The sequence below is a fragment of the Leptopilina heterotoma genome, unplaced genomic scaffold (genome assembly GCF_015476425.1).
Source record: "Leptopilina heterotoma isolate Lh14 unplaced genomic scaffold, ASM1547642v1 Lhet_165, whole genome shotgun sequence".
Classification (NCBI taxonomy): Eukaryota; Metazoa; Arthropoda; class Insecta; order Hymenoptera; family Figitidae; genus Leptopilina; species Leptopilina heterotoma.
In genome coordinates this window covers 433,681-542,291 of record NW_025110881.1, presented here as the reverse complement: position 1 = coordinate 542,291, position 108,611 = coordinate 433,681, and the positions used below count along the sequence as shown (strand labels likewise).

The 108,611-nt window shown below is 28.3% G+C and overlaps 4 protein-coding genes across 5 annotated transcripts; 1 reads left to right on the top strand and 3 right to left on the bottom strand.

Moving 5' to 3' along the window:
- Positions 1 to 10,574: 10,574 nt before the first annotated feature.
- Positions 10,575 to 84,714, bottom strand: LOC122499084 (protein bicaudal D). 2 transcript variants are annotated; one of them, XM_043607160.1, is made up of 8 exons: positions 84,256 to 84,714; positions 82,989 to 83,129; positions 80,840 to 81,676; positions 69,467 to 69,613; positions 53,256 to 53,288; positions 33,256 to 33,685; positions 24,412 to 24,666; positions 10,575 to 11,944 (listed from the first exon to the last, which is right to left on the bottom strand). In XM_043607160.1, exons 1-8 carry the CDS (start codon positions 84,460 to 84,462, stop codon positions 11,661 to 11,663), a joined length of 2,334 nt encoding a protein of 777 aa, XP_043463095.1. In that variant the 5' UTR covers positions 84,463 to 84,714; the 3' UTR covers positions 10,575 to 11,660. The 2 variants fall into 2 exon arrangements, with proteins under 2 accessions (XP_043463095.1, XP_043463096.1); XM_043607161.1 differs by lacking the exon at positions 53,256 to 53,288 and having other exon boundaries at positions 84,256 to 84,712.
- A 2,744-nt stretch (positions 84,715 to 87,458) lies between these two features.
- Positions 87,459 to 92,079, bottom strand: LOC122499085 (CCHC-type zinc finger protein CG3800). The gene is made up of 3 exons (XM_043607162.1): positions 91,916 to 92,079; positions 90,169 to 90,422; positions 87,459 to 88,261 (listed from the first exon to the last, which is right to left on the bottom strand). Exons 2-3 carry the CDS (start codon positions 90,412 to 90,414, stop codon positions 88,037 to 88,039), a joined length of 471 nt encoding a protein of 156 aa, XP_043463097.1. The 5' UTR covers positions 90,415 to 90,422; positions 91,916 to 92,079; the 3' UTR covers positions 87,459 to 88,036.
- A 3,448-nt stretch (positions 92,080 to 95,527) lies between these two features.
- On the bottom strand, positions 95,528 to 101,228 carry LOC122499083. Its single transcript, XM_043607159.1, has 5 exons — positions 101,039 to 101,228; positions 99,992 to 100,238; positions 99,507 to 99,708; positions 98,058 to 98,455; positions 95,528 to 96,648 (listed from the first exon to the last, which is right to left on the bottom strand). Exons 1-5 carry the CDS (start codon positions 101,113 to 101,115, stop codon positions 96,601 to 96,603), a joined length of 972 nt encoding a protein of 323 aa, XP_043463094.1. The 5' UTR covers positions 101,116 to 101,228; the 3' UTR covers positions 95,528 to 96,600.
- A 1,826-nt stretch (positions 101,229 to 103,054) lies between these two features.
- Positions 103,055 to 107,900, top strand: LOC122499089. Its single transcript, XM_043607167.1, has 2 exons — positions 103,055 to 107,629; positions 107,742 to 107,900. The coding sequence occupies exons 1-2, from the start codon at positions 103,055 to 103,057 to the stop codon at positions 107,898 to 107,900; spliced, it is 4,734 nt and encodes a 1,577-aa protein (XP_043463102.1).
- The last annotated feature ends 711 nt before the right edge of the window (positions 107,901 to 108,611 follow it).

The following is a 108,611-nucleotide window of genomic DNA, read 5'->3' as shown; positions in this document are numbered from 1 at the left end:
TCTTAACAAAAAGTTTTTCACGAATTTTATGATCAAACCATTCATCAAAGTTTGTTGATTCTAAAATTTTTGAATTTCTAGTATTGAAATATTTAATATCTTCAATTTCCTCACCTTCTTCTAAAACAGTATAATTTGCCGCAAGAACAACATTAACTTTCATGTTTCCTACCTTTTTAAATGCATTTTTTAATCGAGAAATAATCATTTTCTTTGCATCACTGAGAAAACTGTCCATATTTTTATGTTTCAAATTAATAACAACACCTGTTCTAATTCTATTCTCGAAAGCATTCTCTAATTCTTCCCACCTGATCCATCTCTCATCCTTTTTAAATAAACCAGTTCCTGTTCTTCTTAGTTTCTTAAACTTTCTGCTATTTGCTTTTAATAGTCCAATAGTTGACAAAATCTTTTTTTTCTCTCCACATGACACAGATCCATTTCTTAACAATTTATTCAGTAATCTAATGTTTTTTACACTATTATTTATCCAAAAATTTAATTCCTCTGTTGTAGTTTTTTTACTTAATGTTTTAAAAGCATTGTTCATAATTTTCACAAAATCTTTACAATAGTTAGAGCTTTTATCAGTTTCCATAACTTTACTTGCTGCATTTAATTTATCTAAATTCATTTTTATCACTTGTATTAAATGTCAATTTTTTTCACTACAATGATTAACTCCGATCAGACTAAAATTAAACTTTTAACTATAGCGATTTTTTTTTAAAACGAGATTTTTTAAGCGCACTTGAATTTCACGATGAAATTCTGATATGTTGATTGAACAACTTAAACTGCAGGAATGGTTTTGATAAGAAAAATTGCCTTCTTTATATACACAGATTATGACTAATTTGATTTCAAGTTAATTATGGTTTTCTTAGAATTGTGGTAAAAAACAAAAACAGGAAATACCAATGATAATGAGTCATCAACCCTATTTTGCGAAAAACAAAGAAATTATGCGTCATCGTTAAAGAATGCACCATGTAAAAAACAAAAACAGGAAATTCCAATGATAATGAGTCATCAATAAAAAATTCCAAAACTCTGAGTCATCAACCCTATTTTGCGAAAAACAAAGAAATTATGCGTCATCGTTAAAGAATGCACCATGTAAAAAACAAAAACAGGAAATGAGTCATCAATAAAAAATTCCAAAACTCTGAGTCATCAACCCTATTTTGCGAAAAACAAAGAAATTATGCGTCATCGTTAAAGAATGCACCCTGTAAAAAAACAAAAACAGGAAATACCAATGATAATGTGTCATCAAATTCTAGGATTGTTTTATAATTCCAAGAAATTAGATAAATTCCAAGAATCACATTCGCATCATGATCTCAATATCCCCCCCCCGAAAATTCTAGGAAGTATGACGTCATATCTGGCTCAGCATAACAGTCTGAATACCCCCCCCACAATGGTTTGAGTCTTGGCTAAGTGGTTTGAGTCTGGGCTAAAAGTGTCGGTAACATGTCGGTGCAGGGATCTTGAGTTAGAACGCTCCCTGTTTACCTACTAATTTTTTAAACAATTTATTCATAAATAAAATAAAAAAAAATTGTTTTTTAATTGAAAATTAATTATTAATTATAAAATTATTATTGATAATATTTAAATTAATTAATTTTGTGCGTTTAATTAATAAATTGTAATAAATACATTATTAAGATAATATTAATGTTAACATTATTTTATCTTTAAAAAAAAATGCTGAAAGGGAAATAAAAGATACAAAATTTGTTGTTACAAATAATTATTAATATTTTTAAATTTATATTACAAAACGGTTTCTTAATGCAATTAATGCATTGATAACTCCTTTGTTAATTTCAATTTTTAAATATACCATTCAACTGTAAGTAAGTTATAAAGTTTTTTTTATATAGTCGCGTAGGCAAAAAATATAAGACAAAAATTTTTTCCATTTTTTTTAGAGAACAAGAGAAAGCGATACTAATAAATAATGACTATTATACAAAATATTCCGTGACGGAAAAATTGTAAACTTTTAATCATTTTTTTTACCCCCACGCGTCTATCTTATAACAAAATTATCGAAAAAACTCCTTAAATTACTTTAAATATGATAAAATTATCTAAAATTTATGTGTTAGTCACGATTTACTGTTTAAGAAAATTATTATAGAAGAAAATTAAATTTACTAATATTATTAATCATTTTTTATAAAGAAAAAAAATTTACCAAAAGAAAAGTGTTATTTTTTTCACAAATCAGCCATAAAAGCGCACTTATCAAATATTATACTCCAATTCTTCCATAATGCATACATCACACTTGATTAAATATATTAATTTATGCAGAATGCAGGCAATCATTCTACCTCAAGTTTTTTTTATAAAATGACTACTATTATAAATACGAGAATATCCCAGTTGTATTTCTTTTTCTTTGCAAAAATTCTAATTTTTTTCTAGTTTATTATTAATTAATTAAATAAATGATTAATAATAGTGTATGTGATAAATATAATTGGTCGTCATAATAAAAAGTGCAATATAATTATAGTTTTTTATGCTTTTTTAAAACACTAATGGGATTTTTTTCTGCCGGGAAGCAACTTTAAAAGTGCATTTACATTATTTACATAATAATCGAGTCCATATTGTGAAAGTAAAAACAAGAAAATTGTTTCAGGAACAATAAACGTAGTGTGCAAACGGTTAAATATTAAAATTGCCTAATTGTCAATTATAGTCCATGGCTTACAATATTTATACATATAAAAAATTAATAAGAAAGAGTTTACAAGATTATCTCAAAAGTTTTATTGGAACACTCATAATTTTTGTTTCAAATTGCAAATAATCCGAATCGTTTGACTTTTCGAATTAATTTTTTGATACAGAATTTTTATTTATTTTATTATAATTTATTTGACGAATTATTTGATTTATGATACAAAATAAGAAAGCATAATATAATTAAAAATATGTAGGTATACAATTGAATTAAAAATAAAAATTAGGGGAAAGGTGTACGAGATGATCCCCCTAAGGGAAAAAACCTATATTATTCAAAGAAAAATCAACATATTCGAGTTTTTTTTGTATGCACTACTAGATAATTAATTTATCTAACTATTCTGATTTGAAATATAATATGCAGCTAAATAATATTTTACTATTAAATTTAATTTTTCTAAAACCTTACAAAAGGATCATCTTGGACACCGGGGTGTCCAAGATAATCCCCATGGTATGGGCAAGATGATCCGTAGGGTTACCTAACCTCAATTGAGCCTCCCAATCCAAGAACTCGCTCGACGCTCGGATGAACACTCTAACGCCAGTCAAACGTTAAGAAAAGTCACAAAAATTAAAATTTGAAATTTTGATTTTTTAGAAGCACTACCTTGTAGGAAATTGAATAGCGCATCTTTTTTTCCTTTGAATTTTTTTCGTAGGATGAATATTGTCGGAAATAATGACGAAAAATGGTAAAATTTTGTTTTTCAAATTTCATTGCTTTTTAAAACATAAATCATCGTATCTTCGACAATTATTGTCGAATTGACTTCAAATTTGGTATGCAAGTCTATTTGGGTTCTGGGAAGACGATAAAATGATCAGAATGTAAAAATTTCCTAATTGTTCACTAATTTGTTAATGTAAATAAAGGCTTGTCAATTTTAGGTTAACTTACCTTCGTCTACAAAAAGTCTGCGGTGAACTTTCGAATTGAAAAAACTTCCAGTGAGACATTTGTTTATTAGTATATAAGGAAGTTTTTTGGAAAATATTAGATTGATTTAGTAAAAAATGTGGAAAATATTAAGGTTTAAAGACAGCGCGGAGAGCGCGACATCGAGTCGCGGCGTGCAAATATCACTAAACACCAACTTTATAGGACGTCAGTTGTTGAATTTGTTCTTATTACCTCGGTTATTACTCAGTACTTTAAAAAAAGCATTAAATAAATTATTGGGATATAATTATAACGCTATGTTTAACATTATAACAAACATAAAAATTCTATAAATAATAAAGAACTAGCAACAATTCGCGCGGCTAACTTTTTACTACATTTTATAAATAAAATTAGCAATTTTAAAAATAATAGAATTTGAAAACTTTCTAATTTAAATTTTTGTTGAAAACACTAAAAAAATTCAATTTTGGAGAAATTACAAATAATTGCAGAAATTCAACTATTTTCAAAAAAAAAATAATAAAATTCTTCTTATAAAATTCAACTATGTACAAAATTTGAAAAAATCCCGATTATCTTTATAAATAACAAAATTCTTTTCCAAAGTTTAATTATTTTCCTAAATGTCAAAGAAATTCTTGTCCTAATTTCAATTATTTTCAAAAATTTTTCTAATAATTTTTGAAAATAGTTGAATTTCTGCAATTATTTGTAATTTCTCCAAAATTGAATTTTTTTAGTGTTTTCAACAAAAATTTAAATTAGAAAGTTTTCAAATTCTATTATTTTTAAAATTGCTAATTTTATTTATAAAATGTAGTAAAAAGTTAGCCGCGCGAATTGTTGCTAGTTCTTTATTATTTATAGAATTTTTATGTTTGTTATAATGTTAAACATAGCGTTATAATTATATCCCAATAATTTATTTAATGCTTTTTTTAAAGTACTGAGTAATAACCGACGTAATAAGAACAAATTCAACAACTGACGTCCTATAAAGTTGGTGTTTAGTGATATTTGCACGCCGCGACTCGATTTCGCGCTCTCCGCGCTGTCTTTAAACCTTAATATTTTCCACATTTTTTACTAAATCAATCTAATATTTTCCAAAAAACTTCCTTATATACTAATAAACAAATGTCTCACTGGAAGTTTTTTCAATTCGAAAGTTCACCGCAGACTTTTTGTAGACGAAGGTAAGTTAACCTAAAATTGACAAGCCTTTATTTACATTAACAAATTAGTAAACAATTAGGAAATTTTTACATTCTGATCATTTTATCGTCTTCCCAGAACCCAAATAGACTTGCATACCAAATTTGAAGTCAATTCGACAATAATTGTCGAAGATACGATGATTTATGTTTTAAAAAGCAATGAAATTTGAAAAACAAAATTTTACCATTTTTCGTCATTATTTCCGACAATATTCATCCTACGAAAAAAATTCAAAGGAAAAAAAGATGCGCTATTCAATTTCCTACAAGGTAGTGCTTCTAAAAAATCAAAATTTCAAATATTAATTTTTGTGACTTTTCTTAACGTTTGTCTGGCGTTAGAGTGTTCATCCGAGCGTCGGGCGAGTTCTTGAATTGGGAGGCTCAATTATTGGAAAAGGAGTCTAAATTGAAGGAATAACAGTGTATCAATATTAAATATACTTTATTCAGGCCATAAACGCTTTTGACCACTCACCACGATTCGTTTTCCTATTTTATAATTACGAGACATTGTCTACAACGAGAAAATTAATAAAATAGATGTAGATGTCAACTTTTTGCTTTAGATAAGTTAGTTTTCATAATAAAAACATAAGAAGCGATAAAAATTGAATTTTTTATTAATACTAAATAATTCAATTTGAGGTGAGGCGAAATACATGGTAATCAGGGGGGATCATCTTGTAAAGCAGGTTTCAATTATGCCTATTCTTAGTTTGAACGTGTCGCACTCATATGTTTCCATGGGAACATATGAGTGCGACAGGTTTATACTAGGAAGGCATTTTTGCAACCTACTGTACACCCATTGAGGGATCATCTTGCCCCAAATGCCTCTATTTTGTAATTTGTTCGTAACTTGACCTACGAGCTCTGTTATTCCATAATACCAATCAGAATACTTAATTGAAGATATACTGAAGCCGTGAGTACAAGAAACATGGAATTTCAGCTACTATACAACAAAAGTTATCTAAGCCCAAAGTTAAGCTTTCCTTAGATCAATAAAGTATGAAATTTTTATTTTTCCAATAGAATTTTTTTAATGCCGCGTGTTGTCATGAAAGTTTGACTGATTTATAGGTATGTCATTGGCAACGTATTACCGTATTTGCCTAAAAGGTGGCGCTAATAGGCTCTCCAAAATTCAGAAGGATCAGATTGTCCAAAGTGTGAAAATTCGACATTATTGTCGAATGGATTTTGAAAATCTTTTTTTCTCTAATTTAATTATAAAATAATTATGTGGTTTTTTTCGAAAAAAGTACAAGCAAAGATTTAGAATTTAGCGTGAAAAATGTCCTTTTGAACATTTAAGATAATCTTGTATAAATAACAGAGGCACATGATTATTCCCCAAATGTCATTTGACCGAACTGTCATTTTACCGAATTGCATTTATCCGAACTGTTATTTTTACGAAATGTCACTTTTGCGAATCGCCATTTTTACGAATTGTTAGTTTTGCGCATAGTGATGTTTGCGAAATATCATTTTTACGAATAGTTATTGTTCCGAAATGTCATTTTTTCGAATTGTCATTTTTACGAAATGTCAGGTTTGCGAATCGACGTTTTTACGAATTGTCACTTTTGCGAAAACTCATTTTTTCGAATTGTCATTTTTGCGAATTGTCATTTATGCGAACTGACATTTATTCGAATTGTCATTTTTACGAAATGTCACTATTGCGAATTTTCGCAAAAATGACAATTCCTAACAGTGACATTTCGTAAAAATGACAATTCGAAAAAATGTCAGTTCGCATAAATGACAATTCGTAAAAATGGCGATTCGCAAAAGTGACATTTCGTAAAAATAACAGTTCGGATAAATGCAATTCGGTAAAATGACAGTTCGGTCAAATGACGTTTTAGGAAAAATCATGCGCCTCTAAATAACAATTTTTTTTCTCATTTGCTTAAATATTACACAATATTTATTAATTACATTCTCTTAATAATAAGAAAGTATTTTCAATATATAATTATTTAACAATATAATGCATGGCATGGACCCTACACTGAGAAAACTGGAGAACTCTCAAATATGAACGATTTGTCCCTCCAGATGTTTAGTCGAATACTCCAGTTTTCTCAGTGTATATATAAATATAATGTGCAACCACGTTCACTTATCATTGTCGAAAAAAAATTATACACACGTCATTTTACATTTTAATATCCCTAATTATTCATCATTCTTAATAATTAATTCAAATTTTGTTACAATTTGCTTATAAATAATTTTACAAGATATATATATATATATATATATATATATATATAATATTTATATATATTTACTATTGTAATACTAGTTAATGATATTTTTCTATATTATTGTTTTATTACAAAAAAACTCACGCACACCACCGTCAGGACTTGTACCTAAAGGGACGCAATTGTGTAATTCAAATAAGGCAAGAGTAAATTTATATTATTTTCCCCCTAAGGTTTTTCATGGCACGTAAGAAGAGATTTTTATTTATACAACAAATCTTTTTCCTACTTTTAAGAATTAAAATTTTCATATTTATAAAATGTATACTTAATTTCAGGTTATTAATAAAACAATTAATTTCGATTATTAATTTCTTACTGACTAACCAATTTTTATTACAAAAAATTACTATAAAAAAATTATTACATATTCTAAAAAATGTTATAATTCATTTCATGAATAAAACAACAGTAATTTAGTAAAGAAATAACGTATTTTTAAGGTACTACTACACTTTAGAAGGCTCTTAATTTTGTTTAATATCATAATCTGCAGACAGCATCCAGATCGAATCTCCAAAAAGTTAATTGTCCAATTGCGGACAGTTTATCTCAAGATTGACAAATCGGAAACAAAAAATCCAAACTGCTTTTTAAAAAGGAAGGTGTCTTGCATATAGAAATCCACCACCATTAATGAAAAATCGACTAAAATAAAAAAATAGCAGATGTTTCAATAATTTTTGTTCACTTAAAATTCTTTTGCAAATTGAAACCCCTCTACTTTTTTTATGTCAGACACTGTTACATACATTAGCACCAATGTTTCTACTGGTCGTAACAAGAAGCTGGACCCCACCATCCCCTTGAAGATTTACTTAATTTGTCAATGGCTCTTTATATTTATTGGATACTTTTTGAAAAATTGACTTTTATTTTTTACAATTGGTTATGAATACTTTAGGAGGTGTTTTTTGAAGCCATAAGGAGTTATAGAATACAATAACAAAAAAATTTTTTTTTTAAATTCTAAAGTGTATTAGGTAGTACCTTAAAAATCCCGAAGAATAACAACTCTTTTCAATGTTTATTCAATTTTTAATACAAATTTTTTTTCTCCTTTACGTTTTAAATGTAATTTTTTCTTCTAGTGAGAAATATAAATATAAATTTTATTTCCCTAAAAGCTGTAATATTTTAGGGAAAAAAATGTTTCGGAAAAAATTTATAAATATTTCGTGTAAAATTGGATAAATTTTGCGATGAAATTAAATTCCTAGGATTTCAAAATAATTGTAGAAATAACAATTTTTTATAAAATTTGATTTTTGTTTTAGAAACAAAAAGATTTTTTTCGAATAAAATTGAAGATGACGATTAAGATTTACAATTAATAATATTATTATCGTTGAAAATAAAATAAAAAAATCAGTCTCTTATCTAGGATGGAGTTTTTCGTTTTTATTTATTTCCTTTTTAATAAATCTTAACAATTTATCAACAATCTAAAAATAGCTTAGTGTTGAAAGTTATTTCCTCGTGTGGACCATTTCCAATAATATTTTTTCGATAAAGAACGTCATATCGAGGGAAATTGAGCGGCGCGGACGGCAAGGAAAAACAAAAAAGTCGGAAAAAAATAATTCCTAACGGTGGTGTGTAAGAAAGGGAAGGGACGGTGATCTGAGGCTGGCTCGGTTTATGGACAAAAACTTACTTCATTCGCTTTCAAGTTACAAAAGCGTTATAAACCTATAATATATAATTTAACAGTAGCAGTCAAAAAAAAATTTCGTTCCTATTTTTTATTTCGAAAATAAAATGAATAACAGAAAATAAAACGAATTAATTCCCAAAAGAAATTTCAATTGCAAAAAGAGAAAAAAAATAAAAATAGAATTGAAAAACTATATGAGAAATAAAACCTGAATAAAATAAATCGAGTAACTCAAAAATAAAATATATCCGTTAGCAGCGTCTTTTATTCAAAATGAAAAAAGAACCAAATACTCATTTTTTTGCGAACAAAGTTAATGACTTATTTAAAAATCATTCTTGTATAAATATAAATCTAAAATATTTATCTATATAAATATAGGAAAAACAATTTTCTTTCTATCAATGTCAGCATTTTAAAAATTAATCGCACAGTGACAATGTATACTGACACATTCCGTGACATTTATCATAATTATGTATATAATACATATTTCACGTAATGTGACAGTAGAATATAATATAATATTAATAGTTATCATTAATAACAAAGTCAAATTGCCAATAATGATAAACAAAAACAATGCACATTCTAAAATAAAAATCAGCGTCTTATCTATGAAAGTAACAACATTTTAAAATTAATATACATTTTCATATATTGAAAAACGGTGACAAATATCGATTCAATAATTATCCTATATGATCAAGTTCATTTTTAAATTAACAAGAAAATCGAAATCATGAGAAACTTAAACAAAACTCATAAAATTTTTGTTATAGTTCTTTTTAAAAGCTAATAACTTAATCAAACATATTTCGATTTTTTTAAAATCAGTCCAAATTGTGAATTCATAACAAAATTGACAGTCTCTCAAAATTTAAATTATTCAAAAGTATTAAAAATTGCCAATTTTTTCAATTTACAATGCAAAATTTACAAATTTTTTAATTAATTTCAATTTACCAAAATATTTTAATTATTTTTAATTCAGAATTTGAAATAAATGTCAATGATTTTATTTTAATTTAACTTCGCTGAATAATATATTTTTGATGAATAATAAATATTTTTACAGTAATTAGAGAATTTTCAGAGACTGCCATTTAGTAATTAAGGTTAAAATAATGGACGAATTGAAAAATAACATTGTGCTAAAGCTGATAAATTGTCAATTGACGATAAACAGTAAAAATTCAACAAAGCTGCCATTTTAAAGACATTTTTTTGGACGCATTGATACATTAAATTAATTTATAATAATACAGCCAATTTTGTAATTGGCTCATTTTAATAATATAAAGGCAATTCATTTTTTTAAATACGCAAATACTTTTTACATGGACGAAAAAAATGTTTCTCATAAATTTTCCCTTCGAATTTCAAGTGAAACGCATTTTTTTTAAATTAAATAATTTAATAAAATTTAGTTCAGTGAGACATTTTTAGTACATAATTTCTATTTGATTGAATCTACACACAACTGGATTTTTATTTTAGAAAATTTTTCGTTAAAATTTTAATTTCATTAGAAAATTCTACTCTCTAAATAAAAAAAAATTTGCCCTATTTTCGTCGATCGATAGCAGTAAATAAAATTCTGTTGCATATAAATTAGAGGAATGGAAATTCGTTGAATTGAAAATTCTCTTATTTGAAAAAATTACAGTAAATGGAAATAGTAATAAAAAAGAAAAAAGAAGAGAGAAAGACATTAAAATACGTTTCACTGAAAATTTGACATTTTCGGGAATATTAATGCGTCCGGAATGAATTCTAATTAAATAGAAAGCAGGCGAGTCACTAGTTAAAATTTAATTTTAAAAAGTCGAGGGACGAGAGAAAATATGAAATCACAGATGAATTAAGTTACCGTCCAATCAAGAATAATATTAAAATTCTACACATTTTGTTTCTAATTAACAAAAAGGAACATCTTTAAGTAGTACATATCACTAATTGAATTCCGTTGGACTAAAAATTGTGTATAGACAATAAAATAAAATCTACTCTCTATTTTACAGGAAAAAACAACTCCAAAAGAAGTTAAAGATTCGACTATATCATAGTGGGGGGAACGATGAGTTTTTGTTTAAAAAATAAATTGTTAACTCGTTAATGTTTGCTTACTATCGTTATTCACCTCTAATTTAGTTGCAAAATCGTATTTACTAATTTGATTATAAGCACTAAAAAATTTTCCTACTTGCTATTATCTCTACCATATACAGCGCATCATTCTCTGTTGTATTTTCAATCTAGAAAAAAGTTAAATCGAAAATTCATTTTTTCATTTAGTCGTTTATCTACAACTAGAATCGTGTTTCGTTTAAAATGAGCACAAACGAAAAAAAAATATTCCGCCTTGTCGAATGACATTTTTTTAACGTGTTCTTATTCAACAAGAAGTCAATTCGAAAAGCGTAATGATTCTTGGACTTTGTATATATTTATTTTCTTTTTTTTAATTAACCGATACTGGCAATGAGGAGAAGAGCATCACTCAATTGCTACGATATGGAGCAAAATTTTTCAATAAGCGTTTGACTTTCAAATTATTTTGAAAACGCTTCTTTTTGAAAAAATAAATATTGTCTCGCTCCACAGAAAAAGAAGAGATTAAAATTTTTCTAAACGAAGCGAGGACGGCGTCATCGTGAATTTTCTTTTTTGTAAAAATATTTCCGCAATGTGGAGCACGGACTCGATTAGTAAAACAATCGATTCAAAGAGTTTTATAATTAATAAATAAATATTAAAAGAAAGAAAAGAAATCATCTTTTGTCTCAAAATATTTTGCTCCACATCTTAACCATTTTCTAGAAGAAGTCTCTGCCCATGTGAGGACGGTTCGTCTGTTGTGGTAATCGTGGTGTTCGACCGCGTCCATTTCCACCAGTCGCGTGCCTTCTGGTATTTCTTAATTCTCGATCGACCTCATATTCTTCTAATTTCATTGTGAGGCCGAGTTTTTGTTGAACGGCGAGACGTAACAATTGATTTAATGTTTTGCGATCGTCCTCAGCTGCTGTTAATTGACGTTGAAGTTCGTCGATTTGTGTCACATATTCCTCGCAGCGAGCAGCGAACATTGCACGTAAACCTGGGAAGTGTATGGTTAGCAGGGTTTAACACGAAGAAAGGACAAAGCGAAAGTTTCTAAAGAGGAAATCGGATTCGTTTTGTTTTTTAGTTACTTTAGTTCCGACTGCGATTCGATGTTTCTCTTTTTTTAAATTGAATTTCCCTAATTTCCAGAAAAATTTTCAACTTTTTTTCTTATTTTCGATAATTAACTAATTATCGAAAAATTTTAATTAACATTTTTCAGAAACCTAACTTTTTCAAAATTTTAAAATTTAATTTTTCGATACATCAATAACACAGGTTTACAAATTAAAAACTTTTTTTTGACAATCGAACAAACCATTTTTTTCGAATAGTAGGTGTTTTTTGAGTAAGAAAATCATAGTTTCAATTTTTTTCCCTCGTGCAGTTTTTCTGCAGCTTCAAATTTTGCATTTTCGAGGTGCGACGCCACTTAAACTTACCTGTAGGAAAATTAGCTTATCAGAATGTAATAAATGAGGTATCATTGGAAAGGTTATTAAATTATCTTTCGATCCATAGGTCACAGAATAAAATTCAACAAAAGTGGAGAGAGTTACAGTCGATTGAAGATGAAATTTCATGACAATTTTGATGATTTTTAGACATTTGAGTAATTTCTACTATTTTTTTCTACATCAAACAGGAAAGAATGTTTAGGTTTTAATTTTTTTTATTGATAGACTAATAATTACACAACATTTAAGCTCTTGTGGACCTCGATTGGATTAAAAATGACAATTCTACACTAAAATTAGTGAACGAAACTACATTCTTCATTTTTAGTATCCCTTAAACATTTGCAGCAGAAATTGAAGTAAAAAAATTTAGTTAAGCTCTAAAGTTACTAAAATCACTAATCAAGGATTTCTGAAGTAGATTTCGAATGCAATGTTAGTTTTGCAAATTTCAAAATAGTGGATTCAATATGGCCGACAAGTTTTTAAAAATCGATGAAATTCGTCTCAAATTCGTTACTCGGGGGTTTTCAGGGTCGCTGATTACGAATCCGATGTCAGATTTCAAAAATTAAAAATGGCGGAACCAATAGGTGCGAATTCGATGGATTTTAAAAAACTCATTCACCATTATGAATCCATCATTTTCAATTTTCGAAATCCGACATCGGATTCGTAATCAGCGACCCCGAAAACCCCCGAGTAACGAATTTAATTGATTTTTGAAAATTTGTCCGCCATATTGAATCCGCCATTTTGAAATTTAGAAAACTAACATTGGATTCGAAATCTACGATTTCAGAAATCCTTGATTAGTGATTTTAGTAACTTTAGAGCTTAACTAAATTTTATTACTTCAATTTTTGCTGCAAATGTTTAAGGGATACTAAAAATGAAGAATGTAGTTTCGTTCACTAATTTTAGTGTAAAATTGTCATTTTTAATCCAATCGAGGTCCACATGGGCTTAAAATTTGTGTAATGATATAGTCTATCAATAAAAAAAATTAAAACCTAAACATTTTTTCCTGTTTGATGTAGAAAAAAATAGTAGAAATTACTCAAATGTCTAAAAATCATCAAAATTGTCATGAAATTTCATCTTCAATCGACTGTAACTCTCTCAATTTTTGTTGAATTTTATTCTGTGACCTATGGATCGAAAGATAATTTAATAACCTTTTCAATGATACCTCATTTATTACATTCTGATAAGCTTATTTTCCTACAGGTAAGTTTAAGTGGCGTCGCACCTCGAAAATGCAACATTTGAAGCTACACAAAAACTGCACAAGGGAAAAAAATTGAAACTATGATTTTCTTACTCAAAAAACACCTACAATTCGAAAAAAAATGTTTGGTTCGATTGGCAATTTCACTGTAAACCAGTGTAATCTTGTTAAATATAAATATATTTAAGGGACCATCCATAAACCACGTAGCTCCGATTTTTGAACTTTTCGACCCCTCCCCTCCCCCACGTAGCTTAACGTAGCATATTACCGAACCCCCTACCTAATGGAACGTAGCTTTTTTCTTTTTTTGAATATTAAAATCTCTTTTCTAAAAATAATCAATAAAATCGTATTGAAACATAGTAAACAATATTAAATGTTTTTAAATCACAGTTTATTTTTATTTTTTTTTACAAGTAAGAGTTTGATACAAGACTAATTCTTAATTTTAATCAATATATATATATTTCATCACTATATATTTTTATCAATATATTTGGACGTCCACATGAAAAGGGCCTATATTGTCGGTTCTAGTTTTCGAGATAATCGCAATTTAGTAATTTTGGAGCAAAATCTTAATTTTAAAAAATTTTGTATTATCAATCTACATGTTTTGATAAGTCGAATCATGCGATTTTCATTAATTTATCATTTTTATTCATTTATTTATTTAACTGTTTGATTTCATTGGTTCTTTAGAAAAATGAAAAGGGCCCATTTTGGCGGTCATTTGCAAAAGTAATCCGTATTTTAAAAATTGAGGTGTGGAAAAAATTTAAAACCTCTTGATTTTTCATCTTTAAGGTGTCCTGGACTGTAAACAATTCTTATCTGAATAACTTTCCAAAAGAACCAGAGATATTGATGTTAGAGTCTTTTTTTCGTAATTGTCGAAATGAAAATTTGGATATTACGTTAATTTTTTATAATAGAAACTGTCAAAAATTTTTAAATAAGTTTAATATCTATTCTTTTTCTTCAAATGACACAATAAAATTGTACCTAATCACATTAATCTTGTAAAAAAATGGTTCTTTAATAGAAAACTGTCCTTTTTAGAAAAAAAAAGTTTTTCGTATTTTCAAAATTAAGGGGGGGGATGGTTTTAAAAATTTAAAACCTGTTGGTTTTTTATCTTCAAGGTAACCGTTTTTCTCGAAATGAGGTTTTTGGCGTTCTAAACTTTTAAATTCCGTAACTCAGCGAATTTTTAACCAAAAAAGTTCTAAGACCACTCAAAATTTTCCAAATTTTGCCAGGAATACGCCCATATAGATAACTCCAATAGTGCCAAAATGGGCCCTTTTCATGTGGACGTCCACATATATCTCTCGAATTGACTTTCGAGCTGCCCGCGTAATTTCAAAAAAATGTATGTCAAATAAAAATACAAAGCTACGTTGGTCAGACTCAAAACCCTCCCTCCCTCCATGTGGTCTAACGTAGCACATTACCGAACCCCCTCCCCCCCCAAAGCAGGCTACGTGGTTTATGGATGGTCCCTAAATACTTTCAGTAGTATATTTTTCCACAGGAGTAAACATTTATAAGAATTTCAATTTATTACAAAGAACATTTTGCAATTTCATTACTTCTGAAAAAAATTCTGAAATTGAGGGTTCACGTGCAATAAGGGGATACGCATGGAAGTGAAAGTCCCCGCGTATAGCGATTCTGCGGCTGCGCGAGAGGACAACGAATAGCCTGCGCGTCCCGTTATTGCACGTAAACCCTCAATTTAATTATGTACTTATAAAATTTACTACTCTCATCTGACATCTCCAAAATTCAGTTATTTTCTAGATTTGAAACTAAAATTCTTTTTTAAATCAATTATTTTTAATAATTTTGAGAAAGTTTTGAAAAATTTAATTATTGAAAAAAGTTCACTTTAAATAATAGAAAGTTTAAAATGCAATTGTTTTTAATTTTATTTTACGAAATTTAAATTATTCGAAAATCATTCGAAAAACCAAATTATTCAGAATTTTGAAATTATTCCTTAAAATTGCTATTATTACTCTACAAAAATTTAATTAATGTCCATAATTTTTAATTCAAATTCTTTTCTAAATCAATTATTTTGAATAATTTTCATAACGTTCATCCAGAATTATGTTATTTAAATGCACCAATTTAATATTTTATAATAACTACAAGTATAAGTCTTTTTAAGTTTTTTTTGCTTATTGGCCATTTAAAAATTGATTAGTTTTTTTTCTAACACACGCACCGAAAGTACACCATTTCCTACGTGTCAAGCGGGAGAAAAGTGTATGATTCCCTGCGAGCGGGAGGGAATGTACATTCCCTCCCGGCTAGTGACGTCACCAGGAGGGAATGTAACATTCCCTCCCTATGAGGGAGGAAAAGTAATGTTAATATTAGGAACGAAGTAGACTGAGAGAAGTCCAGGGCGTAATAGTTCCCGCTAGACGTCGCTATAAGCTACTGTTCTTGTTGCGTTTGAGATGTTTCGAATCTAGGGCTCAGACGCCCCGAGTCCGTCAAACATTGTTCCCGCATGTGATAGAACAACTCGTGGCCGAAACTAAAAGTTGTAAGTAATCCCGCTTCGGGACGTACCACGTTTTTTATCGGGGCTTGAGACGTCCCGATCGAGGGTTCACATAAGGACATTCACAATTATCACTCAAGCCTCGCACGGGACGTATTAGTTCCCGGACTTCTCTTAGGGTACAGTCACACGATCTAATGCATCTGCATGATGCATGCATGCAGAAACATTTGACCGTTCACACCTCATTTTTCGCTTTCGGAAAATCAGATTTCTGGCGGGATATTTAAAATTGATTAAAATTTTAAATAGAGACGCCTGTTTATCCCCGTTTATGCAAATGCTCTAATAGTCATTTGATCTAATTTAAAGGTTATAAATATTCAAATGATCTAAAGAACATTGAATATAATGTGATTTTATATAAAAGTCTAATTAATAAAATGAGTTTATTCTATAATTTATTTTTAAGCCAATAATCAAAATATCCAATTCGCATTTTCTATAATCATAAGCAATTATAAAATTTTTTCACGCAAACTTTCAACTGATAAAATAGTTGTATAAGCCAAAGTTTATTTTTTATAATTTTATAATAACCTAATTTTAAAGTGTTATAATTTTTAATTTGTATAAATTGTAATTTAACAAATGTCTGTCAAATCTAAATGTAGTAAAATACAATTTATTTAAATAAAATATCTTTTTTAAAAAATGCTAACAACCTCGAATCGTCAATTGATCAAATATTCAAAACATCTAATCGTCATTTCGTCCAATGCTAAAAACATCGAATCGTCAAATGGTCGAATGCTTAAAACATCGAATCGTCAATTGATCAATTATTCAAAACATCTAATCGTCATTTCGTCCAATGCTCGAAACGTCGAATCGAGAAAAAGTTGAAAAATTTGCTTGATGTAAGTTAACATTTATTTAAACCAAGCAAATTTTTCCAATTTTTGTCGATTCGACGTTTCGAGCATTGGACGAAATGACGATTAGATGTTTTGAATATTTGATCAATTGACGATTCGATGTTTTAAGCATTCGACCATTTGACGATTCGATGTTTTTAGCATTGGACGAAATGACGATTAGATGTTTTGAATATTTGATCAATTGACGATTCGAGGTTGTTAGCATTTTTTAAAAAAGATATTTTATTTAAATAAATTATATTTTACTACATTTAGATTTGACAGACATTTGTTAAATTACAATTTATACAAATTAAAAATTATAACACTTTAAAATTAGGTTATTATAAAATTATAAAAAATAAACTTTGGCTTATACAACTATTTTATCAGTTGAAAGTTTGCGTGAAAAAATTTTATAATTGCTTATGATTATAGAAAATGCGAATTGGATATTTTGATTATTGGCTTAAAAATAAATTATAGAATAAACTCATTTTATTAATTAGACTTTTATATAAAATCACATTATATTCAATGTTCTTTAGATCATTTGAATATTTATAACCTTTAAATTAGATCAAATGACTATTAGAGCATTTGCATAAACGGGGATAAACAGGCGTCTCTTTAAATATCCCGCCAGAAATCTGATTTTCTGAAAGCGAAAAATGAGGTGTGAACGGTCAAATGTTTCTGCATGCATGCATCATGCAGATGCATTAGATCGTGTGACTGTACCCTTAGTGTATAAATCAAAGTATGACCATTAGTGAATCAGTTACGTGAGTTACGTTAGCTAAGTGACTTACGTAACTTACGCGAGTTACATCAGCTACGCAACTTACGTGAGTGACGTAAATTGTATAATCATGTAAATTACAGGAGTTACGTAACTTACTTAAATTACGTACGTTACGTACATGATGTAGATATGTTAGTCCTCTAGGTTAAAAATAATACATAATTTACGTAACTTACATAAGTTGCGTAACTTACATAACTTACGCTAGTTGCGTAACTTACGCTGTTTTTGTAAGTTTAGTTATTTCAAGCTTTTCACAAACTTTCAGTTACCACCAGTTGTAACTATACCGCCCCCAGCTACAACTACACATTCAAAAGTAACAACCAAACTGCTGCGTTTGTACCGTTTGTACTTTCGGTATACGTGCACGGAGAGAAATCTGTTGCTATTATTGCTTGCAGAATCTTTACAAATTTTATTAGTCACTGCTGAATAGAATTTTAGCTTGAGGTTATAATAATTTATATACGAAATCATCTATTTAATGTAATGGAGAGTTCGATGCATTAAAAACAAAAAGCAGCTGCTAATTTTGCACGAAATCTTTATTATAAATATAAAGAGAACGTGCTAAAAAAGTATTAGATTCTTCTTATAAGAATCGCTCGAACTCTGACTGATTTTCAGGTGGACTTTATACAACACAATCTTACCTGCGTATACGCACATATAACTCACACACACATATATTTCTCTGGATGGTTTCGAGGAACGGACGCGTACAAAGCGGTGACGTTTGCAATAACATAACCTAACAATTTTCACATGTTGCTTATATATTCAAACACGAATAAAAATGCAATAATTTTTAAATAATATACTTACTATTAAATAAATATTATCTTTTTATAACAGCAACAAGTATTAAATACTACATATAATATATAATGTTTTACCAGACGACAAAACTGTCCAGAGAAATATATATGTGTGTGTGTGAGTTATATGTGCGTACACGCAAGTAAGATTGTGTTGTATACAGTCCGCCTGAAAATCAGTCGGAGTTCGAGCGATTCTTATAAGAAGAATCTAATACTTTTATAGCACGTTCTCTTTGTATTTATAATAAAGATTTCGTGCAAAATTAGCTACTGTCTCTTATGCTTATTGCATTGAAAGTATTTTTACAATAAGTATATGAATCCATGCTAAAAATATAAGAGAAACGTTAAGCAATTTAAGTAATGTGCTCTTTCGAGTAATATTAGCAGCAGATTTCTCTCCGTGTGTGTTAGAAAAAATAGTATGTGCAACTCGGGAGGAAAATTGATTTCCCTCCCTTGATGCACAATCTACTATTATTTACATTTTTATTGTTTGAAATGTTTGATTTCTCATCAATTTTAGTGAAATTTAAAAATACATTTTTTTAGAACATTTTTTTGTTCTTATTTTTAAATAAATCTATAATTTTTTATAGTAACAAATTTTAAATATTTTGAAAATAATTTAGTTTTAAAAAATTGTAGTGAAAAAATTATAAAAATTACTTTTTTTATCAAACCTTTTAATATAATTTTTTGAAACTACCTTTAATTTTTATAAATTCAACATTCGATTTTCAAATAAAATACTTTAAGAAACTTAATAATGTTTTCCATAATATTTGAATCATTGAAAAACTTGTTTTTTTAATAAGTCGAAAAACAACAAATTTTTTGAAAATTGTTTTAAAAAAAGTCGAAATAATCATATTATTCGAGGCCTGTTTTTACATAAATTTTTTCTATAAATGAAAATGTAATATAATTTAAAAATTAGTTCTTAATTGGAAATTCGAATATTGCAGAGAAAAACAAAAATTCCTTACCTAAAAAAGCACTGATAAATATTAAACAAAAAGATGAATAAATACATAGAGATAAAACAAAAAATGTGAATAAAATGAATAAAAAGTAATTCACAATTAATTTTCATATAGTAGGTAAGTAATTTGGTTTAGTTAAGTTTTGAATTAAAAAGAAATAGTAGAAAGAAATTTTGAGAAACATCGAATCACTGATTCTCCATTAAGCAATTATAATCGTTACACTAAAAAAGCAAGAATAATTGAGTCGTGAATTTCGAAAAGGGTTCAACTCAAAAAACCGTAAGAGTCATTTTCACTGTCATTTGTGATGTGAAAATGACACTTATGGTTTTTAGAGTTGAGCCTTTTTCGAAATTCACGATTCAATTTAATTCATATTTCAAGCTTTTTGTTTAAGGTGAAGTGCAAGAATATTTTCAAATTAGAAATCTAGGATTAAAATTAGAATTTTAAATACATAATATACTACCTAGGTATAATGAAAAAAGAAAAAGAATATAATTTTCTGGAACACCTTTTTGCACAATTATTTGAGCTGTTGTAACGACTAAAATGACTAGCTTCGGCACACAAAAGTTTGTCAGTAAATTAGATTTTTTTGTATATAAATAATAAATTTCTTTGAGGAAATGTTATGGCATTTGTTAAATGGCAGTACGAGAATTGCGAATGCAAACCACCAAATCAGCATTAAGATCCACAGTGGCACAACTCCACACTAATAGAATTATTTGTATTAATACTATATGAGGCGTATTAGCAAGTATTAAAAGTGCGTATTAGTGGAAGAAAAAAAAAGAAAACACTCAAATTAGTATAGCTTTTCATACTGATATTCTTACTATTGTGCAAACAAAAACAAACAAAAAATAGGACGAGTATTAAAAAACAAAACAATAAATTTGCAAAAGACTAGAAAGAATATATTTTTTCAGAAATTATACTATAACTATTTGCTATTAAAAATAAAATTTAATTCGTGTTATCTTTATAAAATGATATTAAACTAACAAAGTTTAAAAAAATAGTTTTTGTTCAAAATTTTATTTAAAAAACTGCAATTAATGAATCAATTAGAAAACGTTTTTTTAAATTTGGAAACAAGCAATTTGATTGGCAAATGTTTGTATTACCTACCTCTGAGCAAGAATGAAAATTGAATTTTCATAAAATTTAAAAATATAAGTTCCTAATACTTTCAAGCCTAATCTTTTATTGAATCTATTGAAAATCCATAATAACTTTCCTTTGGAAAAAAAGAAATAAAATACTCTAAAAATCAATTGCTGACATTTTAACTTCAAAATAAGAAAAAAATTTTCTAAGCGTATGTTTTCATTATTTATTTGAAATAGGTACCTAATTTTTGTATACATTAAGAGATGTATTTTGTTGTTTACCAGAATAATTTGTAGTGCAAAATGATGTAGAAAAATAAGTGTTTATTTTTGCTGGTCTTTATTTAGAGTATTTTTTAATTTCAAGCTTTCGTCTTTTTTTTCTATAAAAAATTCAATTTTTCCACTGAAAAAAAATGGAGTAAAATAAAATTTAAAACAATTGTTTAAAAACTAAAAATAAACATCCATTCTTGCTCAGAAAATACAATTTTAAAATTATGATTTATTGTTAAGCTTTTTTAATTGTAAAAAAATAAAACTGCACCGCAGGGTTTTTGAGAATATTTTTTTAATCTTAATTTCAATAATTATTATACACTTAAAATTTTTAGATTCAATTCAAAAATAATTGTCAATGTCAATTAAAAAAATTAATTTCAGATAAAAAAGATAGAAGAAACAAATTCCAAATGAAAAACAAAACATATTTCAAATAGAAGTAGAATTTATCACTCCGTAAAAGGTAATATAAGATGTAAAGTGCATTCTCAATCCTCCAAGTCAATATGTTTAAAATAAAAACACAAAAAATATAACACGTGTAAAATAAATTAAAAATTAAAAACCTGTGCGATGAACCAGAACGATGAACACAACAAACAGGTTTTTAATTTTTAAATTATTTTACTTTTTTTGATGAGGACAGCAGGACTGTCGAAACTTTAAGAATTTTTGTGTTTTTATTTTTAACAGTTTGACTTTGAGGATTGATAAATACCTAATTAACTTTACATCTTATAAAAAATATTTCCATCTAATAATAAAGTACGATTTTTTTAAATAATAGAAACAAATATTGGAAAGGTTATTAAATTATCTTTCGATCCATAGGTCACAGAATAAAATTCAACAAAAGTGGAGAGAGTTACAGTCGATTGAAGATGAAATTTCATGACAATTTTGATGATTTTTAGACATTTGAGTAATTTCTACTATTTTTTTCTACATCAAACAGGAAAGAATGTTTAGGTTTTAATTTTTTTATTGATAGACTATATCATTACACAAATTTTAAGCCCTTGTGGACCTCGATTGGATTAAAAATGACAATTCTACACTAAAATTAGTGAACGAAACTACATTCTTCATTTTTAGTATCCCTTAAACATTTGCAGCAGAAATTGAAGTAATAAAATTTAGTTAAGCTCTAAAGTTACTAAAATCACTAATCAAGGATTTCTGAAATCGTAGATTTCGAATCCAATGTTAGTTTTCTAAATTTCAAAATGGCGGACAAATTTTTTTAAAAATCAATTAAATTCGTTACTCGGGGGTTTTCGGGGTCGCTGATTACGAATCCGATGTCGGATTTCGAAAATTGAAAATGATGGATTCATAATGGTGAACGAGTTTTTTAAAATCCATCGAATTCGCACCTATTGGTTCCGCCATTTTTAATTTTTGAAATCTGACATCGGATTCGTAATCAGCGACCCTGAAAACCCCCGAGTAACGAATTTGAGACGAATTTCATCGATTTTTAAAAACTTGTCGGCCATATTGAATCCACCATTTTGAAATTTGCAAAACTAACATTGCATTCGAAATCTACGACTTCAGAAATCCTTGATTAGTGATTTTAGTAACTTTAGAGCTTAACTAAATTTTATTACTTCAATTTCTGCTGCAAATGTTTAAGGGATACTAAAAATGAAGAATGTAGTTTCGTTCACTAATTTTAGTGTAGAATTGTCATTTTTAATCCAATCGAGGTCCACAAGGGCTTAAAATTTGTGTAATGATATAGTCTATCAATAAAAAAAATTAAAACCTAAACATTCTTTCCTGTTTGATGTAGAAAAAAATAGTAGAAATTACTCAAATGTCTAAAAATCATCAAAATTGTCATGAAATTTCATCTTCAATCGACTGTAACTCTCTCCACTTTTGTTGAATTTTATTCTGTGACCTATGGATCGAAAGATAATTTAATAACCTTTTCAATGATACCTCATTTATTACATTCTGATAAGCTAATTTTCCTACAGGTAAGTTTAAGTGGCGTCGCACCTCGAAAATGCAAAATTTGAAGCTACAGAAAAACTGCACGAGGGAAAAAAAATTTAAACTATGATTTTCTTACTCAAAAAAAACCTACTATTTGAAAAAAAATGTTTTGTTTGATTGGCAGAAAAAGTTTTTAATTTGTAAACCTATGTATTGCTTATTACAAATTTTGATTTTATAAAGATAAACAAGTTGTTCATTTCATGACCATTTAGCTTCCTCAACATATAAAATATAAATTCGTGACGTAATTCACTTACAAAATTTTAGCAAACTCCATCTAAACATATGTATAAAATTAAATTTATCGCATAGAATCGGGATAGAATCCAATCAAACATATAAAATATTTACTAAAGTTAATAATATATTCATTACTTCATTTTAGGTACAAATCTCCATGAAAACCAAATTATGATTTTTCAAAAGCATAACAATCAAAGCATACATTCTTCTTAAGGAAATTTCTTTTTGATGCAGCAAGATATATTCATAAATTAAATGTAATTATATTGCGGTTTGCAAACTTTTGCAATTCGAAATGATTCGAATTTTCTGTTGTCGAGTCGATTAATGTTCGGTTCGACTCGATTAAATGCACACCTCTATTTCATATGCAAATTGCTTTTTTTTTTATGATAGAATAATCATTTAAAAATATTAATATTAAATAAATTATGAAAAAATACAAAATTTGAATTTTTTGTGAAAAAGAAAAATTTCTATTAATTTTATAAATTTTGATAAAAAATATACTTTGTATACATCAATCGATTCGTTTTCTTGTCAGGAATGTAATTTTGAGAATAATTAATTAAAATATTAACAAATAAAAAAATTAATTACAAAAATACAAAAAAAATTTTTTTTTAATTTTAAAAAAATTGTATAAACATTTTTTTTTAGATATTTTTGAAAATCCTTGTGTTAGATTTTAGGTATTAATGACTGCAATAAACCTGCAAAATTTCAAGACAATCCATCAATATTTGTTTGAGATAATTTGTACACAATTTTTGTGACATACACACACACACATACACACACACATACATCTGGACATTTGCTCAGAATTGAATATACATATGTTATAGATGAAAATGAGTCCATATAACCTTCTTTTGAAAAATTGAAAATCGTCACGAATGCAAAGCTTCCTTATGAGGAAGCAAAAATAAACTTTTCTTCTTTGTTTTCAAGAGAAAGAGATAAAAAATAAATTCGAACCCTGCTGCAGTGCGTGATAGAAAAAAAGTGTTGCAAAAACAAAACAAAAAAATAATGTGAATTCGAAAGAAACTTACTTGAGAATGTGGCAGCATTTTCCTTCAACACTCGAAGTTCATTTCTCAATTTGAGCATAGTTTCATTAACGACACTCTTTTCGTTTTCGTATTTACTCTTCAAATTTGTTAATGCAACTTCCGCCGTGTTTTTGTTGGACTTGAGAACAGTTCTCAACGTTGTAACTTGTTCTCGTTTGGCCGAAAGCAATGCTTTGAATTTGATAACTTGTTCTTGTAGATCCGAGACCTCGACTTTATTTTCGTTGACAGAGGCTGAAATTTCAAAGAAAATAAAATTATTTTCAATTAATGTGAAAAATGACAGAATATAATTACCTAGTAAATTATCAAGTTATCGCACGGATTATTATTACAATTAATTTGTGTTAACTACTAGAGAAAAATTAAAATTATGATTCTTTGTTGGAATAGTTAAGTTTTTAAAATACGGAATGAATCGAGCCTTTTTTTCTACTTCTACTTATTTCTATACATTTTACTTTCTACTTAATACTTTCTGTTTGAATTTTGTGAATTAATATATTATTTATTGATATTTATTTTTTGCATTATTCAAACTTCCGTTATCATCAGTGTAAAACATAATTATTGTTACGTCCGTAACTTCTTCACATATACTTAATTTAACTATAATATTTACATGTTTAATTCCTTTTAATTTTACCTATATATTATATTATTATTGTTGTATTTGAAGTACTCTCTATATGTTTTAGTATATCTCATAAATATGGTAATCATTATTATATATCTTATATGTATTTAAACAAATTTATAAATTATAACAAATTAAAGAAAGAAGAGTAATATTTTGAACCATGTAAAAAGAATAACGATCATGCATCAATTAGAAAAGTAATGTTGAATCACGTAAACAGAATAATAATTGTGCATCAGTTTAACGATTTTCGACAACCTTCAATACGTGTTCTACGAATTAAGTCATAGAGCAGTAAGGAAACTCAACAAACGTCGAGTGGGGAAGCTTGTCGCACAAGAAGAGGCCCATGGTCGTTCAGGCAATGGAACGCGCGACAGAGGCAAAGATTCAAATAGCATTAGATTAATGAGGAAAGTTTGATATAAAAAGGGGTACCATTTCTGTTTAGAACAGAGAGTAGTTTTTTAGAAATCAACCTGAACATATCGCTTAGTAGCAGAGAGTAATGTAATTTGTTGGAAATCAACCTGTACCCATCATATCGTCTACAAGTGAACTCAAAGTACATCTTTAAAAGTGAACAGTATATCCCCAAGTATTATTTTTGAAAGTACATCTTTAAAAGTGAACTATTTTCCCAAGTATTAAATTTAAAGTGATCTTTAAATAAACTTTTTATAATACACCAATTTGCAAAGCATAAATTTTCAACAATTTCCAAAAATATTTAATTGGAAATAACCTCAACGATCAACGAAGATCTAATATTGAAACAACACATTACAAATTTCGAACCATCGAAATTTGCTCAAGAGGCGACAACTGTCTGGAAAAAAGCAAATATTTTCACAATACAATACACTATCTCATTAGTGTAAACAAGAGGACTAATACCCAACCATTAAGGACAACAACCAGAAGGCCCCTTTTCGTCTAGCGCTCAACACTATTGAGATTGGACAACAGATTATCATCACACCACCAGTAATCGTTATTCTTTAAGTAAGATTCATAATTTTTGTACTCATTGTATTTTTGTCAACTCTTTTCTTTCTTGTTGGGTTTTAAATAAATTATTCTCTCAATACATTTAGTAGGCTCATTGACTTATCCTCATCCCAAATTAGATTCATTTATGAAACTAATTTAAAACGAGGAACGTTAGGTATATTTAAAAAGGTTTCTCGTTTTGACGTAACATTATGTAGCATTATTCATTTTGGCCTGGATTAAGAATTTAATAAATAAAAAGTTATTATTATTGATTAAAAAAAGTTTTTTAAATTAAAAAATTTTTTTCGGTTCATTCTATAAAAAATTAAATTTCAATTTGTTTTTTAAAATTTAATAAGCCTAATGAAGCTTATTCTATAAATTTCTGTTAGATCACCAATTTATAAATAAACTAATTTTTAAAACAATTTAATTAAATATTTTTAAACTATTGATATAAATTATTCATACTAAAAATTAAATTATTTTTAATAATATTGAGAAAGTTCTTTCAGAATTAAATTATTCACAAAAAAAAAACAAATAGGTAAGGAAACTACAGTTTAAAATTCAATTATTTGAAAATAATTCACTCTAAAAATTATTAGATACTCAAAAAAATGTTTTATTAAATTTATTTACAAATTTCTTTAAAAGTAAAATTATTCGAAAACATCAATAGCACAGGTCAACAAAAAAAGACTTACTTTTTTTTATGAGATAGCGGAATGGTTTCCGATGTATTTTTGGACGCTGAACACGATACCGAATTCCAAAATTGCCCATCACGTCAGGATTTTGAGAAAAGTGGGGGTAAAGACCCCAAAAACGCTTTTTTGAGGATTTTCAACATTTTTTTTCTCTTTAACCTGACGTGCTAGAGACTTCCACAAGGTCTTAAGTTAAAGCTTGTAATGTGCACTACAAGACCAATATCCATAAAATAAAAAAAAATTAAATTTTTTTTCAAAAAATGGGATTGAAGACACCAAAAATTTGTGTTTTTGGATTGCTTTAATAGACTTCTTGCAATCGCTTGGATTCGCTTGAAAATGGGTACTTGGGGTTTTTGGGGTCGCTGATTACAAATCCGATATTTGTTTGCAAAAATTTAAAACGGCGAAACCAAGATGGCAGATGTAAAAATTAAGAATTGCTTGGATTCGCTTGAAAATTGTTATTTCAGGGTTTTTGAGGTCGCTGATTACGAATCCGCCATTTTTAATTTTTGCAAAGGGGCCGTACACATAATACGTCACGCGATTTTTGACCATTTTTAACCCCTCCCTCCCCCTATGTTACACTTCGTCACAAATCTTGAACCCCCCCTCCCCCCTACGTCACGTCACACACGTAAATTTCACTGTAAATTTTATACATTGGACAATATATATGTATATTATATCTTACACTCTAAATTATTGAATCAGTTAAGAATATCTGATTTAGAAGCAAAAAATCAGTCACTAATTCAAATAGTAATATTTTTTTCTGACAATTAGTTAAAAATAACTGATGTTTCAATACAATTGTTTTTGATTGATTCAATTAGTCACGTTTAACTACCTACATAGCACCGAAACTTTCCTAAAAATTTACTAAAGATTTACTCGCAAGCTTCGAAATATTTAAATGCAAAGTTTAGTTAAAATTGTGTAAAGATTTAAATATCCCACTTCGATAAATGTTTAGCGGGAAACTTTTCCGAAAATTTAAGTTAAATTTTCAGGAAAATTTTCACGAAAGTATAGTCGAAAATGCAATTCAAATGTTCAGGAAAGTTTCAAGCTATATTTTTAAGAAAATTTGACGATAGACATTTATTGGAGTGAGAAATTTAAATCTTTACACAATTTTAAAATAAACTTTGCAAGTAAATTTTTTGACTTATGCAAGCAAATCTTTAAGGGGAGGTTCCCATTGCGGGAGTCAAAAAAATTGATTTCTTTTTTATTGTATTTTTTTAAAGCTATATATATGTAGAATATGTGTGTATAGCGATTTTTTGATCCGAAGAATATTTTCGTTTTTATGGAGTCTTGAACTCACCGCCGTCCCGAGCACTGAGTAACAAATGTCAGGCAAATCGAATCAATTTTTAAAAATTTTGCAAATCTGACCTCAGAATCGTAAAGAGCGACCCTAAATACCTATAGATATTTATCATATACGCAAATTGAACAAAGAATTGCAAAGAATAAAATTATTGCACAAAAATATTTCTCAAACTTTAAACGCGGTTTTCTCGAAACAAGATTTTTCAAACTGGTGGGCATCGTAGCGTCTAAACTATTTAATCAATCAACTTCGGGTTTGCGGCTAATTAAAGGTAACTAAATTCTACTGGGGTTATACCTATAATATGATAAAATTGTTAACAATAGAGATTTTTACAAGAGGTCAAATATGGAAAAATAATGCAAAAACGCAGTTTTTTTAAAAATGTGTTCGCCATTTTGTCATTTTATTAACTTTTTAACTATTTTTTAGGTATAACCTATTCTTTAGGATGTCACCTTTATAAAAATTTTTGAGTTTTTGTTTTAGACTAAAAATTGCGCAGTATAGAATGCCCACCGTTTTCCCTATTTAATAAAACATTATTTTCTAGATGCGCCATATTGGCCGCCATTTTGCATTTTTTTTAAAATGAAATATATATTTTAAAAGTTCAAGAAAGTATCTTTATTTAGAAAAAAAAATTACATCGTTAAGTCATAGCCGTTCCTCGCAAAAAATTGTCAAAGTTTGTGTTTATTTTGGCCTCCGCAATGAGAACCTCCCCTTAATATACAATATTTAGAAAAATTTCGGTGTTTTGTGGATAATTTTTCAGTTATTTTTAACTGATTCAGAAGCAAAAAGTCAGTCACTGCTGATTGACAGTTAAAACCATGATTTTTAATTGATTCAAATTAAGAGAATATCCCGTGTAGAAATTTCTCTATGGTCCGGATCAGGGACTGATCGGGCCTTCCATATTAGGGAATGAAACACACGGCCTGATATGGCCCTGATCAGGAAATCCACATTTGATCGTCGCCCCGATCTGGCCCAGGTCGGGCCGTATGTTTCATTCCCTAATATGGCCATAATAGGGATATTTCTACACGGGATATTATTTATCATATTATAAATAATATGCCAATAGATGTTAAACAGATACATAATAGATATTAAATAGTTCAAACCATTTTTAACTTGTTTTATTTAGAAAAAGTGACATTGTCAGATATAATTTCTTATTATCTTTGAATTTAAAAGATCGTGACGTAACACATGAGTTCACCCCCCCCCCCTCCCCCATGTCACACTTAGTCACAATTCTCAGACCCCCTCCCTCCCCCTAGCCGCGTGACGTATTATGTGTACGGCCCCAAACTAATATCGGATTCGTAATCAGCGACCCCAAAAACCCCAAGTAACCATTTTCAAGCGAATCCAAGCAATTGCAAAAAGTCTATTAAAGCAATCCAAAAACACAAATTTTTGGTGTCTTCAATCCCATTTTTTGAAAAAAAATTTAATTTTTTTTTATTTTATGGATATTGGTCTTGTAGTGCACATTACAAGATTTAACTTAAGACCTTGTGGAAGTCTCTAGCACGTCAGGTTAAAGAGAAAAAAAATGTTGAAAATCCTCAAAAAAGCGTTTTTGGGGTCTTTACCCCCACTTTTCTCAAAATCCTGACGTGATGGGCAATTTTGGAATTCGGTATCGTGTTCAGCGTCCAAAAATACATCGGAAACCATTCCGCTATCTCATAAAAAAAGTAAGTCTTTTTTTGTTGACCTGTGTAGTTTTATTTAAAATAAATATTTTTTAATAATTTTTTTTTCATTGGAATTAAGATGTTCAAAAATTTAAAATTCAAATCTTTTCAAATTGAACAACTCATAAGAATATTATTATAAAACATAAAGATGACCGACTGATAAAATCATTATTTTATTATTATAAGAATATTGTTACTGTAATTTCTTCAAAATTATTTGTATAGTTTCAATTCAATTAACATTTTCTAGAATTTTTAACTGAAATTCTACTTTAAATCAATAACATCAATTGAAGGGCTGTCTGCAATAAGGGAATGAACGCATGGTTGAAAGGGATAATACCAGTCAGGTAGCAGCGAGCGGCTCAAGGCTTGTCACTGCTACCCGACTGGTAGTATCCCTTCCAAGTCTCGCGTTCGTCCCCTTATTGCAGCCAGCCCTTCAATTATTATTCAATTAAACTTTTTCAAAAAAGTTAATTCTACAGAATTATTAGTTAAAAGTTCGAAAAACAATAATTTAATTCTACGAGAAATCAATTATTTAAATACAAAAATAAATAATATTGAATGTTTCTTAAAATTTAATTTTTACGAAGAATTGAAGGGCTACATAGAATAAGGGGACGAACGCGAGGCTTGGAAGGGATAGTACCAGACGGGTAGCAGTGACAAGCCTTGAGTTGATATTATCCCTTTCAACCACGCATTCGACCCCTTCTTGCAGCCAGCCCTTCAATTGAATTCCTGAGAAGAATTTAAATAATAATTTTTGAAAACAATTGAATTCATGAGAAGAAATTTATTAAAATTTTTGAAAATAATTGACTTCTTCACTGAGAGAAAAGAAGGTACACTGCTGTTCATTTGGAGGTTGTGTATCGCAATTCAAATTTGGATCAACTGCGCACTCTAAAGGGGCGTATAACGCGCCCCTTTAGGCTGCGGTTACACCTCTGCAGGCTGCCTGCCTGCGCAGGCAGGAGCAACGAGAGTAAGGGAGAAGTTTGAAGTCACTGACTCTCTTACTCTTGTACGTTATCATGACAACCTGCAGGCAGGCAGGCTGCCTGCAGAGATGTAACCGCAGCCTTAGAGCGCGCTGCTGACTCTTGACATGGGACGCAGTGAGCTCGCATGGTCTCCATAACCTAGGTTATTTGACCATGTGGTCTCACTGCGTCCCACGAGTCAAGAGTCAGCAGCGCGCTCTAAAGGGGCGCGTTACACGCCCCTTTAGAGTGCGCACTTGATCCAAATTTGAATTGCGATACACAACCTCCAAATGAACAGCAGTGTGCCTTCTTTTCTCTCAGTGTTGAGGAGAATTTTTAAAAATTTTTGACAATAATGCTTGAGAAGAATTTCCCTATTTATTTATAAAGATAATTTAATTCTTGACGAGAATTTTCAAAAAATTTTGAAAATAATTTAATTTTTGCAAAGTATTTTATTACTTTTCAAAAGAATTGAATTCTTGTGATAAATAATTATATTTATCAAAATAATTGAATTTTGGAAAAGAATTTTATTAAAATTCCTTAGAATAATTGATATTATGGGAAGAATTTATGCGATTTTGTTGTTTATCAAGCTAATTAAATTCTTTTGCAAAATTACTTAAAAATTTTTGAAAATAATTGATTTTTTGCGACGAATTAAATGTTATTTATGAAAATATTTGAATTATTGCAACGAATTTTATTGTTTTATTGAATAATTGAATGTTTCTTAAAATTCATTTCTTTCGTCAAGTTTTAATAAAATTTTTAATAATTATTGTATTACAAATATTTAAAATTCTGCGATGAAAATCATTGAATTCGTAAATGAAATTTTATTATTTATGAAAATAATTGAATCTTTTGATTACCGTACATTTTACCGAATCCACTTTACCGAACGTCTTTTTTACCGAATTGCATTTTTACCGAAAATTTTTTTTCCGAACGCCGTTTTACCTAATGCACTTTTACCGAATCCAATTTACCGAATGCATTATTACCGAATTTTAATTTACAAAGAAATTTTGATTATTCTAGATTAAAATTTTAGTAAAAATTTTGAATGCAAAGTAAAATTTACTACTGTAGTATTAAAAGTATTATTGTCAATTTTTGCTATTCTCGATGTAAATTTTAGTAAAAATTTGTAGTGCAAAGTAAAATTTATATGAGAAGTAGGCAAAGTATTTTTGGTAATTTTTTGCTATTTTCGAATGTCATTTTTTTCGAAACTTTGTTTCCCTAGCAACCGTCAAAATTGTTATTCGTAAGATATAAATTTTTCGTCAGTTCACCTTCATCATTTATTTCAAAATTAGTTTTGCTCATTTTCTATTCATTTTGATTTTTTATTATTTATTTGTAGAATTTTCATACATTTTATAAATTTTAACTTTTATAATTAAATGTGTTCATTTATTACATTTTTTTTCTTCGGGATCTTGTCAATTCGGTAAAAAGGCATTCGGTACAATAGTTTTCGGGAAAAAGAGCTTGCGGTAAAATGGTCAATAGGTAAATTTTTCATTAGGTAAAGTGGATTCGGTAAAATGGTCGGGAACCGAATCTTTTCGTAGAATTGTATCAACAAGTTTTTTTTATAATTAAATCTGTTGATAAATTTTATGAAAATAGTAAATATTAAAAAACATTGAATTGCGAAAAACTTTTGAAAATAATTGAAATTTTGCAAAGAATTTTATTCAAATTTTTGAAAATAATTGAATTTTTGGCGAAAAATGTTGCTAATTTATAAAAATAATTGAATTGACGAGATATTCATTAAAAATAAAAATAAGTGAATTCGTGCAAAGTATTTTATTAAATTTTGTTTAAATAATTGAAATTCTGCCAAGAATTTAATTAAAATTTTTGACAATAATTGAATTCTTGAGAAGAATTTTAATATTTATCAAAATAATTGAATTTTGGAAAAGAATTTCATTAAAAATCCTTAAAATAATTGATTTTATGGGAAGAATTTCGTTGGTTATCAAGATAATTGAATTCTTTTGCAGAATTATTTAAAAATTATTGAAAATAATTGATTTCCTGCGACGAAAAAAATAAGGGAAATTTAGGGGAAATTTTCAAAAATCAAAAGGGTACGTTTAGGGGCCAAAATTAAAAAAAGGGGACTTTTAGGGAAATAGGGGACAGACTGTGAAGAATGAATTTCTATAACTGAGGATCAAGTTTTCAAAACCTGATAAGTAAATTAATATTTTCTTATTTCGAGAAATTGAAATAAATGACATTTCTCACATAACCATTACCGTTAATTTTACAGATTGGAAATTTGTAGAAATGGTACGCTTTCAGGAGAATCACCGAAGCATATATTCCTACGAAGTACGATAATTTTTGTTCCTAATTATTTCTCTACAAAAAATTTAAAAAAAGTTACCTTCGCATACACTGCACATAGTTGTCTGCATGCCCTTCAGTTTCGATAATTCTATCGTGTGTTCAACTGCATTTCGTAGATGTTTTATTTGATCCATTGCAGTCTCAATATATTTAGCAATTTCTTTTGCTTTACTGAGACTCTCGAGATCTTCGATTTTAATGTCAGTTTTGAAGAGTGTTCGACACCATTCAATTTTCTCATTGTCCTCCTCTTTTTCAGGGACAATTTTTTCATGATCTAAAATAACTCTCGATGGTGTCTCGCCATTCACAGTACAAACATGATGATATAATTGAGCTAATTCATCGGACATATTTTGTAAATCATTTTGAGCTGAATCAAGAGAACTTCCAGCTTCTGCCGCTAATTTTGAGAGGATACTCACGTCCGATTCGAGTAGCATACTTCGCTGTTCGGTGTCAAGAAGCTAGAAAAATAAATAAAAGTGAGAAGAAAAAATTAATTATATTTCGATTAAACAAAATTTAAATAAATATGGATGAACAAACAATATAGTTAATTTGGTTTTTTTGGGAGGGATGAAATGTGAGCTATTTCGATATTATCGAAATTTAGAATCCGTTTGAATTTTATTTCTAGGTAAAAAATAAGAATTAAGATTCATTGAAACATTTCGATTCTGCAAAAAATACACATTACGAATTATTGAATAATAAAAAAATTAACTCAATAAAATCTAGTATAATATAGCAATAGTAATAATAATAATAAAGAAAAAAAATTAAAGAATAAAAATATTTAAATATAACAACTAATTAATCAGACGAATTTTAAAAATTTTAATAATTATAACTTTAAAATAGTAAAGATTATAAAACTTCATTTAATTTATTATTGTCTTTTAAAATAATTTATAATTTTTGAGGATTTTAAGTTTTGAACATTTGTCAAAAGTTTAAAAAATACTTAGTTAATGTGTCTACTTCTACATTTTTCAAGTTAAAAAAGCATAAAAGCATAAGAATTTACATGCTTTCCGAAAAGAGATTGAAAGTAAATTTAATTCAAAAATTACAAATATTTTACAAGTTATTTTCTTAACGGTTCCGCATATTTATTCAGATTAAAGTGATTATGAAATTAAAAACAATTTTTTTTTCTTATAAGAAGAAAAATTTTTTCAACTTCTGTCAAAAATAAATTTTGATTATTAAAATTTATTTTCATATTAAGTAATTTTAAAGAAGATTAAGGAAACTTTATTTCTAATGTAAATAAATTTTAAATAAAGTTTTGGACCAATAAAAGAAATTTTAAGTGTGCAATAAAATAATAAAACTAATAATAATAATAATAATAATAATAATAATAATAATAATAATAATAATAATAATAATAATAATAAAAGAAATAATGAAATAGAAAAGTTTCAATGAATGGTAAGAAGAAAATAGTAAAAGTTGATTTTCGATTATTAAATTTAAAAAAGTGTAATCTTGAATGTCATCAATTGCAAATATCGTGCATACAGGCTCTGCGAATATGAATCATGCTAAAGTTAGAAGTGTATAAGAGACTTATTTCAACAATAAATGATTTTAAGCACATTCTTTCCTCAAAGCCATTGTGCACAGGCGTTTATATTATTTTGATATCTATTCATCGTCATATTTCGAAAGATGATCATTCTCATTTTAAATATCGACACATGAATTTGAACATCAAATTAAAAAACATTTTCACAACAATATAATTAAATAATTTCATAAATTTTTTATTAAAATAATTTTAAAGAACTCTTAATTTTGTTGCATAATAAAAGAATTTGGAAAAAAATTCAAGTTTTATTAATTTAAGTTTAGAATTAAAAAAGTTATTTTCTTCAATTTAAATAAAATAAATATAAATTTCAATGTGGTTTATAAATATTAAATTTAAAATACTGTTACAATTAAAAAAGAATTTTATTCTTTAAGTAAAATATAAATATAAATTCAGGCCTCAGATCGACTTTAAGGTGCAAAAAAGTCACTTTAATCGCGATTAAAGATAAATTTTATCACATTTTTCTTAAAAAATTAAAAAATTTTTTAAGAACACGATTATTTTTAAAAAATCGTAATAAAATTTACTTTAATAAAAATTAATTACATTTACAATAGTGTTTGATAATTTTTCAATTAGGACTAATTACTTCTGAAACGTAATTTTTTCCAAAAAATTAAAAAATAATGCAACTTCTCCAAAAATCAATTTTTTTCTAGAATTTTTAACTAAAACTCTCTTCTAAAAAAATTATTTTTAAAAATTTTGAGAAATTTCTTTAAGAATTCAATTACATTGAAAACAAAGAAACAAAACCAAAATTACATTGTTTTTAATTCAGTTTTACAAACTTTGGAATATTAAAATATTCTTCAATTATATATTAAAAAATTCAACAAATTTCTATCAACATTTTTCAAATAACTAGGTTCTTTAGAATTTTTAATTAAAATTATTTCAAATTTTTATTTCTAAAAATGTCTTCTATAACTCCTCGAATATTCAATTGAATCGTGAATTTCAAAAAGGGCTCAACTGGGATTTTTTTTCAAATTTTACTTTTTTGCATTATATTACACATTTATTGACGTTTTCTTAAAAGGAAAATTTCATCTGAAGTACTTTTAGCGGAGAAAAAATGTATTAAAGTGTGTTTTCCTTTGACTTTTAACCTAAGATGGTTTGTTTTCTAACAAAACAAACTTTTTTTTTCTTCTGAATTGTTTTTTAGTTTAAAAAAATTAATACATTTTAAAATTAAATAAATAAATTGTTTCTCGATAGTAAAACATTTCATTCATATATTTTTTTATAATAGATGTAAATATTTTTTGGATTGTTTAAATTTAGTATATGATGTTTTTGTTTTTCGTTCAAAAATATAATCCATTTATTTATTTCTCTTTTTTAACTACATTAGCTTTCGCCCGACAACGTTGGGCCTCTTCAGATGAGAATTCGAAGTGGATTAATTCCTTAATTTACTTTTTTCAAAAGCGCATTTTTTATAAATTATATTTTTTTAAATTGAAGGAATTAATCCATTTCGAATTCCAACGTTGAAGAGGCCCAACGTTGTCGGGCGAAAGCTACTGTAGTTAAAAAAGAGAAATAAATTAGTGGATTATATTTTTAAACAAAAACATCATATACCGTAAACTGGGGCTATTAGGAACAGATTTCAACTTTAAAGTCTTGCAACTTTTTTGTGTATTGAAATATTGCCTTAATTTTTAGTCTTTTTTCCTGATCTTGGCGAGCACATTGGAGGGTTAAATAATTACCTTGATCAAAGCTAAAATTTTAAGCAAAAAAGACGAAAAAGACGCATTTTTTCGAAATTACAAAATGGGGCTATTAGGAACAAGGTGGTAAAAACCATTGGAAAACGTATTTAAAGTTAAAGAAGTTATTTTTTATTGCTCGAAAGTAAACACAGAATATAAAACAAATGTAAAAACAAAACTAAAAGAGCGAATGTGTGTTTTAAACGTTGCTGGTATCATCAGTTGAGGTCGATGATGGAATCACTGGTCGTTTTTTTGCGACTTGTCGGTACCAAAACTCTTCTATAATTTCGAACCATCTTTGAACACTAAAAACCAAATTAGGTGATAAAAAACAAAAGAAATTACGAAAAACTTACGTTTCGACAACACACTTTAACAATTCGGAAGAAATAATTGTGTTCCTTATATACCCGCCATTTGTGAATTTTGGTAACACAATTTATCGATAAACGGCGCCGATAGCATCAACTCCACCCGAAAACAGAATTTTGTTCCTTATAGCCCCGGTGTTCCTAATAGCCCCAGTTTACGGTACTAATATATTTTTTTATTAAAACGATTAAATTTTTTTCATAAATGAGGCATTTCACGTCAGAAATATCACGATTTGCAAAGGGTATACCGATTTTCGCAAAACTTCGTGGGATTATAGTTCTATATAAGAAACTTCTTTCCCCCAAATTTTTTCAAAAAAAATTCAAAATTGTTGTAGATACGCCATTTTGAATTTTAATATTAATTTTATAAAATTTTGAAAATCTCGAAATATTGTTTATGGATTTTCATGAAATTTACACATTTTTCAGGTAAAAGTATGTACTTTAAAATGCAAATAAAGTTATTAAAAGAAAATTAATTTTTAAATAAAAAAAATTTTTTTAAATTTTTAAAACAATTTTTTGTTTATTTACTCTTCTCTGACAAAAATGTTATTAACATATTTGGATTCCTTATGGATTCACCTTTAATTTCATAAAAAAAATTGATGGAGACTCAACTGGTTCCGAAGATATTGAAGTTTTTGTAAAAAAAAGTATCGCTGCGCCATAGCACCATACTGCACAAGTCGCGTAGTACGTTACCGCAGTTGTGCATAGCTGCTGTAACTATGACTATTTTTTACAAAAACTTCAATATCTCCGGAACCAGTTAAGTCTCCATCAATATTTTTTATGAAATTAAAGGTGAATTCATAAGGAATCCAAATATGTTAATAACATTTTTGTCAGAGAGGAGTAAATAAACAAAAAATTGTTTAAAAAATTTTTTTTTAATTTTTTTATTTAAAAATTAATTTTCTTTCAATAACTTTATTTGCATTTTAAAGTACATACTTTTACCTGAAAAATGTGTAAATTTCATAAAAATCCATAAACAATATTTCGAGATTTTCAAAATTTTATAAAATTAATATTAAAATTCAAAATGGCGTATCTTCAACAATTTTGAATTTTTTTTTTAAATTTGGGGGAAAGAATTTTCTTATATAGAACTATAATCCCACGAAGTTTTGCGAAAATCGGCATACCATTTGCAAATCGTGATATTTCTGACGTGAAATGCCTCAAATTTCAAAAAGGGCTCAACTCTGACAACTATAGGGGAGAGGGCCCCAAGATGGACATTTCCTATAAAATTTTTGTTTAAAGTGACAGCATCTTCTCAATTTTTTTATTTTTGTTGTTTGTATAGACGAACATTTTTATGCATATTTGAAAAATAAAACCAGTTTTTTTTCTACTGCATATCACCTGAATTTTTTGTCAAAAAAAGTTTCATTTCCGATTTTTCTCAAGTCGATAAAGTTATTTAAATTTTTGATTTTAGATAGGTATTTATCGTTATAATATTATTTATTTATCATATAATAATATTCTAAAATGATTTTATTAATATTTTGTTTGTATACAATTTTTTTCTGGGTTTCAAAAAATGGTGTCATTTACCCTAAGATGGACACTTTCGAGACCCTAAGATGGACACCACATTTCAATGTATTTATTTTCATGCTTTCGATTACACATTTTTTTAATAATTTTGTAAGCCTCGTAATTGAGATTTTTTATTTTTACCGCCATGGAATGTAGAGCTATCGATAGAGAATTCGATATATCGATATATCTTAACTTGTCAAATTAAAGTTAAATATGTTATTTTTTTTATTCTCAAGTTATAAAATTAAGATTTTTAATAATGTTATTCCCAGTAAATAGAATAAAATGATTAAACATTAGTTTAAAAATTAATACAGGATGTTTATCTTTAATTTACCACACTTTAAAGTGATTTTTAAGAAGGTGTCCATGGGGAAAAACCTGAAGATGGCGTCGAGTGGTTGACACGCATTTTGGGTCGGTCGTGAATTAAATTATGTTTTTTGGTGAATTTTGAAGGCGGGATGTGAGAGTGCTTAATTAGTTGGGAAAGAAAGCGGTCTTCATCAGCAAGAAGTGTTATCAGCACGGTTCTTTGCTGATAAAGTGTGCTTTTTACTTTTTAGCAAAAGATCATAGACAAAATTAAGGTTAGGATTCAGGAGGAAAGTATTTCCGGTGTAGTCCCAGCTAGAGCTGTAAAGATGGAGTTACGTGCTGAAGACGACCAGAGGATTACCGTACATTTTAATGGTCGAGATTATAAACAATGCAAACAGTTGTGTTGATTTTAACAACACAAGTGAATGCAATACGCCAAAGAAAAGAAAACCAGGTCGACCGACTAAAGCTTCAAAGGAAGCACTTAAGAATTCTAAAAGTGCAATAATGTTAAAAGATTTTTTTGCCAAACCCAAAGAACCTAGTGAAAAAATATTAGAAAATCGGGAAAAATTGGTTGACGATACAGTGATCAGCAACAGTGACAAAACATATATTTCGGAATTTACATTTGAAAAAGTGCTACAAAAAGTTCTGAAACATTGGTGGGAAGAAAATGTAGAACCATATTTAAAAAAGATTGAAGGGAAAATTAAAAACCTGGAAAATTTATTATTGGAAAAGGAAGAAAGAGAGTATAGAGAAGAAGCAGCAGCTACTGCGTTAGCTAGGGCAAGAGATAGAGAGGTTTCATGGGCAGATGAAATAGTCAACCTAAAGAAAGCAATGCAAGTAATGAGTGTTCAGTTAGAAGATTTACAATTGAATTTAATCAAGGAAAATGAACGAGCAAGCGAAAACTTGACGGAAAGGATAATAAATACCCCAACACACGTAGACATAGTTGAAAATAATCGAGACAGTTTAAGTACAGAGGGAAATCTCAATAACAGCGGTCAGATGCCAGACCGGATGTCAAAAATGGAATTAGAGTATGAAGAGAAGGAAAGAAACTCGCGAAAGAAAAACATTATGGTTTGGGGTTTCAGAACTTCGGGGAAAAATGTGATAAAAGAAGCTAAACAGACAATTTATGAGATAACAGGAGTGACGTTAAACGTAGTGAAATGGCGTGCCATTGGAGGAGGTCTTCTTCTTACTTTGAACTCAATGGAAAACAAGAAATGGATCATGTCAAGGAAAAGCTTGCTGAGAGGAATACCCATTTTCATCGACGACGATCTAACGCAAAGGGAAAAGCAAATTCAAAATTGGATAGAACTTACAACAAACGAGGCCAAACATAAAGGACAGGATACAAGAATGGGATATATGAAGTGGCGAATCAACAATCAATGGTTCTTTTGGTGTGAAGAAGAAGGAAGGCCAAAACAGCAGACTTTTCGAGGATATAGAAAACAAGATAGTGAAAACTAGAGACTTTAATGGAATCTTGTGGAATATAGCGGGCTGTAAAAAGGTAAGAGTAGTTTGGGATTATTTAAAAAATTTCGATGTAATTGTTCTTCAAGAAACGTGGCTAGAAAAACAATATGAAGAGAATTTTATTAATACACTAGACAAAAATTTTATATGGACTACGAAAGCAGCTGTAAGGGTAAATAAAAAAGGAAGAGCGAAAGGGGGGCAGATAATAGGCATTAGAAAGAACTTAGGGAAAAATATCGTTTTCTGTGATTGGAAGTATGGGGTAATAATAGAAGGGGATCATATTGAAACAGAGGATAACAAATTTAAAATTATTACAGTCTATAACAACATAATGTCAAATATAAAAAAACATATAAGTGTAATAATAGAGGAAGCAATTAAGGAATCTAAGGGAATTTTAATTTTAGAAGACTTAAATGCGAGAACCGGGTGCGAAAATGAAGCAAATGATGATTTGTACGATTTAGATCGCAATTATACAAAGAATAGGTTATCAGAAGATGTAGTATTGAATTCAGAAGGTAGGAAATTACTCAATCTCTGTGCAGAATATGGTTTGAAAATTTTGAATGGATGTATAAAGAATGACTACGAAGGAAAGTTAACTTACATTGGCGAAGCGGGAAGCTCGGTGCTCGATTATTTAATTGTCAAAGAAGACGAAGGAATTAACCCGATCAGTTCTTTGAGAGTAGAAAGTCGGGTGGAGTCTGACCACTTGCCTGTAGCATTTAAAATTCGTTTGAAAGGGGAAAAGGGAAAAAAAGTAAAGAAAAAATAAAGGGGAAAAAGTTGATAGGAGAAAAATTATGGTGGGACGAAACCAAAGAAGATAAATATTGTGAAGAACTAAAGCAAATGTGGGAACCTAAAGGGGAAGTTACAAATATAGAAGAAAGATGGGATAGGTTAGTTTTTAACGTTAAAGACGAAGCTGCAAGAAAAGCTGGTATGATTAAAAAAATCTATGAAGGAGACTTCAATGCAGATAAATCAGAGCAAATAGACGAAGAGTCTATGCAGCAAAAGAAAGTGGTATGTGAATGTTTAAAAAAATTCCGCAAGACAAAAAGTGATTTGGATAGAGATCAATTGAGAACAGAAAAAAATAAACTAAAAAGTTTATATGTCAAAATTAAAAGAGAAAAAAGGAAGGAGAAATGGAAAAAAGTCGAGGAGAGTCAAAACACAGAGGATTTCTGGAAAGCAATAGGGAAATTTAGAAAAAAAAAGAAAAGAACACCTAACAAAATAGGAAAGGATGAGTGGAAAAATTACTTTCATAACCTGTCAGATGAAAAAATAAATGAAGATGAAACCGTTGAAAATTTTGAAACCGCAGAGGGAATTACTGATTGTAATGCTGATGAAGAATCGGACCTCAATAAAGAAATAGAAATGGAAGAGTTAATTCTATGCCTAAGGAAAATGAAAAAAGGGAAAGCTGCAGGAGAGGACGGATTAACAGCTGAATTCTTGCAAAATCTAACATCCACGTGGTTTATTGAATTACATGAAATAATTAAAGTAATGTGGGCAACAGGAAATATAAGTTCAAAATGGAAAACTGCTAGAATAATGCCAATATTTAAAGGTGGAGATAACAATGCAACACTAAATTACAGAGGAATATCGTTATTAGATGTAGGGTATAAAATTCTGACAAGAATAATGGACAATAGACTAACAAATTGGTTAGAAAAAAATTCGATCCTCAAGGAAACTCAAGCGGGCTTCAGGAAAAAGAGATCAACAAGGGACCACGTATTTGTTTTAAACTCTCTAATTAACAATAAACTCAAAAATGAAGGGGGGAAACTCTATGTAGCATTTATCGACTTGATGAAAGCCTTCGACACAGTTGACCGGAAACTAATGTTCCGAAAGTTAGAAAAAAGAGGGGTCAAAGGTAGAATGCTTATTATGATTAAAAAAATTTATGAAGAAACATTGAATGAGGTGATAACTAATAAGGGTATAACAGAAAGTTTTAGAACAAATAGAGGTGTACGCCAAGGTTGTCCCCTTAGCCCAACCTTGTTCAATATTTTTATGGATGACATAGACGATAACTTAATTAAGGAGAACATCGGAGGCACGGTAATAGGGAAAGAAAAAATTTTCATCCTTAAATTCGCAGATGATATTGCACTAGTCGCAGATTTCCCGGAAGGCTTATCGGATATGCTAAAATCACTAGAAAATTTTACAAAAAAAAATAAACTCGAAGTTAATGTTAAAAAATCGAAAATAATTATATTCAGAAAGGGAGGAAGGAAAAAGAGGGGTGAATTTTGGAGTGTAAACGGAGAAAATATCGAAATAGTAAACGAATATAAGTATCTAGGTTTTTGGTTTTCGACAAAATCGACATTCAGTAAACACATTGCAGCAGTATCAGGAAAAGCTCAAAAAGCAATAAACGCAGCAAGGGGGGGGTGATGAAAAGAGCGAATATTAACAGTTTAGATGGGAGATTCTACTTACTCGATGTGCTCGCCAAGTCAGGTATGTTATATGGAATAGAATTATGGGGATGGGAAAAATCAAAAAAACTCGAAACAACACAAGGGCGATACTGTAAAATGATTATGGGTTTAAACCAAAACACCCCTAAAGCTACATTTGGAAACTGGAATCGGGAAGGAGAAATATTGAACTTGAAGCCAGAAAAAGAGCAGGTAAATATCTTTTGGAAATATTGGAAATGGACGAAGAAAGGTTGCCCAAAAATGTCTTTGGGAAGAAATCAGGGGAATAAAAAATCGAAATCCTTCAAAATGGGGCCAAAATTTTGTTAAAGCACTTCAAGAAGTAGGGGATGGCATTACTCTTAACTTAATCTGAGATAGGGCGGATTTAGACAACATAAGAAGAAGTTTAGAGCTAGGGTTAAAGACTAAATTAAACCAAGATATACAATTAGACTGGGGTAAAGTAGATAAATCTAGTTATTGCGAAAATTATAAACATATAAAAGTCGGATTTGAGAGAGAAAGTTACTGGAACTCCAAAGAAATCACAGGGAAAGACAAAGAAGTTTGGGCAAGATTGAGATGTGGGAACATAGAGAGATCAGGAAATAAAGGGTATAAAGACATAAGATGCAGGGCATGTAAATTAAGCGAAGAAACCTTGACTCACATTTTAATTTGTAAAGAGGTAAGAAAGATTGTTGGTCCTGAAGTAACAGCAGAAATAGAAAAATGGCAGGATAATATGTCACAATTTGAAATAGTATGGGAATTTCGTAAAAGCTTAATGAGAGAGCCGAGCTTGCCGCTTTGTCAGTATTTTAATAAATTCGAAACTGTAACCAAAGGTCTAATCTGATCGGTTGTACATGGAATTATACGTCGATATTTGTATTTATACCTTTGTAATTATTAACTAGGCTTAAGTTGAGAGCAATTATGTACTTGTATTTTAGTTATTAACATAATTAAGGGATGTATAAATGTAAAAACCTACGAGGTGTACATGGAAAGAATAAATAAATATTATATAAATATTGGTAAATACCAAAACTTAAGTTAACAAGAAATAGATAATAAATAAATATTAAATTACATTATTAATAAATAAATATAAGTAAATAAATAAAAAAAAAAGAAGGTGTCCATCTTGTGGCCACTTTTTTTTTGGTCAAAAATTTTAACAATTAGAAAAAATGCTATAAAAAATGTTTAAGTTCAAAATAAAATTTTATCTCAGTGGCCATAAGTTACCTAATAAATTGTACTTTCATTTAGTATAAAACATTTTAACATATCTTATTCGGTTTGGATTTTAGAGCCATCAATCGAAGAGGTGTCCATCTTGGGGCCCTCTCCCCTATATAATATCAATTTTCTTCAACTCACTGTTATTAAGGACAATTCTTTTATCATTTTCTCATATAAAATAGCATCTAGTTACTACGAAAAAAGCTGGACTCTTTTAATCAAAGCTGTTTGATATGATCAGTTTTTTGTGTCCCTGGTAAAACTTCAAAACACCAAGTTGAGCCCTTTTCGAAATTCTCGATTAAATTACTTTCTAGAATTTTCAACTAAAATTCTCCTTTAATTCAAATATTTTTAACAATTTTCTGAATGTTCTTTAAGAATTGAATTATTAGAAAAAAAGAAAAACGTTCACTTAAAATAATTGTATTTTAAGTGAACACTTTTCTTTTTTTCTAATAATTTTTTAATTCAATTGTAATTATATTTTGCGCAATTTTGATTATTTATTATTATTTATTATTCGAAAATTTATCAATTAATTTTATTTTCAAGAATTCAACTACAGTAGGATCTTCCAATAGTACAGTCGTCGGGAATATTGTGCACTATTGAAAGATCCTACTGTAGTTTCAAAAAAATTTCAATTAGATTTGTTCGAAAAATTGAATTTTGAAATTGAATTGTTTAAAAAAATATCTACTGAATAACTCTTCCAAATTTGAATTATTTTCCATAAATTTTAATTAAAATTTTTAGAAAGTAATTTGTGAATTCAATTATGTAAATACAAAAATTCAATTATGTAAATACAAAAATTCAATTTTTTATAAAAATTGCAGCTGTAACTCTTCATGGCTAGTTTGTTAAATTTTTAAGGTAAAATAGAAAATAATATTTTAGAATATTTATCTAAACTTCTCTAAATCAATAATTTTTGAAAATTCTGAGAAAATTTAATTGTTTAATTACTAAAATTTAATATATATCTATATATATATATAAAATCAGACTTTTGTCCGTACATTGCTCAGAACTTTAAATTTCGCACATAATTATTCGTTTTAGGCATCAAGGATTCCAAATATACCAATAAAAAATTTCGTGTATGTATGTATGTATGTATGTATGTATGTATGTATGTGTGTCGGTATGTCACAGAATCTTTGTTCGAGCATCACTTAAAAACGGCTGAACCATTTGAAACCAAATTTGGCAGAATGTTAGACCTTGGGCCAAGGAAGGTTTATAAATTTACAGATTTGAAAAATATTAATTAGAACGGGAGATATTCAATTTTTTCAAAAAATTCAAAAATCAAAAATTTTCAAATTTTACATTTTTTTAAAAAATGCTTTCAAACTTTCTATAATTGAGTATAACATGTTATTTAGTCACATTTTAGAATAGTTTTGCCAAAAATAATGTCCTATAACTAAGATGTAAGTATAAAATTTTTTTTAAAAAATTCAAAAAATCGAAATTTTTCAAATTTTATATTTTTTAATAAATTGCTTTTAAACTCTCTATAATTGAGTATTACATGTTATTTAGTCAAATTTTAGCATAATTTTTAAAAAAGTACTGTTCTATAACTAAGACGTAAGTATAAAAATGATTTCGAAAAATTCAAAAAATCGCAAATTTCCAAATTTTATATTTTTTAATGGACTGCTTTTAAACTATCTATAATTAAGTATTACATGTTATTTAGTCACATTTTAGCATAATTTTGCAAAAAATAATGTCCTACACGGAGAGAAAAATCAATCGTTTATAGCATGAATGCTTTGTATTTTAAAAGTATGAAATGTTAGTATACTATGACTGCAAGAAAGTATACTGCGATTGCAAGAATCCTATGCTTTTTCGGTATTAGACCCTTGCAACTGGCTATTAGGCCACGCCCAGAGCCTGGGCCGACCAATCACATTGCAGAAAACTTTTACCGAAATCGCATAGGTTTCTTGCAATCGTAGTATGAAGAACTTCATGCTAAAAAGCCCAGATATTTCTCTCCGTGTATAACTAAGATTTAAGTATAAAAATGTTTTCAAAAAATTAAAAAAATCGCAAATTTACAAAGTTTACATTTTTTAATGAATTGCTTTTAAACACTGTATAATTGAGTATTACATGTTATTTAGTCACAGTTTCGCATAATTTTGCACAAAAAATGATATGATTAAGATGTAAGTATAAAAATATTTTCGATATCAAAAAATCGAAAAAATTATAATTGTTATTAATTAATATCAAGTTTAATTCAGTAGTATTTTTAAGGTCTCTGATTAAGATTTTGACGTCAAAATAATGCAATTCATAATTATTTATCCAATTCATTCAGTATTCTTTAATTAAAAGAAGTTCAGAGACTTTAAAAATGGAGATGTTTTATAATAAATATTTTATGATAATTTTCCATAATTTTAGATTTTTTACCAAAGGGTAGAGATAACAAATTAAGTAAAGTATTTTTGAAGAGCACAAAAATAATGAAGCTTAATGCCATAAAAAAGAAGAAAAAATGTTGAATTTGAAGAAATTCGGTTTTTTGAATTTTTGCTAATTTTCCATAATTTTAGATTTATTACCAAACATTGAAGACTTTTAAATAAGTAAATTATTTTTGAAGAGCACAAAAATAATGAAGCTTAATGATATAAAAGAGAAGAAACAAATGTTAAATTTTAAGAAATTGGGATTTTCGAATTTTTGATAATTTTTTATTTTTTGCTAAAAGGTGGAGACTATTCAAATAGTAATATTATACTACCGAAATAGCTATTGGTAACTAATTATTAATTTTCCGGTCAAATTAAATTTTCGGCTTTTTTCTGATTTTCCAGATTAGTAGAAACATTGTTAAATGTATTGGTAGAAACTAAAACCCGTCAAAGACGGGTACGACAGCTAGTTATTTATAATAATTGTAACTTTAACTCTTCATTATTTTTCTTTAAAGTTAAATTTTAATTTACTCTTTTTAAAAATAATTGAATTTTAGGAAAATTGTAATAAAATAATTCTAAGAGTTAGTTTTTTTTAACTATTCTTATATGTAATTTTTTGGAAAAAAATTGATTTTCTTATTTTCCTAAAGATTTGGACTTTTAAATAAACAAAACATTTTTTGGACTCCAATATTTTTAAGAATTACTGGACTGAAATGAAAAATATTGTAACTGAAACATGTTTTTTTTGTTAAAAAGTACCTATCCCAAGTTCGAAAACCAACGCGGCCCAACACTGGCCCAGTATTGGCAAAGCTGGCATCGAGACTTGGCAGACAATATTGGCCCGACTTTGCGCCGACTCTTGTGGTGTTAACCGCGGTTGGACGTCGGCAGCCAGATCTCGGCAGACATTACTGTCCCAATATTGGCACCAAATCTCGGCAGACATTAATGGCCCATTATTGGCAGCCAGATCTCAGCAGACATTAATGGCCCAATATTGGCTGCCATTACTCCCCCAGTGTTGACAAAATTAGAAAAAAATAAAAATAATTTTTTTTTATTCAATTAACTAATTAATTTATAACATTTATACGGCTTATTTCCCTAATTTAAACGCAAACTTACAAATATTTGAAAAATTCTTACCTCTCGCGGGGATCGATACCTGAACCTGACGCTCCACAGCCTAACACTCTGACCACTCTGCTACTCTGACTTGAAGTCGAGGAAGCAAAAGGGTTCTTATAAGCTACACTACACTGGCCAATACTGTGCCATTATTCGGCCGAGCTACGTCCCAATATTGGCAATTATAATTTGCCATCATAGATACAAAATGATAGACATTAATGTGCCATTCTTGGGCCAAGCTACATCCCAATTCTGGCAATTATATTTTGCCATCAAAGATACAAAATGTTTGCCATTAAAGTGCCAACAATGAGCCATTAATGGACCGATCTTCGTCACATCACTGGCAATTGAATTTTGCCATTAAAGATTGATCAACTTTGCCGTGAATGTGCCGTTATTGGGACAAGCTACGCCCCAATACTGTCAATTATAATTTGCCATGAAAGATACAAATTTTTTGCCATTAAAGTGCCAATAATGAGCCGATCTTCGTCACAACACTGGCAGTTGTCTTTTACCATTAAAGATTGATCAACTTTGTCGTGAATGTGTCATTATTGGGCCAAGCAACGCCCCAATTCTGGCAATTATAATTTGCCATGAAAGATACAAATTTTTTGCCATTAAAGTGCCAATAATGAGCCGATCTTCGTCACAACACTGGCAGTTGTCTTTTACCATTAAAGATTGATCAACTTTGTCGTGAATGTGCCATTATTGGGCCAAGCAACGCCCCAATTCTGGCAATTATATTTTGCCATTAAAGATACAAAATTTTTGCCATTAAAGTGCCATTAATGTGCCTTTAATGGGCCAATCTTTGTCACATCATTGGCGATTGAATTTAAAAAAATTTTAATATCATAATTCATGGTATATTTTTAATATTTAATTATTATCTGAAAATTTGACTAGAATCCATTTTGAAATCAATTTTTACTACAAAATTCTACGAGAATTTAATTATTTAAATGCAAAAATAAATAATTTATTGAATAACTAAATGTTTCTTAAAATTGAATTATGAGAATTAAATTTTAAAAAACATTCATTTATTCAATAAATTTTCTTAAGGAAATAATTTGCATCATTTCTATTTCTTAATTACAATTGCTTTAAGAAAAATTCAAAGATTTTTAAAAAATGAAGGAAAAAAATGTTTATAAATTCTATTTGTCAATTGCAAATATTAATTGAAAGTGAAATTGAAAATTTCTTAATTTTTAGATAATAAAGGAAAAATTTTACTCAAAAAAAGGTTTCTGTTACATTTATTCACGAATTTCTTTAATTGTAAAATTATATGAAAACATTAATAACTTCTTTTTTAAATTAATACTTAATTAAACTTTTTCAAAAAAATTAATTCTTTAAAATTGACAGTTAAAAATATAGAAAATTCAAAGTTTCAAATATTTTAATTTGAATCCTTTTCAAGCTTATTCAATTATTTAAATACAAAATAAATAATTTATTGAATACCTGAATGTTTCTTAAATTTCAATTCTTATAAAAAATTATACCAAATTAAAATGGCATTAATGTGCCTTTAATGGGCCGATCTTCGTCACATCACTGGCAATTGAATTTTCCTATTAAAGATTGATCAACTTTGAAAATAACGTGCCGTTATTGGGCCAAGCTACGCCCCAATACTGGCAATTATAATTTGCCATCAAAGATACAAAATGTTTGCCATTAAAGTGCCACTAATGTGCCATTAATGGGCCGATCTTCGTGACATCACTGGCAATTGAATTTTGCCATTAAAGATTGATCAACTTTGCCAATATTATGCCGTTACTGAGCCAAGCTACTCCCCAATACTGGTAATTATAATTTGCCATGAACGATACAAATTTTTTGCCATTAAAGTGCCAATAATGAGCCATTACTGGGCCGATGGTCGGCACATCACTGGCAATTGTCTTTTGACATTAAACATTGATAAACTTTGCCATGAATGTGCCGTTATTGGGCCGAGAGCTGGCCCAGTCTTAAAAAATTTGAAATTCTGACCATCGGCACCATCATTGGCCCAGTAATGGGACGTTTTGGTTACCAATAATGGCCCAGTAACTACTGCCAATTCTCGGCAGACATTACTGCACCAATGATGGGCCGTTTTTGCAGTCTTGGCATTTCGCACTTGGGTAATTATTATCTATTAAGGTACTACTACACTTTAGAAAAAAGTCTTAAAAGGTCTTAAAAGACCAAATTTAAAAAATTTTTTCTTAGGTCTTTTATTATAAATATTTAAACAACTTTTTTGCCTATATTAGTTCATATTTGGAGAATAAAAATAATGGTTTGTTTTTAATTTTTATTTAATATCATAATCTGCAGATAGCATCCAGATCGAAACTCCAAAAAGTTAATTGTCCAATTGCGGACAGTTTATCTCAAGATTGACAAATCGAAAACAAAAAATCCAAACTGCTTTTTAAAAAGGAAGGTGTCTTGCATATAGAAATCCACCACCATTAATGAAAAATGGACTAAAATAAAAAAATAGAAGATGTTTCAATAATTTTTGTCATAATACACTATGTTTTTCAGTATTATTCTAGTCTGCAAAAATGTTTTTTTTTAATTTTTTGACCATTTTCTGGTGAATTCTCACACAGAACATGCTAACAAACAAAACGAGTTATTATTTATAAAAATCGGTTCAGTAGATTCAGAGATAAACTGTCCGCAATTTGAGGAAACGTTATTTTGAGAAAAACGCGTTTAAACTTACATATGTATCGTTAGAGGCCATCCATAAATTACCTAAAATTCTTTTGCAAATTGAAACCCCACCATTTTTTTTTATGTCAGACACTGTTACATACACTACCGTCCACGAGTATCAGGACGATTACATTTGACTCTATGAAAAAACATGCCATCACTTTTTCAATCATATCTCGGAAATAAAAGGATATACAAAAAAAACTTTAATACGGTTAGAAAGCTGATTAAATTTTGCGTAAAATAAGCCATCTTTGAAGTCATTTTGTTAACTATTTGTGGAGTTGTAGAGTGAGAAAGAAATAAAAAAAATTATGAAATTTTCTCATTTTTGTCTCTTGACTTCAACTTTTTCAAAAATCTAGAAAAATTTAGATAAAATTTTTCTAAAAACACAGAAATCTTCGTTAGAATTTCAGCTTTAAAATATGCCTTCGAAAATTAAAAAAGGTTAATCCGTCTTCGATATAACATTAAAAATGTGAAGCCGTATTTCGACCGATTGGTGCATTGAAATTCAACTGTGACGACTCGATTCGATGGTTTCGCGCGGCAGCAAATGAGAGAGAAAACAAGGACGAATTTATGCTGGAGAATAATAAATAATGATGTTTCACGAGTAATATAAAGAAACTCGAAAGTTCATCGTTCCCCCGCATGAATTCGTCCCTGTTTTCTCTCTCATTTGCTGCCGCGCGAAGCCAGAATCGAGTCGTCACAGTTTAATTTCAATGCAACAATCGGTCGAAACACGGCTTCACATTTTTAATGATATATCGAAGACTGAAATTCTAACGAAGATTTCTGTGTTTTTAGAAAAATTTTATCTAAATTTTTCTAGATTTTTGAAAAAGTTGAAGTCAAAAGACAAAAATGAGAAAATTTCATCATTTTTTTTATTTCTTTCTCACTCTACAACTCAAAAAATAGTTAACGAAATGACTTCAAAAATGGCTTATTTTACGCAAAATTTAATCAGCTTTCTAACCGTATTAAAGTTTTTTTTGTATTTCCTTTTATTTCCGAGATATGATTGAAAAAGTGATGGCATGTTTTTTCATAGAGTCGAATGTTTCTACTGGTCGTAACAAAAAGCTGGACCCCACCATCCCCTTAAAGACTTACTTAATTTGTCAATGACTTTTGACATTAATTGAATATTTTTTGAAAAATTTCCTTTAATTTTTTACAATTGGTTATAAATACTTCTTCTTCTTCTTCTTCTTCTTCTTCTTCTTCTTAAATGACTTTAGGCTTTGCCAACTGTCAGAACAAACACTTAGAAGAATAAGAGTTAAGAATTAAAAGTTTCCATGAAATTGGTTAATGTGAAAAAAAATGGCGTCAAACGCGATTCGGTAAACTATATAAATCTATGGCGGTTGATGAACACGTGTTGGGAGGTAAAAATGTGAATTAAATGTTTATACTATTGCAAATATGAGTTTAAGTTAAAAAAAAGTCTGTTTAGAATCATTTCCTCCGAATACTTGAAGTTAGACACTTTAAAATTACAAATAAGCCAAAATTAGAGAACTATAGACATTGTGAGGTGAATCCTCACTTAAATTAGTGCTTGAGAACTGTACTTAGGAACGGTCAAAACCGAACTCCCTTATAAATACTTGAGGAGGTGTTTTCTGAAGCCATAAGGAGTTAAAAAATACAACAACAAAAAATAAAAATTTTTTAAATTCTAAAGAGTAGTACCTTAAAAATATTGTCGTTCAATTAAAAGTTTGAAACTTTAGAAACATAATTTCTTAAAATAATTTTTGGATAATTTAAAAAAAATATCAAGTCTTTGGAGAATATTAATTAAAAATTTTTAAAATGATGGTTTCCTCAAACATTTTAATGATAATTCTAAAAATTCTTATCTAATTATGATTATGTATAATTATTAATTAAGATTTATGTAATTAATTTTGTAAATATTTAAATAATACAAAATTTAAGAATGAATTTTTTTTTAAATATTTTAAAATGATTTTTTAAAGCTAATTTTCAGTAATTTTCATTTGAAGATTTTTTATTAAAATTTTGGAGATTTTAATTCTTTTCAAAATTTGTAATTAAAAGATTTGATTATAGTTTTTTTCACACCATAAAAATCGAAATAAGTTGCAATTTATATCAAAAAAGTAGTATTTTGTTGCAGTATTTAGAAAAACAGTCGAAAAAGTAGCATTTTTTGAAAATTTGTTAAATAAACCTGTCTTTTTGAAAATAGTTGGTTAAAGTCCAAAAAGTCATACTATCCGAGACCTGTAAACTTTAGTATCCTTTATAATTATTATTTAGATATAAATTGAAAATAACTACATTAAATCTAAAATACAATTACCATTAGGTATATTTAATTAATAACGAATAACTAAATTTTGAATTAATTGATAAAATCAAATTCATTTGTCGGTGGAAAATAAGAAATTCACAATAGTGAATGCAACGATAACAGGGTTGATGAAAATCATGATTTTTAAATAATACCTAAAATTAGTAAAACCAAATTATTATTATTAATAATAGATATTTTTGAAACAGTGAAAGAATTCATTTTAAAAATTATTATTGATGAATTATATTGTGATTGAATAGGTTTTGAATCGTCAGCTATATAATTATGGAATAATGGAATATGAATCTTGATTTCAATCAAACAACCCTGGTCAGCAGTTTCTTTTTCTTGTGTCACGTTCGGTTATAAAGTAATAATAATACAAATTTTTTAAGTAATCAGAAGCAGTTTGTAATAGAGGACACTGTTAGGACAATGTGATAAGCTAACATAATCAATAAAGTTCATTAGAGGAGCGTAAAACAAGTCGTTATTAAATGAATGGTAAATACGTTAAGGGGGCCACACTTTCCAACCTTTTCTTGAAGGCACTTCTCTGACACGGGGATCTGAAACGCCATAATTTTTCTGTTCAAAATTTCTATAACGCGGAATCAAATTCTTTAACCAAGCAATATTATTTTTTTTTAAATTCAGTACCGAATATTCTTCATCCTTTTATTGCTAATTAAGAGAAAAAGGTTTTTAATAAATTAAATTCTTCTTTTGTATTGATTTGGTAAAATCGTTACGTCTATTAATTTATCAGTAGGTAAACAGGGAGCGTTCTAACTCAAGATCCCTGCACCGACATGTTACCGACACTTTTAGCCCAGACTCAAACCACTTAGCCAAGACTCAAACCCTTGTGGGGGGGGGATATTCAGACTGTTATGCTTAGCTGGATATGACGTCATACTTCCTAGAATTTTCGGGGGGGGGATATTGAGATCATGATGCAAATGTGATTCTTGGAATTTATCTAATTTCTTGGAATTATAAAACAATCCTAGAATTTGATGACACATTATCATTGGTATTTCCTGTTTTTGTTTTTTTACAGGGTGCATTCTTTAACGATGACGCATAATTTCTTTGTTTTTCGCAAAATAGGGTTGATGACTCAGAGTTTTGGAATTTTTTATTGATGACTCATTTCCTGTTTTTGTTTTTTACAGGGTGCATTCTTTAACGTTGACACATAATCTCTTTGTTTTTCGCAAAATAGGGTTGATGACTCATTATCATTGGTATTTCCTGTTTTTGTTTTTTACCACAAATCTAAGAAAACCATAATTAACTTGAAATCAAATTAGTCATAATCTGTGTATATAAAGAAGGCAATTTTTCTTATCAAAACCATTCCTGCAGTTTAAGTTGTTCAATCAACATATCAGAATTTCATCGTGAAATTCAAGTGCGCTTAAAAAATCTCGTTTTAAAAAAATCGCTATAGTTAAAAGTTTAATTTTAGTCTGATCGGAGTTAATCATTGTAGTGAAAAAATTGACATTTAATACAAGTGATAAAAATGAATTTAGATAAATTAAATGCAGCAAGTAAAGTTATGGAAACTGATAAAAGCTCTAACTATTGTAAAGATTTTGTGAAAATTATGAACAATGCTTTTAAAACATTAAGTAAAAAAACTACAACAGAGGAATTAAATTTTTGGATAAATAATAGTGTAAAAAACATTAGATTACTGAATAAATTGTTAAGAAATGGATCTGTGTCATGTGGAGAGAAAAAAAAGATTTTGTCAACTATTGGACTATTGAAAGCAAATAGCAGAAAGTTTAAGAAACTAAGAAGAACAGGAACTGGTTTATTTAAAAAGGACGAGAGATGGATCAGGTGGGAAGAATTAGAGAATGCTTTCGAGAATAGAATTAGAACAGGTGTTGTTATTAATTTAAAACATAAAAATATGGATAGTTTTCTCAGTGATGCAAAGAAAATGATTATTTCTCGATTAAAAAATGCATTTAAAAAGGTGGGAAACATGAAAGCACCCCGGTGGCATTGCTCATTTTTTCCATTGTATGAAAAGACATGAGAGCTGAAAGTGTCCACCAGCTGGCGCCAGCTATGTACGGGCCCTGTTTCAGTTAAAATGCATGGGATATTGCAAAAAAATTAAATTTTCACTAATTAAAATTAATTAAATCGTATTTCTTTGTACACAATATTAATATAGAAACTTTTTAACATATTTTTTGATAGTTATAGCCTTATAAAAGAGTAGAATATTTAATTTATAACGAAATTTTCATCTCAGTTTTAGGCGGGAATTTCAAAAAATATTAATTATTATTATTATTTATTATAAATTTTTTTATTTCTCATCTACTCAATATAGTTTTAAAATATTAATAGTAGTAAATTAAAAAATAATTATTAATAATTATAAAAACTTACATATTTTTGAAAATCCCGCCAAAAATTTAGGTAGAAATTTCGTTCTAAATAAATTATTCCACGCTTTAATAAAGTAACAATTGTTACAAAATATGTTTAAAAGTTTCTAGATTCATTTCATGTAAAAAAAATATGATTGAATTAATTTCAGTTAAAGAAAATACAATTTTTATGCATTATCCCATGTATTTTAATTGAAACAGGGCCTGTGCATAGCTGGCGCCATCGGTGTCAACTTTCAACAGTTGGTACACTTTTAACTCATCAATGCCACCGGGGTGCATGAAAGTTAATGTTGTTCTTGCGGCAAATTATACTGTTTTAGAAGAAGGTGAGGAAATTGAAGATATTAAATATTTCAATACTAGAAATTCAAAAATTTTAGAATCAACAAACTTTGATGAATGGTTTGATCATAAAATTCGTGAAAAACTTTTTGTTAAGATTGATGATTTTCAACAAAAAAAGTCAGGTTGGTCTTTAAATGAAATTATAAATTTAAGTGTTAATATAAATAAATATGTCCCTCTTGCGGCTGGATACTCAACATTTATAAGAATGCCAAAATTTATAATTGATAAAAGAGCTGTTATTAATGTTATAAATAATGACAAACATTGTTTTTTATGGTCCATCATTGCACAACGTTATCAAGTTGTAAAGAATAAGGAACGTACAAGTTCATATCCTCACTTTAAAGATACTGATTTAAAGTTTGATGATTTTGAATTCCCCATTTCTCTCAGCGATATTCCAAAATTTGAAAAATTAAACAATTTAAGTATTAATGTGTACGGAATTGATAAAAGCAGTAATAAAAAGAATGAAATTGTTCCACTTTATTTAAGTAAAAACAAATCAGATGAACCTACTTATCACTTATTAATGATTGAAAATACAGAACTTGATTTAGACGATGATGATGATAATAATTTTCAAATTAACAAAGTTTATCATTTTGCATTAATCAATAATTTATCTCGTTTAGTAAGTTCACAAATAACAAAAGATCATAATCGAACGTTACTTTGTGATAGGTGTTTATGCCATTTTAAATATGAAAAATCATTTAATAATCATAAAATTGATTGTGATAAAATAAACATATGTCGAGTGATTTTACCTGAAGAAGAGAATAAAATTTTAAAATTTAAAAATTACAGAAATAAAGAAAGTGTTCCCTTTGTCGTGTATGCTGACACTGAAAGTCTCTTAGAACCTATAGCAAGTACACACACAAACACATCAACATACCAAAAACATATCCCAACAAGTTTTGCTTTCTATGTACATTGCAATTTTAACGAATCTCTTTCAGAATTTAAATCATATCGAGGTCCAGATTGTGTTGATTGGTTCATGGCTGAATTAAAACAATTGGCTGAAAAAGCAAATACTTATTTTACAAATATTATTCCAATGGAAAATTTAACTATTTTACAACAAATTCAATTTGATACAGCAACAGTTTGTCATATTTGTGAAAAACCTTTTGAAAATGATGACATTAAACACCGCGACCATTGTCATTTCACGGGAAAATATCGTGGTCCAGCACATCAAGGTTGCAATGTAAATTATAAAGATTCGCATGTTGTTCCCATAATTTTTCACAACTTGTCAGGATATGATGCACATTTTATTATTAAAGCTTTAGCAACGTCTTTTGAGGGTGAAATGAAACTGTTACCAATAAACAAGGAAAAGTACATTTCATTTTCAAAGTATGTCAAAGGCACAAAAGTAGTATTAAGATTTCTGGATTCATTTAGATTTATGCCCAGCAGTTTAGACAAATTATCCTCCTATCTTGAAAATGATGAGAAAAAAATTACTAAAAAGTATTGTAAAAATATGGACGAGTTTAATTTATTGACAAGAAAAGGAATATTTCCTTACGAATATGTTAGTAGCTGGGAAAAATTAGAAGAAGGACAATTGCCAGTAAAAGACTCTTTCTACTCTAAATTAAATGACGCTTATATTTCAGACGAAGACTATGAACATGCTTGTAACGTATGGAAAACGTTTAATTTAAAAACAATAGGAGAATACTCTGACTTGTATTTACAGACTGACGTTCTACTACTTGCCGACATTTTTGAAAATTTTAGAAAAACCTGTTTTACAACTTATAACTTGGACGCGTTACATTACTATACTGCCCCAGGACTGGCATTTGACGCTATGCTCAAGTACACAGACATAAAACTTGATTTGTTGACAGATGTAGAAATGTTGCTTTTTATTGAAAAGGGAATTAGAGGTGGTGTTTCACAATGCTCAAACAGATACGCGAAAGCTAATAATAGATTTATGGAAAAAGATTTTAATCCCTTAATACCAAAATCTTATATAATGTACTTCGATATAAATAATCAGTATGGTGCTTCTATGAGCGAGAGCTTGCCATATACAGATTTTGAATGGTTAGAAAATTATAGTAATGACTTTTTCCTAAATATTCCAGATGATTCTTCAGAAGGATATATTCTTGAAGTAGATTTAGATTATCCAACTCAACTTCATGATTCACATAAAGACTTGCCCTTATGCCCTGAACATTTCATACCTCCTCTCCCAAAATGTAAAATTCCTAAATTGATTCCAAATTTATTACCAAAGAAGAACTATACAATTCACTATAGAAATTTAAAGCTATATTTATCTTTGGGAATGAAATTAACTAAAATACATAGAGTTTTAAAATTTAAGCAAAAGCAGTGGTTAAAACCCTACATTGATTTAAATACCGAGCTTAGAAAAAAATCGAGTAATGAATTTGAGAAGAATTTTTACAAGCTAATGAACAATTCTGTATTTGGCAAGACAATGGAAAATGTTAGAAAACACAAAGATGTTAGATTAATAACAAAATGGGAGGGAAGGTATTGCGCGAAAAATTTAATTGCTCAACCAAACTTTCATAGTTGCACCATATTCGATAAAGATATGGTCATTATTGAGATGAATAAAACAAAGGTATACTTTAACAAACCCATTTACATAGGATTCACTATTCTAGACATATCAAAAATAATAACATATGACTTTCATTACAATTACATTAACGAGACTTTCAGTGATTCTGCAAAATTACTCTACACAGATACTGACAGTCTTGTTTATCACATCACAGTACCAAATTTTTATGATTATATTAAAAGAGACTTACATAAATTCGATACATCCGATTATCCTGAAAACAACATTTATAATATACCACTTGCAAATAAAAAAATCCTGGGTCTTATGAAAGACGAAAATAACGGTAAAAATGTAGACGAATTTATAGGTTTAAGATCAAAACTATATGCATTCAAGTTATGGGGTGATGAGGAAGCTAAAAAGAAAGCAAAAGGGGTAAAATATTCAACTTTAAAAAAAATAGGTTTCGATGATTTTAAGCATACTCTCAATGAAAATGAAAACCTGATCCGATCTCAGCACTTTATACGCAGCAAAAAACATGAAGTATTTACTGTCAAACAAAATAAAATTGCTCTCAGTTGGCAGGATGATAAAACAATTTTGATACAAGGGAAAACTGACACCTTTCCTTGGGGTTACCAACAGCATGATCCAATGGAAATAGATGAAATTGATGTATAAAATGTAAATATTTATTTAAAATGTAGTTTGTATTAGTTCTCTGCTATTCGATTTATACAATTTTTACAATAAATTATACTTAAAAAATATTGTAATTTATTATAATAAATAAATGTATTTAAAATAAATGTCGTTTCTTATTCCTGAAAACAATAAGGTTAGGTTAGAAATAATAATTACAGTGCAATTGATATTTTATAATTTTATTGAGGAAAAAAATAGAATACATTTTAAACTAAAATACTCAAATATTACAGTTTTTGCAGAACCAAGTTTTTAAGTTTATAACATTCTGAAGAGCACAAGTAAAAGTTTTCTTGTTGATTAAATGTTTTGAACAAGTTCCAATACAGGTTTCAATGTTTAATTTTTTTAATGAAGGACAATTTAAATCATTCATATCGATAATTTCTATACAATATTTTTCATCGATTAAGCTTTTTAACCATTTTTTCTTCTCTAAACCTTTAACATAAATTGTCTTTGCTTCTTTAAACACATTTTCTAAAATTTCTTTTAAATAAACGTACGGTACATCACCAGCATTCCAACGAATACCATGGAAATTATTTTCTAACCAACGATTGATACATTTATATTTGTTTGTGACGCAATTCCATGGACAAGGAGGTTGGAAAACCATATTTATTGGTATTGAATCATTATTTACAGAAACTATAGCTAATTCTTTTAAAACAAATTTATTAATTGGCAATTTGAATCCTTGCACATCTATCAAGTACTGCATTTTTAAATCAACTAATCTCATTACGCGTAAAGAGTTAAATATATATAAGCTTAAAGTTAAACAATTTTTTTGACAATTCCACTGATTGGTTTATATTCAACGATGCGGTCATGCAAAACTAAGCAATAAGCTGAAGTATTGGCGGGAAAATTTTCTTTTGATTCAAATTCTAAGCGGATATCAACTGGTCCACTTTTTAAAGACTCATTTTGTTTTGAACAATCTACTACAACTAAAGGAGCATATTGTAAAAATTCTTTTTTTGATAAAATTGGTTGAGACTTTTTACTATAATAAGATGCTTGAAAATTTGTAAACATTTCATATAAAGTAGAGTACTGATTTCTACCAATATTCAGATTCATGTTACCATAAGGATAACATTGTGAATTTAAAAATAATTTTACATCAGATAAATCACAATGATCGAAACAACTAGAGTTTTGAACTGTATTATTTTTTCTGTTTCTCTGAAACCCTAATACAATAAATCTAGGTTTCTCTAATTGACTTGAAGTTTTTACACTCCAAATATGCTTAGGAGTAATTGGTAATAAAGGATATTCATACAATTCCCAAGTTCTAAAACTTATTGGAATAGATGGATCTTTTTCAATATATTTTAATAATTTAAATTTTCGAGCATCTGATAATTTTATGTATGGTAATAACCATTTAATTTTTTCAATAACAATTTTAAACTCTTCTAAAGGTGCTACTTGCAACACTGCGTTAGCATCAGTTCTTGATCTGATTAAAATAAGCTCATGTTTAGCGTTAATAATAACTTTTTGGTAATCTTCAGCAAAACCAAAAATCATACTCAGAGGAATACAAACATCAAAATAACCTTGTGCATTTGTTAAGGTTGGTTCATTGGTAAATTCTAACCAGCCAACATTTTCAAGAAATTTATTTTGACTAGAATCGAGAGAAATATAATTTTTCATTAAACTTGTAAGACCAACATTTTTATTTTTATCAATTTCTACACCATTAAGTTCATACTTTGCTTCTTCAAATAAATGACATATGCCATTAGAAATTAAATTTGTACGCTCTAGAGCTGTTCCATCAGGTTTCACAAGTTTTCCAGTGATGTGAATCGAGCTTTTGCTTGGAAATAAGCAATGATCCTGATTCTGTACCGTGATGCGGATTTTGTCACTATTGTTGTATGTTGATGAGGTGTATGGTTGTTGCGCATGAACTTCATAATGAGCAATAGATTCATCAAAAATTACTGGTGAATCAATATTTAAAATTTCCCCTTCCATAGCAAAAAATAATACGTTGAAATACAAAGGCACAAATACAAGTAAAAATAACCTTAAATCTCTTTTTTACTCTCTTCCTTTTTTTACAATCCTTAGACCGAGATTTTTCAGTAGTTGCAGGTTCTGAGGTGTTAATCTCTTCAAGATTCGCCGACGACTGATTTGCTTCTGGCATGGTGTCTTAATTTTATAACCAAAACCAATCCTTTTTCTATTATTAAAAACAATACCCATTATTTTAAGGATTTAATATGAAGCCTTATTGTTAAAGTTTCCCCTCGAAAATTAACTAAATTTCCGTCTTGGTCTACAATTCGCAATTGAATATAGTCTATTGTCTTGACAGCGACTGGCAAGTAAATGACGTGATTTGGTACTTCCACTATTTTATATCCTGGTGGAACAATAGGAAAAAATTCATGAATTGTATGCACTTTTTCACCATTAATGTATGCTCCCGTTGTTATATTACATTCTACTCTTAGGGTGGAGTCCCATGACAGCGTTTTGCGTTGCGTCGTAATGGGAGAAAAAAAGACGCAAATATACGTTTGCTGCATTCTCTCTCATTACAACGCAACGCAAAACGCTGCCATGGGACTGCGGCCTTAATGAATTTATTTTAATGATTGATACTGGTTGATCAGACTCATGGTATTCTTGAGCTTTTAATTTGCGAGGAGAAAATCCTAACAAACTACCTATAGAATCATTGGGTTTAAAATTAATTTCTTCATCACAATAAACTGTACATTTCAATGTATTATTGTTTGGTTTGATTCTAAAATTAATTCCTTTATTTTTTAAAATTAAATGCAAAACTTGATCAATATCACTAACTTCATAACTTCCTGTGGGTATAATAATTTCTTCATTTCCTACGTAAAATTTATTCTTTCCAACATCTATATTAGGAATAGAATTAAAAGTTAAAAATTCAACAAGACCAAGAGCATAATTTTTAAAATTAGACAACTCTATTGGTGGAAAAAATTGAGATTCTAATATGGAAGAATTTCCAGACAACGTTAAAATAAGTGAATCGTCCATGATGAGGTCAAAGTAATAACTAACGTTTAAACTAAGAATATCATTTATTTATATGCAGAGTATACAAATCAGGAATATTCAATTGTTTACATAAAAATTTAAGACATAAATGTCCGCATACATATGTATTATAGTTTTAATATCGTTTATGATTATATTTTATGCTACCAACACCAAAATATTTAACAAGATCCGAAGGTGGTCGAAGATTACCGAAGCTATCAAAATATACGATTTTATCTTTATTCTTTTTATATGCACACCAATGTGTACCGGGACCATTTTTATCATCTAGATTAATAATTGCAAATTCAGTTTCTTTAGGACCACGCATAGGTAGTTCATTTCGCATAAAAACTCCTCGAAAATATGGAATTTTTAAAAGCTTTGCAAATTTAAGTAAATCTAAGTCGGTTAGGGCTCGGTGAGGTAGCTTTACTTCAAGTTTTTTGACTTGCATCCTTGTCCTGCTTTATAAGGTTTAAGGTGTAACCCTAGACCTGTCCTATGTGGTTTTAAATAGAGCCCTTTTCCTAAGGCAATAGACTCCATTGTTTGATTGTGTCGCTTGCTTTCCTCTAGTTAACGTTTTGCAGAATTTGCATCATTTACAGCTTTAGCTATGCCAGCTGCTCCCCCTGCTAGAGCCCCTGTTGCACTTAAACCCGCAAACAAAGGAATAAGAAAAGGTAAAATTCCTCCCACTTTAGAAGGTATCGGTAAAACTCGAGGTTTATTAATGTTTCGCCTGCCACCAGCAATTTTAACTGCCAAACGTGCACCTTCAAGTGCTGATTTAATAGTAGACTGGGCATTTGTATCCAATTTCATAGATTTTTTAGCTGCGGTTACAATCTTCCTCAACGTTGATTTTTTATTTTCCCTCTTTTTCTTCATATTTTCTTTTGACTTGATTCCCATACCCAATTTTGATTTGACCTTCATTGCATTTGTTATTGCGTAAGCTGCAGCTCTTTCACTATAATTTGCGTCAGGAGCAAACACACGATGCCAAGCTTTATCAGCAAGTACTCTATCAGCTGCGTTTCTCGCTTCTACACTTTCCCTATTTTTTGAATAAGAAATATCGTGCTGTTTACAAGCAGCGTCGAGAGGGTTGATTCCTGGATCACCTCGTGCTAATCTCTTTGCTAATTTTGTTCCTGGACCACAGTATTGATAGCCAGGTATATGAAGTTCGAAAGGTAATTTATTGATAATTTTATTCAAAATACCTCTACCTCGTCTTACTCTTTTCGAAGTTTTCTTTAAACTAATTTGTTTTTTATTTACACCCATATTTATATTCTTTACGGTTAGAAAACTTTTTCAAGACTAAAGGGGAAATCTATATAACCAATGTATTTATAGTTTTTTGCCATTTGACTACAAACAGTCGACCTTTAATGATCTAACAAAAAAATTATGACAGCAATAGTCAATTATCACAGTAATAGTCAATTATCCCAATTGCCTCCGACAGTAGGAAACGTGGACCTTGCCCAAAGCATGAAAGAGTTGACGATCGACACCAAATCGCAAACCTCTCCTAAAAAACTAGACCTAGCAATCAGATGCTGTAAAGTAGCATGGACCTTATTATTGGACTTGCATGCAAACGTTACAAGCGACTACAGTAAACTGACATTGAAACTATTAAAAACCTTGTATTTATAGTTTTAACCTCAGTTATCGTAAGAATGGAGTTCGAAGCACAATCGATTAAATTACCAGTTTACAATTTTGACACTCTTGTTCAAGATTGTAATAAAAAAACAGATAATCGTCATGGAAATTTATTGCCAAATAGTGTGCGAGCAGTATTTTGTGGACCGTCAAATTGTGGAAAGACAAATGCTTTACTTGCTCTTTTAATACATCCCAATGGATTACGATTTAAAAATGTTTATGTGTACTCAAAATCGTTATATCAACCAAAATACAAATTTTTAGAAAACATTTTGCAACCAGTAGAGGGTGTTGGCTACTTTCCATTTAATGAACATGTGGATGTTGTAGAACCAAACAATGCGTTACCAAACTCAATATTTATATTTGATGACGTAGCATGTGAAAAACAAGATAATATTAAAGCTTTTTTTGCTATGGGAAGACACAAAGCGGTGGATTGCTTTTATTTATGTCAAACATATGCGCGCATTCCAAAACATTTAATACGTGACAATGTTAATTTACTAGTTTTATTCAAAAAAGATGAAATGAATCTTAGACATATTTATGATGATCATGTAAATACTGATATGACATTTATGGAATTTAAAAAACTTTGCAACTCTTGTTGGAAAAATAAGCATGATTTTATAGTGATTGATAAAGATCGTGATATCAATGAAGGCAGATATAGAAAGTGTTTTGATTGTTTTATAAAATTAGAGAAATGATATTCTTTATAAACAGTTTCATTCAAGACATTGGTCAATCAACATGTCTTCTACACACTTGAAACATTTGCGAAAACAAAAAGATATTCTTGGTCAAATTGCAAAAGCCAGTGATGCTATTCGACGAAAGCATAAACTGATGAAATTGGGCAAGGAAGAAATTGAACAGACTTTAAATAATACCTTTAAACCTATAGTGACACCAATTCAGAAATTAGTTGACGACATTGAAATTGTCAAACAAATTCGACCAGTAAAAATTGAAAGAGAGGGAGACCTTCCTTTAGAGTTTGAAGAAGATCAAGAAGTTAAGAGAGAGAATGATTCATTTTTAAGAGATGACTTATCATTTGCAACAGCTGCTGATGATGACGATAACGGTGATGATTATGATGATGATGATGGAGATGATAATGGAGATGGAGATAAATCAGAGAAAGATGGTGCTATTTTATATCTTCAAATGTTGGATGAAAAGGGAAAAGATTTAGATCCTTCATATGGAGTTCGTAAATTATCTAAAGGGCAATTAATGATTGGTAATTCAGGAATAAATTTTGAACAAAATAATATTAGTGTAGGTAATAAAACATATCCTGCAACGAAAGGTTTACTTGAGCTTTTATTCAAAAAAGTTCCAGAAGAAGCTGTTTTAAGTGTAGTTGATCGGGAAAATTATAAAAATGTTGTAATATCAACTAATGTTATAGAAAATATTACAAAGCAGATGGCGCTGTTAGAGATAAAAAGAGTTTAAAATATCTAAACTATATAGCAGTACATTCTGGTGAAGGTTTAATTCCAGAATATACGACTCAACAAGAAGATGCAAAAATTGATTATGTTTATTGGGATGATCCTAATGAATTGGTTGATCGTTTAAGATTGCTCTTGGCATCTCAAGCAGCTGGAAATCCCAGTCATAATAATGAGATTATATCAATTATTAAAGAGTTGAGAGAAGCTGGAATTGTTTATTAATTAACAGTTGTAGAAATTTTTATCATTTTCATGATGAGTATCGACATATTCGGACGTCAGTTTAAAAGCACAGAAACTTCAAATCGAGGTCCACCAGGACTTGGTTTTAAGTTGACTGCTGAAGGAGATTTTACTATTGAAAATAAGAAACTTTGTAACGTAGCTGATGCCGAGAGCAACGGTGATGCAGTAAACTTGAATACTGTAAACAAAGTTATTGAATCTAAAACGAACGCCATCTATGATGTAATCGGTTCCGTGAGAAATGATGTAAATGACAATGTAGTAAAGATTTTAGATTTAGAAGATTTGATAAAAAAATATTTTGAAAATCTAAGAATCAGTATTGAAAGAAATATAGAGATGATGTCTACCAACAAAGACATTATTTTACAATTAGACAGCAGACTGCGCACATTTGAAGGTAATTAGCAATGGAGGATCAAAAACTACAGTTGGTGAAAGAGTTACATAAACCAGCGAGAAAAAATTATAAGCGAAGAAGTGTTGACATTCGAGGTTTTGACGAGACTTGGCAAGCTGATCTTGTTGAAATGCAACCTTATGCGAGAGAAAATAAAGGTTACAAGTACCTGTTAACCGTCATTGATACATTTTCAAAGTTTGCCTGGGCTGTTCCAGTAAAGTCTAAAAAAGGTGAAGATGTGACTGCGGCAATGAAATCTATTTTAATTAAAAAACGCATACCGAAAAATTTGCAAGTAGATAAAGGAAAAGAATTTTATAATTCACATTTTGAAAATCTTATTAAAAATTATAACATTAATTTGTATTCTACTCATAGTAATTTGAAAGCGTCAATTTGTGAACGATTTAATCGTACTTTGAAGAATAAAATGTGGATGCAATTTAGTTTACGCGGTAATTACAAATGGATAGATATATTAAGTGATTTAGTAAATGCGTATAATAATAGTAAACATCGAACAATAAAAATGAAACCAATAGATGTAAATGCTGAAAATGAAAATAATTTATTGTTTAATGTATTTAAAAAAGTTGCAGTAAACAGGCAATATAATAAGAAATTTAAAGTTGGAGATAGAGTACGTATAAGTAAAGTTGAACATGTTTTTGAGAAAGATTATACACCAAATTGGACTACAGAAATATTTACTATAAGCGATGTAAAAAATACTAATCCAATAACATATGTCTTAAAGGATTATCAGGAAAATCTAATAAGTGGATGCTTTTACGAGCAAGAACTTTCTAAAGTTAAATATCCAGATGTATATTTAGTTAAAAAAGTATTAAAAAAACGAGGATCTAATGTATTTGTAAAATGGTTGGGTTTTGATAATTCTCATAACAGTTGGATAAACGAATCTGAATTATAATGTATTTAAGAAAGGTTAAAATAAAAATAAATTGAATTGTATGCATTTTTGTATTTATTTATCCTCTCTTTACAATAATTTACCATTGATATATTGAATATTTGACATTTGTTGAATAGCTTCATTTGATATTTGTTTACAGTGAAATGTGACAAGTTCCAGCAATAATGTCTCTAAATTTAAAACATTAGTTCTTCCCATCACTTTTTGAAGTATTCTACTGTAATGTTTTTTAATAAAATCCGTGGCATGTTTTGTAGACTTTACATTATTTTTAAAGATTAATTCTGCAATAAACTTTACAATTATATCTTTACTATACTGCAAATTGAATTTTGATAGTTCTACATATTTTTGTTTAACACAAGGAATAAGTTCATTAAAAATTGCAAATGAAGTTTCACTAAATGTAAATGATTGATCTAAACGCTCAATTGATATTAAACGATATGTAACACTAAAACGTATTGTAAACGTTTCACAATCCAGCACTGATGCATCACAATCTCCGTTGAAAAATCGCATTATATGTTTTACTGCATCACACAATAGGCGCCATTCTTGAAGCTCCAAAGACAATGATACTCGTGGATGGCTGCTTCTTAGTTGAATTTTAGGTACTATATTCCCATTTATGTCTAGTTCTGCTCCAACGACAACTTGCTTTGTAAATGATGGATTCAAGTTGTAAATTTTTGATAATAACATTTCTCTGCATGGTAAATATGACATTTTATGTCTTCTACTGGTCAACTCCCTCAGGAACAAACTCTATCTGATTGTAAGGTCCTCCACGATTTCTTAAATATACACCACCTCTGACAGCTTCAGCTTTTAGACTGTTGAAAAGATTTGCATCCTCTTCAAATATTTTTAGCATTCTTGGTGGTAGGAAAATGTTAAATTCATTATTTATTTCAGCAACAATTTTCGGACCAAATTTCGTATCAATTTTTCGAATGTCTGTTACTTTATAGAATGCATCGATGGTTAACTCCTTTGTTGTTTTGGTGACCAAGACTTTGCTTGCTTTGTTTAATTTATCGAAATTCATTTTCATCACTTAAATTTAAATTTTCAAATTTTTTTATTAAAATATTTAACTGCGACCTTGCTTCAATTAAACTTTTAACTTTATGTATTTCTTGAATTAATTTGTTCAAGCGCACTTGAATTTCACGACGTTGTTCTGCTAATATGTTCATTAACCAACTTAAACTGCAGGAATGATTTCGTTTATAAAAATTGCCCTCTTTATATACATGAGATATGACCTATTTGACCTTCAAGTTAATTATAGATTTCTTGGAATTTCGGTAAGATCAAAAGCATTCTTATGAAAAGAACCAAAAATGTTTGTAAAAATTCCTTAGATAAGAATCTAATAAACAGTGATTTGCAATATTTAGACGAAAATAATAATTCCAAGAATAAAATAAGTAAAAACAAAAACAGGAAATACCAATGATAATGAGTCATCCATAAAAAATTCCAAAACTCTGAGTCATCAACCCTATTTTGCGAAAAACAAAGAAATTATGCGTCATCGTTAAAGAATGCACCATGTAAAAAACAAAAACAGGAAATGAGTCATCAATAAAAAATTCCAAAACTCTGAGTCATCAACCCTATTTTGCGAAAAACAAAGAAATTATGCGTCATCGTTAAAGAATGCACCCTGTAAAAAAACAAAAACAGGAAATACCAATGATAATGTGTCATCAAATTCTAGGATTGTTTTATAATTCCAAGAAATTAGATAAATTCCAAGAATCACATTCGCATCATGATCTCAATATCCCCCCCCCGAAAATTCTAGGAAGTATGACGTCATATCTGGCTCAGCATAACAGTCTGAATACCCCCCCCACAAGGGTTTGAGTCTTGGCTAAGTGGTTTGAGTCTGGGCTAAAAGTGTCGGTAACATGTCGGTGCAGGGATCTTGAGTTAGAACCCTCCCTGTTTACCTACTTTTATCGTTTAGTTTATGTCATTTTTATAAGTATTTTTAATTTTTTAAATGGAAATTAATTTGGAAAAAAGAAAAATAAATTAAAGTTTTTCGTGTTTGTAAATGTTTGTAACGATTGATTTAAAGGGCCTAGCGGAGTAGGCATGCAAAATCTTTGGAATTTTTACAGAAAATTCTCTTAAATGTGTACTTTTAAGAAATATTTTTGTTGATTTTTTTAATTGGGTACCACATAGTGAAAAAAGTTAAAATCCTAGGTGGCGCATCATTCCGGCAGAAGCACAATGTATCCAGTAACTGATTATTTTTAAATTTGCTTAAAATTTAGTAATTATGCGTTTCTGGGGTCACTCATTACGAATGAAATGTTAAATTTTCAAAATTCAAAATGGCTCGATACATTGTGCTTCAGCCGGAATGATGCGCCACCTAGGATTTTAATTTTTTTCACTATGTGGTACCTAATTAAAAAAATCAACAAAAATATTTCTTAAAAGTACACATTTAAGAGAATTTTCTGTAAAAATTCCAAAGTAGTATCTCCAAAATATGACCAAAAAATTTTTTTTTTTTGGTTTTTTGTGGGCAAAATTTTTAAAAATTTTTTTTTAAATTCCTCTGATTAATTTATAAAACACGTATAAATTTTATTAAAATCGATCCAGTGGTTTTCGAGAAAAAATAAATTCTTGATTTTCCTTTCCCCCTCCATAACTCTTACAAAAATACATTTTTTGAAAAAATACTTGGTGAAAAATTTTATCTTAATGCTGCCAACATGTAACAAGAATTTCAAATTTTTTTGAGCGGGGGCAGATTTTGCATGCTTACTCCGCTAGGCCCTGTGTCACTATATTCCAAATGGCACGTTTTAAAAATAAATTTTCTAACAACGATGTTAACTGTAGACGGGAAAAACTTACCTTATTTCGTAAATTCGTTAATTCTGTACGTAATTGTTGTGTCGAATCGGAAACAGTTAGTCCTTTCTCCAAATCGGCCAAATCCTTTTGCAGTTGTTCAATTTCCCGAGCCGACATTGTACTCCATTGATGGTATTGCACGACAGCCTATTTTTTTAAAACATTTCAAATTATTTTTCTTCAAAATAATAGAAAATCTTTTACTATAAATTTAAATCAAATTTAATAATCAATGAATCGGTTCAAAAAAAAATTGCATTGCAAAAAATTGAGGATCTAGAACGGATAAGGGGACTATACCAGTCAGGTAGCAGTGAGAGGCCTTTAATTTTAATTTAAAGTCACTTTAAATCATTTTTGAAAGATAACAGTTTTTGAATTATATAAAATTGAAGGGCTGTCTGCAATAAGGGGATGAACGCGTGGTTGAAAGAGATAATACCAGTCAGGTAGCAGTGAGCGGCTCAAGGCTTGTCACTGCTACCCGACTGGTAGTATCCCTTCCAAGTCTCGCGTTCGTCCCCTTATTGCAGCCAGCCCTTCAATTGAAAAATTTTCAAACAATTGAAATTTGGTAAAATCTTTTAAAAATAATTTAATTTTTTAAAAATATAAATAAAAATAATCAAATCTTTGAAGAATTTTAATTACCTATAAATATGATCATAATTTTCTCCGAAATTTTAACAAGTTTAAAAAAGTACATTTTTATTTACATTGTTCAAAGAAAATTGAACCACACTACCGGCGGAAATTGTGCGAACGCTAACATCTTGAGAAAGAGTGATAACTCCGTTAAAAATGAAGCTAGATGCTTTTTTTAAATTGCATTGAAAAGCTTATTGAATTTCCAATGAAATGCCATTATTTTAAGTTGTATTGCATAAATAGGATGCGAGATATCATGTTATAAAGACAAAAAATAATTCTATTTTTTTCAGATTTTCTTAGTTACGTAGGTAGGTAGGTAGGTAACCAAATGCCTAACTTCCCATTTGACCAAATCACACAAACTTTTCACAGTAAGAAGGTTAAGTTCGGAAGGACTCAGTCTGAAAACAGTTTTGCTGTGAAAAATTTGTGTGATTTGGTACACTGTAAAAAGTAAAATTTTATTTTAAAAATTTTAAAATCTTATCGTAAATTATTAAAAATTTTTTTTTTCATATTTTCATTAAAAACTACGTATGAAAACAAAAATTTTCGTTAAAAGAGCGTTCAATTTGATCAATTTTTGGCCGAGTTATAAGCATTTAAAAAAAATATACGTAAAAAACTAGGGATTGTAAATTTACCAACTTTTTCAATTACCGGTAATACGATAAAACTCTTATATAAAACCGGTTTACCGGTAATACTTTTCACTAGTATATAATACTATAATGCAAAAATAATAAAAAAGGGAGATAAAATTGGATTGAAAATAAAGCATATTTCCACAATATTGTGAATATTAAACAAAACAATTTAGCATATTATATTATAATAGTTTCTTTTTAAATATTTTTGAAAATAAAGTAATACATATAAAAGTTCTAATTAATTATTTATTACTAAAAACAAATAGTATTATGCAATGTTAATTGTTTTTCATTATGATAACAGAATTATATTAAAAATTTTGTGAACATAAAACATTTTAAATAGACATCTTACGTTTCAGAATTTTTTAAAAAGTACGCACGTAAGAAACATAGACTGTCCAAACTTTTATCTCCTAATCGTGACTGAATTTTAGTAGACAATAATCCAGCTCCAGAAAATAACCTATTACTTGACTATTATCAATTAAATATTTATTTGAATCAAATAATATTTATTGGGGTCAATTAAATGATATTTGCTTCCTGTACTGAAATTATTGGTTCAAATGCTATTTAATTGACTTTAATAAATATTATTTGATCCATGTCAATATTTAATTGATAATATAGTCAATTAAATATATTTTTTTCAATGCATCATAGCGGAGAAATGAGAAATATGACCTTTTGCTATCCCTCCACTACTAAACTACATTTATTATTGGCTGGTGTCAAAATCTATTTTTAACAAAGATTTTCGTAGAAGTAATTTACCGAATTACTGGTAAATTTTAAAGAGAGTTTTTGTTGATTTACAATCCCTATGGAAAACGTAATTTTTCAAAAATATGTATCTCTTAAATCGCTTTATGAAAAAATTTGAAAAAAAATCATGGTAGCTCATTTCTACGAGCACTGAAAGAAAAAAAAATATTTGAGAAAAATTTGAGATGCTCAAAAGATGCATCTGAAAAAACTCTACAAAACTAAAGAAAAACATTTATAGGTGTCCTAACATTTTTTTTAAGTTATGGCCAAAAAACGTTTTTTTTACAAAATGAAAAAAAATATAGTTAAACTTTATGAAACGGGCGAAAAATACTCTCATTTTATGTCCACCGGGGAGACCTACAATTTAAAAAAAATTGAAGCCTTTAGCTCTTTCTCTTTCTGAGATATTGAGGCAAATGTAATGTTAGTACACACACAAACATCGAGACATTTTTTTAAAATCCGTTTTTTGGACTTCTGAGGTCAAATTACATCGAAATCTTTATTTATTTATAACATTTGTACGAGCAGTGCCCATCCGTACATAAAGTACTAAAAGATTAGGTATAGGGTAATGTTTTCGAAGCCTGTTCTTAATGAGATAATTAAATTTTCTTTATAGCATTTTATTCTACGTAGAATTTGAAAGTATTACCAGAAAAAATTTTAGGGCCCTCATTTTATATACAAATTACAGCTATTTTTGTTACGCGCTGTAACAAAGACATGGCGCGTGCAGTATCGCGGGCGGTCTCACTGCCGCGTTAGATGCGTTGAATTGGTTTCAACTTGTTAGTTAGGGGTCATTTATAAAGCATTTGATACATAATTTCGAAAATTTTAATTAAAATTAAATTCAAAATGGCGGATCCAATATGGCGCTTAACAAAAATAGCTGTAATTTGTAAATAAAATGCAGGCCCTAAAATTTTTTTTTGGTAATACTTTCAAATTCTACCTAGAATAAAATGCTAGAAAGAAAATTTAATTATCTCATGGTTGCGTCTAGTCTGTCGAACCGAACAGACGTGTTTACTAATCGTCCTGTTACTCTATCTGTCTGTTTTTGGTCGTTAAGGGGAGGTTCCCATTGCGGGAGTCAAAAAAATTGATTTCTTTTTTATTGTATTTTTTTAAAGCTATATATATGTAGAATATGTGTGTATAGCGATTTTTTGATCCGAAGAATATTTTCGTTTTTATGGAGTCTTGAACTCACCGCCGTCCCGAGCACTGAGTAACAAATGTCAGGCAAATCGAATCAATTTTTAAAAATTTTGCAAATCTGACCTCAGAATCGTAAAGAGCGACCCTAAATACCTATAGATATTTATCATATACGCAAATTGAACAAAGAATTGCAAAGAATAAAATTATTGCACAAAAATGTTTCTCAAACTTTAAACGCGGTTTTCTCGAAACAAGATTTTTCAAACTGGTGGGCATCGTAGCGTCTAAACTATTTAATCAATCAACTTCGGGTTTGCGGCTAATTAAAGGTAACTAAATTCTACTGGGGTTATACCTATAATATGATAAAATTGTTAACAATAGAGATTTTTACAAGAGGTCAAATATGGAAAAATAATGCAAAAACGCAGTTTTTTTAAAAATGTGTTCGCCATTTGACATTTTATTAACTTTTTAACTATTTTTTAGGTATAACCTATTCTTTAGGATGTCACCTTTATAAAAATTTTTGAGTTTTTGTTTTAGACTAAAAATTGCGCAGTATAGAATGCCCACCGTTTTCCCTATTTAATAAAACATTATTTTCTAGATGCGCCATATTGGCCGCCATTTTGCATTTTTTTTTAAAATGAAATATATATTTTAAAAGTTCAAGAAAGTATCTTTATTTAGAAAAAAAAATTACATCGTTAAGTCATAGCCGTTCCTCGCAAAAAATTGTCAAAGTTTGTGTTTATTTTGGCCTCCGCAATGAGAACCTCCCCTTAAATATTGTTGTACTGTGAATTCTTTTGTATAATTTTATAATTCAAAATGACTTCAAATGAAGATCTTATGAAGATTTTAAAAGATATCAAAAGGGATACAAAGACTCTAAGTGAGAAGATTGATAAAGTGCAAGGTGATTTAGAAGTGCTAACTAGTGAAAATGCTCAACTCAAGAAAAATATTACATTAATGAGTGACAAAGTGAGTGATTTGGAGTTAAAAAACAAATTACTTGAAAATAAAATAAATAATTGTGAATTGAAATTCGAGTTATTTTTGAATAAAGATAGAAAGAATAATATCGTATTGTACAGAGTGCAGGATACCTCAGCAGAAAACGCAAATTTACTTGAGACTGTTAAACAAATATTTTGCAAAGCTGAAGTCTCCGTTGAAGCTGATAGTATAATATCTGTAAAAAGGATTGGAAATACTGAAGGATTTAGACCCATACTTGAAACTTTCAACAATCAGGAAGTTAAATACGATATATTCCGTAAAGTGAAGAATTTTAATATTTTGAACATTGGAGTTTCGAACGACCTATCGAGGGAACTACGTGAAAAGAAGAAAGTGCAGTACAATAAGCTCTTAGAATGTAAGAGTTTATTAGAAGAACAAGGAAAGTCCATAAAAATTCAGTGTCATCATATTATCATGGATAACAAAACTTATGAATTGGATATGGCCTTGAAATATCTCCATTCTTCCCAGTATGTTCCTCCAACTTTTGATGGTCTTTCCGATGTGGAGGACGATGACTCGGCGGATTCAACCATTTCCATGGGGGGTAAAAAAAGAAGCAGAAAAAAAATTTTCTGTAGATTTACAGTTTTGTTTAGAATTTTATAGAAACTTGTAAAATAACTTCTTTAAAAGTAGTGAATTTAAAATCCCTTCTGTAAAATTAATACTTTTAATGTGTCAATTTTACAATTTTCTGTAAATTTACTACTCTGAATGTACACTGTAAAAAAAATTTTCTGTAGATTTACAGTTTTGTTTAGAATTTTATAAAAACTTGTAAAATAACTTCTTTAAAAGTAGTGAATTTAAAATCCCTTCTGTAAAATTAATACTTTTAATGTGTCAATTTTACAATTTTCTGTAAATTTACTACTCTGAATGTAGGTAATAAAAAGACAAAAATATTACCTACATTCAGAGTAGTAAATTTACAGAAAATTGTAAAATTGACACATTAAAAGTATTAATTTTACAGAAGGGATTTTAAATTCACTACTTTTAAAGAAGTTATTTTACAAGTTTTTATAAAATTCTAAACAAAACTGTAAATGTACAGAAATTTTTTTTTACAGTGTATATGTGTGTGTGAGTTATATGTGCGTACACGCAAGTAAGATTGTGTTGTATAAAGTCCGCCTGAAAATCAGTCGGAGTTCGAGCGATTCTTATAAGAAGAATCTAATACTTTTATAGCACGTTCTCTTTGTATTTATAATAAAGATTTCGTGCAAAATTAGCTACTGTCTCTTATGCTTATTGCATTGAAAGTATTTTTACAATAAGTATATGAATCGATGCTAAAAATATAAGAGAAACGTTAAGTAATGTGCTCTTTCGAGTAATATTAGCAGCAGATTTGTCTCCGTGTAGATTCGAAGATAAAAAATTAATAATGCACTATCATTCTAAAAAAGAAAATTATAAGATTTTATTGTTAGAAAAAAAAGAAAATTTTAATAATTCTTTGTTGAAGCAATTATCTACGATTAGAGACTCGGCTTCGTTTTGGAAAATCATAAATCGTTTTAGATATCGTGCAATGAATGTTGATGTAGTAGATTTGGATGCTTGGCATAAATTTTTTGAATTGTCATTCACTCATACTATGTATAAAAGTCCTATCGATAGCGAGCAATTTTTTACGACTAATAAAAGCAATCCATTTTTGGATCCACAAATAACACAAAGTGAAGTAGTTTTGAGTCTTCAAAAATGTAAAGATAAAAAAGCACCCGGCTCAGATGATATTGCATACGAATTCTTAAAGAATCTTCCGGAAAATGGGTTAGATTATTTAACTTTTTTATATAATAGAATATGGGATTCAGGTGTTGTCCCGGATACGTGGACTGAAGTCATTTTAAGAATGCTCTATAAAAAGGGAGATAAAAAAGATCCTTCTAATTATCGCCCGATCGCTCTCGTAAATTGTATTACAAAAATTTTTACCCAGATTTTGACGAGAAGATTGGGCGATTGGGTTGATTCTGAGAATCTGTTACCCGAACACCAGGCTGGCTTCAGGAAGAAGCGAAGTTGCGCCGACCATATTTATACCCTGAATGCAGTTATCCAGATTCGGCTAAATGCTGACAGGGGAAAATTGTTCGTGCTCTTCGTAGATTTTAAAGGTGCTTTCCCCTCAGTTTGTCATGACTTACTGTGGGAAAAGTTATATAGACTTGGTGCGGGTGATAAGATTGTTAGGATTTTGAAAAGTCTCTACAGTAGAGCCACGGTTGCAGTTAAGGGGACGAGTGGAATGTCAAAGCCGACCTTGGTGACGAAAGGGGTTTTACAGGGAGAGACAATGAGCCCATTGTTATTTAGCCTTTTTATTTCGGATTTTGAGGAATTTTTAAGAGCTGAAGGTGTTAGGGGGGTCTCGGTAGACCGACTGATAGAGATAATTGTTTTGGCATTCGCGGATGATATCGCAATCTTAGCGGATTCGGTATCATCTATGCGAAAAATACTTAAGGCTCTTTATAAATATTATGAAAAAAATTATTTGAGCGTTAATATGGACAAAACAAAAATAGTTATTTTTAAAAAGGGGGGACACTCCCATGACAAAAAAAATCAGTCCTTTCAAGTATGGCGACGAAGGAAATATCGAGGTTGTCTCTAATTATGTTTATTTAGGTATTATGTTTTCTAATTCATCTGTCTTTTTAAATGCTACAAATACAATGGTATCCAAAGCTAATATCACACAATTTAATATGATCTCCTTAGTCAACAGAATGAAGATAAATTCTTGGCCTACTATTGAAAAATTACTTGATAGTTTATCGTTGAGTGTATTAATGTACAATGCCCAAACTTGGAGTTTAAGATACGAAGACGAGATCGAGAAAGTTCAAATCCAATTTTATAAGAAACTTTTACAACTCCCCCCTTGCACACCTGGTTATGCTGTGAGACTAGAAACTGGAAGGTGTAAACTTATCGCTTCTAGTTTTAAACTAGCTCTTAATTTTGTTGAGAAAATTCTTGCTATGGACAACGACCGTTATCCGAGAATATGTTTTATAGAATTGAAAAGGTTGTCAGAAAATAAAGAAGTTAATTTAAAATTTAATTGGTGTGCACAAATAGAAAAAATATTTAAATCAATAAATAGAGTCGATGATTGGAAGAATATTACACTGGCATCCGTAAGAACAAATAAATTGTGTTGGTTGACTGAGTATAAAAATATTCTGTATATGAATGATATGTCACGTCTGTGTGAATCAAGTTCACTACTACTTTTGCCGCATTTGACGGTTAGCGTAGGTAGACAGGACTATTTTAAACTATGTCTAGCATTAAAATATTTTCGTGTAGCTGCTCAATTAAGATTGTTAAATGTTTTTCAGACGAAAATTATGATAAATAATACTATTTACAATTGGAAATGTGATGAGGTGTGTGGTGGGTGTGGTCTTCTTGTGAATGATTTTAGTTACCATGTTTTAATTGAATGTATATTTCATAATGAAGAAAGAAAAAAACTTATAACGGACGCCGTAGATGAAACCGCCAAATTGTCGGCAATTTTTGATATCCTAAATAATCCTGGGTTGGATTCAATTAAAAGAATCACTGAATTTATTGAATGTATTGTGATTAAACGAGAGAAAAATTTGTAAAATTAAAATCTAGTCGCAACTTCTTTGTATAGACAAATGTCTTGAAACAAATAATAAAAAAAAATAATTATTATCTCATTAAGAATAGGCTTAAATTTTAATTTGTTTATAATATTTTATAATTTAAATGAATTGCATGATAATTTAAAACTAGAATTGGAATTTTAAAAAGTAAGATTTTTTAAAGAAGTTGTCCAATTTTTATCGAATTCTATCAATTAGTTTTCAAGTAATTCATTTTTTTCGAAAAAGGTGTTAAAAATTAAATTGTTAATAACTTTTTAAAAAACTATTTGCAGGTGTTGTTTTTATTATTATAAAATATTCTTCTAAAATATTGAGTTTAAATAAAATTAAATTACCCTTCGAAAACCATTGGTACACTTCAGAAAGCTTTACCTAATAGAGGCGCATGAAAAGTCTCCAATTTTTATTTTCCGAATCTTTATTTTATCGAAATTCTTTTTATCTAATAAGAATTAATTATAATTTCTTTTAATCGAAAGAATAATTATCAAAAACATTATCTTTTTGAATGGCTAATTAACAGAATGTTTAATACTGCGAAAGAAAATTTTTTATAATCTTCAAATAACTGAATTATCATTTCTAAAAATTATTATTTTTTATATTTCTTATTTACACTAATATTTTTATTTTCGAAATGTCAATTTTGATAAATATTATTTTTTAAATTTGTTAATAACTATAATAATTATATTCCCGAATTATTATTCAATATAATTCAAATATTACCGAATTACCAATTCTTAAAAAATTTATTGTTCCTAATAATATTTTTTTAAAATGTGTAAATGTTCTAAATTCTAAAGTCTCTAAATTTTGTTTTATCGAAATATCTTTTGTTATAAAACTTTTTTCTTATAAATGTTTTTGAAAATAATTTTAATTTTTACGAATTAACATTACTCATAATTTTCTTTACTCCTAATCATTCTTCTTTATAATTACTATATTTTCTAACATGTATTTCTTCTAACTATAACTTTACCGAATTGTCACTTCTCATAATTATTATTATATCGAAATAATATTTTTCAAAATTTTTGTAATATCTAATAATTTTTTATACAAATTTTTTTATTTTATAATAACCAGTTTTTATAATTTTATTTTATTCGAATAATTATTTCGTATAATTTCTTTCTTACCGAAATTATATTTTAAATAATTTTTTATTAATCAATTTTTTATTTTTCCTAATATTCATTTTTCCAAATAATTCTTTTTCATAATTTTTATATTTCCTAAATCGTATTTTACATAACATCCATTTTTTCTAGCATTTAAATTCTCTAATTTATTCTTTTCCTAACCTATAAATGTCATAATAAGAATTGCACAGAATAGTTATTTCAGGTTGAGTCCACAATAGACAGCGTTAAGGAGATTGAGCTACTTAAGACCATCGATAATCTACTTAAGACCATTGATATCAATGGTGTTAAGTAGCTCAATCTCCTTAACGCTGTCTATTGTGGACTCAACCTCATCACATTCACATACAAAATATACGGTTTCGACGTTTCCCATCTCTGAAGAATATGGCGCCAAATTTGAAAAAAGTTTATTATTTTATTATTTAAAAATTATTAATTATTATAAATATTGTTTAAAACAATTTTCCTAATGATATTTAATTGTTTTAAACAATATTTGTAATAATTAATAATTTTTAAATAATAAAATAATAAACTTTTTTCAAATTTGGCGCCATATTCTTCAGAGATGGGAAACGTCGAAACCGTATATTTTGTATGTATGTGATTAGGAGTAAAGAAAATTATGAGTAATGTTAATTCGTAAAAATTAAAATTATTTTCAAAAACATTTATAAGAAAAAAGTTTTATAACAAAAGATATTTCGATAAAACAAAATTTAGAGACTTTAGAATTTAGAACATTTACACATTTTAAAAAAATATTATTAGGAACAATAAATTTTTTAAGAATTGGTAATTCGGTATTATTTGAATTATATTGAATAATAATTCGGGAATATAATTATTATAGTTTTTAACAAATTTAAAAAATAATATTTATCAAAATTGACATTTAGAAAATAAAAATATTAGTGTAAATAAGAAATATAAAAAATTATAATTTTTAGAAATGATAATTCAGTTATTTGAAGATTATAAAAAATTTTCTTTCGCAGTAGGTATTAAACATTCTGTTAATTAGTCATTCAAAAAGATAATGTTTTTGATAATTATTCTTTCGATTAAAAGAAATTATAATTAATTCTTATTAGATAAAAAGAATTTCGATAAAATAAAGATTCGGAAAATAAAAATTGGAGACTTTTCATGCGCCTCACCTAATAATGAAAATAAGTTTATAAATAAATCAAAAAATCACAATCGAAAATTTTGCTAATACAATGCTTTCTCTATGAGGAAGTAAAAGTATAAATTTCCTTCCGAATTTATATTGGTTTATATTAAAATTCGATCCTTGGAAGGTATAATAAATAACAAAGAATATTTTTTATGACATTCTTTAATATTTATTGTCAAAAGTAAAAAGCGACGTTTTGATGACTTGGTTCAGTCATTGAAACGTCGCTTTTTTACTTTTGACAATAAATTTCAAAGAATGCCATAAAAAATATTCTTCATGTTATTTATTATACCTTCCAAGGATCGAATTTTAATATAAACCAATTTATTAATTAGATTAAAAATAAGCGACAGTTAAGGCTCATACAACTCGTTTTATTAATTTTATTAGAAAATAAAATAATGTTATTTTTAACTATGCAAATGCTTTGGTTTGGATGAATATTTTGCACTGACTACTAGGTATATACCTATACTGGCGCACAGTATCAAATTAAGAAGTAACAAAAAATGTGTGAAAATAAATAAAACTAGTTTTCTATTTTTCAAAAGCTACGAATAAAATCATTTGTTTTAAAATTCCAGAAAATAAAGGAGATTCCATGACTTTTCCCTGACTGTTAGACTCCCTGAATTAAGGTTTTAAAGTAAGAAAAAATCAAGAATAATTCAATGTTTTTAAGTATTTTTTGTTTTTTAGTAATCTAGAAATGTATTCCCTGATTTTCACCAAGTTGAAGTCCACAACGTTGATCAACGAAAAAAAATTGTTCACTAAGTGAATTAATTAAAAATTACGCCGCAATATTGACAAAAAAATATTTAGAAAAAAAGATTGATATTTATGTTTTGATAATAATTATTTTACAATTAAATATTAAATTAAAAATAATACTTGATTGCATTAAAAAAATTTTTTTCGTTGATCAACGTTGTGGACTTCAACTTCGTTGATTTTCCTGATCTGTGTTAACCCTAAAAGTATATTTTCTAAAGAAACATAAATTGAAGAAAGTTTCAAAACAATATTCGTTCATTTGAAAGTTCTACATCTACAGCCATGATGAAGAAAAAAGTGAGAGTACAATTTACCTGATTAAGTTTATCAAGTGCAGTTTCCTCGCCCCTTTGCTCGGGTAATTTCGAGTGTAGATGATGTAATGATTGAACATGTGCAGCTAATTGTACAATCCTCGCGACAAACGACTGTAATTCTCCTTGACTCTTCTCAACGGCATACTGTGATTCCCGTAAATTTTGTGTGAGCAACGACTTTTCCGATTCGGCGAGTTCCAATTGTTTCTCCAATTTCTTCAATTCATTCAAATGAATTTCCGAGAACAGATCAACTTGCTTGCCCGCCGCCGATGTACCTGGTTCTTGTGTTTTGAGATCGTCTTCAATTCTCCGCAATGCCGGCGAATCGTTCTCACCATCACTGCAAATATTCTGATCGTCAGTAATGCCACGAATTGATAGAGCAAGATTGCTAAGATTGTAAATTGATTCGCTATTAATACGTTGATCGAGCTCCTTTTTTAATGCATATTTTGCCTCACGCTCTGCTTGAAGTGACTCGAGTGCTTCCTCCATTTGCTTCTCGGCAATTTTCTTTAAATTCGATAATTCTTCAACTTGACTATTAAGAAGTTCAACCTCCTCAGTTAACCTGCGAATCTCATGTTTCACACCTTCAAATTCAACTTGACTTGAACGTAATCCTGACACTTGTTTTTGTAGGGATATATTTTCATCTTCCAATTCAGTGTAGTCTTGTAGAAGACGAGTCTCGCGAAATCGACATTCCCTAAGTTCGGTCCGTAAGGTTTTTCGTTCGGCCTCTGTTTGCAAATGGTCCTTGCCAACTTCCTCACGTTCCTGAAGTGCGTGATCTCGTTCGGCTTGCACGCGCTCCAATTCATGTCGCAACTGTTGAACAAAATTTACTAGTTTTTTTAAAGAGAAACAAATATCTTTCGACAACTTAAAAATTTCTTTATTTGCAAAAGAAATTACTGTCCTCGTTCTGTGTACTTTTAGTCAAATTTATATAAGAGGTTAAACTTATTGCAAGCCTTGAATCGATTTTAAGGGCATTTGAACTATTATACAAAAAAATTGTCGAAAGTGGCGTTTATTTCATTCAGTGTTTTCACTAAAATTCATTTATTTTTTTATTTTCATTTTTTAAATTCAATTATTCAAAACTTGAATAATTTTTTTAAATAAATGTTTAAATGAAATGCCTACTTATTATTTACTTTTCCACTGGCATTAAAATTTTATAAAATTATCATTTCATATATAAAAATTTAACTGTAGTTATTTATTTTTTCACATGAATTACAATTTTAAAAATTTCAATTCCAAAAATTAATACGTTGATCGAGTTCCTTTTAAATTATATTTTTTATATACAATATGGGAGCGTTCATAAATGATGTCACGTTTTTGGGGATAGGGGGAGGGAGATCTGTACTAAACGTGACACAATGTATTTTTCACTCGTGAAATTGCGTGACAGGGGGGGGGGGTTGAAAATCTCAAAAAATTAAATTTTTGATTAAACTTCTATTCTAAATCAATTATTTTAAATAATTTTGCAACAGTTCTTACAAAATTGAATTATTTAAATACGAAAATTTAATTTTTATAAGAATTGTAACTTTAGCACGGTCTTCCAACTTCATGTTTTTTCTGGTATTAAATTGCATTATAATATGTAACCAAAAATATTTAAAACAATTTTTAAATTATGATAAAGAAATTCTTAAAATTAGTTTTTTTAAATACCTGTATTTTAAAATAATGTTTGAAAGACAATATTGTTCAAATATATAATTTGAAAATTCTCAAATAATTGAAATTTAGTAATTAGGATTTTAGAATTATTAAAAATAATCACGTTTTTTGTATGTAGATATTTGTAAAATATTGTATTTGTAGAAATATATAATTGAAAATATTAAAAATAACTGAAATTTAAAAATAAAATTATAGTTAAAAATTTCAAATTAATTTTTGGAAAAATCTTTTTACATAATTTAATTTGCCTAAAAAATTATTCAAAAGTAATTTTTAAAAGATTTTTGACTAGAATTATTTTGCACACTTTAAAAATCGAAATAAGTTGTATTTTATACCAAAAGAGTGGAATTTTGTCCGAGACCTGAATAAATAAAAGTTTAATAATTTCAAGAAATATTTAAATCATTTAATATTTTTTGTTTTTTTTTGTTACCTGTTTGGCTTCATTTTCTAATTCTATAATTTCTGTTTGGAGAGATGTTTCACGTGCTGCGCTTTCGTGAAGAAGACTTTCTTCTTGTTCTATTCCACTTTTTGTCGTTAACTTTGTCGTGGTCTGGAATTTAGCTAAAGCCTGTAAAAATAAAAATAGCAAATGAAAATACAATTTAGATATTGTAGAAAAGTTTTACAAAAATATGTTTGATGAAGGAAAAAAAAGAAGTAGAATTTAATTTCAACATTATTGTTTCATTAGACGGAGAGAATCTACAATTAATTTTCAAGCGCTCCAGTAATTACGAACAAACAGTTAACTTAATTATTTACTAAACTAGTTAATTAATATCAAACTGCTTTTTAAGAAACGTAAGTTAAATCTTAACTTGAATTATTGCTCTTTTTAATAGAATAACTAAAATAAAAATAACTTTTTTATTCAGAATTCATAAAAAATTTCTCTGTCGGAACATTAATGAGGCCAATAAGCCAACGTGTCAAAAGAATTTCCAAACTAAAAGAAGATTACTTCCAAGAAAGCTAATGCAACTTTCATTGTACTTAAATGAAGAATAAAATAAAGTAAGTAAATATTTCCACACAGGTAATTTGAATATTAACAGGGTTGCCACAAAATAATAAATGTAAAATTCCAGGCTTTTTCCAAACCAATACTTGTGAAATTCCAGTCGAAAATAAAAAAAATTTCTGGCCTGATTACTTAGTTTTGGCTCTTAAAATTCTGTTTCAATTTCTAAATACCAAAAACTTAAATTAATAATAATTACTAGCCAAAGATTTGTCTTCCCTAGAAATTTTTATCTGGTGATGAGATAAAAACATCTTTTAATTTTAAATCCAAATTTTCTTAAAAATCTTGAAAAACAGGCAAAATTTGAGAAATTTTTTTTAATTAGTTGCTATTTCCAGGCTCTGTGACAACCGTGACAACCCTGATTATCCACTTATTGGTTTTAGAAATCATTTTACAATGATCAAAAACAACTTTTTTTGACAAGACAAATAAAATTTACTTTTTGAATAAAACTACCAGAAATTTCTTTATTCAAAAAACAATATTCCAGAAAATTGCAATTAAAAGAAAACCAAAACAAATATAGAGGATTTTAAATTAAAAAAATAAGTAATTCATGTTTGAATGAATTATTAATTTTGGAAAAATTGAAGTAAAGGTAAACAAAAGAATAAGAGATAATGACAAAAATAGAATTAACAATGAAAAATATAAAAGTAGAACTAACCTCTTGTGTGATGTCGAGTTCGTGCTTGGTATTTTCATAAAGGGACTCGAGGTCACTGCACTTTTGTTCAAGACCCGACTTCTCCTCGAGCAATGCAAGACCATATTGGGCCGATTGTATTTTTTCCGTCGAAGCAAGATCCAATTCACGGTATAGCCTTTCAATTTCAGCCCGTAGATCGGCAACCATGGACCCTTCAGTGGCCATTATTATGATGTATTATTCCCTTGGAATCTCGTTTCCTCGATTGCCTTCATATACGTTACCGCACAAAAATTGAAGCACTAGCTACTGCAACCTCCAACTTAATGCACGAGGACATTATTTTCTAATTTTCCTAATCTATCCTCTTTTAAAAAAATACCATTCCGGCCTCATAATTCAATAAGGTTTTTGACAGAAGGCCAGATAACGGACCGCTGGCTAGTGGACGAATTGTCGCACGACGGCACGAACAACAATAGAAACAATGGAATTTGAAACGTGAACAGGAAACGGACATTTCTTATTCTCGTTCCTTTTCTCAAATTTTCCCGCCAAACTCCAATTATTGCAAAAACCGAATAATAATTTGTGACGCACTGACGCACTTTCTTCAGAGCGCGACATATTTTGTTTCATAAAAATTTTATTATTAATTTTAAAATTTGTTTTTGTGATAAAAGATTATTTATTTTGAGTAAATCGTTTTAAAAGAAAAAATTTTTGTAACTAAATTCAAATGAAATATACCTAAATTATAAATTAATATATTTAATTAGAAAAGTCATAATTTACAAAAAAGTACTTTTACTTTTTTTGATTCGCTTGAGATTTGAATTTGTATATTTGAAGTAAAATTCGAAAAATGAAATATTAAAAACGAATGAATGAAGTGTAAAAATTTGCATCTACAAAAAATACTCAGACATTGATTTTTTTATTGTTAAACTTTCCCTTCCGCGTAACATAAGTATAAATACATGGTGTATATAATTCTATTATACAATATTATGTCCGTATTTTAACCAAATATCTGTTTTTCCCTGCGTAGCAGAGAATTAAAAAAAATGAAATCAAAGGATTGAGGATATAAAAAAGGTTTTTTTTTCAAAGAACGAAAAAAAAACTCCGAAACTTACCTCTCCGTACGCTTTCTATTTCCAAAAATTCAGTTTAAAAACATAACTTTCCAATAATCCGCAATTACTTATTATTTTGTAGCTTACTTCATTCCTCTTCGTCATCTTCCATATTTTTAAGGTATATAGATTAGTTTTTTTTCTTATTTTCTTTCTTTAAATATAAATCGAGCCTTTAAAACCGGGAGTGCACCGGTCGAATTAGTTAATACACTGTAACAGTCGTAATTTTTAAAATATTCATAAGTAAAATTATGTAAGCAGAGACAAAAGCGCAGGCGCCCTAATCGCACTCGTTTTAAATAATCAAAAAATATTTTTTTTCTATTCTTTTCTCAAAATACCAATAGCAAATTTTCTTTTCTATTCTTTTCTAGAATTTGTATTCACAGTTGGTATTTTAGAAAAAAAGAGGTCTTATTATCGAGACAATTTTCTTTCCGAATCTAATCTTGACAAGTTTCTTTTTTCCAAATCTTATTTAAGAAAAATTGCGTATGAGATCAGATTAGATTTTTTTTTGTTTTTATTTTCGAAAAAGTGAGGTGTACTTAAAAATTTATTCGACTTTATTGCGCAGTAATAACGCAGGATGGACTCTTCATTCATCAGGAAATGTGAAAAAGGTTCTTTTCTCTCCTTTCCTGATTTCTGAATGTCAATACACGTTGTCGCTGCTGGTAAAATCAACTCGCAGATCCATAATAGAAGTTTATGGAATAGAACTCCGTTTTATACAATTAAAAGTGTTTATCATAAAAAATTCAATTTCACTGAATCACGTCTCTTCAACAAGAAACAAAATATTCATACACAACACTCGTTTACAAAAATGTTTTTAAAAAAAATGTGATTCAATTAAGCGTGGTTATTAAAGTGCAACTTCTTTTTTTCTCATCTCTAAAAGATTGTCGTTGCACGTAACAAGTGTTAATTAAATTCGTATATTATTCTTTATACGACATTAAGTTACACTAGACTCGCACAGAGTATCTTCCGATCACACACGTCTCTCGCTTATCAATAATGAAAAAATAGTTATCACCTAACCATGAATTTTTTTCTTTACAAAGAACTCTAATCTCATACTGCAAAATAGAAATCTATACAATTTCGTATTTTCACTTTTATTTTCTCTATTTTTTCCTTTTGTTTTTTGCACAGTGTGCGAAAAAAAACGCAGTTGAACATTTTTGTTTGGGGGGGAGATTGGAAAAGGGGACACCCTCTATTCATACTCGATGTACAGTCGATTACTTATAAACAAAATAATCGATATCGATCACCAGCAACGACCAGAGTATATCTAGCTTTTTTATAGTACAAAATATAGCTCCTTGCATACGCGCTTCCTGAATTCGAAACTTACAAACTTGAAAAATATGTTTGTGTATACATACATATAGATAGATGTATAATAAATTAGTAAAGGATTTTATTCACTCTAATTTTTTTCTTTTGTAAATAATGTAATGAGAAATTCTCTTCTTCTAGCAAGGTGACTATACATACAATATTTGTGTATTTGGTTGTTTAGGAGAAAAAACAAACTTCTTTTTTCAATTGACGTTATTTCAATTTATACTTTCATAAAAAAAAATGTTAAGCCGTACTAACATTGTTGAGCATTTAAAGAAATACTCATTACATTGATTTACAAATTCTGTGTATTTGCCAGTACTTTTTTTATCGAATGCATTCAGGGCCGTTAGGTTCACCTACTTTTCTTTTCATTTGACATCGTTCACCTGTTTTCAGTTTTTTTTAATTACTCTTGCATTAGTACTTAAACCCTTTTTATTTTATTGTATTTCCTTTTTTTGTAAATTAAATTTTAATGATACGGCCAGAGAGTTTAAGAGGAAGGAAACGGATACAAGATGCTTGGATATAATTAACAACTCAAACTTCCCTTTAAATATGTTATCCTAATTTTTTTTCTTTTGTTTAAACTTCATCTCTCTCTTCTTAACCACTATTTTCCCTAACGGAATTATCAAAATTAAAAATGATACCGAAAAAAGACAAATATCAATATCAAAATAAATCAATATTAATTTAAAAAGAAACTTAATTAAACAGTTTAATAATAATAATAATTTATTTCACAATTTTCTTCATTTAAAAAAAGATTTCAAAATTCAATTGACAATTTCAATTTTTCCTTGTCCAAAAAAATAAACCCATACATCTTGTATCAGATGACAAACAAGAAATCATCAGGGAAATCTTTTTTAATTCAATTATTTTTTTGTGCACGTTTACAGATTAAGCTTTTTTTTCCATAAAACGTTGTCATTTTCAAAAAAAAAATTTTTTGTAATTATACGTTGCAAGCACATAGTCCGATGGTGTAACAGCGATAAAAAAACGTAGATATTCGTAAGAAATAAATCATTGTAAAAGGAAAAAAAACAACGGTGGGTAAAGAGGAGAAGGGAGAAGGAGTGATACAGGATTTTTTTTGTTATTTTTGGGGCATGAAGAGAGATTGGGAATCCGAATGACTATGACGAAACGCGCGTCTTTTTTTAGCGATTATACGCATCCAACGAGACACATGTTCGCACATCCCTACCTAGCTACAATTCCCTGGTAGTGGTGCGCGCAACGGTAAACGGCTTTATCGTTAAGCGAGCGGCACGGATTCCATTTATCTCCTACTTCCTGTCATCCTGATCGCATTCACGGCTTATGTGACCAGGCTTGTTGCAAGCAAAGCATGTCTTGCCTCCTGCCTCTGGACAATTACGGGCAATGTGACCAGTCTTATTGCAATTGTAGCAATTTGGCGAGGAAAAACGTCCAGAATCATTGCCACCCTCTGGGCAGCTACGCGCTTTATGACCGGTTTTGTTGCAGATGTAACAACACATCTCAGGCCCCTATAGTAACATCACACATTATTTTTATTTTCTCTTCATTTTCTATATTTTACATTTTTACAATGTCATTCAATTTTATTTCACTAAAATCGATCGCATTTCAAATTTTTCCTATTTTAAGATTTTTCATTTTACAAGTTTAGATTTGTAAAATTACAGAAAGTGATAAAGAAGGTGATGTCAAAGTAGATGCAAATTTTTACATGGAAAAATAGAGAAGTGGAAAAATCGCATCTTCTTTAACGTCCCCTTAAAATGAAACATGAATTATACATTTCAGCATCAATAATCGTAAAAAATTCAAAACTGCAAAATTTCACGTGTTTCAAATATATTATTTTCATTTTCAAAAATTAAAAATTGTAACGCGTCTCGAAGAAAGGGACCTAAAGATACCGAAGAACTTTATAGGTTATGTTTGTTGACTTTCAACTGCAAATGCATAAAATGGGTTAACCTCTCAATTCGAAATAGTTATGTTTAAGACTTTATTACATTTAAAATAATCAATCAAAATTAATTTTTAATCAAAAATTAAAGAAGAATCCTTTATTCAAGGCAAAAAGATAAAGAACATAACCTATAAGATTTTGCTTCTTAGGATCCTTTCTTTGCAAAGCGTCACAAATGTTGATTTAATTAAATTTTTTTAAAATTTTTACCTGTTCACTACACGTGCTCAAAAACAGGAGCAACTCAATTTACTTGATTAAAATAAAATAGAATGACTAATAATAATAAATAATTATTATTAATAAAAAAAAATTATAGAAAAAGCAATAATAATACTTTTAAAAATACTTCTTTTATTTAGAATTTCATTATTGAAAGATTTAAAATAGTGATAATAATATGTTATTATTATTATTATTATTAAATTTCAAATCTTGAAATTATTTAGAACTTAATAAATTTTCTTTATATTAAAAATAGTATTTTTTGAAATTCATCAAAAAATTTATATTTGTTGCAAAAACAATAAAGTAAATCATCATTTATTACCAATTATTAAAAAATTGATAAATAATTTTACAATATTCATGTAAACTTTACACAACTTTAAATCTAAATTTGAAAATTATGCAAATTTACATGAATTGTGATTTACCTTTTTTTAATAATCATAATTAGTTAATTTAAAAAAATTAATATTTATAATATTACCTACTTAATTTTTTATTCTCGAATTTTGTAATTTCTCATTTTTTAAATTATTTTATTATACCTATAATTTCTTTATTTAATAATTCTATTGAATAATTTCTTTGTTCAATTATTCTTTTTTATAATTTATAATTACATAATTTCTTTGTTTACTCATTCTTTTGTATAATTTTTTTGTTTTAATTATTTTGCCATTAAGTTCGAAAAAATTGTTAAAATTTTGTAAACACATCAATTAACTAAATTAACAATTACGTTATATTCACTTTACTATTAAAGAAAGTCTTTTACGAAAAACTTGAGAAAAAAGCTAAGCATCAGAAGTGATATTAATTCAGTCTGTTATTCAAAGAAAATCAAAGTTAAAATCACAACTTTATTTTTATATTTTAGTAATTAAAAAGAAAAAGCTTTTAACTTTAAAAAAATTCAGCGTGATAACTTCATTTTTAAAAAATAAAACCAACTTTTTAATAGAAGATATGTAAAAACTGTCTGACAATGAAAAACATTTAATAAACGAATTTTTAATTTCTTCGAAGTTTGATAATTTTATTTCAATTATATTTTATGATAATCATCATTAAAAGAATTTTCTTAAAAAAATAGGTTTGATTTTTTCTCAAAAAAAAAAAAAAAAAAAAAAAAAAAATCGAGACAATTGTTTCTGAACTTACAAAGAATTAAATGTTATTGTAAAAAATGTAAAAATAAATAAATAAATGTAAGTATGGAATGCGAACCTGTTGACAGTCTTTTGCAATGTGTCCACTGCCGCTGCATCGATAACAAAGATCGTGATCTTCCTTGCAATCGCGAGCAAAGTGTCCAAATTGATTGCACTTATAGCACTTTTCACGACCTCTGCTGAATCCACCGTCACGATCATGGTTTCGGTCACCTCGACCTCCACCACCACCACCTCCCTGTGGGCACTCTCTGGCGAAGTGGCCCATGCGGTTGCATTTGTAACAAGCACTTGAACTCATTTTTTTATCTGAAAAATTACTTTATTTACAAAAACATTCAAGAGAAAAAATAATTATTTAATTTCTCATTTTAGAAAAAAATCGAAAAAGAATCATTTTTGCTCATGTAGATTGAATTCAAAATACAGGTTTTGTATCTAATTTTTGCATCAAGAATTTCTAACAGTATCGGAATCAGAGAAAGTAACATTTCACTCATTTAAAAATACGATATTAGAAATGTACACATTTTTACTTATAATATCTAATTTTGTATTCTTATAAAATAATTTATTTCCTGATAGTAAAAAATAAAAATAATAATCAGAGTAATTAATGATTTAAAAAAAAGGTTTTAAGTATGATTTTTTTTAATATGAAATTATATCCTTACATTTTTCAAAGCTAAAAATTCAAGAATTTAAATTAATGTTTAAAATCATGATTTTCCTTTTTTTCTCATTAAGAATATTCATTGTTTTATATTTAACTTTCACATTCTTTGTTTCTACAATTACCAATGAGATATTCTAGTATAATCATAACTTTTGATAAGAACGTTAGCAAGGTTTCGATTCTGACTTGTTTACTTCAATGTTCAGAAAAACAATCAATGAACTCTTCTTTGTTTAGATAAAAAATACAATTCTTAAAATACGCAAATTAAAACCATGTACAACAAAAATCCTTAAAATGGAGCAACTTTTTTGTCTTTCAAAATAGCACCTTTGCAACTTGTAGAAAAATATGAAAAAAATTGAAGAAATAAATAAATTAAAAATAATTCCAAAGAGGAAATGTTCTTTTTCGTGAAAAAAGGAGTGCTAACGAATTTCAAGTTACAATTTGAAAAGACAAACGGAATGAAAGGAAACATGGGAAATATAAGGAAAAAATGTAAATCGTTGAGGAAAAGTATTTTTTTTCATCTTACAATTCGATAAATATGTCTCAATATTGAAAAAAAAGATTGCATTGCCGGCGTCGCGATAGAGGGCTGCAAATCTCTCTATACTGAATAAAATGGCACCGTGCTTCATGTGTACTTGGTGACTTGAGGGGGGTATGGAGGGTACACGTGTAAAAGTCTAACTATTCAATAAATATAATACAAAAAGTAACGGAAAAGTTGCCCAATGGATGAAAAAAAATTGTCGAATTTTCAAGAATATGAGAAATAATGAATAATTGTATAAATCAGACAACGTGGCTGATCCCCACTGTATAGAAGCACGCACATACGCTACAATCCGAAGATGGCATCCACGAGTGACGCCGTACCACGCTTTTTTTCACATCAATTTACAAAGCAATCATTTCACATGTTACATTAAAATGAAATATTTTACAACGGCAAAAAAAAACCACACCTCTTAATTATAATATAATGTAAAAATTCAAAGTTCTTGCACGACAAAATTGAAACGTAGTACAGACCACGTGTAAAATTCTACCAACGTCCATATACCCACATAAAAAAGTAATAATTTGCAATTACAATAACAAAGAAATTAAGACTTACCTTTGTTTTTCAGATAGTGACTGATTAAATATCTCCTCTAACGTATCTAACTGACACCAATTGAGACAATGGAGCCGTGAAAATGAATGTGTTTTTCTTAAAAAAAACTTTAACCGATGCTTAACCGCACGGCTGTGGCGACCATTGACTGAAAGACAAGAGCAAAAGCCGGCCAATCCCCGCTTTCCTGCCCGCCAAAGTCATGAACGCCACCAATTTACCCCCACCAGCACTCCAACATCCGGAACAATAAATACTAATTTCCATTCCAAATTTCATATTAATCGGTAGAATCTTATCAGATAAATGATCAACAGTTAATGTCAAATTTTCCAATGAAAAGTAATTTACATCTTTCTCGTTTATTTGCAAAATGTATTGTAATTAGTTGCTGTTATGACTAGTTTGCGTGCAATCAGTGTAATGTCCATCAGGGATGGGAAAATAATCTTTAAAAAAATGTACACAAAGTTTTCAACCATGTTACCCAGTTTACCGTATTTTGGCCTTACGTACTTTTTCTAATATTTGCATTTTAGAATTAAATTAATTAACAAAAGAAATGCAGAATCACGTTTATAATTTTTACCTCCACGGACTAGTTATAAAACGAGATTCAAAACACCGCGTCAAGGTTTCTGATCTTATTGCGTTCAAGTTACGTAAATAAAGGCGCCATTATTACGGCGGGAATATTTGAAAGCTGATAAATTCAGCCAATCAAAAGTGTTATACAATTGGATGCATTTAATGCATTATATGAACAGAACTGAAAAATGAAATCATTAAATTCGATTGGATCTCCACCATCTCCACATAGAGATTTACAAATTTCTAAAACTTCTCTAATTGAAAATTCTCCATGAGCAAAAGATACAAGTATTATAAAATCGCCTTTATTACTATTATTATTATTATTATTATTATTTTTTTTTTTTTTGCTTAGGGAATTTTGGGAAATCTGCCTACAGATACCTTGGATTCCGCACTCCAAGGTTATGTGGGGTTGGTGTGATAAAACAAAAGGAAATATAAAAAAGAAAAATAAATATATAAAATAGTAAATTTAATAAACTGGCGACCTATTGCCAGCCCGACCCACTAAAACCCGTAACCCTTCTTCTGGAGCCCTTTACCCTCCCTCGAAACTGTCGTAGGACTTTAGCCTTCGAGGGTGGCGCTCCAACTCTGTCGCTAATGCGACCTTCTTCTTCTCTCTGCGGTTTTCCTGCATCCGTAGTTAAAAAAAGATTAAATCTATTTTATAGTCTAAGCGGAATTTACAGCACAACAATAAATAAAAAAAAAAAAATGTTTAATTAAGTGTACGAAGTCAAAAGATAAAATTGTAAACGCATATATAAAAAAAAGAAAAAAAACGCGTATAATATTGAAAACATAAGACTGTATAAAGACAAATACAAACATAAAACAAATTAAAAAAAATGTATAAGGACAAAGAAATCACAAAATAAATTAATAAAAACAAACAAACGAATTAAAAGCTGTTTAAATTACGCTTTTTGGCGGCCGTCGAGATCCTTCCTCGACATAACCGAGATTATAAAGTTCTCGACTTGCCGCCAATTGTCTTCTGACTGGGTCATCAGCGATACCATGTTCTCCGGTGTAACTTGACTGTTTACACCTTCAAACATGGCCCGCCTCTCCAAGTCCCATTTCTTGCATGAGAAGAGGGTGTGCTCCGCGTTGTCCTCAGGTTGAGTCCACAATAGGCACTTTTCTTAAAGCGATGCATACCCTCTACATCGATTTCTATTGTTCGAACAATGGAAATCGATGTAGAGGGTATGCATCGCTTTAAGAAAAGTGCCTATTGTGGACTCAACCTCAGGGAACTGGCAATATGCACACACCTCGTCCTCGCGTAATTTAAAGCGACACAGGTACGAGTTAAAACACCCGTGACCTGTGAGCGCCTGAGTCATATAATAGGAAACCATTATTATTATTAGTATAAATAAGAAGTTATCAATCCTCCAAGTCAATCATTATAATATATAATATCATTATATATTATAATTATATATTATAATATTTATAATATATTATTTAATAATTTATTTAATAATATTTATAATATTTATTTAATTATATATTATATATTATATATTATAATCATTATCATTATAATATATATATATATATATATATATATAATATATAGGGGAACATAGTCTAGGTCGGCCACCTTTTTGACTTTTGTTTATAACTTTTTTTTAAAAATGAATTTGGACAATTGAAGTACACTGAAAAAAATACATGAGACATTTTCAACTACATCCCCTTAGTAGAGTAAAAAGTAATAAAACGAACTACTTTTTTAGTTAGTCTGCACGGAGAAACTTTTTCTTATAATATTAAATATATTTGGTTATGTTTATTCTAAAAGTACGTTAGAATGTGAGGATTTTTCGTGCGTTGTGCTAATAATTTCATCATTAATACGAAAATATGATAAGTTCGTTATATATTAAGCAACCTTCGGTGTACAAAAATTACTATCTGCATTAGAAATAGTCTTATTTTTCTTTAGAAAAGAATAAAATGCTAGTTTTTGTTTGTGAAATAATAAGGTAATTCTAACCTTTTTTCCACATATAGATAGAATATATAACAGACATTCTAACGTAACATACCAATTTTGGAAGGACTGCGGGCGGACTTAACCGATTTCGCCCGAGCATCACCGAGTCCATCACCTGACGTCGCGAACTAACCCTAATGTTTTCGAAGTTGAAATTCACACGTGTATGAAAGAAAAAAACCTTTTATTAATAAACGTGAATGTCTCCTCATGCCAAAATAAATTCAAGAACTTTTCCTCAATATAACATAATTTTTTTCACGACTTTTACTTATTTACATAATTTGATTAGTAAGTTATTTTAAAAAATGCTCTCTCTCGAAGGCACATATTTTTCCACTCGTTCCTTTAGAAAAAAAGACATGAGCGAGAATCTCGAATTGAAGGAAATCGACTATCGAAAATCTCGAATTAACTTAAAGCATTAAAAATGTGAAACATAGAGAGGACACTTTCGTATGTAAATGAGACAGCTTAAGCGCAAATTAAAAATTAAAAATAAAGAAGATGGAGCAGATGAAGGCATTCACTTTATTGGTTGGCGCGAAAATTTAAAATTTTTTATTTTTTTTTGTTTAAATTAAAAACTTAAAAAATAAATTAAATTATATTATTTACAAAAGAAGTAATTAAAAAATAAATTTTTTTTTAATTCAGACTTCTTAACTGTCTTCAAAAAATTTAGCATGAAGCAATTGGAAATTTTATTTAAAAAAAAAACTTCTAATACAATTTATTGTAAGAATTAAATCTTTTCTGATCTCGATTTTTTTATAATTTTATAATTTTTTTATTAATAAAAAAAAAGTAAATTATTTTAAATATAGGATTGGTTGGAGTTAGAAAGGATTGAAGTAATTTTTTTTTTTAGAAAAAAAATTTGTCGTATTTAAATGTATATGAAAATTTTATTTTACAACAACATTTTTAAATTGGTTTACATTATTATTATTATAATTAAATAATTAATAAAGAAAAATAATTTATTATGAATAACATTAATATAACATTTTTTTTTAAATATTAAGTTCATAATAATACATACTTATTTCTTTGGAAAAAAAATTTATGTCATAATTTTAAAAATAAAAATATAGAACTGCCAGGAAATACATTACTTTTAGTTGTCACAGACAGAAGATTTTCGTACAATTTTTTTCATTTAACAGTTTTTTAAACTGAAATGTACAAACTCAAAATTCATTTCTTTTACAATAAAATCGACTAAGACAAAAAAATAATGTATTTAATTTTATGACATTTAACTGAAAAAATTTTAGGCAGAACTACTACATGCTTTCAAGGCCGAAATTAGAGCTCGTGTTTCAGGGCTCGCCTTAAAAAGGCGAGAATCTACTCTCCGAGAGTGAGCAGCAGCTCCTGAGTAGCAGATTCTCGCCTTTTAATTTTTTTAATATAAAGTTCATAAAAACAAATACATATTTGGTAATAAATATAACTTATAATAATATTTTTTATAGTCAAATCTTAATATTTAAATCTTTGGAAAATTGTATAATATCATTATGAAAATAAAGAAGCTCCCAGAAAATACATTAGTTTTCGGTTTTAGTCGATTTTTCTCTAAGTTTTTGAATTTAAAAGTTTTCTTCCAATTGAATGTATAAACTTATAAACGTAATATATTCAAAATCCATTTGTTTTTATTATTAATAAAGAGAAAAATCGATAGGGACACAAAACTAATTTATTTTCTGTGGGGTTCTTAATACTTATTTGCTTTATAATTAATTTATAAAAGTAGGGCAGTCTTTTTTACTTAAATGCCTATTTTATATCTATTCTCGCTCATGTTTTTTTTCTAAAAGATTATAATATTATAAATTGTATAAAAAAATAAGTTACATTTTTCTAAATAGTTCTGATTTTTTTTATATAAAAAAATTCTTTTAAATAAATAAAAATATTTATTACTATTTAAAAAATTAAAGTTATTAAATGAAAGAACAAAAATTTTTGTAATTATAAACGAGTATAAACGATATAAACGAGAGATTAAAAATGTTATTTCTCTTGAAAAGGAAAACAGACGATGAAGAAGCAGCACTTAACAGACTTATGGCTTCTTCGGCAATGGTGGGAACTCGCTTAACTTAGGAAACTTCTGAAAATAAAATTATTAAATGAATATACAAAAAAATCACAATATAATAAACATATAAATAGAAAAAAATCATTAAATGTATATATAGAAATAAACAGAAAATAATTAACAAAAATAAAACATAGTCAATCAATAAATAAAATTAAAAATAAATAAGTCAACAAAACTAAATAGAAATAAAAAATAAAAATAATATAACAAAAAAGAAATATAATAAATTAGAATTTTAAGAAAAAATTAAAATAACAATAAATTAAAAAAAATTGCAAATAAAATAACTTCATTACTAATATATAAAGTAATTAACAATAAAATAAATAAACATACTAACAAAAATAAATAAATAAATGTGCTAATAACAAAAAAAATAAATAAAATTAATTAATTATTAATGATATAAATATATAAGTTAACAATAAAACAAGTAATTAAAAAATAAAAATGTAACAAAAAAGAAATACAATAAATTAAATAAATTAAAATAATAATAAATAATATAAACAATTAAAATAACAATGAATTTAATAAAGAAGTAAAAAAACAACAAAAAATTAATTAAAATGAAAAGAAATTAGTTATTAATTATATAAATATATAAGTTAAAAATAAAACAAATAATTAAAAAATAAATAGAAATAAGAAATAAAGATGTAACAAAAAAGAAATACAATAAATTAAAATAAAAAGAAATACAATAAATTAAAATAATAATAAATAATATAAACAATTAAAATAACAATGAATTTAATAAAGAAGTAAAAAAACAACAAAAAATTAATTAAAATGAAAAGAAATTAGTTATTAATTATATAAATATATAAGTTAACAATAAAACAAATAATTAAAAAATAAATAGAAATAAGAAATAAAGATGTAACAAAAAAGAAATACAATAAATTAAAATAAAAAGAAATACAATAAATTAAAATAATAATAAATAATATAAACAATTAAAATAACAATGAATTTAATAAAGAAGTAAAAAAACAACAAAAAATTAATTAAAATGAAAAGAAATTAGTTATTAATTATATAAATATATAAGTTAACAGTAAAACAAATAATTAAAAAATAAATAGAAATAAGAAATAAAGATGTAACAAAAAAGAAATACAATAAATTAAAATAACAATGAATTTAATAATTAATAAAGAAGTAAAGAAACAACAAAAAACTAATTAAAATTAAAAGAAATTAATTATAATAAATAAAATGATATAATAATAATTAATATAAAATAATAAAAAAAAAAAATAAGTAAATAATATTAAATTCAAAAAAGTAGTATATAAATATAAATAAATAACAATCAATCAATCAATTTAAAAAATCAATCAAAATAAATAAAAATTAAAAAAATAATAATAAAAACACAAATAAAAAAATTTTATAATTTAAATAAAACTTACAGATTTCGGAGATGAATCGTTATGGATGTCAGAATCTGGATTGTTTTGATGCTCTCTCGGAGGAGTTTGTCGTTGAGTACTCTGCGAGTTTGAGGAATTACTCAATTCTTCAACTTTTAAGCAGAGAAAACCTTTTTTCATGTCTTTGGAAGTGGCAATTTCCTCGCCCGCGATTGTCATGTCGTCCACAGTAGACAGTTGTAGAATTAGGTTGTTAAGATTGCTCCGGAGTAAACCACGTGCTGTTACTTTTGATCCTTCTGGGATGTCATTTCTGGCAGTGTAACTTGATACATTTACAATTAGCTTATGCTTTAAATCGGTTATGCACCCACATCCATAGGAGTAGTTATTTAGAATAACATTCTCTACTTTAAGTTTTAGGAATGCTGTAATTGCTGAAAAACACCGATAAATAATACATTATTAAAAACATTCAAAATTAACTAAATAAATATTTTTTTCATGTAAATTTTTTTGGAAATCAATTGATTGTTTGTTGATTGATTATTGAAAAAAGTAATTAAAATTAAAAGAAATTAATTATAATAAATAAAATAATATAATAATTAAAAAAGGATAAAATAATAAAAATACATAATTTAGTAAATAATATTGAATACAAATAGCAAATAAATAAATACTTCCTCTATATGAGGAAGTAATATATAAATAAAAATCAATGAAATAAATAAACAATCAATCAAAATAAATAAAATGTACAGAAATAATAATAATAAACATAAATAGAAATAAAAAATAAAAATAATAATGTAACAAAAAATAAATACAATAAACTAAAATAATAAATATAAACAATTAAAATATCAATAAATTTAATAAGGTAAAGAAACAACAAAAAACTAATTAAAATACAAAGAAATTAATTCTAATAAATAAAATAATATATTAATTAAAAAAAATAAAATAATAAAAATAAGTAAATAATATTAAATTCAGAAAATTAAAAATTAATTCAATCAAATAAATAAACAAGTAAATTAATTAAACAATCAATAATATTAAATTCAGAAAATTAAAAATTAATCAATCAAATAACTAAACAAGTAAATTAATTAAACAATCAAAATAAATAAAAATAAATAATGTCACAAAAAAGAAATGCAATAAATTAAAATAATAAACATAAATAATTAATTAAAATATCATATCAATGAATTTAAAAAAGAAGTAAGGAAACAACCAAAGAACTAATCAAAATTAAAAGAAATTAATTATAAAATAATTAAAAAAAGTGTAAAATAATAAAAATAAATAAGTAAATAATATTAAATTCAAAAAAGAAATAAATAAATATAAATAAAAATCAATGAAATAAATAAACAATCAATTAAAAAAATTAATTGATATCATTGAAATATCAATTAATTTTTTTTGTGTAAAATATAATACGACAAATAATAATAATTTTTTGAATTCGATACTTACAAACGTTCTCACCAACGTATTTCCCTGCATCTTTCAATGCTATTTCTTTGAAGACGGTAATGTTCTCGGAGGGTGGAATGTGTTCCAAAATTTCGACGACGGAATTGTCCACTATTGATATTTCAACTGGTCCCAAATCATCCTTCTCGAAATAATACTGCATATTCACGCCCATCACTTTTCCTCTCGTGATTCGAACGATCTGAAACAAGATTAAAAAAAATATTTTATTTAAAACTTGAAGTAATTAATATATTATATAAATATAATATAAATTAAGCAGAATATTTTTTGTTTTGAAAAAGTGTTTTTATAGGTTAAAACAAATTTCTAATGAGCAATACTTTTTATAAAATAAAAAAATAGAAAAAACACTTTTTCAAAAGAAATATTAATTATATGTGACGCTCCACAAGAAAAGGGACCTTATGACAAGAGTAAATAAGGTCCCTTTTCTCGTGGAACGTCACATATATTATACTTACGTGGTTCACCAATTTGCCATCGAACTCCTGTATACGTTTTGGCCATATAAGGATTCTTCGCCTTCTGCCGCTTAGATTGTCCAATATATATTTATCTGGCCGATTCCTCGAAGTGGACGAGTTATTCTGATCGTTCCCTGATCGATCGTTCCCTGATCGATCGTTCCCTGATCGATTCGACATCGTTCCTCCTGTATTTTGCCGTGGCTTGGGCTCCTCCTTCATCACAATCAATCCTGTCAAGATTCTGTAAATTTTTGAAAAAAAATTTTAATGAAGGAAAAGAAAGTAGGATATCGGGTACAGTGACTGACACTAATTAAAAATCGCTATAAAATAAAACAAAACATTTTATTAATGTTAATTTTAATATATAAAATATAATATTTGGATGGAATCTTTTAAAGTAGTAGCATAATTTAATTTATTTTTCACATTTTACTTTCTATGAAGATAACCTCAAAAAGTGAATTTTAAGGTTATCCCCACAGAAATTAATATTAACATTATAGCATTTTTTTTTAATTTTAAAAAATAATACATTAACAAAGTTTTTTTCTTTTATATTTATTGTGATTTTTAATATGTGACAGAGAAATTAAAATTATTATCCGAAACCGAAAAAACATAAACGAAAATTAATACTGCTACTATTTTAATAGTAGCTTCCAAAAATTGCATTTTATAATATTATTAACTTTTTTTAAATTTTAACATATACATTAACAAAGTTTTCTTTTATATTTACTGTGATTTTTAATGTTTTCTGGTGAAAGGGACCTTACGATATACAAAATTATAGGTTATGTTTAGAAACTCTTAATTACCTTACTGAAATAAAAAATTATTTTAATTATTATTTTTATTTTAATATTTAAAATAGTTAATAAAAATTAATTATGTTTGCAGATAACCAAAGACTACTAAAATTAACCTACAACAATTTTTTCTCGTGCAGATCCCTTTCTTATTATTAAGTAATGATATTTAATGTAATATTTAAAATAATTTATATTAACGTTATTTATTATTATATATAAAACTTACATCGTTGTATCTCCATTCGTAAATGAATCGATTTCTTCGTTGCAGGTGATGTCGTGTTTTTCGATAAGTTTCTCCATATTCCTTTGTTCTTTCTCCACAGAGCAGCGTCCTTTGTTCTTTCTCCACAGAGCAGCGAGCACGTCCTTCCAGTTCAACGGTTTCGCAGTAAAAGAACGATCATCAAGCTTGAAAGTTTAGAACAATGGGACGCCGTTATATTATGGTGCCTTTACATGAAAAGAATAATTTACCTTAGGGTGCACTTACATGTAGAATAGTGGAGTTCGTTAGTCTTTAAGCGGTGTTTATATGCATGCGTTTAACTTTAAACAATAAGAGTAACAAGAATAAAGCAGTATCTAGATAGAGAAAAAAAGTGAAAAATGCGCGACGCAGACGCGAAAAAAATACGTGGCAATTTTTCGCGTTTGCGTCGCGCGTTTCTCACTTTTTTCTCTATGTAAATGTAGCTTAAGGGTGCGATCCCATGTGAGCAGAATACGTCGACCGAAAGCAGAAAATCATGAGTGCAAAAGAGATAGATAGATATTGTTCTTCTTTTCACTCTTATAATTTTCTGCTTCGGTCGACGTATTCTGCTCACATGTGATCGCACCCTAAAAGTATATGAAAACGCAAAAACGTTTACGTTAAAACGTAAGCATCTAGACATGGAGAAAGGCCTTTAGAGTGTCATATCAGGTTGTAGATTTTTTATCGAAAAAACTTGAGTTTCAATCTATTAAAAACGTTACAGTTTATGTCTATGTCTATACTCGCGCGCAAAGACGCACATTTTCTTTGTAATAAAAATATAATAATAAAAAAACCGCAAAGGACCAAATTGTCGAGGAGAAAAATATTTACAGCCTGAACATCTTCTTAATACGGTACGTAAGCATGCATCATTATAATTTAGTAATTATTAATAGTTTGAGATAATGCTTTATAATATAATTAACCTAAAATTTGCGAAGTGTAAAATCTAAGAATTTATTATTAATTAATAATAATAATATTATTAATTATAATTAATTAATTAATTATAATTATAATTATTATTATTAATTAATTTTATAGGCTTGAAGAAGTAAATTATTTTAGCAGGCAGAAGGAGATTTTTAACTGTAATGTCAAATATTATATTATTACATGTAAATTAAAAGATTTACACTTTTTTACAATTATATTAATTCATATTGGAATAAGAATATTATTATAGTATTAATTTGTCAGACATATAGTGATTTCAAAAGTTTTCCGAAATAAAATGTGATGTAATTGTAACTAAAAAAAATTATTAACAAACGTTTTGTTTAAGTGCATTTTTATTTATACGTCTTAAAAACGCAAATGTAAAATGAAAAGTTTTATATTTAAATTTAAAAATTGTAAAAAAACGTTTTGTTTATATACAAACATTTTCATTATTGACATAGCTATTATTATTATTTAATAAGAAAATATTTAAGTAATCTTATTTTTTAACTAATCTAATTTTATTAACTCTTTTACAGGTGATAATAAATCGCCAAGAAAGAAGAGTTCTACAGGAAAAAAGATTTCATAGATTTATCAGATTAATAGATTTACGAGATTAATAGATTTAACAGATTAACAGATTTATCAGATTAATAGATTTATCAGGTTAATAGATTTATCAGATTAATAGATTTAACAGAATTATAGATTTAATAGATTAATAGATTTATCAGACTAATAGATTTACCAGATTAATAGATTTATCAGATTAATAGATTTAAGAGATTAATTAACAGTATTAAAAAAACTAAAAATATATATAATTTATTAGATTTAAAAGATAAATAAACAGATTTTTAAGAGACCAAACAGATATTCAAAAGATAAAAACTATTTAAAGAGATAAAACAATAGAAAAGATTAATTTTTTAATTTAAAGAGATAAAACAGATTGTAAAGAAATAAAACATAAAACAGATTGGATAAAATTGATTTTTTAAAAAATTAAGTGTGTACAAATACAAAAAGTTGAAAATGAAAAGAATAGTTCCTGATCGGAAACGAAAATCACGAGAATGTAAAAATAGAATTGTACATGAGCTAGAATGTTCTATAGATAACACGATTAATAAGAAGAATAAAATAGAACATGTTATTCAAATAGGAAGTATCGATAAAAATGATATCACAAATGGCTATGAGCTTAACAGTAATCAATCGAATCATTTAGAGAAAAATTTGCTACAATTTAACGAGCATAATTATTGCAATAATATTGAATTAATTTCGGTAAATGATGATGAATCAAACCCTAATCAGGCAATTCACTTGCAAAAAAGTTCACTGCTTTTAAATGAGCATAATTATTGTAATAATGTAGAATTATTTTCTTCAACTGGACAATTAAACGTTAGTCAATCTACTCAGGTTCAAAATTTACTACACTTTAATGAGCATAATTATTGTAATAATGCAAGCTTACTTCCTTCCACAAGCACTACAACCACTGTGCATTCTGAGTCTAATAGAGATAATAATTTTTTAAACAATATTTCCGAACATTATCTTGGTGCTATGAATGTTTTATGCATTCATTGCAGTGCAAAGCATTTTAAAGCAGAAAAAGTATCTAACAAAGGAAATTCTTTTAATAATTGCTGTAGTCATGGAAAAGTAGTATTAGATTGTTTGCCAGAACCACCATCAATTTTAAAACAACTGTTTGATGGTAAACATTCTTTGTCAAAACACTTTTATGATCATATACGTTATTATAATAATGTATTCTCATTTGCATCTTTTAATGCTAACTTAGTACAGTTTAATAATAGAAGACCGGGACCATACTGTTTTAAAATTCAAGGTCAAATTTATTACCAAATCAATACATCGTTATATCCAGCTAATGATGAATTACCAAGATATGGCCAACTATTTATAGTTGATGCTAATGAGGCTACAAACTATCGTCTAAATATGAATTCAAATTTAAATGCAGAAATTCTTAATGCTCTTCATAATGTCATGGTACAAAATAACGTATTTGCACATTCTTATCAAATGATGAAAGATGAATTGGAATCAATGGTGTCAGAAAATGATGGCCAGGAACCTGAACTACAATTGCTATTTACACTAAAGAAAGGACAAGATAAAAGACGCTTTAATTTTCAAAAGGTTAATGAAGTTGCAGCAATTTTTTCAACCACAGCAGAAGGTGAAATACCAGAGTCTTATGTTACAATACGTAATAAAAATACAAAAAGCTTACAGTATGTGAGTTCTATGGATGCAAATGTAGAACCTTGGACTTATCCATTATTTTATCCCTATGGAAATAGAGGCTGGCATGATAGTATTGAAATGGTTGGAAATAAACGAAGAGTTACTAGAAATGCTTATATAAAGTACCGAATGGCTATTCGAAATAATACAAATTATATTTTGATGGGTCGGCGATTATTTCAGCAATGGACAGTAGATAATTATGTAAAAATTGAAAAGGATAGAATGACCTTTTTGCGAAATAATCAAAAACAATTGAGAGCTGACACATATGAAGGTCTCTTAAATCATTTAGAGCAAAGAGCAACAGATGCAAATTGCCGCGTAGGAAAAGTAGTTATTTTACCGTCTTCATATATTGGGTCACCACGTAACATGTTACAATCGTATCAAGATGCAATGACTATAGTGCGATCATTTGGAACTCCTGATTTATTCATCACAATGACATGCAATCCAAAATGGAGAGAAATAACTGAAAATTTGTTAGATGGACAAACTGCTTCAGATAGACCAGATTTAGTTGCTCGCGTTTTTGAACTAAAGAAAGAAGAATTAATATTCACTATTGTAAAAAAGAAGCTATTTGGAGAAGTGAAAGCTTATGTTTACGTAGTTGAATATCAAAAGCGTGGATTGCCTCATATACACTTACTCGTGACATTGAAATCAAATTACAAGATTTCAACACCTGAAATTGTTGATAAATATATAAGTGCTGAAATTCCTAACCCTAACGAAAATTTAGAATTACATGAAATTGTAAAAGCTAATATGATACATGGTCCTTGTGGAGATTGGTGTTTCGATAAAGATGGAAAATGTTCAAAGCATTTTCCTAAATCATTTACTGACCATACTACTATGGATGAAGATGGATATCCAAAATATAAGCGCAAAAATACTGGAACCTACGTCCGTCGAGATAATTCAGAATTCGACAGTCGGTATGTTGTACCTTACAATAAAGAGCTACTATTACTTTTTCGTAGTCATATTAATGTTGAATGCGTAAAGGGCGTTAAGTCTGTAAAATATCTTTTTAAATATATTTACAAAGGTCATGATGCTGCATCTGTAATAATTGGAGATTCAAATAATACTGAAAATGAAGAATCTTATATTTTGAACCATGATGAAATTAAGAATTACATTGAAACTCGTTATGTGAGTCCTCCAGAAGCATGTGGACGTATTCTTAGTAATGATTTACAAGGTAGAAGTCATTCAGTTTATCGATTACCTATACATTTACAGAATCAACAATCAGTTGTGATAGATAATATTGATGATCCAGAGGCTATTAGAAGCGCGCTAAGTCGTTCAACTGAACTAAGTGCTTATTTTACATTAAATCAAAATGACCCTTTGGCTAAAAATTTTTCATATTCTGAAATACCATCTCATTATGTATTCAAAAAAAAAAGAGGTACATCTACGTTCGTATGGGAAAAACGAAAGTCTCAGTTTAATGTATTAGGACGTATGTATTCCATTAGTCCAACACAAGTTGAACTATTTCACCTAAGGTTGTTATTGTTATCTGTAAAAGGAGCTACAAGTTTTGAAAATTTAAGAACAGTGAATGGAACTCTTCATGACAGTTTTGTTTCTACATGTTTATCATTAGGATTAATTGAAGATGACAGTGAATGGGAGAATGCTATGACTGAAGCTAAATTATGGATGATGCCCCAACAATTAAGACGGTTGTTCGTGAGACTTTTAATTCATTGTCATCCCATTTCACCAGAGAAATTATGGGAAAAATTTAAAGATGATTTATCTCAAGATTACAGTAGATCAATGCCGGAGAATATTGCACATAGAAAAGCATACATTCAGATAAATACTTTGCTTAATGAAGAAAATTATAGCTTAGCCTCTTTTCCATCAATGCCGCAAATTACAGAAACTGATGACAACATCGACAGTGAATGGGAGTCTGAACAACATCGAAATATTGGTACACAACAGTATCTAAAACTTAATGAAAAGCAAAAAGAAGTTGTTGATAGAATTTTAAATACAGTTGACGATCAAGATAGTAACAATGATCGATGTTTCTTTATCCACGGACCTGGTGGATCAGGGAAAACATTTATTTATACAACCTTATATCATATTTTAAAAAGTCAAGGAAGAAAAATGTGTACTATGGCATTTACTGGAATCGCGGCAACATTACTTCCATATGGTAAAACAGTTCATAAAACATTTAAATTACCAATTGCAATATATAGTGATTCCTCACAGACTATTAAAGCACAGTCCAAAGAGGCGGATTATTTAAGAAGTATTGAAGTATTTATTTGGGACGAAGCGCCGATGGCTCCAAGACACGTTTTAGAATTAGTTGATCGCAATTTGCGGGATATTACAAATGACAACAGACCTTTTGGAAATAAAATAATGATACTTGGGGGCGACTTTAAGCAATTATTGCCTGTCAAAATAAATGCTACTCGTAGTGAATTAGTTGATCTTTGCATTAAATTCAGTTCCATTTGGCCTGTATTTCATCAATTTTCTCTGACCGCTAATATGCGTACATTGCCTCACGAAGTTGAATTTGCTGAATTTTTATTGTCAGTTGGAAATGGAACTGATAACGATAATGATGACAATTTACATTTACCAGAAAGTTGCATAGCACCACGGAATACAGACATTGTAGAGGATATCTATGGGGAAGTAATTAGGCAAAAACAATTTGAAAAGTTATCGAAAATGGCAATATTATCAGCCAGAAATGTTGATGTTGATGATATTAACAAAGCTGTCGTTGAATTATTGAATCCTGAAACTGAAAAAATTTATACCAGCGTCAATAGCACTAAAAACTGTGATAATGGCGAAATGGGCGAGGCTCTTTTACCAGAATACTTAGAGACACTAAATCCTCCATGTTTACCTCCTCATGAATTACGATTACGAGAAAATTCTGTTATCATGTTAATTAGAAATCTGTCTATTAATGAAGGTTTATGTAATGGGACAAGATTACAAGTGTTAGAATTAGGAAATCATTTACTGAAGTGCAAAATATTAACTGGCGATAAAATGGGACAAATAGTGTTTATTAATAGAATAACTTTGTACAGTGACGATCGTTATCCTTTTCAGTTTAGTCGAAGACAATTCCCAATAAAATTAGCTTTTGCAATGACAATTAACAAATCACAAGGGCAAACGTTTGATAAGATTGGAATAGATTTGAGGCGAGATGTTTTCAATCATGGACAACTTTATGTTGCTATGTCGCGTGTACGATCTTGGGATTCTTTAAAAATATATTTAGGAAATCAACGAGAAAGTAATATTGTAAAAAATTATGTTTATAAAGAAATTTACACTTAGATTTTAACATTTTTTATATAATTTTTATTATTTTTAGACACTGTATTAATAAAAATTTGATATGTTCTTTCACTAGAAAATACAACTCAGGAGAGTGCAGACCCAAGATAGCGTGAAACAGAAAACATTTAGAAGAAAACGTAAAGCAAAGCAGAATTTCACGAGTACAAGAGAAAGCCATAATAGAAGTAACAAAGAAACACGCAAAAAAGCTTTAGAGTGCGATTCCATGTGAGCAAAATACGTCTACCGAAAGCAAAAAATCATGAATGCAAAAGAGTTAGGTAGACATTGTTGTTCTTTTCACTCTTAAAAAAAACTTGCACACTTTCAGATTTTTGGTGAGCGAGGTCCGTGAAAATTTACGTTACTAAATATGATTGGCTTTAATAAAAGTTCATTTCCACGCCGCTTTTAGTAGAGCCAATCAAATGTCGTGACGTGAATGAATTTTCACGATCGTGAAAATTCGGTGCTTGCCCAAAAATTTGGAAGTGTGCAAGCGCCTTTATGATTTTCTGCTTTCTGTCGGACGTATTCTGCTCACATGGGATCGCACCCTAAATGCTTCGTAAAACGCAAACATATGAACACAGCTGCAGTTAATAGAGGAAAAAATTTGTATACATAAAAATTAATAAATATTGAAAAATGAAATTGAAATATCAAAATTTAAATGTAAAAACGGAGTCAAAGAAGACGGCCACTTAATCTCATTTCTATAATAATTACTTAAATTTGTCATATTAAGATAACAAAAAGCATTGGAAATAGCATGCAGCATGTGAAACAGCACAGCAACGCGGACGGCCGCCTGCGGCCGTCAAGCGGCGCTAGTTAATATATAAGGACGATTCAGCTGTGTACTTCTAACGAATCGTGCGATCTTTCGGTTTCCGTGACCAATCGTCGTGTCTTTACTTGCGTGTGCGTGTGTGCGTTAATA

Bases quoted from the DNA above. Each gene is read 5' to 3' on its own strand.
- LOC122499089 (XM_043607167.1), top strand. From the start codon at position 103,055: ATGAAAAGAATAGTTCCTGATCGGAAACGAAAATCACGAGAATGTAAA. The intron at 107,630-107,741 runs GTAAAAAATTAT...TTCTTTCACTAG, and splicing joins ATCAACGAGAAAGTAATATT to AAAATACAACTCAGGAGAGT.
- LOC122499084 (XM_043607160.1), bottom strand. From the start codon at position 84,462: ATGGCCACTGAAGGGTCCATGGTTGCCGATCTACGGGCTGAAATTGAA. The intron at 81,677-82,988 runs GTAACAAAAAAA...TTTGTTCAACAG, and splicing joins TAGAAAATGAAGCCAAACAG to TTGCGACATGAATTGGAGCG. The intron at 11,945-24,411 runs GTAAGTTTCTTT...TACACTTCCCAG, and splicing joins AAATGCTGCCACATTCTCAA to GTTTACGTGCAATGTTCGCT.
- LOC122499085 (XM_043607162.1), bottom strand. From the start codon at position 90,414: ATGAGTTCAAGTGCTTGTTACAAATGCAACCGCATGGGCCACTTCGCC. The intron at 88,262-90,168 runs GTTCGCATTCCA...ATGTTACTATAG, and splicing joins TTGCAAAAGACTGTCAACAG to GGGCCTGAGATGTGTTGTTA.
- LOC122499083 (XM_043607159.1), bottom strand. From the start codon at position 101,115: ATGGAGAAACTTATCGAAAAACACGACATCACCTGCAACGAAGAAATC. The intron at 100,239-101,038 runs GTAAGTTTTATA...AAAAATTTACAG, and splicing joins ACGAATGGAGATACAACGAT to AATCTTGACAGGATTGATTG. The intron at 98,456-99,506 runs GTAAGTATCGAA...GGTGTTTTTCAG, and splicing joins ATACGTTGGTGAGAACGTTT to CAATTACAGCATTCCTAAAA.